Source organism: Trachypithecus francoisi, unplaced genomic scaffold (assembly GCF_009764315.1).
Source record: "Trachypithecus francoisi isolate TF-2019V2 unplaced genomic scaffold, Tfra_2.0 Contig00380, whole genome shotgun sequence".
Classification (NCBI taxonomy): Eukaryota; Metazoa; Chordata; class Mammalia; order Primates; family Cercopithecidae; genus Trachypithecus; species Trachypithecus francoisi.
The window spans coordinates 1-109,764 of record NW_022680603.1 but is presented as its reverse complement, the minus strand read 5'-3'; the positions used below and the strand labels follow the sequence as shown (position 1 = coordinate 109,764).

The following is a 109,764-nucleotide window of genomic DNA, read 5'->3' as shown; positions in this document are numbered from 1 at the left end:
CAGGAAGGGTGTGGTGGCTCACTGCTATAATCCCAACAACTCTAAAGGCCAAGGTGAGAAGACCGCTTGAACCCAGGAGTTCGAAACCGGCCTGGGCAACATAGCGAGACCCCTGTCTCTACAAAAAAATACAAAAATTAGGCCAGGCGTGCACCACTTCCGGCTAATTTTTGTATCTTTTGTATGGACGGGGTTTCATCCTGTTGCCCAGGCTGGTCTCGAACTCCTGAGCCCAAGCCATCCATCCTCCCGCCTCGGCCTCCCAAAATGCTGGGATTACAGGGCCCAGCCAGCCTCATGTTTTCTTTAAGCAGTCCCTCCCTGTTGCACACTTGGATAGTTTTCTTTTTTTTTTTTAGACAATTTACCTCAGTCTCGCAGACTGCAGTGCTGTGGTGGGATCATAGCTCACTGAAGCCTTGAATCTTGGGGTTCAAGTAGCTGGGGGGCTGAGGTGGGACTTCAGAGATGGGGTCGCACCGTGTTGCCCAGGCTACTCTTAAGCGCCTGGCCTGAAGGGATCCTCCCGCCTCTGCCGCGCATAAACATAGTTTCCTATTTTTGACCAACATAAACCCTGTGCTGAGTTGGAGTTTTTCAACTACCCTTCTCCAGCAACCTACAGGACCTGGCGGGGATGTCCGGGTTACCAGGCTCCACTCCAAGGAAAAGATAGCCCTGCTCTAGGCACTGCACCGCCACTGTGACGTCCTCGAAGGTCCGCCTCTATGACGCCGCCGAAGGCACCCCCGCTTCACAAGCGGAGCCCATCGGAACTCGAGGCGGGGCTGCTGGATCTTCCAGGAGCGCCCAGACACGGGCGGGTGGCCACGGGTGGCCACAGGCGCTGGGCAGGATGGCAGCGGCCGCAGAGCGGGCCCTTCCACGTCTGCAGGCTCTGGCCCGGCAGCCACCACCCATAAGCAATGAGGAGGAGCTTTATGACTGCCTGGACTACTACTACCTGCGCGACTTCCCTGCCTCAGGGGCGGGGCGCAGCAAGGGCCGCACTCGGCGCGAGCAGGCGCTGCGCACCAACCGGCCTGCACCTGGCGGGCACGAGCGCAAGGTCCTGCAGAAGCTCCTCAATGGCCAGCGCAAGCGCCGCCAGCGCCAGCTGCAGACCTGGCTGCGCACTCGCCCCACCTGAGCCTGGGTAAGGGCGCCCAACACCTCCCCCAACCAGGGCCCGGGGACCCTGGTAGCGTCCCCCCATCGTGCGACGCTGCTCGCCCTAGGCAGAATCGGCTGCCTCTGAGGGAGCTGCATTAGGGAACTGCACCCGCCAGCTTGGCCTCTGACGGCCGTTGCAATAGCATTAAAGCCTTTGGAACTTCGGAGGTGGGTACAAGGGGCTAGGAAACGAAGACAACATCTTTTTAAAAAATATAAGCGATTGATAGCTGGGTGCGGTGGCTCACGCCTGTAATCCCAACACTTTGGGAGGCCGAGGCGGGCGGATCACGAGGTTAGGGGATCGAGACTATCCTGGCCAATATGATGAAACCCCATCTCTACTAAAATATGTATTTAAAAAGCCGGCAATTGTGGCGCACGCCTGTAGTCCCAGCGACTTGGGAGGCTGAGGCACGGGAATCGCTTGAACCCGGGAGGTGGAGGTTGCAGTTAGCCGAGTGCCACTGCACTCCAGCCGGGCGACAGAGAGAGACTCCGTCAAAAATATATATATATATAATATATATATATGTGCGATCGAGCCCGGGAGGTTGAGGTTTCAGTGAGCCAAGATTGCGCCACTGCTCTCCAGCCTGGGTGACAGAGGGAGACCCTGTCTCTAAAAAAAAAATATGCAAGAAAGAGCTGTTCTTCCGGTGCTCATGCTCAGACTGAAGAAAGTAATTGGGCTGGGCCCAGTGGCTCAGGCCTGTAGTACCAGCACTTTGGGAGGCCCAGGCGGGCGAATCGCTTTAGTTGGAGACTGGCGTGGTCAACATGGTGAAACCACGTTGCTACAAAAATACAAAAAATTAGCTGGGCGTGGTGTCGCGAGCTTGTAGTCCCCTACTTGCATGGCTGAGGCGGCAGGATTGCTTGAATCCAGGCGGTTGAAGCTGCAGTGAGCCATGATCCCCCACTTCACTCCAGTCTGGGCGACAAAGTGATACCCTGTGTCAAAAAAAGAAAAACAAAAAAAGTAACTGACCTGTGTTTTTGTCTTATTTCCTACAGGATACCGAAGGACCTGTTCAAAGTATTTTCTGTAACTCCAACTGTAACTTGTTTCTGAGGAGGAGAGAATCCATGTTTGGTCAACAGAACTTTTCCGTCACTTAAGTTTACTGCTTCCATATCTTTTCCTTACTTGATTGTTAATTAAGTAGTGTCCAAGTGGATTAGCCTTTTGAGGGTTTATTAATTAAAAGAGAGCAGCAAGAATGGCATTTTAACTCTCCTGGTTTTTTTTCAGTTACTATGGTAACTCTTTTCAAGTCCACAAATGATTTGTTCTTATCTGTAAAGAAAAGGTCACAAAGATAAGCAGAGAGAGACTAAAGATAGGAATATGTGTAAGATTTCTACCTAAATGTAGTTTAGGAGTACACTAAGTAGTTCATTACTGTAATCCCAGCACTTTGGGAGGCTGAGGCAGCCAGGTCACCTGAGGTCAGGAGTTCAAGACCAACCTGGCAAACATGGCAAAACCCCATCTCTACTAAATATACAAAAATTAGCCGGACGTGGTAGTGGGTGCCTGTATCCCAGCTACTCGGGAGCCTGAGTCAGGAGAATTGTTTGAACCTGGAAGGCCAAGGTTGCAGCGAGCCAAGATGATGCCACTGTGCTACAGCCTGGGCGACAGAGCAAGACTACATCTCAAAAAAAAAAAAAAAAGGTTTCTACCTAAATGTCATAGACTACTCTGAAGGTTAATATTTGCATATTATAATGTATATTGCACGGCGTGCCAATCTCAAATAATCAAAAGGGTCAGAATCTAAAGGGAGTTTATTCATGCACAGAGTTTTAGGAGGGCCACCTGGGAAGCACAGATACGGAAGAGTGGAAGTCAGTGTTCCGAGGCTTAGAAGTTTGGGATCACTTACAAAGTTTAGAGAAGCTTAGCTGAATTAAAGCATATCTCCATTTAAGGGTTAATACATAGTTAATCTGATTAGTCCAGGTGGTCTTTCTTTCACTCTGTCACCCAGGCTGGAGTGCAGGGGCACCATAGCAGCTCACTACAGCCTCAACCTCTCAGGCTCAAGCCATCCTCCCACCTCAGCATCCCTAGTAGCTGGGACTACAGGCGCGTACCAACACACCCAATTAATTTTTGTATTTTTTGTAGAGACGGGGTTTTGCCACATTGCCTAGGCCGGTCTCAAACTCCTGGGCTTAAGAGATCCACTTACCTCAGCCTCTCAAAGTGCTGGGATTACAGGCATGAGTGACTGCACCCAGATGAGGTGGTCTTTTTTCTGGGAAAGGTGTGTTTAACCTTTCACACTGAATATGTAAGTCATGGGGTCTTTTGTGCCATCTGGTGTGAGTTAGGTACAGAACAATAAAGGAGGCAGTTAATCTCTAACAAAGATGAGTGATTGGAAGGCGAGGAGGACTAGTCTCTGCTCTCTCATAGTCATTTACAGTATGAAAATAAGGAAAGAATAAATTATAATTTAAGAACCAGAAGTTACAAACATGCTATGCGACTCAATCAGGGTGTAACTTCCCCCTTGGTGTGATAAATTTATATGGGGTCCTGAAACTTTTTTTTATAGTTGCTAGGTTCTCCACACTATTGATCCCACAACAATTCTTTGAGGTAGATGCTGCTATCCACATTTTTTTTTTTTTTTTTGAGACAGTGTCTTGCTCTGTTGTCCAAGCTGGAGTGCAGTGGCATGATCTTGGCTCACTGCAACCTCTGCTTCCTGGTTTCAAGCAATTCTCCAGACACAGCCTCCCAAGTAGCTGGGATTACAGGTGCCCACAACCATGCCTGGCTAATTTTTGTAATTTTCATAAAGACCAGGTTTCACCTTGTTGGCCAGGCTGGTCTCAAACTCCTGACCTCAGATGATCTACCTACCTCAGCCTCCCAAAGCGCTGGGATTACAGGCATGAACTACTGTGCCCAGCCCACATTTTAGAAAAGGGATTCTAAGGCACAGAGAGTTCAAATACCTTTCCAAAGATGACACAGCTAATTAGATAGCAGACCAGGTAGCCTGACCCCAGGACTTTTGCCCTTGGCCTCTATACTACTTTGTTGAGCACAGCAGTAAATATTTCATATGTAGTTTTATCCAGAATTGCCCTGTTGGTTGTGGTAAACCTTGTTTTGTTCTCCTGAGACGGGGGCAAGCTCTGTTGCCCAGGCTTCTGGTGTGCAGTGGCACAAACACCAGCCTCAACCTCTTGGGCCCAGACAATCCATTTCTGCCTCCCAAAGCACTGGGATTACAGGAATGAGCCATCATGCCTGGCCTCACACTAAACTTTTACAGGCAATTCACTTCCTTCAAACTAACGATAAGGAAATTATTCTGTTCTGTTTTGTTTTTACGTGTTTTTTGTTTGTTCGTTTGTTTGTTGAGACAGGGTCTTGCTCTGTTGCCCAGGCTGGAGTGTGGTGGTGCAATCATGGCTCACTTCAGCCTCGACCTCCCAGGCTCAAGCAATCCTTCCGCCTCAGCCTGCCAAGTAGTTGGGACTACAAGTACGTGCTACCACGCTTGGCTAACTTTTGTATTTTTTTGTAGAGACAGGTTTTCACCATGTTGCCCAGGCTGGTCTTAAACTCTTGGGCTCAGCCATCCTTCACGAACCTCAGCCTCCCAAAATGCTGGGATTACAGGCGTGAGCCACTGTGCCTGGCTGATGCTGTTCTTTTCAACTGCATTTGTTGGTTTTTTTTGTTTGGGTTTTTGTTTTTGTTTTTGTTTTTGTTTTTGAGATGGGGTCTCACTCTGTCTCCCAGGCTGGAGTGCAGTGGTGCAATCTCTGCTCACAGCAGGCTGGTCTCAAACTCCTGACCTCAGATGATCTTCCCACCTCTATACCCCAAAGTGCTGGGATTACAGGTGGTATCAACTGCACCTGGTGATTTTGCTCATTTAGATACTTGAACTTTTAATTTAAAAAAATGAGCTGGAGTGCAGTGGCATGATCTCGGCTCACTGCAACCTCTGCCTACCGGGTTCAAGTGATTCTCCTGCCTCAGCCTCTCAAGTAGCTGGGACTACAGGTGCATGCCACCACACCCAGGTAATTTTTGTATTTTTAGTAGAGATGGGGTTTCACCATGTTGGCCAGTATAGTCTTGATCTCTTGAACTTGTGATCTGCCCGCCTCGGCCTCCCAAAGTGCTGGGATTACAGGCATGAGCCACCGCCCCTGGCCAAAAACACTTTTTTTTTTAAGACAGAGTCTCACTCTGTCTCGCAGGCTACAGTACAGTTGCACAGTCACAGCTCACTGCAGCCTCAACTTCCTGAACTCAAGTGATTCTCCCATCATAGTCTCCCAAGTATCTGAGACCACAGGTACACACCACCACACCCAGCTAATTTTTTTGTATTTTGTAAAGGAGGGGTTTTGCCATGTTGCCCAGGCTGGTCTCAAACTCCTGGCCTCAAGCGATCTTCCAGACTCAGCCTCCCAAAGTGCTGGGATTATAGGCATGAGACACTGTGCCTGACCTTTTTAATTAAATTTAAATTATAAATGTGGTCACTGTAGGAAATATGTGTATTACTTATCTACTGCTATGTAACAAACTACTCCAAACCTAGTGACTTAAAATAAATACTTAGGGCCGGGCCCAGTGGTTCATGCCTGTAATCCCAACAGTTTGGGAGGCTGAGGTGGGCAGATCACTTGAGTCCAGGAGTTCAAGACCAGGCTGGGCAACATTGTGAGATTCCATCTCTACAGAAAATGCAAAAATTAGCCAGGTGTGGTAGTGCACACCTGTGGTCCCAGCTACTCAGGAGGCTGAGTCAGGAGAATCACTTAACCCCGTGAGGCAGAGGTTGCAGTGAGCCAAGATCACACCACCGTACTCCAGCCTGGGTGACAGAGTGAGACTCTGTCTCAAAAATAAACAAATATAAAAAAATACTTAGGATCTCCATTTCTGTGGGTCAGGAATTCTGGAGTGGCATAGCTGGGTCATTTGGTCTCAGGGTGTCTCATGACATTGCAGTCAAGCTGTCTACTGATACTGCAGTCACCTAAAGCCTATTTCCAAGGTGGCTCACTTATGTGACTGCTGACCTGAGGGCTCAGTTTCTGTCACATGAGCCTCTCTACAGGCTGCTTAGCTGTCATGGTGTGACAGCTGGTTTTCCCAAGTGAGTAATCAAACAGTGAACAAGGAGGAAGCCACAGTACCTTTTATGATGTAGTCTGCAAAGTTGCAAACCATCACTTTTGGTTTTACTATCTGTCAGAAGGGAATTAGGCAACCCAGCCCACACTCAAGGGGACAGGGACTGGGCTCCACCTTTTGAAGAGAGTATCAAATAATTTGTGGACATATTTTAAACTACCATGCTATGTTTAATTATTGCAAGTATGGTCACTGTAGAAAAACTGGAAAATAGGGACAAGCAAAAAAAAAAAAAATCACTTATAATTCCTTGACTCAATGGATAACATTATTAGTTGGGTATATATAATTCCAATATTCAAAATATATATTTACTTTCTCAAAATATAAATATACTGTGTACTATCATGTAATCTGCTCTTTCACGCAATGTATGTATTGTAAAAATACCTTTCATGTCAAATATTCTTTCCTAATTTTTTTTTCTTGAGTTTCCTTCTTGTCGCCCAGGCTGGAGTGCAATGGTGCAATCTCAGCTTACTGCAACCTCTGCCTCCTGGGTTCAAGCAATTCTCCTGCCTTAGCCTCCCAAGTAGCTGGGATTACAAGCATGAGCCACCACACCCAGCTAATTTTTTGTATTTTTAGTAGAGATGGGGTTTCACCATGTTGGCCAGGCTAGTCTCAAACGCCTGACCTCAAGTGATCTGCCCACCTCGGCTCCCTAAAGGGCTGGGATTACAGATTTGAGCCACTGTGCCCAGCCCCTCCTAACATTTTTTCATGGCTGCATACATTTCATCATATGTATGTATCGTAACTTATTTAACAAATTCTATTATAGGACACTTAGGTTGTTTACAAGTTTTCCCTGTATTATACATTTTGTTAAATGAACATCCCTACAACACATTTATTGGTACAATCATGACAGTTTCTTAAATTCCTAGAAGTAAAATTTCTGGGACACAGTTTGCATAATTTTAAAACTTCAAATGCCTGTTACCTAATTTGAGCAGAAGGTTTACTACAATATTCAAGAGTCCATTCAGCCAATGTCGTATCTATGATAACACCTGCAAAAGTTCAAATATTGATAACTATAAGTAAATTTGTTGAGAGTGACTGAAATCACTATGGAATGAGAAGTTGCTATAGAAATTTTACTAAAGAGTGAACTGGCCAGGCACAGTGGCTCACACTTGTAATTCTAGTACTTTGAGAGGCCGAGGCAGGTGGATCACTTGAGGTCAGGAGTTTGAGACTAGCCTGACCAACATGGTGAAACCCCATCTCTACTAAAAATACAAAATTAGTCGGGTATGCTGGTGCACACCTGTAATCCCAGCTACTTGGGAGGCTGAGGCAGGAGAATTGCTTGAACCTGTGAGGCGGAGGTTGTAGCAAGCCAACATCGCACCTGGGCAACAAGAGCGAAACGCCATCTCAAAAAAACAGAGTGGGCCGGGCGCGGTGGCTCAAGCCTGTAATCCCAGCACTTTGGGAGGCCGAGACGGGTGGATCACGAGGTCAGGAGATGGAGACCATCCTGGCTAACACGGTGAAACCCCGTCTCTACTAAAAAAAAATACAAAAAAGTAGCCGGGCGAGGTGGCGGGCGCCTGTACTCCCAGCTACTTGGGAGGCTGAGGCAGGAGAATGGCGTAAACCCGGGAGGCAGAGCATGCAGTGAGCTGAGATCACGCCACTGCACTCCAGCCTGGGTGACAGAGCAAGACTCCGTCTCAAAAAAAAAAAAAACAGAGTGAACTTCACACATCTGTCTCAGCAAACTATAAATGATATGTAGCAGAATTCTGGTATTTTCAATTCTGAGTTTTTTGTTCTTTGTTTTAATTAACTTTTTCTTAATTTGTTTTTTGGATAGAATGTATTAACTGCTTCAAAATCCAAAAGCTACTGAATGCCCCTAACCCCACCACAGACACCCAGTCCCACTGCCTAAAGGCAACCAGTGTTATCAACTTCAGATATTTTATGCATATACAATATGATCTTTTTGTTCTGTTTTACACAAATAGCACACTGTACTCAATTCTGTCCCTTGCTTTTTTATCACTTGTAGTTTATTTTGGAAATCATTTCATATCAATATACAGAGAAGATTCCTCATTCTTTTTTTATAGTTGCCTATTATGTGAATATGCCTTTTTTTTTTTTTTTTTTTTTTGAGATGGAGTCTTGCTCTGTCGCCCAGGCTGGAGTGCAGTGGTGCAATCTTGGCTCACTGCAACCTCTGCCTCCCAGGATCACGCCATTCTCCTGCCTCAGCCTCCCAAGCAGCTGGGACTACAGGCACGCGCCCCCACGCCCGGCTAATTTTTGTATTTTTACTAGAGACAGGTTTCACCATGTTAGCCAGGATGGTCTCGATCTGTTGACCTCGTGATCCGCCTGCCTCGGCCTCCCAAAGTGCTGGGATTACAGGTGTGAGCCACCGCACCCGGCCTGCCATTATTTTTTTAACCAATTTTCTATTGGCAGGAATTTGGGTTTTCTCCAATCCCTTACCAACACAAAATAACTTTGTATGAACATCTAATATTCTTTCAATTTAGGAATGAATAACTTAGCCACGTTTGAGTAAAATTGTGTCTGTTCTGGTCTGGATTCCTTTCTGTCTTAAATTGTCCAAAGTTCTCCTCACTCTAAACTCTTCTTGTGCCAGGATGTATCCTATGTAAGACTCATTTTCTTCATCTCTGCTTATGAATTATCTAAAAGTAAGTAAAAAGTCGTATTATTTGTAAAGCATTCATTCCTTTAAGAAGTTATGTAATAATAAAGCTTTGTTTTTTACAAAAGGTTTTTGTATTATTCACCCTTTTTTGTTCGAACAATCTTTTAATTTTTTTATTTCAATAGTTTTGGGGGAACAGGTGGTGTTTGGTCACATAGAAAAGTTATTTAGTGGTGATTTCTGAGGTTTTGATACACCCGTCACCCGAGCAGTGTACACCGTACTGAACAGTGTAGTCTTTTATCCCTTATCCCCCTAGCACATCCCTCCAAATCCCCAGAGCCCATTATATCATTCTTTTGCCTTGGCATCCTCATAGCTTAGCTCCCACATTATTCACCCTTTAGTTCCAAGTACATTCTGCTGTTGCTGGGACATGGGAAGGCTGTTTTAAAACTCCACTTCCGGCCAGGCGCGGTGGCTCAAGCCTGTAATCCCAGCACTTTGGGAAGCCGAGACGGGCGGCTCACGCGGTCAGGAGATCGAGACCATCCTGGCTAACACGTGAAACCCCGTCTCTACTAAAAAATACAAAAAACTAGCCGGGCGATTTGGCGGGCACTTGTAGTCCCAGCTACTCGGGAGGCTGAGGCAGGAGAATGGCGTAAACCCAGGAGGCGGAGCTTGCAGTGAGCTGAGATCTGGCCACTGCACTCCAGCCTGGGCGCGAGACTCCGTCTCATTAATTAATAAATAAATAAATAAAAACTCCACTTCCTCTGGTGGAAGGGAGAAATTTCTGATTTACATCAAGCAGAAATGGGGGTTCCATCTCTGCTTCCTCTTACTTTAGCGATGCTTAATGTAACCGTTGAAAGCATTTCAGGCTGGGCCTGGTGGCTCATGCCTGTAAGCCTAGCACTTGGAGGCCGAGGTGGGCGGATCACCTGAGGTCAAGAGTTCGAGACCAGCCTGACCAACATGGTGAAACCCTGTTTCCACTAAAATAAAAAATAAGCCCGGGGTGTTGATGTGCGCCTGTAATTCCAACTACTTGGAAGGCTGAGGCAGAATCGCTTGAATCCGGGAGGTGGAGGCTGCAGTGAGTCCAGAACGCACAACGCGCCACTGCACTCCAGCCCGGGAGACAGAGCGAGACTACATGTCCAAAAAAAAAAAAAAATTTCACACCAAGTATCACTAAAGCACAGATCCTTGGGGCCTTTGCAAATGCTGTTCTCTCTTCCTGTAATGTTTTTATCCTTCATAAACACATGGCTTGCTTCCCCCTATCTCTTCCAGGACTCAGTTCAAATGACCCCCGCCTTGCATAACCTCTTAATTTCCAGTCTCCTTCCTCGCTTTTCATGTCACCACCACCTGATTTACATAGGCGTTTGTGTCTCCCCTCCTTGAAACTTCGTGAAGGTAGAATCTCATCTGATTTGGTTAAGTATCTCCAGAACCTAGCTAGCCACTCAGTCAATTATTGTTGAATTTACCAGTGTATGGTTACTATCCCAATTCTGGACGCAAATTCTATAATACATACGAAAAGGAACTGAAAATAAATAGTAATACATAAATGTAAAACATTATTGCTGCCTGAATTTAACTTTTGCTGACTGGATCCACAGACAAGAAATACCAAATAGAACTAACTCAACTCTGTCGATTCTTGACGAAAACGATTTCTTTCATTCAGTTCATACTACGCGTCCACATTGTGCCTCCAAAAATATTTGCCCTTATAACTGAATGCTCAGAAAGGCTAAGCAATCTGCCCAAGGTCCCCTGGCAATCCAGCCAGAGATGTGAGGCACTCTTAAGGTTGGATTTAATACAAATGTTTGAAGGAAGCAGCGATGGTCCAGCTGCGCTAGGAAGCAAAATGCTAAGTGGTCTGATGCGAGGACCGGAGGACAAGGTTTGCGGACCAACCACAGGAACTTCCAGGTTTTAAAGATCTTGGCGCCAAGTTCATGACGTCGGTCGCGAAGGACGAGGCGTCCCCGTGACGTCCTGCTCTTCCAGTGACCTTCAGGCCGCAGAGACGTCGGAGAACGGAAGTCCTCTGCCTGTGTGCTGGTTGGTTGCGCGTTAAGGCCAGCTCCGCCTCCCGTCTTCCGGTCTTCTCAGAAGTCGCTTAGCTCTTCGCGGGTTGTTACAGGTCCAGAGGTCGAGCTGTCGGGTACCTAGGATGCCGCGTGGAAGCCGAAGCCGCACCTCCCGCATGGCCCCTCCGGCCAGGTGAGACCATCACGGGGTCTGAGACCAAAGCGTGGCCGTCAGGACCCTACTGGGGCAATGACGCAGAGGGAGGCCACGGGCGGGGGCGAACCAAGGCCAGCTGCGGCGTGGGCTCGCCTCGGCCAGGCGGGGGTAGATGGAGCGTAAAACGTGTGTTAGGGGAGTGTGGGGAGGGAATTCACTTACAGAAAAAGCTTCCTATCCAAACAAGGGGAAAGGCATAACGTTATGGCCAGGTGGTAGGAAGGCATAACCTTTGACCTCACCCAAGGAAATGATGCGGAAATGGTCAGAGGGAGCGTGATACGTATGAAGATGTTTAAATACTTGCAGGACATAATTAGTCTTTTGTTATTTAAGAAGGGGGTCTCAAAATTGTTGAAAGCATCTGAACGTTGAACAGATGAGGAATAGTTGAAGTTGCTTTTGGTATAATAGTTCAGACGATGGCCGGGCGCGGTGGCTCAAGCCTGTAATCCCAGCACTTTGGGAGGCCGAAACGGGCGGATCACGAAGTCAGGAAATCGAGACCATCCTGGCTAACATGGTGAAACCCCGTCTCTACTAAAAAATACAAAAAACTAGCCGGGCGAGGTGGCGGGCGCCTGTAGTCCCTGCTACTCGGGAGGCTGAGGCAGGAGAATGGCGTAAACCCGGGAGGGGGAGCGTGCAGTGAGCTGAGATCCGGCCACTGCACTCCAGCCCGGGCCACAGAGTGAGACTCCGTCTCAAAAAAAAAAAATAGTTCAGACGAGTCACTTTCGCCAGTCTTGTTTTCTAATGTGTAAAATGAAGGAATTGGACCAGATTATTTCCCCAGTTGACCATCTTTAGGTCTTAATTAGAATATTTATTTATATTTTGAGTCAGAGGCTAACTCTAACTCAGGCTGTAGTGAGTGACGTAATCATGGCTAACTGCAGTCTTGACTTCCTGGGTTCAAGCTATTCTCTCACCTCAGCCTCCAGAGTAGCTGGAACTACAGGTGTGCGCCACCTGTGCACCACACCTGGCGACTTTATTCTATTTTATATTTTAGTAGAGACAGGGTCTCATTATGTGGCTCTGGCTGGTCTCAAAGTCCTGGCCTCAAATGATCCTTTCGCCTCCACTTCCCTAATCACTGGGATTACAGACAAGAGCCACCACTCCACAGCCTGTTTTTAGTTATTTGATCCCTCAATAAAATGTAAACTCTATGAATGCAGAGATTTTTGTCTCTTGTTCACAGTTTTGTTACCAGCGCCTTGTAGTTAACCTAATACTTGAATGAATGAATTCCGTAAGAATCTTTCTAACTTTTAATAGTCTATATTTCTTATGACATTGGATATGTCTTTTTTTTTTTTTTTTTTTTTTTTTGAGACAGAGTCTTGCTCTGTCACCCAGGCTGGAGTGCAGTGGCCGAATCTCACCTCACTGCAAGCTCCGCCTCCCGGGTTCACGCCATTCTCCTGCCTCAGCCTCCGGAGTAGCTGGGACTACAGGCGCCCGCCACCTCGCCCGGCTAGTTTTTTGTATTTTTAGTAGAGACGGGGTTTCACCGTGTTAGCCAGGATGGTCTCGATCTCCTGACCTCGTGATCCACCCGTCTCGGCCTCCCAAAGTGCTGGGATTACAGGCTTGAGCCACCGCGCCCGGCGACATTGGATATGTCTTTAAAGATACTATGGGCTATGTGAATACATGGAAATGGTTACAAAAAAGCAGGAAAAACTAGTTTGTCCTAGGCTATTACTATTATAAGAAAAGATTAAAGTGGCCAGGGGTGGTGGCTCACGCCTGTAATCCCAACACTTTGGGAGGCCCAGGCAGGTGGATCACTTGAGGTCAGGAGTTTGAGACCAGCCTGGCTAACATGGTGAAACTCCATCTCTACTAAAAATACAAAAAATTAGCCAGATGTGGTGGCGGGTGCCTGTATCCCAGCTACTTGGAAGGCTGAGGCAAGAGAATCGCTTGAGTCTGGGAGGCAGAGGTTGCAGTGAGCTGAGATTGCGCCATTGCACTCCAGCCTGGGCAACAAGAGCGAAGCTCTGTCTCCAAAAAAAAAAAAAAAATTGAAGAGATAAAATGATGTAAATAATTTGAAATGAAAATCTTGAGGTCCATTTTAATATGTAAGTTATTTTAAGTTGACAATTTCCAAAACTGGTTGGAATTGGGAATTTGATATATTTTGTTCTTTTCTTTCATAGCCGGGCACCTCAGATGAGAGCTGCACCCAGGCCGGCACCTGTCGCTCAGCCACCAGCAGCGGCACCCCCATCTGCAGTTGGCTCTTCTGCTGCTGCACCCCGGCAGCCAGGTCTGATGGCCCAGATGGCAACCACTGCAGCTGGCGTGGCTGTGGGCTCTGCTGTGGGACACACACTGGGTCACGCCATTACTGGGGGCTTCAGTGGAGGAAGTAATGCTGAGCCTGCAAGGCCTGACATCACTTACCAGGTGGGAATTTAGGCAGCATTTCCCTTCCATGGGTGGATTTTATGAGAAAACCCAGATGTTTGTAAGTTCCTTCTGTATAGCACTTGTCTTTGATTTTAGAACCCACTGTGCTGTTAACAGACAATGGGTTTTAAAGCCACATTTGGCCGTTGAGTTATTGCCTTAGGCCGGCACCAACAAGTACTGTACAAATTGTACTTCTTCCCAAGGAGTAGACTTGTAACAGTCCACTTGACTCACTGTAAAAACAACCACTTTTCCCTTTGAATATTTCATCCCAGTGACACTTCCTACTAACCCTGTCTTGATCTTAGTTAACGAATCAAAAATCTTGCATAGCTCTGTGCTCTTTTACCTGATATTTGCCATTACCCATCTTTCTGATGTGTATGGGTTTTCTAGTCTAATGAGCATAGGTGTATATACTCTTGTATTTCTGGTGTGCTTGAAACTGCTCCATCCATTTTTCTATAATACTGCCATTTTTCCTCCCTGAAGCTTCACAAGATAACAATTCTTGTTTATTTGCATCTTCATGAATCTTTCTGGTTATAATTGGAATTTTGTTAAAGCTGTTGGCTCTCTGCTTTTAAATATTTTCACTTTTGACTGAGCACAAAGACTTATGCCTATAATTCCAGCACATTGGGAGGCTGAAGTGAGGGGATTGCTTGAGCCCAGAAGTTTGAGATCAGGTTGGGCAACATAGTGCGACCCTGTCTTTACTAAAAGTATTTATTTAGTTTTTTCTTCTTTGGAGGTGGAGTCTTGCTCTGTCACCGAGGTTCCACCTCCCTGGTTCAAGCGATTCCCCTGCCTCAGCCTCCCAAGTAGCTGGGATTACATTTTTGTATTTTTAGTAGAGGCGGGGTTTCACCATATTGGCCAGGCTGGTCTCGAACTCCTGACGTCAAGTGATTCACCCTCCTCGGCCTCACCTCCCAAAGTGTTGGAATTACAGGTGTGACCCACCACGTTCGGCCTAAAATATTTTTTAACTAAATGAAGATTTAAATGTTTTCACTTTCCATGTTAATAGATGGAAACTTTAATTTGCATCTGGTGCTAGTTCCATTTTCCATTAACCTCAAAGAGGATGGATACTCTTCATTGTCTAGGCATACGTATGATTTTCTTTCTCAGCAATGTTGAATGTTTTGCCTTCACAGGAGCCGCAGGGAACCCAGCCGGCACAGCAGCAGCAGCCTTGCTTCTATGAGATCAAACAGTTTCTGGAGTGTGCCCAGAACCAGGGTGACATCAAGCTCTGTGAGGGTTTCAGTGAGGTGCTGAAACAGTGCCGACTTGCAAACGGTAGGTGATTTGTCCAATTTACATCAGCTTAATTCACAGTGGAACTCCTGGATCCTGTAAAACTTAGGAGAATCTGTGTTTAATAAATTAATAAATTAGACAAGACTTTGTTGAAATTTCTCTAGAATTAACTCCTAACAACTGGGCCAGAGGTTTCTAGTCATTTTTATTAGTCATTTTCTGAGTTTTCTTCTTCCTTTAGAAGGTATAGGCCAGGCGCAGTGGCTCACACTTGTAATCCAGCACTTTGGGAGGCCAAGACGGGTGGATCACCTGATGTCGGGAGTTTGAGACCAGCCTGGCCAACATGGCAAAACCCTGTGTGTATTAAATATACAAAAATTAGCTGGATGTGGTGGCAGGCACCTGTAATCCCAGCTACTCAGGAGGCTGAGGCAGGAGAATCGCTTAAACCCAGGAGGCAGAGGTTGCAGTGAGCCAAGATCCCGCCACTGCACTCCAGCCTGGGTAACAGTACGAGACTCCGTCTCAAATTTAAAAGAAAAAAAAGAAGAAGGTATAAATCAGTATGCCATATCTTACTGTGATTACTGGATGTGAGTGACCTCCTATCCTTAAGGCCGTGAATATAAAATTAGATTCTGTTGTCACCAAAATCCGGGAATAGACAAAAAGACTGATACCTGGTATCTGTACCTCATTGAGTGAAAGGAGTTAATTAAGTTCCTCAGGGGAACTCTTGAGATTTAGGGTGTGTTGTTAGTCGTAGGATGCCTTCAGTAGCTTACAAACAAAACCATAACCTTGGTGGAACCCAGCACTCTGGAAGGTCAAGGTGGGAGGATTGCTTGAGTCCAGGAGTTCGAGACCAGCCTGGGCAACATAGCAAGACCTCATCTCTATTTTTTATCAAAAAAAAAAAAAAGCCATAGCCTTGGCCTTTTGTCACTGCTTTCATAATTTGGAAGCCTTCTGTTTTGTTGAGTATATGAAGCCAGCACTCTTCTAACTTAATCTTTTCTGTTTGCAGGATTGGCCTAATCAAGAAGTTCAACCTGGAGAGATGGAAAATCAGCTCTCATATCTTAAGTTAATTTAGTATAAAACTAGAATTGATAGTGAAGGTATAAAGTGTAACCATCAGTTAAACCTCTCCTGTCATTCCTAGCTTCCTTGCTTCAGAACTGAAATGGAAGGGGGCGTGTTCCTACTCTGTAGAATTTGGGACTGGGCAAAATGTGTTACCTCCTTAAACTAGGTGTTATGATTTTATTCTTTGTGAGTTAATTAGAATAAAGTCATTTTCTTCCAAGATGTGGTTCCTTTAGTCTATAGTCTCTGGTTATGAGATTAGCATCCTCAGCCAGGCGTGGTGGCTCACACATGTAATTCCAGCACTTTGGGAGGCCAAGATGGGGGATCATAACACGGTGAAACCCCGTCTCTACTAAAAATATAAGAAATTAACCGGGCATGGTGGCAGGCACCTGTAGTCGCAGCTACTCGGGAGGCTGAAGCAGGAGAATGGCGTGAACCGAAGAGGTGGAGCTTGCAGTGAGCCAAGATCACGCCACTGCACTCCAGCCTGGGCAATAGAGCGGGACTCCGTCTCAAAAAAAAAACAATTAGCATCCTCCCAGATCTGACAGCTCCCTGAGGGGTTATATAAGGAGTAACTCACTCACCAACAACATGTTCTGCAATTCAAAGGTTCCAGGTGCTGTGGGTCTGGAATTAAGTAAGCTGAGCAGTAGTAGGAAACTGCTTAAAATATTGTTTTAAGCGGGTATGCTGGCAGATGCCTGTAATCCCAGCTACTTGGGAGGCTGAGGCTGGAGAATCGCTTGAACTCGGGAGGCGGAGGTTGCAGTTAACCGAGACCATGACACTGCACTCCAGCCCGGGTGACAGAGCAAGACTCTGTCTCAAGAAAAAAAAAATTAATCATTGTTTTAATCAGGTGAATGATAAAGGAAACGACTAGGTCTATTTGGGGTCGGTTCCCTGTGGCCAGGTCAGCACTGCATGTCGCTATTCCTCTACTGTTTCCAAGCAAGCTTGTGCAACCCACCTTTTGTTCTATTTTCTTTTGCTTTAGGCTTTTAGCAGCCTGGAGTCATGGTTCTTAGTTTCTGTCTCTAGTGATAAGTGGAAAAGAGGGATGAGGAAGGGACTTTACTGGCCCTAACCATAAGCTGTAACTAAACCGGTGACTGTATTCTCTCCCTTCTCCCTTGGATGCCCAGATTGAAGATAAAAAAGCAGTCTTAATATGTGTAGTTCCCCTGAAGGTGCATTTCTTCTGCTTAAGGTGTTGTTGCCTCCTCCTCTTAAAACACTCAGGCTGCCATCCCCCACTCCGTGCTAGGGAAGAACTTTAAGGGGATGGAATTCAGTTTGGAGTAGGCCACTTTTTCATGTCAGATGGGTAATGTGTCAATGTAACCAGTTTTGAGGGAGGCACACTTAATCCATGAGCGTGAAAACCCAGTCATCAACTACAAAAGGATCAGCAGGTCTTTTTTTTTTTCCCCCAAAATGAGCAGCAGAGACGGTTTCACTATGTTGACCAGGCTGGTATAGAACTCAGCCTCAGGTGATCCACCCGCCTCGGCCTCCCAAAGTGCTGGGATTATAGGCATGAGCCACCACACCCGGCCTCCGTAGGTTCTGTTTTCTGATTTTTTTCTGAATTTCAGAGCCCTGCATCACTGCCAGGTGAGTGAGATGCTGGTAATTGAGGGAATTAACCAGTTGCGTCTCACCTCCTATCAGCTGTATTCCTGGAGTGCCTAAACATTCAGTTCCTGAAAGAGACTCTTTCAGAAAGAGGGCCTCAGCAGAGTTCACTCCTGGCCAGTCCCCCAGCATATTCCCTCCTAGGTTTATAGAAGACACTTCTACTCGTTTTCCTGGATACTCGGGACTTCTGTGAGTCTGTAGTGTTAATACTCAGATGTCCCTCGTGTCCAGGTGTAGTGGTGATTCAAATACATTGAATCAAAGAGAAATGAACAAGTGACAAAATGCAAGCGTGACTGGCCTTGCCTTTCCCTGGTAGGAGTCATTGTTACAAGGAGAAAGGTGTGGAATAATACTTTAGGGGCACTGGCCTTTTGCCCTAAGGTCAGAAAGGATTTTGTGATGCATTCTTTGATTGTCCAGTCAGTGCGCCAATTCCCTGAGTTCCGCGTCCATCGATTCAGCCAGTCGAGGACTGAGAATATTTGAAGCCTGTGCAACAAAGTGACATCCCAACAAAAATTAATCAGCCAGGTGCAGTAGCATGCACCTGTAGTCCCAGCCACTAGGGAGGCCGAGGTCGGGGGATCGCGGAAGCCCAGTTCAAGATTGCTGTGAGCTATGATCACGCCACGGAACACCAGCCCAGAGTGAGACCCTGTCTCAAAATAATTTTTTTTGAAAAAATTCAGGGTCATTTCTGTAGGAAACATGTAGACTATTTTCCTTGTCATTCCCTAAACAATACAGTGTTAACAATTTATATCATGTTTGCATTATACTAGGTATTATAAGTAATCTAGAAGTTATTTAAAGTATACAGCAGGACATGCATAGGTTATATTGCAAATAATGTGGCATTTTATATAAGGGACGTGAGCATCTGTGGATTTTTGTTATTCATAGAAGCCTTGGAACCAATCACCTGAAGATAACATAAGCCAGCAAGAGTCAAATCTGTAGCTTAGAAATGTGAGGGAGAAAATAGGTCTATTAACGGTAAATTAGGCCGGGCGTGGTGGCTCATGCCTGTAATCCCAGCACGTTGGGAGGCTGAGGAGGGCGGATCACCTGAGGTCAGGAGTTTGAGACCAGCCTAGCTAACAGTGAAATCTCATCTCTACTAAAAATACAAAAATTAGCAGGGCATGGTGGTGGGTGCCTGTAATCCCAGCTACTTGGGAGGCTGAGGCAGGGGAATTGCTTGAACCTGGGAAGCAGAGGTTGCAGTGAGACGAGATTGTGCCACTGCACTCCAGCCTGGGCGACAGAGCAAAACTCTGTCTCAAAAAAAAAAAAAAAATTTGCCAGGCCTGATGGCACACGCCTGTAGTCTCAGCTACTCAAAGAGGCCAAGGCAAGGAGAACTGCTTGAACCCTGGAGGCAGAGGTTGCAGTGAGCCAGGATCGTGCTACTGCACTCCAGCCTAGGTGACTAGAGCGAGACACTTGTTTAAAAAAAAAAAAGTAGTAAATTAGGCCTGGCACGGTGACTCACGCCTGTGATCCCAGTACTTTCGGAAGCCAAGGCTTGCAGATCACCTGAGGTCAGGAGTTCAAGCCCAGCCTGTCCAACACGGTGAAACCCCATCGCTACTAAAAAAAAAAAAAAAAAGCCAGGCGTGGTGACGCACGCCTGTAATCTCAGCTACGCAGGAGGCTGAGGCAGGAGAATCGCTTGAACCCGGAGACAGAGGTTACAGTGAGCCAAGATTGTGCCATTGCACTCCAGCCTAGGCTATAAGAGCGAAACTCCATCTCAAAAAAAAAAAAAGAAAAGACAATTGCTGGCCATGGTGGTGTCCGCTTGTGGTCCCAGCTATTCAGGAGCCTGAGGCAAGAGGCTCTCTTGAGTCCAAGAGGTCAAGACTGTAGTGAGCCATGTTTGCGCCACTGCACTCCAGCCTGGGCAACAGAGCAAGACCTGTCTAAAAAGCAAAACAAAAGAGAAAACAGTAAGTTAAAGAGTTCCAGGTATTTTAAACCTTGCAGAACTTGTGTTTCAATGTAAGTTGGAGGCTTTTATGCTTAGCACTCATACCCTAAAGTCTTTTTCAGCTCTTTTGTATGTAAACAATTCAACAAAAATTTTCCCCAAAGTGAAAGAAATAGATGGTCAGCATTATTATTCTTATTATTATTAAGACGGAGTTTAGCTCTGTCACCAGACTGGAGTTCAGTGGTGCGATCTCGGCTTGTTATGCCCAGACCGTTTATTCCCCGAAGAAGACCACCAGAGTCCAGAGTCAAAGCCAAGTGGCAAGGATCTTTTTTTTTTTTTTTTTTTTTTTTTATTTGAGACGGAGTCTCGCTCTGTCTGTCGCCCAGGCTGGAGTGCAGTGGCCGGATCTCAGCTCACTACAAGCTCCGCCTCCCGGGTTTACGCCATTCTCCTGCCTCAGCCTCCCGAGTAGCTGGGACTACAGGCGCCCGCGACCTCGCCCGGCTAGTTTTTTTGTATTTTTTAGTAGAGACGGGGTTTCACCGTGTTAGCCAGGATGGTCTTGATCTCCTGACCTCGTGATCCGCCCGTCTAGGCCTCCCAAAGTGCTGGGATTACAGGCTTGAGCCACCGCGCCCGGCCAAGGATCTTTAATGCAAGTTCGAACTTGGTCCCTCTGTTCTACAACATACAAGAGGGCCCCGAACAATGCGTGTGCTCGCTTTTTATAGCCTGATGAAAACAGGATATGTAAGGTTACAAGGGAATTCTTCTTGGTTACAGCATTACAATTGGTTAACGTATTAAGTTATACTTTTAGCAGCTTTCTTATTGGTTCCTGCGCTTTTACAAATGGTTGTAACCTTATCGGAGATTCTCCAGGTGTTGTTTTTCTTTGAGATATATGGAGGAATGTGTTTGTGTCGGGCCCAGGAAGTGGAGGCATATGGGGGGATGTGATGTGTCGGGCTCAAGGCTGTGATATAGGGAGGAATGTGTTCTTTCGGGCTCACTGCAATGCCTCCCGGGTTCAAGCAATTCACCTGCCTCAGCTTCCCGAGTAGTTGGGATTATAGGCATGCGCCACCGTGCCCAGTTAATTTTTGTATTTTTAGTAGAGACAGGGTTTCACCATGTTGGACAGGATGGTCTCGATCTCCTGACCTCATGATCTGCCTACCTCAGCCTCCCAAAGTGCTGGGATTACAGATGTGAGCCACCACACCCAGCCAGATGGTCAGCATTATAAGGAAATGCTGGTGCCCACAACATCCACGGTTAATCTAGGCTCTTCAACTCACCTACCTGGCGACTTTGACCAAGTCACACTCTCTAAAATTGGCTTAATACCAGGGTTTTGTGGACCAAGTGAAACTATGAAGTGCTTTGTAAAATGTGTATCAATTAGGTATCTGTGGTCGAGTGTGGTTTCTCACGCCTGTAATCCCAGCACTTTGGGAGGACCAAAACAGGAGGATTGCTTGAACCCAGAACTTTGCGACCTGTCAGGGCAACATCGTGAGACCCCCATCTCTTTTGTTATTTTATTTTATTTTATTTATTTTTATTTTATTTATTTATTTATTTATTTTGAGACAGAGTCTTGCTCTGTCACCCAGGCTGGAGTGCAGTGGCACGATCTCGGCTCACTGCAACCTCTGCCTCCTGTGTTCAAGCGATTCTCCTGCTTCAGTGTCCAGAGTACCTGGGACTACAGGCTGGGTGCCCACCACCACGCCAGACTAATTTTTGTTTTTTGTTTGTTTGTTTTTTGAGACAGAGTCTGGCTCTGTCGCCCAGGCTGGAGTACAGCTCTGCCTCCCGGGTTCATACCATTCTCTTGCCTCAGCCTCCTGAGTAGCTGCGACTACAGGCGCCCACTGCCACACCCAGCTAATTTTTGTATTGTTAGTAGAGATGGGGTTTCGCCGTGTTAGCCACGATGGTCTCAATCTCCTGACCTCGTGATCTGCCCGCCTTGGCCTCCCAGAGTGCTGGGATTACAGGCGTGAGCCACCACGCCCAGTCTAATTTTTGTATTTTTATTAGAGATGGGGGTTTCACCATGTTGGCCAGGCTGGCCTCGAACTCCTGACTGTTTGGATGAGCGGAGGCAAGATGGTGCACTTCCGGTTCTTCATCCCCCCCCCTCCAACTTTTCCCGCGCGCGCGAAAATGCAGCCGACGCCCGGGAAGGTGCAGACCCTTTGCGCCCGCTCTGGTGGTCTTAGAAAAACAAGTCACTGACCTCAGGTGATCCGCCCATCTCAGCCTCCCAAAGTGCTGGGATTACAGGTGTGAGCCACCGCCCCTGGCTCCCATCTTTATTTTAAAAATTAAAAATACATACAAAATTAAAAACAGCTAGGTGTGGTGGCTGAAACCTGTAATCCCAGCACTTTGGGAGGTCAAGGCAGGCGAATCACCTGAGGTCAGGAGTTCAAGACCAGCCTGACCAACATGGAGAAACCCCGTCTCTACTAAAAATACAAAATTAGCCAGGTGTGGTGGCACATACCTGTAATCCCAGCTACTTGGGAGACTGAGGCAGGAGAATTGCTTGAACCCGAAAGGCAGAGGTTGCAGTGAGCCAAGATCACGCCATTGCACTCCAGCCTGGGCAACAAGAGTGAAACTGTTTCCAAAAAAAAAAAAAAAAATTCAAAAATTAGCCCGCCTTGGTGGCTTGCGCCTATAATCCCAGCTACTCGGGAGGCTGAAGCAGGAGAATCACTTGAACCCCGGAGGTGGAGATTGCAGTGTGCCAAGATCGTACCACTGCACTCCAGCCTGGGCAACAGAGTGAGACTCCATCTCAAAAAAATAAAATAGGCTGGGTGTGGTGGCTCACGCCTATAGTCTCAGCACTTTGGGAGGCCGAGGCGGGCGGATCACCTGAGGTCAGGAGTTCAAGACCATCCTGGCCAACATGGCGAAACCCCATCTGTACTAAAAATACAAAAATTTCTGGATGTGGTGGCGGGCGCCTGTAATCCCAGCTACATGGGAGACTGAGGCAGGAGAACCGCTTGAACCCGGGAGGCAGAGGTTGCAGTGAGCTGAGATCACACCACTGCCTTCCAGTGCAGGCCACAGAGCAAGATTCCGTCTCAGTAAAATAAAACACATAAAACACATAAATAATTTTTAAAACCCACAAATCTGATGTAAAATTAAAGGAAGGTTTTTTGTTTTTTCTTTTTTGTTTTGAGACAGAGTCTCGCTTTGTCACCCTGGCTGGAGTGCAGTGGCATGACTTTGGCTCACTGCAACTTCTGCTTTCCAGGTTTAAGTGATTCTCCCGCCTCAGCCTCCTAAGTAGCTGGGATTACAGGTGCTCACTACCATGCCTGGCTAATTTTTATATTCTTGGTAGAGATATGGTTTCGTCATGTTGTCCAGGATAGTCTCAAACTCCTGACTTCAGGTGATCCACCCACCTTGGCCTCCCAAAGTGCTGGGATTACAGGCGTGAGCCACCGTGCCTGGCCTTAAAGGAAGGTTTTTTAGATGAAATTATGGAGGGTAGATCAGAGGTGGATTCCCGCAGGGGAAATCCCTTTTTGATTGATTGATTGATTGAGACTGAGTCTCTGTTGCTAAGGCTGGAGTGCAGTGGCATGATCATAGCTCACTGAAGCCTTGACCTCCCAGGCTCAAGTGATCCTCCACACTAAGCCGCATGAGTAGCTGGGACCACAGGTGTGTGCCACCACACCTGGCTAATTTTTTAATTTTTTTGTAGAGCCAGGGTCTCACTTTGTTGCCCAGGCTGCTGTCAAACTCTTGGACTTAAACAATCCTCCTGCCTTGGTCTCCCAAAGCGTTGAGTGTGAGCCACTGTGTGGGGAAAAGAAAGAAAGATCAGACTGTTACTGTGTCTATATAAAAAGAAGTAGACATAAGAGACTCCATTTTGTTCTGTATTTGAGATGCTGTTAATCTGTGACCCTACTCCCAACCTTGTCCTTGCAAGAGACGTGTGCTGTGGTGACTCAAGGTTTAATGGATTTTGGGCTGTGCAGGATGTGCCTTTGTTAAACAAGTGCCTGAAGGCAGCTTACTGGTTAAAAGTCAGCACCATTCTCTTAATCTCAAGTACCCAGGGACAAGTATACTGCCAAAGGTTGCAGGGACTTCTGCCTAGGAAAGCTAGGTATTGTCCAAGGTTTCTCCCCATGTGATAGTCTGAAATATGGCCTCCTGGGAAGGGAAAGACCTGATCATCCCCCAGCCTGACACCCGTGAAGGGTCTGTGCTGAGGAGGACCAGTACAAGAGGAAAGAAGGCCTTTTGGCGGTTGTTTGCAGTTGAGATAGAGAAAAGCATCTGGGCAATGAAATATCTCCGTATAAAAGCCAATTGTATACTCTGTTTACTGAGATAGGAGAAAACCGCCTACAGCAAAAGGTGGGACTTGCTGGAGCAATGCTGCTAAAAGGTTTATGGAGATGTTTGCATATGCATCTCATTTTCCTTTAAACTTATTCATGTCACAGAGATCTTTATTCATATGTCTTTTTTTTTTTTTTTTTTTTTTTTGAGACGGAGTCTCGCTCTGTCGCCCGGGCTGGAGTGCAGTGGCCGGATCTCAGCTCACTGCAAGCTCCGCCTCCCGGGTTTACGCCATTCTCCTGCCTCAGCCTCCGGAGTAGCTGGGACTACAGGTGCCCGCCACCTCGCCCGGCTAGTTTTTTGTACTTTTTTTAGTAGAGACGGGGTTTCACCATGTTAGCCAGGATGGTCTCGATCTCCTGACCTCGTGATCCGCCCGTCTCGGCCTCGCAAAGTGCTGGGATTACAGGCTTGAGCCACCGCGCCCGGCCTATTCATATGACTTACTGCTGATTTTCTCCCTACAATGATCCTATTATCCTGCCACTCCCTTATCTTTAAGATGGTAAAGATAATTATCAATAAATACTAGGGAACTCAGAGACCGGTGCTGGCGCTGGTCCTCTGTATGCTGAGTGCCAGTCCCCTAGGCCCACTTTTTCTTTCTCTATACTTTGTCTCTGTGTCTCATTTATATTCTCAAGTCTCTCGTTCCACCTAAGGAGAAACGCCCACAGGTGTGGAGGGGTAGGCCACCCCTTCACCACTGCACCTGGCCTCCCTAATCTGTACGGTATGCATTATATAGGGTAATCATGCACACTGTTCCTAAATGTCCCTGGGACAGCCAGGGCAGTCAGCTGCTGCAGTCGTTCACTGAGAAAGCCTCCAGGGCAGTGCTGTCAGCATACGGGGAAATCAAAATTGCTCCCAGTGAAGCAAGTGCCCTCCGCACAAGGCTGGATTTATGTTCTCTGGTCCTGGAGGCCAAGGGAGCTCCAGAGGGAGGATCCATCCTGTCTGGCCCCGTCTCAGGCCACCCGAGCTTCCCTCATCCTCCACCAGAGGTCCCCCCCAGTGATACTCGGCCCCATGCCCTGTCACTGCGGAGCCTTGGCCTGCCTCCCGGGTTTGCAGTTGTGATTTATTTTTGGCACGTTAGCCTCCGGTCATCAAATAGCAAAACCCAAAACAACAGCAGACGATATCTTCCAAGTGTCTGCTCAGGACACGGCTTCAGCCCTCTGTGGTCCCCTCTCCCTGGGGGCTCTGAGGCCTTTGGGATTCTTGTCAAGCTCCTTCAAGAGCCTGCAAGGACTTAACCGTGAGTAGCTAGCCCGTTGATGGACAAAAGCCAGGTGACAGGCAGGGAGCAGGGAGGAGTGAGGGTAGAAAAGATAGAAACTCCCATATCCATTCCATCCATGTCTCTTTTCTGAAGGCGAATGGACCGGGGAGAGTGGCAGCATTGACCCTTGAAACCCCCATCTGGGGGACTTCCCTACCGAAAAGAGGTCCCTGAGGCTGATCTGGTTTTTGGACTTTCAGAGTCCAGGGGAGGGAAGTTATGTGCCAAAAAGGACCAGGCCAGGTAGGCACAGTGGCTCACACCTGTAATCCCAGCACTTTGGGAGGGCAAGGTGGGAGGGTCACTTGAGGTCAGGAGTTCAAGACCAGCCTGGCTAATATGGTGGAACCCCATATCTACTAAAAATACCAAAATTAACTGGGTATGGTGGCTCATGCCTGTAGTCCTAGCTACTCAGGAGGCTGAGGCAGGAGAATCGCTTGAACCCAGAAAGCAGAAGTTGCCGTGAGCTAAGATCTTGCCACAGCACTCCAGTCTGGGTGACAGAGCGAGATTCTGTCTAAAAAAAGGACTGGGCTGCCTACTCCCATGTGGGAACCCTGTCCACAGGGGTCTTGGGAAAAGTGTGAGGGTTGGGTGGGGCAGTAGACAGAGGCACTAAGTTGGCCCCAGTCAGAGCTGGAGCTGGGGCAAGATAACCACCTCCTCAGCACCCCAGGAAAGGTGAGTGTAGCCACAACTTGGCCAAGTTGGCTGTGCCAAGGACTGGAGCCTTAGGCCTAGGCTGGCATCTCATAGGGGGTTCCAGGTGTACTTTCTGCTCATGGAGGGCTGGGGGAGAGGACAGAACTGGCACTACCCAGCTTTGGGAGGTGATGAGGCACAGATGCCCATTGTGAGGACTTAGAAGGACTTACCAGCAAATGGGCTTGTTTTTATGGGAAAGAGACAGTCCCAGGCTCCACCAAGTTGCTGATGGGGCAAGCAGAGAAGGCCTGTGCGTGAGCAGCCCAGATGCCTGGCACCAGCAGAGGGTACTTGTTATTCTAAACCTTCCTCTGGTAACCAGGCACCCAGTAGTGGGGCCACCAGGATTTCTGGAACAGCCTGCCCAATCCTGGAGGCAGCCAGAGCTGCTGCTTGGCTGGTCAGCACATTGGCTCCTTTGAGAGGCCAGGCCTTCTTAGGCCCAGAAGCAGTGGGGAAAAGGGGGTTGGAAGCAGCTTTGGCCCTGCTGAGTGGCAGGTTGGGCCTGTTTTCTATCTGCCCTTTTCCCTGTTGGTAAATGATATTTTCTGCATTCCTCAAATCCTGCATCTGATTTTGTTTTGTTTTGTCCCGGTTTTTTGTTTTGTTTTGTTTTTGAGATGGAGTCTCACTATGTTGCCCAGACTGGAGTGCAATGGCACAATCTTGGCTCACTGCAAGCAACGTGTCCCGGGTTCATGCCATTCTCCTGCCTCAGCCTCCCGAGTAGCTGGGACTACAGGTGCCCACTACCACGCCCAGCTAATGTTTTGTATTTTTTAGTAGAGACGAGGTTTCACCGTGTTAGCCAGGATGGTCTCAATCTCCTGACCTCGTGATCCTCCCACCTCGGCCTCCCAGAGTGCTGGGATTACAGGCATGAGCCACCGTGCCCGGCCTGTTTTGTTTTGTTTTTTGAGGCAGAGTCTCACTCACTCCGTCACCTAGGCTGGAGTGCAGTGGTGTGATCTCAGCTCACTGCAACCTCCACCTCCTGGGTTCAAGTGATCCTCCTGCCTCAGCCTCCCAAGTAACTGGGACCACAGGTCCGAGAGCCATCATGCCTGGCTAATTTTTGTATTTTTTGTAGAGATAGGGTTTTGCTATGTAGCCCAGGCTGGTCTCGAACCTCAAGTGATCTGCCCACCTCAGCCTCCCAAAGTGCTGGGATAACAGGTGTGAGCCATCATGCCAGGCTCATCTGAAGCAGGAGCTGAGTTCCCTGGTAGGAGCCTCCATGTTCCTGACGCAAGGCGGGGTAGCTCAGCGCCTCTGTGTCCAGGCCTGAGTGCCCTGTATTGCCTCTATGCTGCAGCAGGACCACTCAGGGCTCACTGGCCATTGTTAGCTAGGACATGGGGCATTCTGCCAGCAGGACCCTGAGCACCAAAGGGGTACCTGCCCAACCATTGACTTACATTCAAGGAATAGCCCCTGCCAGACACCCGCACTGGGTATGGGGGGCAGAGACAGCTAGGACATCCTAGAGGTGACAGTCTAGCGGGGGAGGTGAGAGCATACACTGGTGAGTGACACCAGAGGTAGGGACCGGGATGGACCCACCCAGCTCTCCATCCCTCAGAGCACCCAGCATAGTGGTTGGCGAAGAGTGGGTGTTCAGTGTCTGCAGAATGGAGATGTAATGAATGAGTGAGTGAGTGAGTGATTATGAAAGTCCCAGTTATGGATAGAATACATGAGGAAGGGCCCGGTGCAGTGGCTCATGCCTGTAATCTCAGCACTTTGGGAGGCCAAGGTGTGTGGATCATTTGCGGTCAGGAGTTCGAGACCATCCTGGCCAACATGGTGAAACCCCATCTCGACTAAAAATACAAAAATTAGCCAGGCATAGTGGTGCGTGTCTGTAATCCCAGCTACTCTGGAGGCTGAGGCAGGAGAATTGCTTGAACCCGGGAAGGGGAGGTTGCAGTGAACCAAGATCACACCACTGCACTCCAGCCTGGGTGACAGACCGAGACTCCATCTCCACACACACACACACACACACACACACACACACACACAAAACATGAGGAAGGAGCAGTGGGATGGAGTGCAGAAACCTGTCCTAGAAGGGGGTGTGTTTTCAGGAAGCACAGTCACAAGGGGAGATAAGGAGAGGCTACAGGAGTGGCCTATTAAAAAGGAAATTGTGGCCAGGTCCAGTGGTAGCTCATGCCTATAATCCCATCTCTTTGGGAGGCTGAGGCGGGAAGAATGCTTGAGGCCAGGAGTTTGAGACTAGCTTGGGCAACATAGGGAGACCCCGTCTCTACAAAAAACTTAAATATTAGAGCTGGGCGTAGTGGTTCACGCCTGTAATCCCAGCACTTTGGGAGACCAAGGCGGTCAGATCACCTGAGGTCAGGAGTTCGACACCAGCCTGGCCAACATGGTGAAATCCTGTCTACTAAAAACAGAAAAAATTAGCCAGGCGTAGTGGTAGGTGCCTGTAATTCCACCTACTTGGGAGGCTGAGGCAGGAGAATCGCTTGAACATGGGAGGTGGAGGTTGCAGTGAGCCGAGAGCCAAGATTGCACCACTGTACTCCAGCCTGGGGGGTACTTTAGTCCCATCTACTCAGGCGGCTGGGGGTGAGGATCACTTGAGCCCAGGTGGTTGAGGCAGCAGTGAGCTATAATCGTACTACTGCACTCCAGCCTGGGTAACAGAGCAAGACCCCATCTCTACAAAGAATTTATTTTTTTTGAGCCGGAGTCTGGCTGTGTTGCCCAGGCTGGAGTGCAGTGACGTGATCTCCGCTCACTGCAATGTCTGCCTCCTAGGTTCAAGTGATTCTCCTGCCTCAGCCTCCCAAATAGCTGAGACTACAAGCGTGTGCCACTGCACCCAGCTAATTTTTGTATTTCTAGTAGAGATGGGGTTTCACCATGTTGGCCAGGCTGGTCTTGAAATCCTGGCCTCAAGTGATCTATCTGCCTCAGCTTCCCAAAGTGCTGGGATTATAGGTGTGAGCCACCATGCCCGGCCTCAATTCACAAACATTTATTTGGAACATTCACTATAGGCCAGTGTGGTGCCAGATATAAGGATGAATGAGAAACAGTTCCAGGCCCCAAGGAGAACACCCCCTGGGTCAGGAAGGCTGACAGCTTCTTTCTGTTCCCCTCTCAGAGCCACTCAGAGTTCCCCTGCTGAAGATCTGAGCATGACCCGGGATGAGGCACTGCCAGACTCTCATTCTGCACAGGACTTCTATGAGAATTATGAGCCCAAAGAGATCCTGGGCAGGTAAGGCCCAAGCTTTCCCCACGAAGTGCTGTCCTAGGATCCAGCAGGCCCTGTAGGCTACAGCCAGCTCCGCTCCACCCCGAGTACCGACCCCACTTTCATCCCCAAAGCGCTGTTCTCTTGGAGAAACCCTTGGTTTGGGGTCCTGCCCTCCTGAAGCCAGGAAAGATAAGAGAAACCTCTCCCAGCCAAAAGTTCCCAGGGGTAGGTGCAATGGCTCACACCTGTAATCCCAGCACTTTGGGAGGCTGAGGTGGGAGGATTGCTTGAGGCCAAGAGTGCAAGATCAGCCTGGGCAACATAGCAAGACTCCGTATCTTTTTTTTTTTTCTTAAGATAGGGTCTTGCCTGTAGTCCAGGTTGGAGTACAGTGGCATGATCTTGACTCACTACAGTCTTTGCCTCCTAGGCTCAAGTGATCCTCCCAACTCAGCCTCCCTAGTAGCTGGGACAACAGGTATGTGCCACCAGGTCTGGCTAACCATCTCTATTTAAAAAAAAAAAGCGAGGGGCTGCCGGGCACAGTGGCTCATGCCTGCAATCCCAGCACTTTGGGAGGCCAAGGCAGGAGGATCACCTGAGATCAGGAGTTTGAGACCAGCCTGGCCAACATAGTGAAACCCTGTCTCCAGTAAAAATACAAAAATTAGCTCTGTGTGGTGGCAGGCGCCTGTAGTCCCAGCTACTCAGGAGGCTGAGGCAGGAGAATTGCTTGAACCCGGGAGGTGGAGGTTGCAGTGAGCCAGGATTGTGCCACTGTACTCCAGTCTGGGCAACAGAGTGAGCCTCTCTCTCTCAAAAAAAAAAAAAAAAAAGAGCACTGAACTAGGAGTTACACGGCCTGCGAGCAGGCTTGATACTCACCAGCTCTGGGCAAATCACCTGACTGTGCCTGTATTTATTCATCCACCATTTCCAAAAGCTCAGAGGAACTTGGGGGAAAGTGTAAATCTATTGACAAGGGCAGGACATCTCTGCTGCAGCCTTGAATCTGGGACTCCCCATGGGGTGAGGGGCCCCCCGAGGTCATTTGTCCTCTGCACTCCCAGGGGCATTAGCAGTGTGGTCAGGCGATGCATCCACAAGCCCACGAGCCAGGAGTACGCAGTGAAGGTTATCGATGTCACCGGTGGAGGCAGCTTCAGCCCCGAGGAGGTGCGAGAGCTGCGAGAAGCCACGCTGAAGGAGGTGGATATCCTGCGCAAGGTCTCAGGGCACCCCAACATCAGTGAGTGATGACCCCAAGTCACATGGCGGGGTGCGCCCCTGTGATTCTGCCCTGACAGCCCAAGCCAGGGAGTGTGGCCCCACCACACAGCCAGCTAGAACCACCCAGGCTCAAGGCTCCCAGCTCCACCCTCACTGCTCTGACAGAAGGGGTCCCAGACTGGGATGGATGCAGGCAGGGGAATGGGGGTTTGATGTCCCCGGGCTGAATTAGCCAGGCGTGCTGATGCATGCCTGTAATCCCAGCCACTCAGGAGGCTGAGGCAGGAGCATCACTCGAGCCCGGTAGTTTGAAGCTGCAGTGAGTTATGATTGCACTATTACACTCTAGCCTAGGTGACACAGTGAGATCCTGTCTCTAATGATAATAATAATAATAAAGTCCCTGGGCCTGCCCATACCCTGGGTTGATGTCCTTTGAGCACCCTCCTGATTCCCCTGTCAGCTTTTGAAGTTAGCCCACAGCAGCCTCGGTCCCTGACCCCTGTGCCCCGGCTGCCCCTACCTGGGCTCCCCTGCTACTTGAGACAAGCTAGCCATTTCCATTTCAGTACAGCTGAAGGACACTTATGAGACCAACACTTTCTTCTTCTTGGTGTTTGACCTGTAAGTACCCAGCCCTGGAGCAAGCCACACCTGAGAGAACCTCGACTGTCAACTGTCATCCGCTCCCCAACCCCAGGGCTGCCTGGAGACCACAGCCAGCTCCTGAGCTGAGGATGCCAAATACAATCACGGTGTTTAGACAGATCAGCCCCTGGGGTCCGGCTGCTGGGTTTGGAAACCTGGGTTCACCACTTGTGGGCTGGATCATTTCTTTAAATCTCGGTTTTCTCATCAGTATTATGGGAGTGATGATAGCACAGTGAGTGGCATAGTGTGAATGCTAATAATTACTAGCCTCAGGCCAGGCACAGTGGCTCACAACTGTAATCCCAGCACTTTGGGAGTCTGAGGCTGGAGAATTGCTTGAACCCAGGAGGTGGAGGTTGAAGTGAGCCAAGATCGTGCCATTGAACTCCAGCCTGGGTTACAAGAGCAAAACTCTGTCTCAAAAACAAAAACAGAACAAAACAAAAAAAAACCCAAAACTCTTGGCCTCATGCGATTCTCTCACCTCAGTCTCCCAAAGTGCCGGGATTACAGGCATAAGCTACCACGCAATTGTTCTATTTTATTATTGGCTGTTAATCTCTGTGCCTAATTTATAAACTTTATCTTAGGTATGTACATATAGGAAAAACATAGTAAGTATAGACTTCAGTGCTATCCATGGTTTCAGGCATCCACTGGGGGTCTTGGAACATATCCCCTGCAGATAAAGAGGGAGAACTGTAGACATATATAAAGTAGAACAAGGGTTAGCAAGAGACAGGGGCTTCCTTAGACCGAGTGGTCAGGAAGGCATGTCCAGGAAGTGACCCAAGCAGAGGATGGCAGGATGTAAGGTCGGTCAGCACCAAAGACCAGGTCCTGCAGGCATTTTAGCCATGGTAAGGAGTCTGGAAGGTCAAGACTGGGCGGCTGACGTGATCTGATTTATTTATTTTTTTTTTTGAGACAGAGTTTTGCTCTTGTTGCCCAGGCTGGAGTGCAGTGGTGTGATCTCGGCTCACTGCAACTTCTGTCTCCCGGGTTCAAGCGATTCTCCTGCCTCAGCCTCCCAGGTAGCTGGGATTACAGGTACCCACAAACCACCATGCCCAGCAAATGTTTTATGTGTATACTTTTTTAGTAGAGACAAGGTTTCGCCATGTTGGCCAGTCTGGTCTCGAACTCCTGACCTCAAGTGATTCATCTGCCTCGGCCTCCCAAAGTGCTGGGATTACAGGCGTGAGCCACCGTGCCCAGCCTGACTTCCTTTTGAAAAGATCTCACTGACTATCTAGGGATGACTGTAATGAGGTGGGATTGGAAAAAGGGAGGCCAGCAGTATCGAGGAGAGAGGCAGGTGGTAGAGGTTGCACCTGGGGTGTGGTCCAAAGGTCAATATCATTATCACCATCACCACCATCATCATGCCCCTACTTCTGCATCAATAGGATTAGTAAGATGAGCCCGTTATTGCTAAGCATCAAACGTGAACACCACAAAGTACTCTGTGAAATATGGATTCCAGACTTATCGGCCAGGCACAGTGCCTCTCACCTGTAATCTCAACACTTTGGGAGGCCGAGGTGGAAGGATTGCTTGAGGCCAGGAGTTTGAGACCAGCCTGGGCAACAACGCGAGACCCCATCTCTACAAAAAAATGTAAAATTAAGGCCGGGTTCACCCCTGTAATCCCAGTACTTTGGGAGGCTGAGGCAGACGGATCAGATGAAGCCGGGAGTTTGAGACCAGCCTGGGCAACATGGCGAAACCCCATCTTTACAAAAAACAAAAATTAGCCCAGCATGGTGACGGATATCTGTGATCCCAGTCACTCAGGAGGCTGAGGCACAAGAATGGCTTGAACCCAGAAAGCAGAGGTTGCAGTTAGCTGAGATTGAGCCACCGCACTCCAGCTTGGGCAACAGAGGGAGACTTTCTCAGACCCCTCCAGACTCACCAGCAGCAGCTGTCTTGACTCTGCTCTGTGGCACTGTCCTGTATAGCCCTTGGGGGCAGCTCAGATGTCTTTAACCTTTGAAGAAGTTGCTGTGGGAAGCTATTTTTAATGCTGCCCTGAGGAGCCCTCCAGGGTATAACTAGATGGTTCTAGCAGAGAGTTCTTTCTAGATCATCCCAGGAGGTAAGAAGATTGAACCTCAATTCTTAATCCCGTAATTGGCAAACTTTGCACCTGCAACTCTTGCACAGCCAATTCTTCCCATTTGTTTCCTGGGAAAAAATCGGGATACTCAGCTGGGTGTCGTGGCTCAATGCCTGTAATCCCAGCACCTTGGGAGGCTGAGGCGGGTGATCACCTGAGGTCAGGAGTTCAAGACCAGCCTGGGTAACATGGCAAAACCCTGCCTCTACTAAAAATACAAAAACTAGCTAGGTGTGGTGGGCACCTGTAATCCCAGCTCCTCAGGAGGCTGAGGCAGGAGAATCCCTTGAACCTGGGAGGCGGAAGTTGCAGTGAGCCGAGATTGCGTCATTGCACTCCAGCCTGGGGCAAAACTCCATGGCGGGGGTGGGAATAATCGGGATACTCATGTCCTTCTGATCTGGGTCTCGGCTCCTGGGCCAGTGGTTCATGGTCCTCTCTTTCAGCCTCCAGCCATCATTTAGGCCCCGATACATCCCAGTCCACACTGTCACTTCCGCAGATGGGAGAACCCCCACACTGAAACAATGGAGATGGAACAGAAATGGCACTTGGGCTGGGGCTCCCCCAAATCCACCTACTTCAGGGCCCAGGGCTGGGAGAGGTACTGCTCACAGAGCCACCAGCTCAGGGCCCATTGCGTCCCTGGTCACTTCTAGCCATCCTGGCCTGGAACTAGGGTAATCGGAACCTGGGGAGAGGACTTAGCTGAAGAAATGCCCACCCCATGAAATGGTGGGAAAAACTTTTCCAGGGGAAAAATTAAGTCGGGGAGAAACCTAGGCCATCTCTGTTCCTCGGAGGGTTGATGAGAGTCTGAGCCCCTGACATGGGCCACTTCTCTCCAGCCTCCTTTGCTTTTCTCCCGGTTCTTCCAGAACACTTCTCTCCTCACTTCCCCGGTTTCTCTCCCCAGACTGTGGTTCTCCACGGGGAGTGGCCCACTTAGCTTCTAGAGGTATCAGGGCGGAAGGCAGCTCTCTGGGAGCAGGGTAAGGAGGGTGGTGGTCTTGGGACCGATCCAGCTATCAACCGTCTGTTTCCACAGGATGAAGAGAGGGGAGCTCTTTGACTACCTCACTGAGAAGGTCACTTTGAGTGAGAAGGAAACCAGGTGAGCGTCCCTTTGCCCCCTCTCCGCTCCCTCCCACTTGGCCTAGGGCCACACGCATTGGGGCCTCAGGGGAGGCAGGGCGTGCAGGTGTCTGGGCTGGGCGTGTGTGCTGCTCCGTTGCAGTGTGGCTGAAATGTGAGCTGTGTCTCCCTGCCTGTCGCCTGACTCTGCGCAGAGGAAGAGTGACAAGTGTGTGCCCCACCCTAGAAAGATCATGCGAGCTCTGCTGGAGGTGATCTGCGCCTTGCACAAACTCAACATTGTGCACCGGGACCTGAAGCCCGAGAACATCCTCTTGGATGACAACATGAACATCAAGCTCACAGACTTTGGCTTTTCCTGCCAGCTGGAGCCAGGAGAGAGGCTGCGAGGTCTGGTAACATGGACTCGGCCCACGTCCGGGCCTCGGGCGCTCCATCAACCCTCCGCGGAATAGAGATGGCCTGGGTTTCTCCCCTAACTTAATTGTTCCCCAGAATAAAAATTCCACCATTTCAAGGGGTAGGAATTTTTTTTTTTTCTTTTTTTTTTTTTTCCCCCGAGATGGAGTCTTACTCTGTCACCCAGGCTGGAGTGCAATGGCGCAATCTCGACTCACTGCAACTTCTGCCTCCCGAGTTCAAGCGATTCTCCTGCCTCAGCCTCCTGAGTAGCTGGGATTACAGGCACGCGTCACAACGCCCTGCTAATTTTTGTATTTTTAGTAGAGACAGGGTTTTACCATGTTGGTCAGGCTGGTCTCGAACTCCTGACCTTGTGATCCACCCGCCTCGGACTCCCAAAGTGCTGGGACTACAGGCGTGAGCCACCATGCCCGGCAGGGCTAGACATTTCTTCAGTTAAGTCCTTTCCTAGGTTCCCATTACCCTTGTTCCAGGCCAGGATGGCCCTAAGCTGGTGGCCCTGTGGGCAGTACCCCGCCCTGCCCTGGGCCCTGAAGTTGGTGGATATTGGGGGAGTCCCAGCCTAAGCTCCATTTCTATTCCATCTCCATTGTCTCTTTGAACTTCCTCTTTTCTTTTCTTTTTTTTTTCGTTTGAGACAGAGTCTCATTCTGTTGCCCAGGCTGGAGTGAAGTGGGATGATCTCAGCTCACTGCAACCTCCGCCTTCCAGGTTCAAGCGATTCTCCTGCCTCAGCCTCCTGAGTGGCTGGAACTATAGGCATGTGCCACCACACCTGGCTAATTTTTGTATTTTTAGTAGAGACGGAGTTTTACCATGTTGGCCAGGCTGGTCTCGAACTCCTGGCCTCAGGTGAGCTGCCTGCCTTGGCCTCCCAAATTGCTAGGATTATAAAAATGAGTCACTGCAGCCGGCCTGGACTTCCTCTTCTGAGTGCCCTGCTGATCTGTCTTGATGATGACTGTTCCTGCAGAGGTCTGCGGGACCCCCAGTTACCTGGCCCCTGAGATTATCGAGTGCTCCATGAATGAGGACCACCCGGGCTATGGGAAGGAGGTGGACATGTGAGTGCACCGAGGAAGGAGGATCACCTGCCTGGGCTGGGCGAGGGAGGGAGCCAGCAGGGCTGGGTTGGTGCCCCTGGCGCTGGGTAAGTGGCCCTGGGCCCTCACACGTCCAGGTGGAGCACTGGCGTCATCATGTACACACTGCTGGCCGGCTCCCCGCCCTTCTGGCACCGGAAGCAGATGCTGATGCTGAGGATGATCATGAGTGGCAACTACCAGTTTGGCTCACCCGAGTGGGATGATTACTCGGACACTGTGAAGGACCTGGTAAGAGGCCAGGCCAACTGGCTCCTGGGCTCAGGACTGCGATGCCAGGCTCCCCTGCCCGGGGAGGCCCCGCCTCTCCTGACATGCTGGAGGGGACCTGCCTTGATGTTCTCGGTTCCCCTCTCCTCCCCTCCCAGGTCTCCCGATTCCTGGTGGTGCAACCCCAGAACCGCTACACAGCGGAAGAGGCCTTGGCACACCCCTTCTTCCAGCAGTACGTGGTGGAGGAAGTGCGGCACTTCAGTCCCCGGGGGAAGTTCAAGGTATGAAGAGTCCTGACCCAGACCCGCCTCTAAGTGCAAACCTCTAAGCCCTCTCCTCTCCCAGGGGTCCTTACACCCTGTGGGTTTCCAGAGTACCCACCCCACCCCTCCCAGCCACCCTGTGATGGCTTCAGAGATGGCAGGTGTCAGCCCACTGGCTCCTCCCTGCGGATGCTGGCCAAGTGGGAAGTGGAGGACACTAGGAGGGTCCCGCAGAAGGTACCCAAGGCTTCGTGGCAGAGCCTAGAGCGTCCCTGTGCTGGAGGGGCAGGGCCTGGCATGGGGTTGCTGCAGCCCAGCTTCTCCACCTGGCCCTGCAGGTGATCGCTGTTACTGTGCTGGCTTCAGTGCGTATCTACTACCAGTACCGCCGAGTGAAGCCGGTGACCCGGGAGATCGTCATCCGAGACCCCTATGCCCTCCGGCCTCTGCGCCGGCTCATCGACGCCTACGCTTTCCGAATCTATGGCCACTGGGTGAAGAAGGGGCAGCAGCAGAACCGGGCTGCCCTTTTCGAGAACACACCCAAGGCCGTGCTCCTCTCCCTGGCCGAGGAGGACTACTGAGGGCCTGGCCAGTCAGGGAGGGCTGGGGCGCAGGTGGGGAGGGGAAGTCACGGAAATATAAGTCCAAGGGGTGAGATGTGTGCAGTCCTCTGCAGAAGGAGCACTTGGCCTTGGCTAGGAACCCCTGGAGCTGAGGCCATGATCTCCTCTCAAAGGCTGTGCACAAGGGAAGCAGTGTTCCCACCACAGAGCAATACCTGCAGGCTGGGGCAGGCCCTGGGTGGGCAGAGATCACAGGTGGCCTGAGAACCAGGAACCCCCTGCTCCTCCACTTCCTGGATGAGCCACCATCTCTGTTTCTCTTTAGGGAAGGCCCAGAGTTACTGACACTTGGGCCCTCTTAGGGTCCCAAGGTGAGAATCAAAGACACAGAAATGTCTGAGATACACAATCACAGGAGATTTTATTGACCCCATGACATCCAGTGACAGTGTGGGAGCAGGCTACTCTCCAGGGACATATTTTTGGAGGCATATGGAGAAGGGGGCCCAGGCGAGGTGGCTCACACCTGTAATCCCAGCACTTTGGGAGGCCGAGGTGGGAGGATCGCTTGAGGCCAGGAGTTTGAGACCACCCTGGGCAACATAGTGAGATCCTATCACTACAAAAGTTCAAAAACTTAGCCAGGCCTGGTGGTGCACACTTAGTAGTCCCAGCTACTCGGGAGGCTGAGGTGGGAGAATTTCTTGGGCCCAGGAGTTCAAGACTGCAGTGAGCAGTGATCACCACTGCACTTTAGCCTGGGCAACAGAGCAAGACCCTGTCTCAAAAAAAAAAAAAAAAAAAAAGAATGGGAAGCTTCTGATATTTGTCTTTCTGGAGTACTATTTGCTTTGTGATTCCCACAATGCACCGCTTCACCTAATACATCATTTGGTTCTCCCAGACCCTTTTAGGACTGAACTGTGCTTTAAATAGTTACATGTCTGCCTGTTACACAGTGGAAACTAGTTTCCTTCTAAAGAGGGACACAAAACCACAGATGAGGCCACCAAGAAAGCATTCTCCTTCCACAGCAATTGGCTGAGAAAACAGAACAAGGGAAATTCTGCCTTGAAGAAACAATGTCAGCTTCCTGAATCATCCAGGGAGAAAGAGAATAGATTTTAAAATGCTCAACAAATGGCCTTTCAGAGCCCTCTGTTCCAATTGTTTGCTTATTTGCCCGTGTCAATAATACTTGGCCTCTAAGAGAAACACCTGGCTCCCAGCCACCTTCAACATGTTGGGCCCCTTCTCCAAAACACAGGAGGCTGAGTCCTCTCCTGCCCTGGTGAGAGGCGCCTGCCAGAGGGATGGGAGACAGAGAAGGGGAAGTTCTTTCCTGAGGCTGAAGCTCCCGAGCTTGGAATTGGGCTGTTTGCAACATGGCCAGGGAATGACAGTGACCCTGGAGGGCTTTTCTCCTTGTCACCACCCAGCTGCTTATAGCTCCCCTGGCAGCCGGCCTGCGTCTGCAGCACAGCGGAAACCGAGGTTGTCTGAGGCTGAATCTGGAGTGTTGCCCATCCTGCCAGCAGAGAAGGGGAGAGAGGAAGGACACATCCTGAGAAAGAGTCCTGGGGGCTGATCCATCTTCCCCGCCTCACCCGCAGGGCTCGCCATGATCAGGGAGCCTGAGGGCTGGTGAGGGCATGGTCTGGAAGGAAGCCTGTGCCAGTCCTGGGAGAAGGGGAACAAGAAGGGGCTTTGGGACAAAAGGGGCCTTGCCAGAGTAGGGGGAGGGACAGTGGCCCCAAGAGACAGCACTGGAGGGCAGAAAAGACAGTGACTAACTTCTGTGTTAGCAGTTGAGAACAGCTCAGTAGAGAAAACCTGTCCGCAAGCTATGAGAATATTGTGGCCACGTGCGGTGGCTCACGCCTGTAATCTTAGCATTCTGGGAGGCCAAGGCGGGCTGATTGCTTAGTCCAGGAGTATGAGACAAACCTAGGCAACATGGCAAAAACCCATCTCTACAAAAATTAGCCGGGCATAGTGGTGCATGCCTGTAGTCCCAGATACTTGAGGAGCTGAGGTGGGAGAATCGCTAGAGCCTGGCAGTTTGAGGCTGCAGTGAGCTGAGACTGTGCCACTGCACTCCATCCAGCCTGGACAACAGAGCAAGACTCTGTCTCAAAAAAAAAAAAAAATTTTTCATGTGCCCACCAGTCTGAAGAGTCAGTAAGTCTATGACCACCACTAATGACCTACTGGTGTGGTCATTCTACTTCCCTCCCTTTGCCTACCTAGTGGTAAGGAACAGAGGAAAAACCCCATAAATAAGATGCCACACACAGTCTCCCTGGGTACCAAGAGCTGGCAGGAGAGTCACAAGGTGTCCTGGGCCCCTTTGCTTTTCATAGCAAGTGCTGCTGGCTTTCTTTTCTGTACCCACAACTGGGCACAGGCTCAGGAGGTGCTGGGACCAGCTCACTGCACACAGACGGTTGGTGGTATGAAGGTTGGGGCACTCTGGGACCGGGATTCAGACCTCAGTCCCAGCTACTAAGCCGCGCGTTGCCTGGGACAAAGTCCCTCACCTGGTGGTGACCCGGGCCCGGTGATTGGCAGAGCCGTCAGCTGTGTCGATCCACGACGCCCCCCGGAGGACACGCATGTCCTGCTCAGCGGCCTGGTACGGTGATGCTGTCCACTCCCACACGTTGCCCAGGAGGTCATAGAGCCCTGCAGCCCCACCGGCGGGTCAGGCCAGGCTGGGACCCGCGGACCACCCTGCCTACCCTCTGAGGTCCTGGGGCCAACTCGGGGAAGGGAGGTGCTTCCCTCTGCCTCCTCTCTAGACACGATGGTCCCAGCAGCCAGTTCGTGGGCATGGACACAAGCCCAAGAGAGCTCTTACCATAGTTGTTCTGGGCGGGGAAAGCATTCACTGGGGAGACTCCATGGAAGCCATCCTCAGCTTTGTCGCCCTTGGGGAACCTTCCCTGATAGGAGAAAGGCAGGGTAAAAGATTTACCACCTGTCCCAAGCCAGGTCCTCATGCCTATCCAGAGGAAAACCAAAGTCGTCTTGCTGTCACATCTGGGGAAGGGGAAGGGCACGGGGCGGTGACTTAAGATTCCTATCCAGAGCTCCCAAACCCATCACCTCACATCCCCAGGGTGACCCCCCTGCTGGATTAGGAAGAGTGTTTCCCCTGTACCCACAGGGCTCTAGGTCAAGCCCAGCCCACACCTGACTTCTCCACTCTCAGCAACATCCTGCCCTCTGCCTGGAACCCCACGTGCCATGGAGCCTCGAGAAGACAGTTTCTCCCACGCTCCTCCACAGCCTGCCTCCACGCCCCATGCCTGAGCACTGTAGCCTGCTCCTGCCGGCCTTCTCAGGACAGTGCTTTTTTATTTGCTTAGTTTAGTTTTATTTATTTAGTCACTTTTTTTTTTTTTTTTTTTGAGGCAGGGTCTCATTCTGTCGCCCAGGCTGGAGTGCTGCGGCAGCATGACCTTAGCTCACTACAACCTCCGCCTCCTGGGTTCGAGTGATTCTCCTGCCCAAGTCCCAAGCAGGTAGGATTACAGGTGCCTGCCACCATGCCCAGTTAATTTTATATTTTTAGTAGAGACAGGGTTTCACCATATTGGCCAGGCTGGTCTTGAACTCCTGACCTCAGGTGATCCAACCCCCTCGGCCTCCCAAAGTGCTGGGATTACAGGCGTGAGCCACTGTAAATCTTTAATAGAAAGTACAAATCCTTAATAGAAAGTACTTATGCTGGCTGGGCACAGTGGCTTATGCCTGTAATCCCAGCACTTTAGGAGGCTGAAGCGGGTAGATCACCTGAGGTCAGGAGTTTGAGACCAGCTTGGCCAACATGGTAAAACCTGATCTCTACTAAAAACACAAAAAATTAGCTGGGCATGGTGGCAGGGACCTGTAATCCCAACTACTTGGGAGACTGGGGCAGGAGAATCGCTTGAAACTGGGAGGCGGAGGTTGCAGTGAGCCGAGTTCGCACCACTGCGCTCCAGTGTGGGTGACAGAGAGAGACTCTGTCTCAAAAAAAAAGAAAAAAAAGTACTTACGACCCATTGTCTTTTGCTTTACCAGCTTATGAGTCATCAGTTGCAAAAGAACCCAAGCCTTCTGGATGCCGCGGCCTAACAACACAGTACCTAGCCTCCAGCAGGTCTCTGTGGATGCTTGGTGAAAGGAGGAATGTCAGTCTTACCTGCCACAGGTTGGTGCGGTTTGGCTGGAATTGGTTTCCCCATGGGTAAACTTGACCTGCCAGGAAAGCAAGGAGGCAGCAGAGGAGGGGGAGGTGAAGAATTAGGGAAGGAAAACAAAAACACAGAAAGAGTGAGGGAACCAAAAGGAAGTTAGAGGGAGATGAGAAAAAAAGAGAGTGAGATGACCTGCTTTTATTTCCCATGCCTGTCCTTGCCACTCTCTGAACAGCATTAGAGGCCCTGGCCTCCTCATGTGTTCCAGGGCTCTGGGATCTGAGCCAGTTTATAAAGCATCTCTTATCAGTTCATGTTGAGAAAAGTACAGAAATTGAGAAACTTGAAAATTGGACTTAGAGTGCATAAAGGAACGAGCCAGAGGCAACCTCACAAGTCATATTAAAAACTTTGATCATTGGCCACACGTGGTGGCTCACACTTGTAATCACAGCACTTTGGGAGACCGAGGCAGGTGGATCACGAGGTCAGGAGTTCAAGACCAGTCTGGCCAACACAGTGAAACCCCCGTCTCTGCTAAAAATACAAAAATTAGCCAGGCATGGTGGCAGGTACCTGTAATCCCAGCTACTCGGGAGGCTGAGGCAGGAGGAATCACTTGAACCTGGGAGGCAGAGGTTGCAGTAAGCCGAGATCATGCCACTGTACTCCAGCCTTGAGCGACAGAGCTAGACTCCGTCTCAAAACAAACAAACAAACAAAAACTTTGATCATTGATGTACCTGGTGTTCACTGAAAGACTGTGTAAAGGGGTTTAATGTGGGGAGCTGCTTTTTGCTGTCCTAACTTTCTGTGTAATTAGGATTGCAGAATGACAAATGACCGAGTTAGGAGCAAACAGTGATTCTTAACATTAACCCTTGTATCCCAAAGGCAGAGGTGTGTAGTCTAACATTAATCCCTGTACCCCAGAGGCAGAAGTGTGTAGTCTTGGTAATTCTTCTTTTTCCTTATGCCATGTTGCTCTGGTTATATTTATTGAAATGTAATATGTCTGTGGAATTTCCAATAAAATATTTTATGTCTGTTCTTTCAATTTCTCCAGTTACTAATTTTTATGGTATTTCATAAATATATCAGTCTGAGATGGACTAGAAAAAATAATTTTAAAAAACCTGGTCCTCTACCACAGATAGCTTAAGAAGCACTGCTCTAGGGAACACAGACCCTTCCTGCCCCACCCCCCCCACTTTTCTTCTTGAGACAGGGTCTTGTTCTGCCACTCAGGCCAGAGAGCAGCGGTGTGATCATAGCTCGCTGCAGCTTTGAACTCCTAGGCTCAAAGGATCCTCCCACCTCAGCCTCCCGAGTAGCTGCGACTAGAGGCACATGCCACCAGGCCCAGTTCATTTTTGTATTTTTCGGAGAGACGAGGTCTCCCTATGTTGCCCCGGCTGGCCTTTCACTGCTGGCCTCAAGCTATCCTCCTGTCCCAGCCTCCCAAAGTGCTGGGATTACAGGCATGAGCCACCACGCCCAGCCCCTTCCCACTCTTTAAAGCCCCTCATGCTGGGCAGGATGGGGAGAAGAATGAAAGAAAATCGCCTCATCATCTGGATACCCTTCAAGCCCCCTCGGGCAGCAAACTCCCACTCTTCCTCCGTGGGCAGCCGTTTTCCCCGCCAAGCACAGTAGGCACGGGCGTCATTCCAGCTCACGTGTAACACTGGGTGCTCCAGTCTCTCTCGGATGCCAGAGCCAGGACCTGCAGGCTGACAGCCAGGATGAAGTGAGACAGGCTTCGGGGAGCGCATTAAGTCGGAGGCAGGCTAGGTTTAGGGCGCCCGCGTTTAGCTTTTACCACTAGATGGAGGAAGGGAGCTGGAAGAGAGCCAGGTGAGTGAGGAGCGGTCGGAGTCAGAAAAAAGATTACAGGAGGCTGACAAGGGAGAATGGATGGGTAACGGGAAAAAGAGGCCTGCTGAGTGATTTCCCTGAAATTCCCCTGTCCTCCTTTGAAACTCAGTGTTCCTGGATGTACGAGGGGTAGAGAGGAGGCTGGGCCTGGAGAATAAAAGAGTCAAGCAGGGGTAGAAAATGAGGTAGTGGAATCAGCCCTTACCTGCCTCCAAAACGCCTTTTCCACTGGAAGCCACCAGAGTACAGGCTGCAAAAAAGGAGACTGCAAGATGCTCTGGCCCAGCAAAGGCACCTCCCCGACTGAGCCACAGGACGCAGAACAGAGACGTCAGGCTGAGACTCAGGTAGTCTAAGTGAGGTTATGGCTGAAATTTTATTTATTTTTTTTGAGACAAGATATTGCTCTGTCACTCAGGCTAGAGTGCAGTGGCACCATCACCACTCACTGCAGTCTCAACCTCCTAGGCTCAGGTGATCCTCCCACCTCAACCTCCTGAGTAGCTGGGACTACAGGTGTACATCACCATGCCCAGCTAATTTTCTTTCTTTTCTTTTCTTTTTTTTTTCTGTAGATATGGGATCTATGTTGCCCAGGCTGGTCTTGAACTCTTGGGCTCAAGCAATTGTCCCACCTCGGCCTCCCAAAGTGCTGGGGTTACAGGCGTGAGCTGCTGTGCCCAGCTGAGACTGGAATCTTTATAGAGTCCAATCTTACCACCCTTATTAGAGGTTGGCTTGACAAGGTGATCTTTTTTTTTTTTTTTTTTTGAGACAGAGGGTCTCACTCTGTCACCCAGGCTGGAGTACAGTGGCGCTACCTCGGCTCACTGCAACCTCTGCCTCCCGGGTTCAAGCGATTCTCATGCCTCAGCCCCCTGAGTAGCTGGGATTACAGGAGCGTGCCACCACGCCTGTCTAATTTTTGTAGTTTTAGTAGATACAGGGTTTCGCCATGTTGGCCAGGCTGGTCTTGAACTCCTGACCTCAGGTGATCCACCCACCTCAGCCTCCCAAAGTGCTGGGATTACAGGCATGAGCCACCACACCCAGCCCACCAAGGTGATCTCTTGATTCAAGTTCCTTGAACCCTATCCTGACTTGGACCTTAAGGCAAGAGCTAACTTTGGTTCAGGGTTAACTTCCTGGGAGTACGTATTGATCTGACGCTCCATGGTGGGTTTCTCTTGCTTCCCTTCTGCCTCCAGCTCTCAGGTCTGATTCTCCACTGTGCCCTGGGTAACCCATGTCCCACAGGATTCCCTGTCTAGGTCCCACTCCTATCCCCTCAGTCACAAGACCAGGTTCTCTCACCTTCATTGGCTGGGTGGCTTTGTTTCTCAGCTTATCGGAGACAAAGTCCTCAAAGACAAAGCTCCATCCAAACATCTCAGCCTCTGTCCGGTACTTTTTCTCCCTGACAAAATCCCTGCAAAGACATAGTTCAGCTGGTTCGGCTGATGAGGTTCGGTGCCCGTCCCACCTTCTCCTGCTCCAGGAAACCTCAGATATCCCTGTCCTGTAAGTTACACACCACAGAGTGTTCATGACCGCCAAAGAATTAACCTGAAGCCTGGGTGATTTTCTTTTAAATTAGAATGCAACAAATTCACATACAGTAAAATTCACTCTCTTCAGTGTTTAGTTCTGTGAGGTTAATTTATTTTTTATTTATTTGTTTGTTTAGTTGTCTATTTATTTATTTAGAGATGGAGTCTCGCTCTGTTGCCCAGGCTGGAGTGCAATGGCATGATCTCGGCTCACTGCAACCTCCACCTCCTGGGTTCAAACGATCCTCCTGCCTCAGCCTCCCTAGTAGCTGGGATTATAGGCGCCTGCCACCACGCCCAGGTAATTTTTGTATTTTTAGTAGTGACAGGGTTTCACCATGTTGGCCAGGGTGGTCTCGAACTCCTGACCTAGTGATCCACCTGCCTTGGCCTCCCAAAGGGCGAGGATTACAGGCGTGATCTACCACACCCGGCCTATTTATTTATTTTTTTGAAACAAAGTCTCACTCTGTTGCCCAGGCTGGAGTGCAGTGGCACAATCTCAGCTCACTGCAACCTCCACCTCCCGGGTTCAAGTGATTCTCCAGCCTCAGTCTCTCAAGTAGGTGGGATTACAGATGCATACCACCATGTCCAGCTAATTTTTGTACTTTTTGTAAAGATAGGGTTTTGTAATGTTAGCCAGGCTAGTCTCGAACTCCTAACCTCAGGTGATCCTGCCACCTCGGCCTCCCAAAGTGTTGGGATTACAGGCGTGAGGCACAACACCTGGCCAATTTTTTTTTTTTTTGAGACAGAGTCTTGCTCCGTTGCCCAGGCTGGAGTGCAGTAGCACAATCTCGCTCACTGCAACCTCCATCTCCTGGGTTTAAGTGATTTTCTTGCCTCAGCTTCCCCAGTAGCTGGGATTACAGGTGCACACCACCATGCCCAGCTAATTTTTGTATTTTTAGTAGAGGTGGGGTTTCACCATGTTAGCCAGGCTGGTCTCGAACTCCTGATCTTGTGATCTGCCCGCCTCGGTCTCCCAAAGTGCTGGGATTACAGGTGTAAGCCACCATGCCCAAATTAGTTTTTATTTATTTTAATCATTTATTTATTTATTATTATTTTTTTTTAGATGGCGTCTCACTCTGTGGCCCAGGCTTGAGTGCAGTGGGGTGATCTCTGCTCACTGCAACCTCTGCCTCCTGGGTTCAAGCGATACTCCTGCCTCAGCCTCCTGAGTAGCTGAGATTACAGGTGTGTGCCACTACACCCTGCTATTTTTGTATTTTTAGTAGAGGTGGGGTTTCACCATGTTAGCCAGGCTGGTCTCGAACTCCTGATCTTGTGATCTGCCCGCCTCGGTCTCCCAAAGTGCTGGGATTACAGGTGTAAGCCACCATGCCCAAATTAGTTTTTATTTATTTTAATCATTTATTTATTATTATTATTTTTTTTTAGATGGCGTCTCACTCTGTGGCCCAGGCTTGAGTGCAGTGGGGTGATCTCTGCTCACTGCAACCTCTGCCTCCTGGGTTCAAGCGATACTCCTGCCTCAGCCTCCTGAGTAGCTGAGATTACAGGTGTGTGCCACTACACCCTGCTAATTTTTGTATTTTTAGTAGTGACAGGGTTTCACCATGTTGGTCAGGTTGGTCTTGAACTCCTGACATTGTGATCCGCCCGCCTCAGCCTCCCAAAGTGCTGGGATTACAGGGGTGAGCCACCGTGCCCAGTCGATCATTTATTTTTTTGAGACCAGGTCTCACTGTCACCCAGGCTGGAGTGCAGTGGTGCAACCATGGCTCACTATAGGATCGACCTCCTGGGTTCAAGCGATTCTTGTGCCTCAGCCTCCCGATTTATTTTAATTATTTATATTTTGGACTGGGTCTCACACTGTCACCCAGACTGGAGTGCAGTGGCACAATCACAGCTCACTGCAGCCTTGACCTCCTGGGCTCAAGCAATTTTCCCTCCTCAGCCTCTCAAGTAGCTGTGACTACAGGTGCACGCCACCATGCCTGGCTAATTTTATAGAGATGGGGTCTCACTATGTTGCCCAGGCTGGTCTAAAAATTCTGAGCTCAAGTGATCCACCCACCTCGGGCTCCCAAAGTGTTGGGATTACAGGCATGAGCCACTGCGCCCAGCAGTTCTGTGAGTTTGACAAAGCATATAGTTACTACAATAATCAAGATACAGAATAGTTCCATTGGTCACCTCTAAAAAAATTTCTCTGCAACTCACCAACCACGCACCAGGTTTTTTGGTCCCTATAGTTTTGCCTTTCCCAGAACACCATATAACTTGAATCATATAGTATATAGTCTTCTGGGTCTGGCTGTGGTTTCCTTCACTTAGAAAATGCTTCTGAGATTCATCCATGTTGTTGCCATTAGTAGTCTGTCCCTTTTTATCAATGAGTAGTATTTTATTGTATGGACATACCATATATTGTTTATACACTTACCAGCTGAAGATCATGTGAGTTATCTCCTGTTTTTAGAGATCATGAATAAAGCCACTGAGCAGGAGACTTAAGGGTGGGGAATTCGTCTCTTTTCTGAAAGGTCTCCAGCACCTATCTTTTTTTTTTTTTCCTTTTTGAGAAAGGATGTTGCCCAGGTTGGAGTGCAGTGGTGCAAACATGGCTCACTACAGCCTCAACCTTCTACACTCAAGTGATCCTCCTGCCTCAACCTCCCTACTGGCTGGGACTACAAGTGCATGCTACCATGAGGGGCTAATTTTTTTTTTTAAGACGGAGTCTTGCTCTGTCACCCAGGCTGGAGTGCAGTGGCCGGATCTCAGCTCACTGCAAGCTCCGCCTCCCGGGTTTATGCCATTCTGCCTGAGCCTCCAGAGTAGCTGGGACTACAGGCGCCCGCCACCTCGCCCGGCTAGTTTTTTGTATTTTTTAGTAGAGACAGGGTTTCACCGTGTTAGCCAGGATGGTCTCGATCTCCTGACCTTGTGATCCACCCGTCTCAACCTCCCAAAGTGCTGGGATTACAGGCTTGAGCCACTGCACCCGGCCTTTGTAAAATTTTTAGTAGATATGGGGTCTGTGTTGCCCAGGATGGTCTCGAACTCCTGGGCTCAAGTGATCCTCCCACGCCAGCCTCCCAAATTGTTGGGATTACAGGCGTGAGCCACTGCATCCAGCCCTTCATCACATATCTAATCTCACAACAGTCATCAGAGGTACGTAACAGGTTTTATTGTTATTATCTCCATTTAACAGATGAAAAACACTGAACCAAATAGAAGTGAAAAATTGGGCTTTTAAAATGGATTTTCGACTGGACGTGGTGGCTCACAGCTGTAATCCCAGCACTTCACGAGGCCAAGACAGACGGATCACCTGAGGTCAGGAGTTCGAGACCAGCCTGACCAACATGGAGAAACCCTGTCTCTACTAAAAATACAAAAATTAGTTGGGTGTGGTGGTGCATGCCTGTAATTCCAGTTACTTAGGAGGATGAGGCAGGAGAATCACTTGAAACCAGGAGGCAGAGGCTGCGGTGAGCTGAGATCGCACCATTGCACTCCAGCCAAGGCAACAAGAGCAAAACTCATCTCTAAATAAATAAATAAATAAAATAAAATAAAATGGATTTTCAAGGCCAGGCATGGTGGGTCACACATATAATCCCAGCACTTTGGGAGGCCAAGGCAGAAGGATCACTTGAGCCCAGGAGTTCGAGACCAGCCTGGGCAACAGGGCAAAACCCTACTCTACCAAGAACACAAAACAAAATAAGCTGGTGTGGTAGAGTGCACCTGTAGTCCCAGCTACTCAGGAGGCTGAGATGGGAGGATGGTTTGAGCCCAGGATGCAGAGGCTGCAGTGAGCTGAGATCATACCACTGAACTTCAGCCTGGGTGACAGAGCCAGACCCTGTCTCAAAAAAATAATAATGATAACAATAATAATAAAATGAGGCTGGGCGCGGTGGCTCAAGCCTGTAATCCCAGCACTTTGGGAGGCCGAGACGGGCAGATCACGAGGTCAGGAGATCGAGACCATCCTGGCTAACACGGTGAAACCCCATCTCTACTAAAAATACAAAAAATTAGCCAGGCGAAGTGGTGGGCACCTGTGGTCCCAGCTACTCGGGAGGCTGAGGCAGGAAAATGGCGTGAACCTGGGAGGCGGAGGTTGCAGTGAGCTGAGATCCGGCCACTGCACTCCAGCCCAGGCGACAAAGCAAGACTCCATCTCAAAAAAAAATAAAAATAAAAATAAAAATAAAAATAAAAATAAAAATAAAAATAAAATGAATTTTCATATACTTTGGTATGGTTTAGTAAGTTTCAGCAGGCAGATTGTCAGGGTAAGATGGATTGTTACATATATATACATTTATATATATAACAATATGTACAAATTTATATACTTATTTACTTATTTTTACTTATTCATTTATTTTAGCAGAGATAGAGGTCTCCCTATGTTGCCAGGCTGGTCTCAGACTCCTGAGCTCAAGCAATCCTCCCACCTTGGCCTCCCAAAGTGCTCACATTGCAGGTGTGAGCCACCACACCTGGCCTATAAGGGGAATTTAAAGGACTCTCTACTATGATGTTCCTTCTCCAATCCCTTTCCCCATGTAGAAGAGGGTTCTGTTGAGTGACTGGCATTTGCTTATATTTCTCAGTGCTATGTCCAGTGTAATAGAAAATGCACTGGCTCAAGAGCCCAGGGATTTGAGTTCCAGGCCAAGCTCATCTACTAATTGAGTCAGTCAAACCTCTTGGGATTTCAGGTTCTTCATCTGAATAACGTATTTAACACTTATCCCATAGTACACTGCAAAGATGACATGTAACAGTGAACAAGTTAGTATTCCTTTAGATATTAAGAATGAGGCCAGGTGCAGTGGCTCATACCTGTAATCCCAGCACTCTGGGAGGCTGAGGTGGGGAGATCAGTTGAGGTCAGGAGTTCGAGACCAGCCTGGCCAACATGGTGAAATCCCATCTCTACTAAAAAAAATACAAAAAAAAAATTAGCTGGGCGTGGTGGTGAACACCTGTAATTCCAGCTACTCGGGAATTGCGGAGGCAGAGGCAGGAGGCAGAATTGCTTGAACCCAGGAGGCGGAGGTTGCAGTGAGATCACACCATTGCACCCCAGCGCCTAGGTGACAGAGTGAGTAAGTCTCTAAAAAAAAAAAATAAAGAAAGAAAGAAAAAATAATGAGATTAGAGAGGGCCTTCATTCCTCCTGGAAGAACATCTGATGTACCTGAAATCTTTGTTGGTGACAGGAAATATGTCAATGGAAAAGGGTTTCACTGTCGCCTCCTGCACAGGACCTTCACCATCTCTGCTGTCTGGAGAGGAGGCAGGAGAATTGCTTGAACCCAGGAGGCGGAGGTTGCAGTGAGCGAGATTGCGCCATTGCACTCCAGCACCTGGGTGACAGAGTGAGTAAGTCTCAAAAAAAAAGAAAGAAAAAATAATGAGATTAGAGAGGGCCTTCATTCCTCCTGGAAGAACACCTCATGTACCTGAAATCTTTGTTGGTGACAGGAAATATGTCAATGGCAAAGGGTTTCACTGTCGCCTCCCGCACAGGGCCTTCACCATCTCTGCTGTCTGGAGAATTTGTTCCCATCAGGAATCTCCCACCTGGCAGTTGGACCATGCTAGTAGCCTGTCCATTTCCTGCAAAGAAAAAAGAGAGTTATCAGTAATACATGCATATATATAAAACAAGTGGTAATATTTGGATCGTATGCAATACTCATGATGGTATAATAAAACACAACAAAAAATGTGGAGGCTTAAAAATCTGGCTTTAAATTCCTTTTGGGACGGGTGCGGTGGCTTACGCCCTGTAATCCTAGCACTTTTGGAGGCCGAGGCGGGCGGATCACGAGGTCAGGAGATCAAGACCATCCTGGCTAACACGGTGAAACCCCTTCCCTACTAAAAATGAAAAAAAAAAAAAAAAATTAGCTGGGTGTGGTAGCAAGCGCCGGTAGTCCCAGCTACTCGGGAGGCTGAGGCAGGAAAATGGCGTGAACCTGGGAGGCGGAGCTTGCAGTGAGCCAAGATCACACCACTGCACTCCAGCCTGGGCGACAGAGCGCGACTTCATCTCAAAAAAAAAAAAAAAAAAAAAATTCCTTTTGCGTTTTGTTTGGCTTCACATTCTTGTTCTGCCACTTGATTTGCTGGGAAACCTTAGGCAAATTACTTAATCTGAGATTCAATTTCTTTTCTTTCTTTTTTTTCTTTTTGTGACAGGATCTCGTTCTGTCACCCAGACTGGAGTGCAGTGGTGCAATCTGGGTTCACTGCAATCTCTGCCCCCACCGGCTCAAGCAATCCTCCCACCTCAGCCTCCTGAGTAGCTGGGACCACAAGTGTGCACTACCATACCTGGCTAATTTTTGTATTTTTTGTAGAGATTGGGTTTTGTTGTGTTGCCCAGGCTGGTCTCAAACTCCTGAGCTCAAATGATCCTTCTACCTCAGCCTCCCAAAGTGCTGGGATTATAGGTGTGAGCCAACACGCCCAGCTGAGATTCAATTTCTTCATCTGAAAAATGGGGATATCTATGAACGACCATAGCTTGTTAACAAAAGAAAAAATAATAAGTATGAAAAATAGGGATAATATCTCACTATCTCTTAGGTAGTAGCTGTGCCAATTAAAATAACATGGAACCAGGAACAATGGCTCAGAGACACGGTGCAGAGGCTAAGGCAGGAGAATTGCTTGAGCCCAGAAGTTCAAGGTCGTAGTGAGCTATCATTGTGTCACTGCACTCCAGCCTGGGTGACACAGTGAGACACTGCCTCAAAAAATAAAAAATAAAAAGATAATAATAACAATAAAATAGCATGGGTGAAATGTTGACCACATGGTAGATTTGCACGTACCTCTTTCTTCCTCCACACAAGCCCTTGTCCCAACCCAGCTAGGCGAATTTAGACACTCTACCCTAAAATACACCTAGCACTTTCTTTCCATCCTTCTGCTCATGCTGTTTCTCTGCCTCTTCCACTCCACTTACTGAACTCCTATCAGTTATTAGTGATTCTAACCATTATATGTGCCAGAAGAGAAGCATATAATACATACATGTTTGACAGTATATCCCTGGCTCCTGCCACAAGTGCACAATTATTGCCAAATAGTTGAATGAGCACCTTTAGATTTGTATGAATGCCTCAGAAAATCATAGAATTAAAAAGGAAAAAAGGACGGGCCAGGTGCAGTGGCTCACGCCTGGAATCCCATACTTTGGGAGGCCAAGGCGGGCAGATTACCTGAGGTCAGGAGTTCGAGACCAGCCTGGCCAACATGGCGAAAACCCATCTCTATCAAAAATACAAAAATTAGCCGGGCGTGGTATTAGGTGCCTGTAATCCCAGCTCTCAGGAGGCTGAAGCAGGAGAATCGCTTGAACCCGGGAGGCGGAGGTTGCAGTGAGCTGAGATCACACCACTGCACTCCAGCCTGGGCTGACAACAGTGAGATTCCGTCTCAAACAAGCATAACAAAAAATTAGCTAGGTGTGATGGTGTCCACCTGTAATCCCAACTACTCCAGAGACTGAGGCAGGAGAATAACTAGAACCTGGGGGCAGAGGTTGCAGTGAGCCAAGATCGCGCCACTGCACTCCAGCCTGGGGGTAACAGCAAGACTCTGTCTCAAAATAAATAAATAATAAACAAAAAAGGGTCTTTGCTTCAACCTCCTTACTCCACAGGAGCAAACCAAGACCCGAAAAAGAAATACGACTTAAAGAGCTAGTTAGCAGGAGACAGAAATAGATTCAGGTCTCTCTACGGTGCTGTTTCCAATGGGCCACACTTCTTCAGCTTGATGCATCACTTCACAGTGTCTTTCCAAGAAAGTGTCTAAGCACTACAACTTCTTTCAAGGCAGAGCCCTCGTCTTTTGATGTTCCTCAAGATCCTATCTTTGGCTCTCTTATTCTGCCACATTCACACTGATTTCATCCATTTTCAGTTTTTCGCTTTTTTTTTTTTTTTTTTTTTGAGGCAGAGCCTTGGTCTGTCAACCCAGTCCAAGTGCAGTGGCCCGATCTCGGATCACTACAACCTCCGCCTCTCGGGTTCAAGCGATTCTCCTGCTTCAGCCTCCTGAGTAGCTGGGACTACAGGCCCCCGCCACCACGCCCGGCTAATTTTTTGTATTTTTAGTAGACACGGGGTTTCACCATATTGCCCAGGCTGCTCTTTAACTCCTGACCTCGTGATCCGCCCGCCTCGGCCTTCCAAAGTGCTGGGATTACAGGCTTGAGCCCCTGCGCCCGGCCTCTCTTTCCCTTTTTTAGGTTTGAACGATTCCAGCGCACGAAGTTGAAAGTACAAGGCAGTGAGACGCCACGGGCGCCAACAGCGACCTCCCCAGCCGACTGCTGCAGCCGCATCCCGAAGGCGGGCAGAGAGGCCTCGGGCTCTCTCTCGCCAGGGTGGAGCGCCCCATCTCCTTCCCAGCGCCCCCGGGATGGACAGCCGGTTCACTGACCTAGCTTGAGCCATGCGCCGACCAGAAGCAACAGCAGGGACAGCAGGGGTACCAACCAAGCCATGTCGGAATCAGGACTGGTGCGCTGCGCCGCGCACACGCACGGCCCACTGCGCATGCACCCTCATGCACATGCGCAGGCTGCTCCACCACCCGCCCCGCACCCTGCAGTTCAGCAGGGGGAAACTTAGAGAGCCAGGCGGACTCACCGCACCACCTTCAGGCCCGCCCAGCGAATTAAGAAAAACCACGTTTAAGGGTCCCTTCCGTTCCAGAGACCCTCTCACTACTTTTTTAAACTTTTGGACAGTTTACATTCCCCTTAAGATTGCTTTTGTGGCCGGACACGGTGGCTCAAGCCTGTAATCCCAGCACTTTGGGAGGCCGAGACGGGTGGATCACGAGGTCAGGAGATCGAGACCATCCTGGCGAACACGGTGAAACCCCGTCTCTACTAAAAAAAAAAATACAAAAAACTAGCCGGGCGAGGTGGCGGGCGCCTGTAGTCCCAGCTACTCGGGAGGCTGAGGCAGGAGAATGGCGTAAACCCGGGAGGCGGAGCTTGCAGTGAGCTGAGATCCGGCCACCGCACTCCAGCCTGGGTGGCAGAGCAAGACTCCGTCTCAAAAAAAAAAAAAAAAAAAAGATTGCTTTTGTGCGTCATACCATTGCAAGACCAGAAAGGAGGTTTCAACTTAACATTTATTGCACAACTCACTTCAGGCCACTGCTGACCCCCCAAAACAGCCTAGTAACACACAACTTCACCTTCAAGGGCTGCTGAGATAGACCAACTATATAATCTCGTGGAACGCAGTAATTTGGGTGAGAAAAATATGACATTAGAGGCTTTGGGATATTTTGCATAAGCAAAAGTTCAGAAGCTTGAAAACACAGTCGGCCTACAATCTCAAATTTCACCCAATAACCATAGCCCTTAGTCACCATGCCTTGCATCATCTTTTTACCTCTGCCTGTTTTTTTGCCTCTTTACACTTGCAGCTCTCTCTCAACTCCCTCGCCTCTAGCTTACTCCTCTTCCCATTTCCTACAACTTAACATTGTGGAGGGGGCCGAGCATTTTAGCAAAGCCATTTCAAAAGCATTCAAAGTCCAACTGACCCAATGCATTTACTCAGAAATTTACACTAACAAGGATGCTTTCAAAATTTTAAATTACTTGTTTATATTAGCATAAAAATTTTAAAACCAAATGCTTAACAATAGGGTACTGTTGGGTAATTTAACATACGTCTACATAAAATTAAGCCATTAAAATTTGCTTTTCAAGGAATATTTAATAACAAGTAACATATGCTTATCTAACATGGAATTTTATGTCACTGCTGCTAAAGCAAAACATCCTGTTTACTGGGTAAAAGAGCTGCTTTATGTGTATACGCTTCAGTGCAATTTTTAAAAATACGGTAATTTCAGAACTTCCAAATTTCAACAGATGCCAGCGTTCTCTCCTTTTGTCATATGGGAAAATTCCTTTGGAAATCATTTGAAGCCTGGACAAAAATCCACAGCTGTATTCTCTCAGGATCACTTTGCAGAGTCTTCAAGACTCAGATACAGAGGAAGCTTCAATTCAACCTTTCAGAGAAGACATTCCAGCTCGCATGATCTCATCAACCAAGAGAATGTTGGTGGCAATCACAGTGCTGAAAGGGGGACAAAAATAAGATGGCTCAGATGATTGGGAGTCCTAATTCGACTCAACTTCCCACTTCCAACCAAGCTGTACACATTACATCCAATTAAATTTCCCCCTTCCCCTCTAAACATCAGAGAGGGCTAGTTCAGTTTCCATACTTCCAGCTGATTACATTATTCATGGGGGAAAAAAGGAGCAACTAAACAGAACACACCAAATGAAGAGTATGATTCTCTAACAGTTTAGTTTTCATTTTCCCAAACTTACCAGGAGTGAAGAAGCTGTTTCTTTACACAATAGTTATCCCATACACCTACTTCTGCTGCTACCATTGGCTCACCTAAAAGGCAACCAAATCTTCTTAAAGTAAGTTCAGTCAATAAGAACCAACAATATTGTGTGTGGCTTTGCTTATCACTGATGATGACTCATTTCCTCCAGTATTAACTATGAGAGTTCAAAGCTTCTCTGTTAGCCCAATTTTCTACTCTAAACCATGACCCCTGTCCACAATATTTGATGAGTGTCTGACTTCTACTGAGAACTCCTGAACACCCCCTCTCTTCTTCTGGAAAGATTTCTGTTTACTCATACTGAAGTACAGCACTTCAACTATCATCTGGCTAAAATGGACTGATCATTTCCCTCATTCCAGAAACCTTTTCTATTAAATAATAATGTTGACAACAATAGGTCTTGCACATACTGCATGGATGTACCTGCTATCTCCTACTTGTACTTAATTTGTGTTGTTTTGTTTACAGGAACCTAAGATTAGGGCTATCACCATTTCACTACATTTCGAGATCCCCTTTTCTGGCATTAATTGCTATCTTTAGCTGGTTTTCATCCAGGAATATAATCACCAAATCTATTTTATCATAGTACTTGATTAAAAACTAAGTAAGGCAAATGCAGTATGAAAATCCTTCAACATTAATCTGAACCATCTACCACCACTCAACATCTCCAAAATTGTATCCCCAAATTACTCATGTCTACTCTAGTCCCTTCGTTATACCTAGTCACTCCATTTTTTATTAATATCCTATTTTATCGTATTTTAGAACCCAGAGTTCCCTAATAGTACTGGTGTCAAATTGCAAAGCAAAATATTTTTTTTGGTCCCCATTTTCAATCTTTCCTGGCTTCAACTCACATATATTACATCTAGTTTTCCCTCTACAACAGTTGCATTCTCTTACCTGTGTTCAGGTCCACACCCACAAGCTGACCTGATTCTGAATGTTCTGCTTGAATTTTAACTAATGTTTCCTGAAGGTCAAAACCAGAGTTCTGAGCAAGAACCTAAAGTAAACAAATTCAATTCTTGAGAAACCAGGAATAACTGATAGTAAAAAAAAAAAAAAAAAAAAGATAAGAAAAAAAAAGAAAATCTTGGCTTGGTGCAGTAACTCACGCCTGTAATCCCAGCACTCTGGGAGGCCATGGCAGGTGGATCACCTGAAGTCGGGAGTTCGAGACCAGCCTGGCCAACATGGTGGAACCCCATCTCTACTAAAAATACAAAAAAAAAAAAAAAAACCCACAAAAACCTAGCTGGGTGTGGTCACAAGTGCCTGTAATCCCAGCTACTTGAGAGGCTGAGGCTGCAGTGAGCCGAGATCGCACCATTGCACTCCAGCCTGGGCAACAAGAGCAAAACTCCGTCTCAAAAAAAAACAAAAAAATCTCATTGCTGAAGACAGAACATTTATGCTCCCTTCAGAGAATAACCAGACACAAGTTACTGATCAATTCTCTCATCTACCTCAAACCCAGCAGCAATATACCAGTCATAAATTATACCTCAAATTAGTATATAATAGAAAATAGTATCAGTTTAAAACAAAAGCAAAAAGCAAGTTTGTACTCAAGTATAACCCCTAATACTGCAAATATTAAACTACAGGTTATCTCTTGTTATCTGAAATGTCAGTTATTCAGGCCTCCCAGAGAAACCAAATACATTTGGATGATGAGGAATATCTGTTCTAGAGTCAGGAAGAAAACTGATCAAACTTGCTTATCCAAAATCCACACTATCAATAAAGGCTACATCATCAAAAAGGTTTGATCAGCTAAATCTTTTGGAAGATTGACTGTTAAAAGCGTGCACACCTTGGGAATAATGAGCAATGCATCAGCAAATGCTTGGACTCCAAGCTGTGCCCTGCCCTTTACACTGGGCTTATATTTAATCAGGGCTTCTGCCATTGCCACTTCCACAGCACCAGCACCTGGAACCACACAGCCTGTTGAATGGGGGAAAAGGAAAAATGCTAAGAAAACTGCAGAACTAATTATGAACAACAACTAAAATACACATATGAAAGCCATTAATTTCTTACAAATTTACTATGACAAAATACAAGCGACTAACATATCAAATAGGAGAATATTTCAACAGAATGGCTTCACTAGCCGCTGGCAGCTCTTTCAACAGATCAGTATTATTTCATTTATCTGTATTCACCTTTAATAATGATATGCTATGAAAAATCTTAGCATACCACTGGCCATTCTAAAGGGAAGACTGCTTTTGCATGGTGTCTGGCTGTGTAAACTACTGATAAAAGACACAGTATTCGGCCATGCCTTTCAGACCAGCAAAACAATATAATAGGGCCAGGCGCGGTGGCTCAAGCCTGTAATCCCAGCACTTTGGGAGGCCGAGACGGGCGGATCACGAGGTCAGGAGATTGAGACCATCTTGGCTAACACGGTGAAAACCCGTCTCTACTAAAAAAAATACAAAAAACTAGCCAGGCGAGGTGGCGGGTGCCTGTAGTCCCAGCTACTCGGGAGGCTGAGGCAGAAGAATGGCGTGAACCCGGGAGGCGGAGCTTGCAGTGAGCTGAGATCCGGCCACTGCACTCCAGCCTGGGTGACAAAGCGAGACTCCGTCTCAAAAAAAAAACCAATATAATAGAATTGAAATATGGTGAGGATCTTACCATCATCAATAGCATTTTTGACAGCCCTCAAGCCATCCCTCACTGCATCTTTGATCTGAGTGAGTGTGTGCTTATTTGGTCCTTTGATCAATAATGTGACAGAACGAGGGTTGTTACATTTCTCAATAAAGGTGAACTTCTCTTCTCCCTATGTGTAGAAAAAATATGATTTTCAAAAACAGGATTTGTGCAGAGTGAAGACAGAAGAGGGACTTACAGAGAATGACAAGCAGCATATTAATAAGGAACAAACTTGATCACATTAAAGCAAATTATCTCCTTTTGAAAAATCACATATAAAAGAAATGGGATTTTCCCCATCAATGGCTTCCCATTACTACAAATAAACCTTCAAATTGTATATAAACAAAAATCTGATCCTGAATTTCAATTAATTTTTCTGCTCAAGACTTCATGAACACAGTGGCTCATGCCTGTAATCTCAGCACTTTGGGAGGCTGAGCGTGAAGGACAGCCTGAGCCCAGGAGTTTGAGACCAGCCTGGGCAACACAGTATGAACTTGTTTCTACAAAAATTACCAAAAAAAAAAAAAAAAATTTAGCCAGGGATGGTAGCACACATGTCTGTGGTCCATTTGCTCAGGAGCCTGAAGAGGGAGGATCACTTGAACCCAGGAAGATGAGGCTGCAGTGAACTGTTATCACACCACTGCACTCCAGCCCGGGCAAGAGTGAGACCTCATCTCACACAAACAAAAATAATTTATGAGCTAAAAGGTTTTATTACCTTGAAGAAGAAAATACACTTACCAATGTATACTCATACACAAGTCCTGCATGTCCCAAGCAGTCAGGACTTAGGTCGTCAAAAGAATTCAGGGCTACCCCACCACAAGCAAGAGTCAGCCTGAAATAGCATTTTAAGGGAGATGGATAAGCAATGTTACCAGTGAATTTCAAAGACAAGACCAGTAATTTTTAGGAAGGAATTTTCCAGAATTACACACAAAATTACATTTCAAAATGTACTTTAATCTAAGCCTTTCCATTTGCCATCAACCAGCTGAAAACTAGTATTTTCTCTTAACCCTCCATTTAAACCACTCTCCCCAAGTCAGCAAATGAAATCAAAGGTGGACAAGAACTCTTTATTAGCCAGGCATGGTAGCTCACACCTGTAATCCCAACACTTCGGGAGGTTGAGGTGGGTGGATCACTTGAGGCCAGGAGTTTGACAACAGCCTAGCTAACACGGCAAAATCCCATCTCTACTAAAAAAACACAAAACAATTCAGTGGGCATGGTGGCAGACACTTGTAATCCCAGCTACTCGGGAGGTGGAGAATCCTATGAACCCAGGAAGTGGAAGATGCAATGAACCACTGCACAACAGGGCAAGACTGTCTCAAAAAATAACAATAAAATTAAAAAAAATTTTAAAAAGCTTCTTATTGTGGTGAGCTCTTTGGGAAAAAGTATACTGAATCAGAGACAAAAAGTAAAATAATGTTTACAAGGGGCAAGGGGGAGGGAGAAATGGGGAGTAACTATTTAATGGGTATACGGTTTCAGTTTGTGATTATGAAAAAAGTCCTAGAGATGGACAGTGCTGACGGGGTGCACAATGTGAATATAGTTAATGACAATTCATTGTACATTTGAAAAACCTGAAAATAAATTGTAAGGAAAAATAATCCCAATTCACTTGCAAAATGAGTAAAAGTCAAATTACTCAGATACCTCTCCATATTTCTCCTTTTAGCTCTGCGCAGAGCAACTATGCCTTCTTTTGAAAGAGCATCTAAGGAAAAGGGGTCAATTCCCTATAACAAAAATAAAAATTAATTTCAACATCTTCCACCTTAAAAGCAAAAAGGATGATACATACTATTTATACATTGGGTTTTCATTCTCACCTTTTGATTAATAACAACAAATCCTTTATCTGAATCACCACAGACTTTCCTTTTCAGTTCTATTATTTTTTTAACTTTATCTTCAATGAATTTTCTTTCAGCTTTTACGAGTTTTTCTCTCTCTTCTGCACTTTTGTAAAAAAAGCCAGAACTCACTTCTCTATTAAGGAAAAAAAAAGGTTACAGAAAGCAAGGAAACATTAAGAAAGTAGCTTCTGACACTGGTTTAGTCCTAAGATTTAACAGTTCACTGAGCTCCAATCCTGTCCCTTATACATCTTCAGAGACTATTTCCTGTAAGTCCCTCACACCAATTTGAGCATTATTGTCCTTACAGTGGGAAACAAAGTTTCACAAAAAATAACTCCCCTAAAATACGAAGCTCCTTGATTTCACTGTTAAGGGGCTATAAACTTACGTTTTTTCATACTCTAATGATACGTTACAAGTGAGGACATAGGCATCCTCCACCCTTTTCTTCATATCAGGATGCCGTGCTCCGTGGTCCAAAACAAGCCCTCTGATTAAGCTGTTCAAACACACACAAAATTACGGTTATTGATTTTCACATGGGTGTATAATATGTTAAACACTGAACTAAGAAGGTATTGATATTTCATGCAGTCACACTTCTTTTTTTTTGAGACGGAGTCTCGCTCTGTCGCCCAGGCTGGAGGGTAGTGGTGTCGTCTCGGCTCACTGCAAGCTCCACCTCCTGGGTTCACACCATTCTCCTGCCTCAGCCTCCTGAGTAGCTGGGACTACAGGTGCCCACCACCATGTCCAGCTAATATTTTTTGTATTTTTAGTAGAGATGGGGTTTCACTGTGTTAGCCAGGATGGTTTCGATCTCCTGACCTTGTGATCTGCCTGCCTCGGTCTCCCAAAGTGCTGGAATTACAGGCATGAGCCACCGCGTCCAGCCTATTTCTTGAATTACTTAAAGATCCTATGCTGTACAGCAAAGTCTGCAGAGATAGTCTCACTAGTAGGCTGTCAAACTGTGATGACGTCCTTTAAAAACATGTTTTCTGCCAAGCGCCTGTAATCCCAGCACTTAGGGAGGCAGAAGTGAGAGGACACCTTAATCCCGGGAATTTAAAACCAGCCTAGGCAACATAGGGAGACTCCATTCTCCACAAAAAAAAAAAAAAAAAAGAAAAACACATTTTCTAAGTCTTTGAAAAAAATTTTTTAAATTTCTCTACTACTTCTCATTATGCTTCGTACCTAGCAATTCAAAAAATGCCAAATGACTGATGTCATTCACTTTTCAGAATCATTCTAACTATAAGTATAACGTCACATTCACCTTATTTCAGGAGAAAATATTACTAAAAGTAAAAACAATATTCATCTAGCAATTTATCCAACTTACATCTTCAGGTAAATATACATTTTATACCCAAAGATATTTTAAAAATTGCCAACGATCTCATGCCTGTAATCCCAGCACTCTAGGAGGCCGAGGCGGGTGAATCACGAGGTCAGGAGATTAAGACCATCTTGGCTAACATGATGAAAACCCTTCTCTACTAAAAATACAAAAAAAATTAGCCAGGCGTGGTGGTGGGCACCTGTAGTCCCAGCTACTCAGGAAGCTGGAGCAGAATGACGTGAACCCGGAAGGTAGAGCTTGCAGTTGAGCAGAGATTGTGCCACTGCACTCCAGCCTGGGCCACAAGAGTGAGACTCGGTCTCAGGGGAAAAAAAAAAAAAAAAGCCAACCATATATTGTACAAAGCACCCCTAAATTTCTAAACACAGTTTATTTTTTATTTTTTTGGGATGGAGTTTCGCTGTTGTCACTCAGGCTGGAGTGCAATGGTGTGGTCTCAGCTCACTGCGACCTCCACCTCCCAGGGTCAAGCGATTCTGCTGCATCAACCTCCCGAGTAGCTGGGATTACAGGCGCGTGCCACCACGCCCGGTATGCCCAGCTAATTTTTGTAATTTTAATAGAAACGGGGTTTCCCCATGTTGGCCAGGTTGGTCTGGAACTCCTGACCTCAGGTGATTTGCCCGCTACGGCCTCCCAAAGTGCTGGGATTACAGGCGTAAGACCCCACGCCCGATCATTAGTATTTCACAGTATTCTACCACCTACCTTGTATCAGTTTCAGATTTATGTTTCATCTCCATGATCTCAATCATGAAGAGATCAATAGGTTCATCTTGTTTTTTAATGGCCAAAATGGAGTCCACTACAGCCTGCAATTGGAGGAGCATAACCATTAAGTAAATTCAATTTACAGCAGCAGAAACATGTTGCTTTTCCGAAAGCTAAAGTAGACAGTTTCATTTTACAATTATACACTGATTTAAGTCTTTTTCTATGAGCGAACAGAATGTATTATATGTAAACAGCAACAACTGAAGTAATTTACATTTCTGAAATCTCAATCTGTAATTCCCAAACATTAACATTAATTAACGTTAACATTCCTCTTGTTTTATTAAAAATACTGGCAACTTGGAAGCTTTTTTTTTTTTTTTTTGAGGCGGAGTCTCGCTCTGTCACCCAGGCTGGAGTGCAGTGGCCGGATCTCAGCTCACTGCAAGCTCCGCCTCCTGGGTTCATGCCCTTCTCCTGCCTCAGCCTCCCGAGTAGCTGGGACTACAGGCGCCCGCCACCTCGCCCGGCTAGTTTTTTTTGTATTTTTAGTAGAGACGGGGTTTCACCGTGTTAGCCAGGATGGTCTTGATCTCCTGACCTTGTGATCCGCCCATCTTGGCCTCCCAAAGTGCTGGGATTACAGGCTTGAGCCACCGCGCCCGGCCAACTTGGAAGCTTTCTAATAACAAAATCTCCACTTTATAAATCTTTTAATGAAAGCTTCAATTTTACTTTTATAACCCGGTTACGTATACTATTATTTGAATTTCCTCATTTTAAAGACACAAATTAGGTATCATTGCCCCAAAAACGAACCTATACAGCACTTTGTAATTGAAATTGGGAATTATATTCATGTTTCTACTATCAGAGATTTTCTATATAGGTGTACTATACCAGACACAGACAACATTTAATACATACCTCTGTTAAGACATCTGCAAGTTCAGCATGAACTTTAGTACGAAGAGATGTTCTGGCCACATCTATAAGTGTTTCCCTGTCCATCTCTCTGCTTACTTTGACTTCTTCCAAAAACTGAAGGGCCTTTTCTTTTGCAGCTTCAAATCCTTCAGTGATTATTCTGGGATGAAGGCCCTACAATAAACACACATTAACACTTGCATCTTCAAGTAGGTGCAACCACAGTTCATGACAAAGTTCAGTTAATTCCTGAAGGGGTATTCTGGATCATCGTACCTTTGAACACGAGGTAATATAATGTGCTGGCTTTCTGAATACATTTAAAAGGATAAATATTCCTTTCAATGCAGAGGAGAACAGGTAATGCTCTAACACAGGGTCAAAGCCAAGGAAACTATAAAGCACACTTGGGTATTCACTGTGCAAACCACTCTGAATCATTTCAAAACCGACACTGTGTCCCAACCAACAACTCACAGATGGTAACACTATTCTATCTTTTCTTTTTTTTTTTTTTTTTTGGAGACGGAGTTTCACACTTGTTGCCCAGGCTGGAGGCAATGGCACGATCCCAACTCACCACATCCTCCGCCTCCTGGGTTCAAGCGATTGTCCTACTTCAGCCTCCCAAGTAGCTGGGATTACAGGCATGGGCCACCATGCCCAGCTAATTTTTGTATTTTTAGTAGAGATGGGGTTTCTCCATGTTGGTCAGACTGGTCTCGAACTCTCGACCTCAGGTGATCCGCCCACCTCGGCTGGGATTACGGGTGTGAGCGACCACGCTTGGCCTATTCTATTTTTTCTATAGGTAATCTCAAACTAATTCACGTAATTTACTAATAAAAATAAATAAAGACTGTCTGCTCTCTTCTGCCAGGAAATTCTGACAATAGATTCATAGTCCCTGAGGTTTGTTTTAAACCTTGCAACTAGTCAGGACTAAAAAAGTGGAATTTATCCAAATGTAAGCTTTTGGTTGGCTTTTGCCTAACAAATAAATATGCCTAGTCCTAAACATCCCATTTTAAAATCTCAATTATTAATCTACACTAAAGACAGATACAAATCACATAGGCAATTCAACTTGATTATAAAATTATTTTCGGGCCAAAGAAGGTTCTATAACCTGTCCAAGGTCACAATTAATTTATTTTAGACCAGGACGAAGATCCAGATTTAAGCCCCCTAATTCTACTCTATGGCCTCAGCTAGTATTAACAGCACATCAATTTGTATAAATAAGTATCAGACACTTCCTATATACAATAAAATATTACAGAAACAAGAGTTGTGCATACTTCAGAAATGTAGAGATCCGCCTGTTTCAGTAGTTCTCCAATGATTAGGACATTGGAAGTTGTACCATCACCAGTTATATCATCCTGGGCTGTTGCTACCTTTGCTATTAAAGAAGCTGTTGGATGTTGAATTTGCTGAAAGTAGAAAAAGAATGAATCACTTAAAACAACATGAAGCAGTCTAAATATACCCCAAACAAAATGTAGGAAGGGCCTCTTTAAGTGCTATCTACTTGAAAAAGCTACTCAAGTGTTTGGCTACAAATTACTTCGATTAGGTATCACGCACATGCAATTATGATTGAAACGTTTTCATGTGTAACTTATTTCCCAGGTTATCTCTACTCTACAGATGAGGAAGCTTGAGGCTAAAAGTTAAGTCAAAATGACAGAGCTACCAGTTAACAGTAAAACATAATTTTACATACTTGCCTCTTTATGGCAAGTGTATGGCTCTAGTGAGAATAAGTCAGGTATCTCCTAAAGGGCACACACATCATAATTATTTTTGTAGGTTTGTAATTTTTTCAAAGAAAACTGAAAGACTTCTGGAGATTGGAGAGAAGTTCCAGTGGGAGGAGACTTCTGAGGTGGTAGGAACAATTTATTTCTTAGCTACAGCAGTGGTTGTGTGTGTCCATTTTATAATTATTTCTTAAATTGTAAATGTTCAATGTGCTTCTCTCTACTTACGCTGTATTTCTCACACACTAAAACCCAAATAATTTTTTGTTTTGTTTTGGAGACAGTGTCTGTCACCTACGTTGGAGTGCAGTGGCACAAACTCGGCTCAATGAAACCTCAGCCTCCCAGGTTCAAGCAATCGATTCTCCTGGCTCCGCCTCTGGAGTAGCTGAGACAACAGGCGTGCAGGACCACGTCCAGCTAATTTTTGTATTTTTCGTAGAGACAGAGTTTTACCATGTTGGCCAGGGCTGGTCGTGAAATCCTGGCCTCAAATGAGCCCTCAGCCTTCCAAAGTGCTGGGATTACAAGCATGAGCCACCACACCCAGCCCCCAAACAATTCTGACGTCAAGTTTAACTGTAGCTCCAGTTTTCCAACACGGGCCACTATTGAGCCCACTAAAAACAAACACTACACCTCCTAGGTTAGCAAGTCCTTACTAAAGATATTTCATTTGGATGTTGATAGCTTGGTACACTACTAGCAAAATCCTAAGTATTATTCTGAACTCAAATCAGCAGGAAATCATTTCCTGTTCTTGAACTGCTAAGTTTTGGGAATTTAGGGGATGAGTAAAACGCATACTCCCCTCAATAATCTCATATTCTCCATCCCTAAGACTTGCAAAGAGACAGATTTCAATCCCCTCCACTTGGAGATGAGACCTAACACAGAAATTGCTGTTTTAAAAAGAGAAAAACCGGCTGCGTGCGGTGGCTCACGCCTAGTAATCCCAGCACTTTCGGCGGCTGATGCGGGCGGATCACCTGAAGTCAGGAGTTCAAGACCAGCCTGGCCAACACGGTGAAATCCTCTCTCCACTAAAAATACAAAAATCAACTGGGAGTGGTGGCCCGAGCCTGCAATCCTCGCTACTTGGGAGACTAAGACAGAGGAATCGCTTGAACCTGGGAGGTGGAGGTTGCAGCGAGCCAAGATTGTGCCACCGAGCAACACAGCAACACTTCATCTAATAAAAACTAAAAAAAAAAAAAAAAAAAAAGAAGAAAAATCATTCTCATGCATTTTGCCCAAGTGATTGTGTCAACCTCTCTTAATTTTTCAAATTTTATAATAATTAACTTTAATATACAATTACAGTCCTTTAGCCCAGACTGTGAATAGCAAAAAAGCAGGGATTCAAAGGCAGAGCTGTCAGACTCCAGGCACTGTGAGTACTATTACTGGTTACATGCCACTTCTAAATGTTCTCCTACCTTGAAAACGGACACTGCAAATCTTTCTACAAAGCAAACAATCTACGGAAAATCAAGACCATTCTGACCTAGAGCAGAGCACCTCTCACCATTTCGTGAAGCAGTACATTGCCGTCTTTAGTAAGTTTGATGTCTCCAGCGCCAGAAACGAGCCTGTTTAAGGGACAGAAATGAATCAGACTGTGACTTTTTCAACGATAACTAAAAGTCCCATTAGAAAACGAGATCTTCCCAGATCTTACGGAGCCAGGGATATGGGGCTAGTTATCTCCCGAGGCTGGAGGACAGGTGTAGTGCCCACCCGTCCCCGCAGAGATTGTGCCGAGTCCTCAGGATGCCTGGAAGCCCCAAAGGGCGGGGAACGCCGCGCTCTAGAGCCGCTTTGTTCTCCCCGGAGACGGCATCGACGCTGGAAGAAATGGCCGGGACGGTGGGGCTTAGCAGAGAACAGGGCCGACCCCGAAGGACGCGGAGAAGGGCGGCTGCGGAACTCCGAGGCGGCGGGCTCCAGCCCGCGGTCCCGGGCCAGCCAGGTGCGTGGCGGCGCGCGGTGCCCACCCGTCCCTCCCTTCAGCCCCGCCTCACATCTTCATGGTGCCCTTGGGCCCCAGGTTGGTCCTTAGCACGTCCTGTAGACCCCGCGCCGCGCTGATGTTGACCGCCAGGGCCGCCTGCGCTCGGGCCACCTCGGCCTTGGGGTTCAAGGTTTTCACCGCCGCCATCGCTGCTCCAGCGGAGGAAAAGGAAACGATGCTGAGAGCCCAGAGCCGGCGCGGCGTGGCTAGGAGGAACTATCCGGGTCTTCTGGAAAAGTCGGCGCGTCCGGCCCGCCCCCAGCGTGCCCGCGCGCCTCCGCCATTGGGCCACAGGTCGTCTGGCGCCCGTCCATTGGTCTATGGCTGCATGGCGCCTACGGTCCCACCCCTCGCGCGGCGGCCGTGGCGTCATCGCGCACGGGAGGAGCCTGTTCCCTGCCGACCGTGCTCCTTGGTTCAGGTGTCGCAACTCAGTGGGGCCCAGCTTTGTGGACCCGGAGCCCAGGACGCAGTCGGTGCTTGTGCTCCGGGGGGGCAGGGCGTAGGGTGGGCCTCCTCCCGCCTCTACTCTCGCGGTTTGCCCCTCAGTCTCCTTTCTTTGCTGCTTTTATGCCTTTTTTTTTTTTTTTTTTGAGACGGAGTCTCGCTCTGTCGCCCAGGCTGGAGTGCAGTGGCGCGATCTCGGCTCACTACAAGCTCCGCCCCCCGGGTTCACCCTTTTATGTCTTTCATTGGAGCTTTCTGGACCGTGTGCTTGATGGTGCCTTAGGTGCCGTGGGGACACACGCGAGTCTGATAAGCACCCTCCCCCGGAATCATGCGGTGCTGTGAGGCCTAGCGAAGATGAAGATAGAATGCAAGGTAGAAAGTGCTGGATACCTTTAGAAAGCTACAGAACTGGTGCGATGGGAGTTGAGACGTAAGAACCTGCCCGTCCGTAGGGCTCTGGATGCTGCTGAGGCCCGAGGCCCCCATGGCAGATTTGAAAACTCACCCTTGTAGAGTCATTCCTGCCTTTGAGAGGACTCCCTGTTAAGGTAAATTTCCAAAGAGCTCCACAGTTGTCTCCAGTATCCAGTGTCCCGCCAAATACCAGGGATTCCGTAACACGTGATATTTTACTTTATTTATTTTCTTTTTGTAGACATAGGGTCTCACCATGTTGCCCAGGGTGGTCTCAAACTTCAGAGTTCAAGTGATCCTCCCGCCTCCGCCTTCCAAAGTGTTGGGATTATAGGCGTGAGCTGCCGCACCCGGCTGGTATTTTATTTTTAATAAATAATGGGAATTGTTCTGAATTCAAAAGGCACCAAAGGGCATGTGGTGGAAATCAAATCTTCCTCCCACCTCTAGTTCAACACTAGAGGCAAAGTTACCCCCTGGATACTCTATGAATTTTTGGAATGCTTTCTGAATTTATAAACTTACGTATGAATATAATCATTTCCTCACACAAACAGCAATTCATAATACACACTGTAGGGTGTGTTATACTTTAAGTGTCTTGGAGATTGTGCCATATCAAGACTAATGGGAAGTCCTCGGTAACAGCTGCGTGATGTTCTTTGTAAGAATGACACAACTAGGGGCCAGGGCTCAGTGGCTCATGCCTGTAATCCCGGCACTTTGGGAGGCTGAGGCGGAGGCATCACTTGTGCCTGAGAGTTCAAGATCAGTCGAGGCAGCATAGCGAGACTCCATCTCTACAAAATATACAAAAATTAGCCGGGCGTGGTGCTGCACGTCTGTGGTCCCAGCTACTTGGGAGGCTGAGGTGCGAGGATCGCTGGAATCTGGGAGGCGGAGGTTGCAGTCAGCTATGATCTTGCCACTGCACTTCAGCCTGAGCGACAGAGCTGACCCTGTCTCAAAAAGAATGACACAACTAACCGGTCACCTACTGACTAATGTTTAAGTTGTTCCCAATCTGCTATTCAGGCTGCAGTGAATATCTGGATATATGATGCTTTTAGGTGGTTTGTGTATTTGAGAATCACAAAAACATCTATATATATGACTAGTAGCACTGCACAATAGAAGATTAGTTATTAGTTCCATAGGCATTACATGGTGTGCATTCAGATTTATTATAACTGCTGTTAAAAATGTTATGAGGAGGCCAGACATGGTGGTGAATGCTTGTAATCCCAACACTTTGGGAGGCCGAGGCGGGCGGATCACTTGAGGTCAGGAGTTCAAGACCATCCAGGCCAACATGGTGAAACCCCGTCTCTGTAACAATACAAACATTAGCCTAGCCTGGTGGTGTGCATCTGTGATCCAAACTACTAGGGAGGCTGAGGCATGAGGATTGCTTGAACTCAGGAAGCAGAGGTTGCAGTGAGCCAAGATCATGCCACTGCACTCCAGCCTGAGTGACAGAGCCAGACTCTGTCTCAAAAAAAAAAAAAAAAAAAAAGGCCAGCCAGGCACAGTGGCTCACACCTGTAATTCCAGTACTTCGTGAGGCCGGGTGGGCAGATCACTTGAGGTCAGGAGTTCAAGACCAACCTTGCCAACATGGTGAAACCCCATCGCTACCAAAAATGTAAAAAGTTAGCTGGAGGATGGGCGCGGTGGCTCAAGCCTGTAATCCCAGCACTTTGGGAGGCCAAGATGGGCGGATCACGAGGTCAGGAGATCGAGACCATCCTGGCTAACACGGTGAAACCCCGTCTCTACTAAGAAATACAAAAAACTAGCCGGGCGAGGTGGCGGGCGCCTGTAGTCCCAGCTACTCGGGAGGCTGAGGCAGGAGAATGGCATAAACCTGGGAGGCGGAGCCTGCAGTGAGCTGAGATCCGGCCACTGCACTCCAGCCTGGGCGACAGAGCGAGACTCTGTCTCAAAAAAAAAAAAAAAAAAAAAAAAGCTGGGTGTGGTGGCGCACGCCTGTAATCCCAGCTATTTAGGAGGCTGAGGAAGGAGAACCATTTGAATTCTGGAGATGGAAGTTGCAGTGAGCCAAGATCGTGTCACTGCACTCCAGCCTGGGCAACAGAGCGAGACTCCTCAAAAAAAAAAAAAAAAAAAAAAAAGGCCAGGCACAGTGATTCATGCCTGTAATCCCAGCACTTTGGGAGGCTGAGGTGGGCGGATCACGAGGTCAGGAGTTCGAGACCGGCCTGACCAACGTGGTGAAACCCCGTCTCTACTAAAAAATACAAAAAACAAATTAACTGGGCATGGTGGCAGGCGCCTGTAGTCCCAGCTACTCGGGAGGCTGAGGTAAGAGAATGGCATGAATCCAGGAGGTGGAGCTTGCAGTGAGCCGAGATGGTGCCACTGTACTCCAGCCTGGGCGACAGAGTGAGACTCTGTCTCAAAAACACACAAACAAAAAAAACCTAGAGGATGGGTTAATGGGTGCAGCAAACCACCATGGCATATGTATATCTATGTAACAAAACTGCACATTCTGCACGTTTCCCTGAATTTAAAGCAAAAAAAAAAAAAAGCCAGGTGTCATGGCGCATGCCTGTATTCCCAGCTACTTGTGTGGCTGAGGCAGAATTGCTTGAACCCGGGAGGCGGAGGTTGCAGGGAGCCAGAATCGCAGCACTACACTCCAGCCTGAGTGATAGAGCGAGACCCTGTCTCAAACATAAAAAGGCCGGGCGCCATGGCTCAAGCCTGTAATCCCAGCACTTTGGGAGGCCGAGGCGGGCGGATCACAAGGTCAGGAGATCGAGACCATCCTGGCTAACATGGTGAAACCCCGTCTCTACTAAAAAATACAAAAAACTAGCCGGGCGAGGTGGCGGGCGCCTGTAGTCCCAGCTACTTGGGAGGCTGAGGCAGGAGAATGGCGTGAACCCGGGAGGCGGAGCTTGCAGTGAGCTGAGATCTGGCCAGTGCACTCCAGCTTGGGTGACAGAGCAAGACTCCGTCTCAAAAAAAAAAAACATAAAAAGAATTTGTGAAAAACAGTAAGAAGAATTCCCATACTCTACCCACAGATCCCTCTATTGTAAACATCACATTTAACCCCGGAATAAGAAATTAACATTGATGTAGGATCCAATCTATAGATTTCATTCAAATTTTTCTAATTATAACATGAATGTTCTATCTCTGGCCCAGGATTCTATTTATCCAGAATTACTCTTCACATTTAGTTGTCACATTCTTCAGTCTGGAACAGTTCTGCAATTTTTCAGTCTTTAATGATCTTGGCATTTTTTTTGAGTACTGGCCTGTTATTTTACAGACTGTTCCTTACTTAAGGGTTATTTGATGTTTCCTTATGATTTTTTTTTTTCAAATTTTTTAAAGATGGAGTCTCGCTCTCGCTCTTTTGCCCAGGCTGGAGTGCAGTGGCGCTATCTCTGCTCACTGCAGCCTCTGCCTACCGGGTTCAAGTGATTCTCCTGCCTCAGCCTCCGGAGTAGCTGGGATTACAGGCACCCACCACCATGCTGGGCTAATTTTTGTACTTTTAGTAGAGATAGGGTTTCGGCATGTTAGCCAGGCTGGTCTCAAACTCCTGACCTCAGGTCATCTACCTGCCTTGGCCTCCCAAAGTGCTGGGATTACAGGCGTGAGCCACTGCGCCTGGCCTGATGTTTTCTTATGTTTAAATGCAGGTTATGGCCGGGTGCAGTGGCTCACGCCTGTAATCCCAGCCCTTTGGGAGTCCAAGGCGGGTGGGTCATGAGGTCAAGAGATTGAGACCATCCTGGCCAATATGGTGCAATCCCGTCTCTACTAAAAATACAAAAAATTAGCTGGGCATGGTGGTGCACGCCTGTAATCCCAGTTACTCAGGAGACTGAGACAGGAGAATCACTTGAACCCAGGAGGCGGAGGTTGCAGTGAGTCGAGATCACGCCACTGCACTCCAGCCTGGGCTATAGAGCAAGACTCCGTTATCAAAAACAACAACAACAACAAAAAAAAAAACAGGTTGTTCCTTTTTGGCAAGAACACCAGAGAATGTGTCCTTTTCAAGGCATCATAGGAAGAGTCACATGATGTCAGTTTTTCTCGTTCCTGGTGATGTTAACTTTGTTCACTTGGTTAATGTTTGCCAGATTGCTCTACTTTAAAGTTACTAGCTTTTCTTTGTATTTAGTAAGCATTTAATAAACATTTTGTGGGAAAATATGTGACTGTTCTGTTTTTCATCGTAACAGTGCCTACTAATTTAAGCATTCATCGATTTTGTTGTTGTTTTTGAGACAGGGTCTCACTTTGTCGTCCAGGCTGGAGTGCAGTAGCTCAATCACACAGCTTACTGCAGCCTGAACCTCCTGGGCTCAGCTTCCTATCTCAACCTCCTGAGTAGCTGAGACTTCAGGTGTACACCACTATGCCTGGCTAATTTAAAACTTTTTTTTTTTTTTTTTTTTTTTTAGAGATAAGGTCATGGTATGTTGCTTGGGTGAGTTTCAAACTCCTAGGCTCAAGCAGTCCTCCTGCCTCAGCCTCCCAAAGCGCTGGGGTTACAGGCATGAGCCACTGTGCCCAGCCCATCAATAATTTTTGCCTGAAACAATTATTACTGTGATCTTTGTATTGAAAGTCCTCCATGGATCTGTTGCGTGCTTACATGTCTTGCTGTGTATGCCAAGAATGCAAGGCCCAAGAATGCTCTTTATTTGGGGCTTTTCTCAGAGTTGTTTATACAACTACTAATCTTCAGAGACAAGTTAATGTTTCCTCCTGGACAAAGAGCAGGCTTGCCCACTGCTTGGTATAAAAACAATAGATTTCAGCCTGGCGTAGTGGCTCATGTCTATAATCCCAGCACTTTTTTTTTTTTTTTTTGAGGTGGAGTCTCACTCTGCTCACTCTGTTGCCCAGGCAGTGGTGCGATATTGGCTCACTGCAGCCTCCACCTTCTGGGTTCAAGTGATTCTCCTGCCTCATCCTCTTGAGTAGCTGGGACTACAGGTACCTGCCACCACACCTGGCTAATTTTTGTATTTTTGTAGAGACAGGGCTTCACCATGTTGGCCAGGCTGGTCTCAAACTCTTGACTTCAGGTGATTTGCCCCCCTCGGCCTCCCAAAGTGCTGGGATTACAGGTGTGAGCCACTGCGCCCAGCCATCCCAGAACTTTGGAAGGCGAAGGTGGAGGATCCTTTGAGGCCAGGAGTTCGAGACCAACCAACACAGTAAGACCCCATCTCTACAAAAATAAAACAATAAACGAGGTGGGCAGATCACCTGAGGTCGGGAGTTCAACACCAGCCTGACCAACATGGAGAAAACCCGTGTCTACTAAAGAAATACACAGTGAGCCAGGTGTGATGGCACATGCCTGTAATCCCAGCTACTGGGGAGGCTGAGGCAGGAGAATAGCTTGAACCCAGGAAGCAGAGGTTGCGGTGAGCCAAAATAGCGCCATTGCATTCCAGCCTGGGCAACAAGAGCGAAACTCTATCTCTAAAAAATAAAAAATAAAAAACAATAAACAAAAACAAAAATAGTAGATTCCCCGAGCTGAGTGTTCCTTAGCTGTGATCCAAACCCACCGTCTTTGAGGCATCCATCTGGGTCATGTCGTGTTACCCCGTGGAAGTTGGAGGGAAAAGGAAAATGATGCAATTATCCTACTGCCTGTGCTGCTTGCTGTTCTGTAAGCAATAAAGTTCTTTGTCTCTGAGACAGGAGACTTGTTTCTTTCTTTTTTTTTTTTTTTGAGACAGAGTCTTGCTCTGTCACCCAGGCCACAGTGCAAGGGCACGATCTTGGCTCACTGCAGCTTCTGCCTCCTGGGTTTAAGTGATTCTCCTTGCCTCAGCCTCCTGAGTAGCTGGGACTACAGGCACGCACCACCACACCCGGCTAATTTTTGTATTTTCAGTAGAGACAGGATTTCACCATGTTGACCAGGATGGTCTCGATCTCCTGACCTCATGATCCACCTGCCTCAGCCTCCCAAAGTCCTGGGATTATAGGCATGAGCCACCGTGCTTGGCCAGGAGTCTTGTTTCTTAGGCCACATCCATAAAACAAGCAAGAGGCTAATGTATTAGTTTGTAAGTAGGGTAAAATCAAATCTCAAACCTAACAGTTTGCAAGTGGTAATTTTCTATTCATTTTTATTTCATATATATTTTTGAGATAGGGTCTCATTCTGGTGCCCAGGCTGGAGTGCAGTGGCGCAGTCACTGCTTACTGCAACCTCAGCCTCCTGGGCTCAAGTGATACACCATCGTGCCTGGCTAATTTTTTTTCAGAGACAAGGTCTCCGAAAAGCTGTGTTGCTTAGGCTGGTCTTGAATTCCTGCCTCAAGCCATCCTCCCACTTTGGCCTACCAAATTGCTAGGTAGGATTCAGAAGTGAGCCACTACACCTGGCCAATTTTCTGCTTTCATCATTCATTTTACACTTATCGGTTGGAATTCTGCTGTAAGGAAGAACTTTCCCTTCTCCTCCATGAATGAGTGAATGAGTGAATGAATTTGTATCAGTATGGATTCAAGAATTCTTTTTTTTTTTTTTGAAACAGAGTTTCACTCTTGTTGCCCAGGCTGGAGTGCAATGGCGCCATCTCAGCTCGCTGCAACCTCCACCTACCGGGTTCAAGCGTTGCCCTGCCTTAGCCTCCTGAGTAGCTGGGATTACAGGCATGCACCACCATGCCAAGCTAATTTTGTATTTTTAGTAGAGATGGTGTTTCTCCATGTTGGTTAGGCTGGTCTCGAACTCCCAACCTCAAGTGATCTGCCTGCCTGGATTATAAGCATGAGTCACCACACCTGGCCCTTTTTTTTTTGAGATGGAGTCTCACTGTCACTCAGGCTAAATAAAGTGCAGTGGCGCAATCATTAGCTCACTGCAGCTTTGAACTCTTGGGCTCAAATGATCCTCTCACCTCAGCCTCCCAAGTAGCTAGCCTCAAGCGATCCTCCTGCCTCAGCCTCCCTAAGTGCTGGCATTACAGGTGTCAGCCATGGTGACTGACCTATTATCTGATTTTAGCCAGCAATGTTTTTCTTGATATTGTTCTTACACTGTTAATTAAATGTGATTTAAATAATCTTTTAACTCTCAGTTATTATAGATGAAACAGCCTGCAAAAACTCACCCTACTTCGTTGATTCCATAATCTTTGTCCTCCTAATTTTTCTATTGCATCATTTCTATATTGTCAGAGTAGGTAACATTTACATTCTGTTTTTTCTCCCCAAAACCTGGGTTTGTTTAGTCTTAGTTTTGCAGTTCTATACACTCAGTGCTCCTGCTTGTCCCTTTGCTGAAGTTCCCTTTGCTATCCATTGGTGAGTAATGTTTATTCATTAGCAGTTTCCTCAAGAAAAACATTCCCATGGGAGGCCGGGCACAGTGGCCCATGCCTGTAATCCCAGCACTTTGTGAGGCCAAGGTGGGCAGACCACCTGAGGTTGGGAGTTCGAGACCAGCCTGACCAACATGGAGAAACCCTGTCTCTACTAAAAATACAAAAATAGCCAGGCGTGGTGGCACATGCCTGTATTCCCAGCTACGTGGGGGGCTGAGGCAGGAGAATCGCTTGAACCTAGGAGGCAGAAGTTGCGGTGCGCCAAGATCACGCCATTGCACTCCAGCCTGGGCAACAAGACGAAACTCTGTCTCAAAAAAAGAAAAATATTCCCATGGGAAAAATATCCCCAGAATTCCTGTATGTTCAAAACTATCATTTGTAGCCTTTGTGTGTGAATGATGGCTTGGCTTGTTTTAAAACAAAACATCACTGGCTCATACTTTATTCATTTATTTTTTTGAGACAGGGTCTTGCTCTGTTGTTCAGGCTGGAGTGCAGTGTCACGATCACAGCTCACTGCAGCTTCCACCCTGGGGCCCAAGCCATCCTCCAACCTTAGCCTCCCAACAGGTGTGTGCCACCATGCCCAGTGAATTGTTTTTTTTGTAGAGACAGGGGGTGGGTGGGTGGGGGGGGGGTGTCTCATGTTGCCCAGGCTGGTCTCGAACTCCTGACCTCCAGTGATCCTCCTACTTTGGCCTCCCAAAGTACTAGGATTACAGGCATGAGTCACCATGCCTGACCTGTATATCTTTAATATTTATTTATTTTTAGAGATGGGGAGTCTTAGTCTGTTGCTGAGGCTGGCCTTGAACTCCTGGCCTCATATGATCCTCCTACCTCAGCCTACCTAATAGCTGGGACTACAGGTTCAAGTCAGCACACCCAGTTAAATACTTATTTGTTCTGACGTTTTGGTTATCTTCATTGGAAATTTCAATTGTGCATGTTGGCTGTCTTTGGTCTGTCTTCTATAGCTATATATATACATATATGTGTGTGTGTGTGTGTGTGTGTGTGTATATATATATATATATTTTTTTTTGAGATAGAGTCTCACTTTATCGCCCAGGCTGGAGTGCAGTGGTGCCATCTCAGCTCACTACAACCTCCCCCTCCCGAGTTCAAGCAATTCTCATGCCTCAGCCTCCCAAGTAGCTGGGACTACAGGTGTGCACCACCTCACCTGGCTAATTTTTGTATTTTTTGTAGAGACAGGGTTGGTCTTGTTGGCCAGGCTGGTCTTGAACTCCCGACCTCAGGTGATCCACCCACCTTGGCCTCCCAAAGTGCTAGGATTACAAGCGTGAGCCACTGCACCTGGCCAACTATCATTTTTTCTCTAATTTCATTTAATTCCTTTCGTTTATACTGTTTGCTTTTCTCATTTTTTTTTTTTTTTTTTTTTTGAGACGGAGTCTGGCTCTGTCACCCAGGCTGGAGCGCAGTGGCCGGATCTCAGCTCACTGCAAGCTCTGCCTCCCAGGTTCACGCCATTCTCCTGCCTCAGCCTCCCGAGTAGCTGGGACTACAGGCGCCTGCCACCTCGCCCGGCTAGTTTTTTGTATTTTTTAGTAGAGACAGGGTTTCACCGTGTTAGCCAGGATGGTCTCGATCTCCTGACCTCGTGATCCACCCGTCTCGGCCTCCCAAAGTGCTGGGATTACAGGCTTGAGCCACCGCACCCGGCCAGCTTTTCTCATTTTTATCATCCATATTGGTTAGTATATTTTTCATAGTGTCCGCTTTTATTTTTGCTCCTTTTAGCTTCATCTTCACTTCTGTAATGGTTATTTTACCTGTTTTTTGGAGATGGTGTCTCAATATGTTTCCTAGGCCGGATTTGAACTCCTGTGCTCAAGTGATCCTCCTGCCTCAGCCTCCTGAGTAGTTGGCATTAGAGCCACGTGCCACCATGCCCAGTGTGATAGTTATGTTTTTTCCTTCTACATCCTTTTTTTTTTCCTTTCGAGACAGGGTCCCATTCTGTCGCCCAAGCTGGAGTGCAGTGGCATGAACATGTCTCATGAACTGCATGAACTGCAGCCTCAACCTCCTGGGCTCAAGCTTTACTCCTACCTCAGCCTCCTGTGTAGCTGGGACCACAAGCACTTGTCACCATGCCTGGATGATTTTTTGATGTTTTGTAGAGACAGTGCTTCACTTTGTTGCCTATGCTGGTCTTGAACTCCTGGCCTCAAGCAATCCTTCTGCTTTGGCCTCCCAGACTGCTGAGATTACAGGTCCCTGGCTCCCTTCTGTTTCTTTCCTGGATTTTATCACTTTTGTCTTGTCTTATTTTGTCATCTTTTCCATGAATCTCTATACTTGTATTTTTGTTTTTCCTTCTTGGAAATAATTCATTAAGTTTTTTTCAGACAGTTTTGTTTGTTTGTTTGTTTGTTTGTTTTTTGAGACAGAATCTTGCTCTGTTACCCAGGCTGGAGTGCAGGGATCTTGGCTCACTGTAACCTCCACCTCCTGGGTTCAAGCAATTCTCCTGCTTCAGCCTCCCAAGTAGCTGGGATTATAGGTGCACAACACCACACCCTGCTAATTTTTGTAGTTTTAGTAAAGACGAGGTTTCACCCTGTTGGCCAGGCTTGTCTCGAACTCCTGACCTCAGGTGATCCACCGGCCTCAGCCTCCCAAAGTGCTGGGATTACAGGCATAAGCCACTGTGCCCAGCCCAGATCTTTTTTTTTTGAGACAGAGTCTCACTCTGTCGCCCAGGCTGGAGTGCAGTGTGGCACAATCTCAGCTGACTGCAACCTCTGCCTCCCAGTTGAAGCAGTTCTCCTGCCTCAGCCTCATGAGTAGCTGGGATTACAGGCATGCACTACCACACCGGACTAATTTTTGTATTTTTATTAGAGACAGTGTTTTGTCGTGTTGCCCCAGCTAGTCTTGAACTCCTGGCCTCAAGTGATCTGCCAACCTTGGCCTCCCAAAGTGCTGGGATTACAGGCGTGAGCCACTGTGCCCAGCGCACTCACATGTTTCTGATGTCTTTCCATGTCCAAATTTTCTCTTCTTACAAGGACACTGATCAGATTAGATTAGGGCTCACTCTAAAGACCTCATTTTAACATAATCACCTCTTTAAAGACCTTGTCTCCGGGACAGGTGAGGTGGCTCATACCTGTAATCTCAGCACTTTGGGACACTGAGGCGGGCAGATCACGAGGTCAAGAGATCAAGACCATTCTGGCCAACATGGTGAAACTCCATCTATACTAAAAATACAAAAATTAGCTGGGCATGGTGGTGGGCACCTGTAGTCCCAGCTACTCAGGAGGCTGAGGCAGGAGAATTGCTTGAACCGGGAGGTGGAGGTTGCAGTGAGCTGAGATCACACCACTGCACTCCAGCCTGGCAACAGAGCAAGACTCAGTTTCAAACGAACGAACATACAAACGAAAACCTTGTCGCCAAATATAGTCACATTCTGAGGTACTGGGGGTTAAGACTTCAAGATGTGGACTTTGGGGGAGCACAGTTCAGCCCATAACAAAGGTGTCCCTTTCTTTTTTCTTTCTTAATCCATTATAGAATGAGCTGTATTCTTCTGGACTGATCATTTGCAAGGGTCTTCTCTGAAGGAAAGGGACCAGGGTAGTTTTCCAAGCTTCCCAATGCAAATGAAGATTTTCAGCTGCCACAGTCAGACTGTGTCATTCAATGTGGCTCTTGGTGGTTTTTTTGTAGCTCTGCCTCCTTTGCTGTGTACTATTTTTTGTTTTGTTTTGTTTATTTTTATTTTTGTTGTTTCTTTGCACTGTTCTAAACTGGCCCTGTAGGGCTTCTCCTCCCAGTCCAGTACTCCCTAGCATCACCACCAATCACTGCACATAGGGCACACAGCCCCTGCATTTCCTGTGAGCTCTTCATCTACTTTCTTCCTTTTTTTTTCTGGAGTACAGTGGTGCAATCTCAGCTCATTGCAACCTCCATCTCCTGGATTCAAGGGATTCTTGTGCCTCAGCCTCCCCAGTAGCTGGGATTACAGTTGTGAGCCACCGTGCCCGGCCTTTTTTGGTATTTTTTTTTGTAGAGATGGGGTTTTGCTATGTCACCCGGGCTGGTCTCAAATTCCTGGACTCAAGCAGTCCGCCTGCCTTGGCCTCCCAAAGTGCTGGGATTACAGGCGCGAGTGGCTCCTGCTCTCACTGTCTCTCTGTCCTTTTAAGTGATAGAGTCTTAGGGCCAGGTGCAGTGGCTCACGCCTGTAATACCAGCACTTTTGGAGGTCAAGGTGGGCGGATGACGAGGTCAGGAGTTCAAGACCAGCCTGACCAGCATGGTGAAACCCCGTCTCTACTAAAAATACAAAAATTAGCTGGGCATGGTGGCACGCGCATGTAATCCCAGCTACTTGGGAGGCTGAGGCAGGAGAATCACTTGAACCCGGGAGGCAGAGGTTGCAGTAAGTTGAGATTGCGCCACTGTAGTCCAGTCTGGGCCACAGAGCAAGCCTCCACCTCAAACAAACAAACAAACAACAACAACAAAAAAAAACAAAAGAGATAGAGTCTTGCTATGACGACCAGGTTCATCTCAAATTCTTAGGCTCAAGCAATCCTCTTGCCTTAGCTTCCTAAAGTGTTTGGATTATAGGCATGAGCTACTGTGCTGGCCAAAATAGAATGTTAATGACACACCCTACATTGAATTTACTTGGAAGGCTGATTCTTTTCCCATGCCCTCCCTAGGAGAGTGAGCTGGGTTTTAGGACCTTAACTCTGCCCATAAGATGCTCAGGCCAGGAGAGATGCCCTTCGCCCCTTGGGTTACAGGGGTTTCAACTCCCCTTCTGCTTGACTGAGACTTGCCCTCAGTTCTTTTTATCCCTGCTCTGCTGTGCTTATTTCAAACAACACATGTTTGCACTGTGGCATGAACAGCTCACCTTCAGAGAGTATGTTTTAGCAGGTGTTTTTTGGGATCTGCGTCTGCCTCTTCCCGTGTAACTTTGGTAGCCCTTGTGCAGGTCTTGGAGTCTCCAGTGACTTTTTGTCTTCTGGTTTTGCTGAATATGGGATTTCTGCCTCATTCACCCCTCAACCACATCTCCCTATCACTTTGCATAATTTCTAGGAGGAGGAAGGGGAAGATTCGGTCAAATATTGCTGCAGTTCTTATACTGTAATCATACCACTTTGTAATATAAATTTTCCCCACTTTTTCCATGATAAAGATAGCTGTAGGCAAGGTGTGGTGGCTTACAACTATAATCCCAGTGCTTGAACCCGGAAGGTGGAGATTTCAGTGAGCTGAGATTGCACCACTGCACTCCAGCCTGGACAGTGACAGAGTCACACACTGTCTCAAAAAAATAAAAATTAAATAAATAAATAAACAGTGTTTCCTCTTTTATATAGCTATATAGACATAGATATATAACCATATACCATACCTGGATATAGACACACATAGAGATTTCTTTGTTCAAAACTGGGGACTCAAACTATGTGTATGTTCTGCAACTTCCTTTATTCATGTGACCTGTCATGAGCATATTTCCATGGCGTGACTTATTTTGAATCCCAATGTTTATATTAAATCACATTTTAAACTGTGTTTACTGTATTCTTCTAAGACATTTATGCTATTTTAAGGTACTGGTATTTATTTATTTAGCGATAAGAGTCTTTCTCTGTCACCAGGCTGGAGTGCAGTGGCATGATCTCGGCTCACTGCAACCTCCGCCTCCTGGGTTCAAGCGATTCCCCTGCCTCAGCCTCCCTAGTAGCTGGGACTACAGGTACGTGCCACCATGCCCGGCTGATTTTTTGTATTTTAGTAGAGATGGGGTTTTGCCATGTTGGCCAGGATGGTCTCGATCTCCTGACATTGTGATCTGCCTGCCTCAGCCTCCCAAGTGCTGGGATTACAGGCATGAGCTACTGCACCCTGCCAGCAATGTATTGGTATTTAACATATTGATATGAAATATTACATTTGTTAGCAATATTTTATACACACAGATACAAAAAGCATCTGTACACCTACTATCCTACTTAAAGAAACATTATTGTTATAATGCCAGTGATTAACTCTACATACCTTTTCTCAGTCTCATTTCCTTTCTTACTTTCAGAAGTAACTACTGTCCTGAATTTTATGTTGTAAGTTATCATTTATGACATTAAATGATAGTCTCTTTTTAAAGTTTCCAGTGGCTATTGGAGTATCACAGTAACTGAGAATGTTCACAGTACTGCTGTGAAAATTCTTATATATGTGGCTCCTCCAATCATACAAGTGTCAGGGTTTTTTTTGTTTTTGTTTTGTTTTGTTTTGTTTTTGTTTTTTGAGACGGAGTCTCACTCTGTCGCCCAGGCTGGAGTGCAGTGGCGCAATCTCGGCTCACCGCAAGCTCTGCCTCCCGGGTTCACGCCATTCTGCCTCAGCCCCTGGAGTAGCTGGGACTACAGGCGCCTGCCACCACGCCCGGCTAATTTTTTTGTATTTTAGTAGAGACGGGGTTTCACAGTGTTAGTCAGGATGATCTCGATCTCCTGACCTCGTGATCTGCCCGTCTCGGCCTCCCAAAGTGCTGGGATTACAGGCGTGAGCCACCGTGCCCGGCCTGTTTTTTTTTGAGACAGAGTTTTGTTCTTGTTGCCCAGGCAGGTGTGCAATGGCATAATTCCGGGTCACCACAACCTCTGCCTCCCGGGTTCAAGCGATTCTCTTGCCTCAGCCTCGTGAGTAGCTAGGATTACAGGTATGCGCCACTACACCCAGCTAATTTTGTATTTTTAGAGGAGACAGGGTTTCTCCATGTTGGTCAGGCTGGTCTCAAATTCCTGACCTCAGGTGATCTGCCCGCCTCAGCCTCTCAAAGTGCTGTGATTACAGGCATGAGCCGCTGCACCCAGCCTCTTTTTTTTTTTTTTTCTTTTTTTGGGGGGTGGAGTCTCACTCTGTCACCCAGGCTGGAGTGCAGTGTCGTGATCTTAGCGCAGCCTAAGGCTCCTAGGCTCAAGTCATCCTCCCACCTCAGCTTCGCAAGTACTTGGGATTCGAGATGTGTGCCACCACGTCCAGGTAATTTTGTTTATTTTTGTACAGATTAGGTCTCAATATGTTGCCCAGGGTGGTCTTGAACTCCTGGGCTCAAGGGATCCTCCCATCCAGGCCTCCCAAAGTGCTAGGATTAGAAGCATGAGGCACCACACCCAGCCAGCTTAATCATGCAAGTTTCTCCTGAGTGTCTTCCTCAGGTGGAATTGCTGGGTCGTAGAAATTGCTTGTGTTCAATGTTTTTTGTTTGTTTGTTTTTTAGATGGAGTCTCACTCTGTCACCCAGGCTGGAGTGCAGTGGCGTGATCTTGGCTCACTGCAGCTCCGCCTCTTGGGTTCATGCCATTCTCCTGCCTCAGCCTCCGAGTAGCTGGGACTACAGGCACCTGCTACCACGCCCGGCTAATTTTTTTTTTTTTAATATTTTTAAGACGGGATTTCACCATGTTGGCCAGGATGGTCTCAATCTCCTGACTTCGTGATCCACCCACCTCGGCTTCCCAAAGTGCTGGGATTACAGGAGTGAGCCACTGCGCTCCACTGCTTGTGTTCAGTGTTACTGAATAACACCATATTGTTTCTGGAGGGCTTGTTTCAATTTACTATACTTTAGAAGGCTATTAGCACTGAATGACTTTTAAAAAGAGTACATGATTCTAACATAATTAGCCATTAGAAAATTTGTGGCTGGGCACGGTGACTCAATCCTATAATCCCAGCACTTTGGGAGGCTAAGGCGAGTGAATCACCTGAGGCCAGGGGTTCAAGACCAGCCTGTCTAACATGGTGAAACGCCATCTGTACTAAAAATACAAAAATTAGCCAGGCATGGTGGTGCATGCTTGTAATCCCACCTACTTGGGAGGCTGAGGCAGGAGAATCGCTTGAACCCGAGAGGCAGAGGTTGCAGTGAGCTGAGATCACGCTACTGCACTCCAGCCTGGGTGACAGAGCGAGACTCCATCTCAAAAAAAAAAACAAAAACTTGTTAGCTTACAAAAATGTGATCTATAGAAAATCTTTGAGAGCCGGGTAAAGTGGATCACGCTTGGACTTGAGCCCAGGAGTTGGAGACTAATGAGACCCAGTCTCTACTAAACATAAAAAAAAACAGCCTGGTATGGTGGCACACACCTGTGGTCCCACCTGCTCAGAAGGCTGAGGCAGGAGGATTGCTTGAGCCCAGGAGTTCGAAGCTTCAGTGAGCTGTGATCATGCCACTGCACTCCAGCCTAGGTGACAGTGAGACCCTGTCTCAAAAGAAAAAAAAAAGAAAACCTTTAGGAACAGTAGTATGACCTGTATTACTTTTGACTAACCAATTGTGATTAAAACTTTGCTAAATAATTTGCTAATATTTTTATTATACCTTCATTATGCTGTATTGTATTTGGTTCTCATGTGCTATTATTCCAGTAATTATGCTTTCATTATGCTGTATTGTATTTGGTTCACTTGTGCTGTTATTCCAGTAAGAAGAGCATTGAAGCTTTTTTTTTTTTTTTTTTTTTTTTTTTTGCTTTTTGTGTTTTTAGACTGGCTTTGTCACCCAGGCTAGAGTGCAGTGGTGTAATCTCGGTTCACTGCAACCTCTGCTCCTGGGTTCAAGTGATTCTTCTGCCTCAGCCTCCCCAGTAGCTGAGATTACAGGTGCCTGCCACCAGACCTGGCTACTTTTTGTATTTTTAGTAGAGATGGGGTTTCATCATGTTGGCCAGGCTGGTCTCGAACTCGTGACCTCAGGTGACCGTCCCGTCTCGGCCTCCCAAAGTGCTGGGATTACAGGCGTGAGCCACTGTGCCCAGCCTGATGAAGCATATTTTAATCTGTTTCACAGTTTTGCTTTGTCTGGCAAGATTACCTCCTAGTTGTTATATGTGACCACTCATTAGTGTCTTCTAGGCAACTATATATATTTTTAATGTGATGTGCTCTAGCAAAACAATGTCTACAATACAGCCATGTCATGCCCACAAGTATTAATACAGGTGTGAATGTGAGGTTGATTCCAGGACCATGAATAGGTGACAGATTTTAATTAATTAATTTTTCAGAGACAAGGGCTTGCTCTGTTACCCAAGGTGGAGAACAGTGGCATGATCATGGCATACTGTAACCTTGAAATCCTGAGCTCAAATGATCCTCCCGCCTCAGCCTCCCAAGTAGCTGGGACTGTAAGCATGCACCACCACACCCAGCCAGATTTTAGTAAATATAAATATTTTATCTGAAATTTTTAAGAATATTTAATATTTTAAGGAATATTTAATATTAAACATTTATGAAATATAAATAGCATAAGTTAACTCTTCTAGCCTTCCACATTTACTTACTTGAGTTTCTTTTCCCCTCAAAATAAATTCCCAGTTACCACTTACACTTAGATACAAACATCTGGTGTTTAACATTTTGTTTTATTATGCTTTTGTTTTTTGTGTGTTTTTTTTGAGATGGATTCTCACTCTGTTGCCCAGGCTGGAGTGCAGTGGTGTGGTCTCACCTCACTGCAACCTCCGCCTCCCAGGTTCAAGCGATTCACCTGCCTCAGCCTCCCAAGTAGCTGGGATTACAGGCAGGCGCCACCATGGCAGGCTAATTTTTATATTTTTAGTAGAGACAGGGTTTCAAATTGTTGGCCAGGCTGGTCTTGAACTCCTGACCTCAGGTGATCCACCCGCCTCGGCCTCCGAAAGTGCTGGGATTACAGGCGTGAGCCAGTGTGCCCAGCCTATTCCGCTTTTTAAAAAACTACAGCAGGCTGGGCATGGTGGCTCATGCCCGTAATCCCAGCACTTTGGGAGGCTGCAGTGGGCAGATCATTTGAGGTCAGGAGTTTGAGACCAGCCTGGCCAACATGGTGAAACCCAGTCTCTACTAAAAACACAAAAATTAGCTGGGCATGGTGGTGTGCGCTTGTAATCCCAGCTACTGGGGAGGTTGAGGCAGGAGACTTGCTTGAACCCAGGAGGCAGAGGTTGCAGTGAGCTGAGATCACACCACTGCACTCCAGCCTGGGAAACAGAGTGAGACTCAGCCTCAGGAAAAAAAAAAAATTGTGTTTTGGTGAGGAGGGTCCTGTAGCTAAGGGCAGAGATGCTGTGACCAAGTGTCCCACCCCAGGGATTGCATCCTCTGTGTGGGTAAGCAACGTAGAGTGAGCCTGGAGTGCAGACTGTCAGCCTTTGAGGTTTCAGGTTGTGTTTTAGAGTGGACCTCGATGCCCAGCTCTAGCCAGCTAACTCTAGTGGTAAATGTTTGGGGGAAACACCCATTATTTGTTGTAGTTAACATACAAGGAGCTGGGCAAGTGACACATGGAATTTATATATATATTTTTAAACAAGTCTTACTCTGTTGCTCAGGCTGTAGTGCAGTGGCACGATCGTGGCTCACTGCAACCTCCTTCCCCGGGGTCAAGCAGTTCTCTGCCTCAGCCTCTCAAGTAGCTGGGACTACAGGCATGCACCACCATGCCCCGCTAATTTTGTGTTTTTGCTTGAGATGGAGTTTTGCCATGCTGGCCAGGCTGGTCTCGAACGCCTGACCTCAGATGATCTGCTTGCCGCAGCCTGCAAAAGTGCTGGGATTACAGGCTTGAGCCACCCAGCCTGGCCAGAAAAATTTTAAAAAGAAATAGGCCAGGCGCGGTAGCTCACACCTGTAATCCCAAGACTTTGGGAGGCTGAGGAGGGAGGATCGCTTGAGCCCAGGAATGGGAGCCCCCCCCACTCTATTTAAAAACATAAATAAAAATTAAAAATAAAATAAAAACAAGGTGCAAAGACTCATTTTGTTACTCATGGTTGCATTTTAATTGAGAATATAAGTAGTCTTGGCTGGGCGTGGTGGCTCACGCCTGTAATCCCAACACTTTGGGAGGCCGAGGTGGGCGGATCACGAGGTCATCTTGGCTAACACGGTGAAACCCCGTCTCTACTAAAAATACAAAAAAATTAGCTGGGTGTGGTGGCGGGCACCTGTAGTCCCAGCTACTTGGGAGGCTGAGGCAGGAGAATGCCGTGAACCCGGGAGGCGGAGCTTGCAGTAAACTGAGATCGTGCCACTGCATTCCAGCCCAGGCGACCGAGAGAGACTCCATTTCAAAAAAAAAGAAGAAAGAATATAAGTAGTCTTTGAAGTTCTTTTGGGACCTACAGTGCTGCAAGCGCATAATGCCAAACGTGGATTTCAAAAGAGGCTCCCCGACGGGGTTTTATTAATTGCAAAATCAGTGCAGCGGTCCCTTGCTTCCCTCACCTACCCTTATCCTAAGTGGTAGTGGCGGCAGCGCGGAGCAGCTGCTGAAGGTCCAGGAGCTTTTTTGTTCCTCTGCAAAGCGGAGGTGCCACAGGGCGCGGCTTTGCGGAAAAGCAAAAGCTCACTCCGCACCGTGCACCTCCCGGACTACAGGCACTGAGCCCCGGAGGAGGAGAGGGCTGGTTCGGGGAGCCCCTCCCCTGGGGCGGGGCCAAAGCGTCCTTCCAGCCCGGTTTTGCAGAACAGAGATCTGGTGTCTCCAGTTTACAGAAGCACTTGCAGAACTCATCAGAAGCCACCCCGCTTATCAGCAGATTTCAAGAGAGCGTTCAGTGGAGGCCCTGAGTGTGCACAGTTCACCTACCTGGGAACTGCTTGCCTGAGCGTTGGAGCCGGCGCTGGCCCCCTGCAGCCGAAAGGAGCCCCGGAGGCCCAGGACATAGCGTGAGTCCTGGCTTGTGCCTTCCCTGCACCCAACTTTCTGATTTTGCCGACTTTCCTTTTCCTTTTCCAGGCTTCCTCTCTGAGTCTACATTTCTTCTTAATCGCGTAGGCAGATCATTTCCTAGAATCTTCAGGCTTGCTTTTCATTGATTTATGTTTTGGGTAACTTCACTTGCCTAATCTTACAGCAGCCGCATGTTGCCAAACGGCATGAATCAATGATGCAATCCCTTGCACACAGGAGCACCCTCAGTGCAAGATTGGGGCAATCCCCAAACAGAGTTGAAGTGTCTGAGTTTGTCTTCTTTCCCATTAGAATTAGAATTTTAAAATAAGTACTTACCGGATACATTGTTATAATGATACAACGTCAAGTTGGGAATTAAATAAATCATGCCTTCATTCATTAAATATATTTACTATATTTTCTTTTCTTTTTTAATTTTTTTTTTTTTTTGACAGAGTCTCATTCTGTTGCCCAGGCTGGAGTGCAGTGGCGTGATCTCGGCTCACTCCAACCTCCGCCTACAGGGTTCAAAGGATTCTCCTGCCTCAGCCTCCCGAGTAGATGGGTGTGCGCCACTATGCCCAACTAATTTTTAAATTTTTGTATTTTTAGTAGAGACAGGGTTTCACCATGTTAGCCAGGCTGGTCTCAAACTCCTGGCCTCAAGCGATCCACCCGCCTCTGCCTCCCAAAGAGCTGGGATTACAAGCATGACCACTGTACCCGGCCACTATATTTTCTTTATGTATGATTTGCATATTATTACTTTTTAAATATTTGATTGACTGATATTGGAATGAGGATCAGGGAAGAAAATAATAAAATCCAAGATTTCTGTATTACAGTGCCAGGTAGGTTTTCAATATCATGACCATAGCCTTGTCATTTTTATGTTGGTGAAACAAAGTAGTCAGGACTTTTAAAATGTTCAAATGATTTAATATATGCCTTCCTTTCCTTCCTTCTTTTCTTTTCTTTTTTTTTTTTAAGAGACAGGGTCTCACTTGGTCACCCAGGCTAGAGTGCAGTGGTACAATCATAGCTCATTGGAATCTCAAACTCCTGAGCTCAAGTGATCCTCCTGCCTCAGCCTCCCAAGTAGCTGGGACTACAAGTATGCACCACCATGTCTGGCTCATTTATTTTATTTTTTGTAGAGGTGGCGTTTCACTATGTTGCCCAGGCTGATCTGGAATTCTTGGGCTCAGGCGATCCTCCCTCCTCAGCCTCCCAAAGTGCTGGGATTATAGGTGTGAGTCCCCATGCCCACCCTTTTTTTTTTCTTTTTTCTTTTTTGAAACGGAGTCTTGCTCTGTTGCCCAGGCTAGAGTGCAGTGGTGAGATCTTGACTCACTGCAAGCTCTGCCTCCTGGGTTCATGCCATTCTCCTGCCTCAGCCTCCCGAGTAGCTGGGACTACAGGTGCCTGGTACCACGCCCGACTAATTTTTTTTTGTATTTTTAGTAGAGACGGGGTTTCACCATGTTAGTCAGGATGGTCCCGATCTCCTGACCTTGTGAAAAGCCCATCTTGGCCTCCCAAATGGTGCTGGGATTACAGGCGTGAGCCACCACGCCCGGCCTTTTTTATTTTTTAGAAAATCCTAGCCAGGCGCGGTGGCTCTAGCCTGTAATCCCAGCACTTTGGGAGGCCGAGATGGGCGGATCACAAGGTCAGGAGATCGAGACCATCCTGGCGAACACAGTGAAACCCCGTCTCTACTAAAAATACAAAAAACTAGCCAGGCGAGGTGGCGGGCGCCTGTAGTCCCAGCTACTTGAGAGGCTGAGGCAGGAGAATGGCGGGAACCCGGGAGGCGGAGCTTGCAGTGAGCTGAGATCTGGCCACTGCACTCCAGCCTGGGCAACAGAGCAAGACTCCGCCTCAAAAAAAAAAAAAAAAAAAAAAATCCTTGGACTAGGGTTAAAGGGATCCTCAAGGTTGCCTAGACCAGCCTCCCATGAGAGACTTTTTTAAAACCAGTGTTTTATTGATATATAATTAAATGCAATAAAATGCACTCTTTAAGTGCACATTTTGATGAATTTTGACAAATTTATTCATGCTTGTAATTATCACCACAATAACATGTCCATCACCCATAAGTTTCCTAGGGCCTCTTTCCAGTCAGCCCCTTGTCCCAACTCCTAGCCCTACTGATCTGATCTTTGTCATTATAGCATTTGTATTTTCTAGTGTTTCTTCTTTTTTTTTTTTTTTGAGACCAATTCTCGCTCTGTCACCCAGGCTGGAGTGCAATGGTGCAATCTCAGCTCTCTGCAACCTCTGCCTCCTGGGTTCAAGAGATCCTCCTGCCTCAACCTCCGGAGTAGCTGGGACTACAGGCGCCCACCAGCACGCCTGGATAATTTTTTTGTATTTTTAGTAAAGACGGGGTTTCACCATATTGGCCAGGCTGGTCTCAAACTCCTGACCTCGTGATCCACCCACCTTGGCCTCCCAAAGTGCTGGGATTACAGGCATGAGCCACCGTGCCCAGCCTCTAGTGTTTCATATAACTGAAACCATACACTATGTGCTCTTGTGTCTGGCTCCTTTCCATCAGTATAATTATTTATTTATTTATTTATTTTGAGACAGAATTTCGCTCTTGTTACCCAGGCTAGAGTGCAGTGGCCCGATCTCAGCTCACTGCAACCTCCGCCTTCAGGGTTCAAGCAGTTGTCCTGCCTCAGTCTCCCTAGTAGCTGGGATTACCAGCATGGTGGCCCAGCTAATTTTGTATTTTTAGTAGAGACAGCATTTCACCATGTTGGTCAGGCTGGTTTCAAACTTTTGACATCAGGTGATCCGCCCACCTTGGCCTCCCAAAGTGCTGGGATTACAGGCATGAGTCACCGTGCCCGGCCTTGCTGGGTCTTATGGTAAGTATATGTTTATAAGAACTGCAGGCCCAGTGTGGTGGTTCACAGCTGTCATCTCAACACTTTGGGAGGCCGATGTGGGAGGATCCCTTGAGGCCATGGGTTCAAGGTCAGCCTGGGCAACATAGCGAGACCCTGTTTCTACAAAAAATGAAAAATTATCTGGGCATGGTGGTGTGCATCTGTAGTCCCTGCTACTCGGGAGGCTGAGGCAGGATAATTGCTTAAGCCCAGGAGTTCTAGGATGCAGTAAGCTATGATTGCTTGGCTGTATTCCAGCCTGGGCAATAGAGCAAGACCCTATCTCAGAGACACACAACACACACACACACATATACACACACACACCCCTGTTGTCTTTGCTCCCTTGTAATTGGGCAGCAGATCCTTTCTCTGATTCATCTTGGAAGGCTGTTGTCTCTGTCCCCTCATTATATTTATTTATTGTTTGTTTATTTATTTATTTATTTTGAGATGGAGTCTCGCTCTATCACCCAGGCTAGAGTGCAGAGGCACGATCTTGGCTCTCTGCAAACTCTGCTTCCGGGGTTTATTAAGCAGTTCTCCTGCCTCAGCCTCTCGAGTAGCTGGGACCACAGGCATGTGCCACCATACCTGGCTAATTTTTTTTTTTTTTTTTGAGACAGAGTCTCTTAGGCTGGAGTGAAATGGTATGATCTTGGCTCACTGCAGCCTCTGAACCCGCTGGGTTCAAGCAATTCTCCTGCCTCAGCCTTTCAAATAGCTGGGATTACAGGCACACACTGTTACCAGCAGGCTAATTTTTGTATTTTTAGTAGAGATGGGGTTTTACCATGTTGGCCAGGCTGGTCTCGAACTCCTGACCTCAAGTGGCCCGTCTGCCTTGGCCTCCCAAAGTACTGGGATTACAGGCGTCAGCCACTGCACCCGCCCAAGTCTGCTTCTTTGTCTATGCATTTAGTTCTCCCAAGAGATTCTCTTTCCCTCTCCCTTGCCTTTGTACCCTGCTAATCAGGTATATGTGATTTCCTGTCAGACCTGAACCTTGCAGAATTGAAGCCATAGAAAAGAGTATGTTGACTCTACAGTGATTAAAGGGGGTAGGAGTAAAGCATTTCGCAGAGGAAGCAGTCTTAGGAAATTTTGCCTCTGACCCGTTTTTGTGCCAGTCGTACCAGGAGAGAGTGAAGCCAGTCTCCCTCTTTCCTGTTTTGTGTGTGGACTACGATGTTCATTTCCTCATTCTCTCGTTCTAGGCTCTTGCTCTTGCAGAATCCACAGGTCTTTCTTGAAGAAATCTGTAGTCAGAACTTTGTTCTGCATTTTTTTTTTTTTTTTTTTTTTTTTTGAGACGGAGTCTCGCTCTGTCGCCCAGGCTGGAGTGCAGTGGCCAGATCTCAGCTCACTGCAAGCTCCGCCTCCCGGGTTTACGCCATTCTCCTGTCTCAGCCTCCCGAGTAGCTGGGACTACAGGCGCCCGCCACCTCGCCCGGCTAGTTTTTTGTATTTTTAGTAGAGACGGGGTTTCACCGTGTTAGCCAGGATGGTCTCGATCTCCTGACCTCATGATCCGCCCGTCTCGGCCTCCCAAAGTGCTGGGATTACAGGCTTGAGCCACCGCGCCCGGCCTGTTCTGCATTTTTATCTAGGGAAGGAATAGGAAGAGAAGAGTGTGGTCTACTAGAAATCTAGCACTGGAGACACGTGAGTCCGATTTGCCTTTTCTTGGTTTTGTTTTTTTGCTGTCATTGTAATGTTTTTTATGCATTGAACTGTTAAATGTTTGTCTATCTGCTAGCAGTTCACTCTTTTTTGAGACAGAGTCTTGCTCTGTCACCTGGGCTGGAGTAGTACAGTGGCGCAATCTTGGCTGACTGCAACCTCCACCTCCTGGGTTCAAGTGATTCTCCTGTCTCAGCCTCCTGAGTACCTGGGATTACAGGTGCAGGCCACCACACCTGGCTAATTTTTGTATGGTTAATAGAGACAGGGTTTTGCCATGTTGGCCAGGCTGGTCTTGAACTCCTGACCTCAGGTCATCCACCCGCCTCGGCCTCCCAAAGTGCTGGATTACTCCTGACCTGAATTTTAAAAATTGATGTCAACTATGTGGCATGCAGAAGATCTCAGCTTCCCAGAATAGCTGGTTATATTATATATCATTTCAACTTTTATTTTATTTTATTTATTTATTTTTTATTTTTTATTTTTTTTGAGACGGAGTTTCGCTCTGTCGCCCAGGCTGGACTGCAGTGGCTGGATCTCAGCTCACTGCAAAGCTCTGCCTCCCGGTTTACGCCATTCTCCTGCCTCAGCCTCCCGAGTAGCTGGGACTACAGGCGCCCGCCACCTCGCCTGGCTAGTTTTTTGTATTTTTTTAGTAGAGACGGGGTTTCACCGTGTTAGCCAGGATGGTCTCGATCTCCTGACTTCGTGATCCACCCGTCTTGGCCTCCCAAAGGGCTGGGATTACAGGCTTGAGCCACCGCACCCGGCTGGGTCAACTTTTATTTTAGCTTCAAGGAGTACACGTGCAGGTTTGTTACATGGGTATATCACATGATGCTGAGGTTTGGGGTATGATTGATCCCCTCACCCAGGGTTTGAGCACGGTACCCAGTAGGTAGTTTCTCAATCCATGCCCTCCTTCCCCTGCCTTCTTGTAGTCCTCAGTATCCTTTTTTTGTTTGTTTTTTTGTTTTTACACAGTCTCGCTCTGTCGCTCAGACTGGAGCACAATGGTGTGATCTTGGCTCACTGCAACCTCCACCTCCCGGGGTCAAGTGATTCTCCTGCCTCAGCCTCCTGAGTAGCTGGGATTACAGGTGCCCACCACCATGCCTGGCTAATTTTTGTATATTTAGTAGGGACAGGGTTTCACCATGTTGGCCAGGCTGGTCTCGAACTCCTGATCTCAAATGAGTTGCCCGCCTCGGCCTCCCAAAGTGCTGGGATTACAGGTGTGAGCCACTGCACCTGGCCATTACTGTGTTTTTCCCGTCTTTGTATCCACATGTACCCAGTTTAGCTCCCACTTATAAGTGAGAACATGTGGTATTTGGTTTTCTGTTCCTGCGCTAATTCACTTAGGATAACGGCCTCCAGCTGTATCCATGTTGCAGCAAAGGACATGATGTCATTCTTTTTTATGGCTGTGCTGGCTTTTTTTTTTTTTTTAATCGTAAAACATAGCATAAGGCTGGGCATGGTGGCTCACACCTGTAATCCCCACACTTTAGGAGGCCGAGGTGAGCAGATCACCTGAGGTCAGGAGTTCGAGACTAGCCTGTCCAACATGGTGAAACCCCGTCTGTACCAAAAATGCAAAAATTACCTGGGTGTGGTGGCACACGCTTCTGATCCCAGCTATTCGGGAGGCTGAGGCAAGAGAATCACTTGAACCCGGGAGGCAGAGAGTGCAGTGAACCGAAATCATACCACTGCACTCCAGCCTGGGTGACAGAGCAAGACTCCCTCTCTAAACAAAAGATAAAATAAAATATAGTATAAGTGCATGTGCTGGGGATCCCAGCCCTTGTTACAGGGAACCTGTTTGACTCTCCTCTGATTCAGAAGCTTTTCAGAATCTACTGTGTACTCTTTTTTTTTTTGAGATGGAGTCTCGCTCTGTCGCCCAGGCTGGAGTGCAATGTGGCACAATCTTGGCTCATTGCAACCTCTGCCTCCCAGGTTCAAGCAATTCTCCTGCCTTAGCCTCCCCAGTAGCTGGAATTACACGCACGTGCCACTATGCCCGGCTATACTGTGTACTCTTTCAATGCCCCGGAACCTGAACAAATTTACCCCTACTACCAAAGCAAATAAGCTTGGTTCTCGCAATTGTGTGTGACCTTCACAACCTCTGTACCGGCTTTTATTTTTTCTTACACAGATGAAGGTAAGACGTCAGTCCTAACAAGGTGAAGGAAGTAAGGTGATCTTAGAAGCCTGTTGAAAGATACAGAGATTGAGAAGTTGGGAAAGCGTTTGTTTGGGCGAGGAGCTTTTTTCCTCTTATCCAAAATCAGGCCTCCAAAGCCTGGTCCTGCAGGAAAGGTTGCTTTTGTACTTTGGAACTAGGGGCAAGAAGGCCTTGTCAGCAGTGACTTTTTTGTTTTGTTTTGTTTTTGAATCAGTTGGTCCTTTGCTTGCCCCAGATGAACTAGCTGGGGCCAGCCAGGCAGAAGTTCTGTTCTGAGCTGCAGAAGGCAGTGGTCCGGATGGGACCTGGGAGCCGCTGTGTCTGAGAATCTGAGAATAGACCTTCCCAACGGGATGTCTTCTACCCCTGGCCCTGCCCTCTCCCTCCCTGTTAGAGCCAAATATGAAGAATCCAGAGTCTGTTCTCCGGCAATGATTTTTCTGTGTGTGGAATTCTAATGTAAACAATTTACTTTGAAGCAACTGACATTACTCAGCAGATTTTTTTGCCCTATAGCCACGAGAATTTTAAATACACATGGATTGCGAGTCACTCCTGGTGGAGACAATGAAAAGAGGAGGAAATTGGCCAGTCGTGGTGGCTCACACCTGTCATCCTAGCACTTTGGGAGGCTGAGGCAGGTGGATCACTTGAGGTCAGGAGTTTGAGACCAACCTGGCCAACATGGTGAAACCCTGTCTCTACTAAAAATACAAAAGAATTAGCCAGGCATGGTGGCAGGCACCTGTAATCCCAGCTACTCAGGAGGCAGGAGAATCGCTTGAACCCGAGAGGCGGAGGTTGCAGTGAGCCGAGATCACATCACTGCACTCCAGCCTGGGCAACAGAGTGAGACCCCATCTCAAAAAAAGTAAAAATAAAAATAAAGGAGGAAATCAGAAGTGTACAGGGAGATACAGCGTTTTCCAGAGCAGGATGGGAAGAGCTAAAAGGAGCTGTGGCCAAGTTTGCTCTGCTGCTCAATCAAGCAGGGAGGGAGTTGATACTCTTGTAATCCAAAAGGTAAAGCCATCTCCCCTGGCCTGACCATTTCAGGGGCAGAGTTAAGGTCCTAAAATCCAGCTCGCTCTCCTAGCGAGGGTGTAGAAAAAGAATCAGCCTTCCAAGTAAATTCAATGTAAAGTGTGTCTCTAACGTTCTATTTTGGCCAGCACTGTGGCTCATGCTTATAATCCCAGCACTTTGGGAGCCAGGATGGGAGGATCGTTTGAGGCCAGGAATTCAAGACCAGCCTGGGTAACATAGTGAGACCTCATCTCTACAAAAATATTAATAATAATAACATAGCTGGGTGTGGTGGTGTGTGCCTGTAGTCTCTGCTACTCGGGAGGCTGAGGCGGGAGGATCACTTCAGCCCAGGAGGTTGAGGCTGCAGTGAGCTATGATTATACCATTGGCACTCCAGTGTGGGCGACAGAATGAGACTTTGTCTTGAAAAAAAGCCAAAAATATTCTGTTTTCTCCTTGGACCACATTACAACCCAGGAGGCAGGTGTCAACAATTCTGAGCCGTAAATCAGGCCTAGTGGTCAGCTGGGGATGTGTAAATCAGTTCTCACTTTTAGTGGAGGAAATGTACATTTCCTTTCAAACTCAAGGCTGATGGTCTTGCTTTTTTTTTTGAGACAGGGTCTCACTCTGTCACCCAGCTGGAGTGCTGTGGCCTGATCTCGGCTCACTGCACCCTTGAACTCCTGGGCTCAAACCATCCTCCCGCCTCAGGCTCTTGAGTATCTGGGACCACAGGCGTGCACCACCATGCCCCACCAATTTTTCTTTTCTTTTTTTTTTTTTTAAGAGAAGGAATCTTGCTATGTTTTCAAGAACTGATCTCAAACTCCTGGGCTCAAATGATCCTGCTGGGATTATTATAAGTGTGAGCCACTGCGCCCAGCCAATCTCATTAAAGTGTCATTGGTTGGAAAGAGGTTCAAGTACCTGGTTTGCCTTTTTTTTTTTTGCAGATGGAGTCTTGCTCTTGTCGTCCAGGCTAGAGTGCAGTGGTGGGATCTCAGCTCACTGCAACCTCCGCCTCCCGGGTTCAAGCGATTCTCCTGCCTTGGCCTCCTAAGTAGCTGGAATTAGAGACGCCCAACTAATTTTTGTACTTTTAGTAGAGACGGAGTTTCACCATGTTGGCCAGGCTGGTCTCAAACTTCTGACCTCATGATTCACCCGCCTTGGCCTCCCAAAGTGCTGGGATTACAGGTGTGAGCCACCGCTCCTGGCCAAAGTCACTGGTTTTTCAAACATGACCAGTGATTATTTTTCTGATCATTTCGACAAGACTGGAAGCCTCTTGAGGATGGCGCCCATGCATTATGCATTCCTCTTTGGGTCTTGTGTCAGGGTGTCACGGTTCCTGGGGACTGGCTTTGAGGTTCTGGTGCCTGTCAGTCGTTCTCAGGAGCATTGCCCATTCTTAGTTATGGTGTGTTGCCTCATGCATCTTCTTTTTTTTTTTTTTTTTTGGAGACAGAGTTTCACTCTTGTTGCCCAGGCTGGAGTGCGATAGCGCAAGCTCGGCTCACCGCAATCTCTGCCTCCCAGATTCAAGCGATTCTCTTGCCTCAGCCTCCTGAGTAGCTGGGATGATAGGCATGTGGTACCACATCCGGCTAATTTTGTATTTTTAGTAGAGACGGGGTTTCTCCCTGTTGGTCAGGCTGGTCTTGAACTCTCGACCTGAGGTGATCCACCCAGCTCAGCCTCCCTAAGTGCTGGGATTATAGGCATGAGCCACAGCGCCCGGCCTTCTCATGTGCCTTCTTAAAAGTCCTTTAGCTTGTCCCATTTATTTTAGCTCCTCTTAAACCATTTGTCTGTTTCTGGCTTCCTCTTCACTCACCTATGGTTCATTCTCCATTCTTAGTGGAATTGTGCTACAGTAAGTGCTGCTTCTCTGCTGATAGACCTGCTGACTTCAAGGTCTTTCCAGCGACCCTGCCTGGTCATGTAGTATGAATTAGCTTGATTCCTGCTGGACCAAAGCCAAATGACTGGTTTCTTTTTATTTTTTATCTTTTTTTTTTATAGAGACAGGGTTTCACCATGTTGCCCAGGCTGGTCTCAAACTCCTAGCCTTAAGCAATCCACCTGTCTTGGCCTCCCAAAGTCCTGGGATTACAGGTGTCAGCCACCATGCTGGCCCTTGTTGAGTTTTTTTTTGAAATGGAGTCTCAGTCTGTCACCAGGCTGCAGTGCAGTGCAGTGGTGCAGTGGTGCAATCTCGGCTCAATGCAGTCTCCACCTCTCTACCTCCCAGGTTCAAGAGATTCTCCTGTATTCAAGCGATTCTCCCGCCTCTGCTTCCCAAGTAGCTTGGATTACAGGTGCCTGCCACCATGGCTGGCTAATTTTTGTATTTTTAGTGGAGATGGGGTTTCACCATGTTGGCCAGGCTGGTCTCGAACTCCTGACCTCAAGTGATCCTCCTGCCTCGGCCTCCCAAAGTGCTGGGCTTACAAGTGTGAGCCACTGCAGCCGACCCCTTGTTCAGTTTTTAATAACTGCTTAGGTTCCACTCTATTTAATTCATAAAATATTTAATTCATGAAATATTTAACACCTATTGAGTGCTGGTGCAGTGATAGAAGATAATTCAACTGGAGTGATTGACTGATTTTCTGGGTTGATGGGGAGGAAATAATGTGGTATAGGGGAGGCCACTTGATCTGCACCATGAAGAAGTAGGACTTCCTTCATGACATGGGGGATATGGTGATTCCAGGCAGAGGAGCAACATTTGAAAGGGTGTAGAGGAATCAAAACACATGACATAGGCCAGGTGCAGTGGCTCATGCCTATAATCCCAGCACTTTGGGAGGCCAAGACAGGCAGATCGCCTGAGGTCAGGAGTTCAAGACCAGCTTGGGCAACATGGTGAAACCCTGTCTCTACTCAAAATACAAAAATTAGCTGGATATGGTGGCACGCACCTGTAGTCTCAACTACTCGGGATGCTGAGGGAGGATAATTGCTTGAACCTGGGAGGGGGAAGTTGCAGTGAGCCGAGATTGTGCCACTGCACTATACTCCAGCCTGCGTGACAGAGCAAGACTCCATCTCAAAAAAAAAAAAAAAAAAGTCCTTAGTATTCCTTGAGCCATAAATTGTGTGTTTGACCAGGTGCGGTTGCTCACGCCTGTAGTCCCAGCACTTTGGGAGGCCGAGTCTCATGGATCATTTTAGCCCAAAAGTTTGAGACCACCCTGGGCAACATGGCAAAACACCATCTCTACTAAAAATACAAAAATTAGCCAGGCATCGTGCCTGTCTGTAGTCCCTAATGCTCAGGAGGCTGAAGTAGGAGAATTGCTTGAGCCAGGGAGGCAGAGGTTGCAGTGAGCTGAGATTGCACCACTGCACTCCAGCCTTGGTGACAGAGTGAGGCCCTAACTCAAAATAAAAAAAAGTGTGTATGTGTGTGTGCGTGCGTGTGAATAATGTGTGTGTGTGTATGTGTATTTGTGGGGAATGAGATTGGTAAAATACATAGGCATGGGAGCCAGATCATGAGGACATAAAGTGTGTAATAAAGATATTATGTTAATGGCTGGGTGCAGTGGCTCTGGTAGGGTACAGTGGCTCACGCCTATAATCCCAGCTCTTTGGGAGGCTGAGGCAGGAGGATCATTTGAGGTCAGGAGTTCGAGACCAGACTGGCCAACATGGTAAAACCCCATCTCTACTAAATATACAAAAATTAACTGGGCGTGGTAGCATGTGCCTATAATCCCAGCTACTTGGGAGGCTGAGGCAGGAGAATCACTTAAACCTGGGAGGCAGAGGTTGCAGTGAGTCAAGATTGTGCCACTGCACTGCAGCCTGGGTGACAGAGCGAGACTCCTTCTCAAAAAAAAGAAAAAAAGGTTTATTAATAGACACTGAAATTTGAATTTCATTTTTACTTATTATTATTACTTTTGAGACAGGGTCTCATCTCACTCTGTCACCTAGGCTAGAGTGCAATTTCATGGTCGTAGCTCACTGCAGCCTCAAACCCCTGTGCTCAAGCAATCCTTCTGCCTCACCCTCCTGAGTAGCTAGGTCTATAGGCGCATGCCACTACACCTGGCTAATTATAAAAATACTTTTGTAGAGATGGAGTCTTGGTATGTTGCCCAGATAGGTGTTGAACTCCTGGCTTCAAGTAATCCTCCCACCTCAGCCTCCCACAGTGCTAGGATTACAGGCGTGAGCCACTGCAGCCAGCCTGAAATTTGAATTTCATTAGTTTTTACGTGTCAAAAAATATTCTTCTTCTTTTGGTTTTTTTTTTCAACTGTTTAAAATGTAAAAATCAGCTGGGCATGGTGGCTCACAGCTGTAGTCCCAGCTAATCAAGAGGCCAAGATGGAAGGATCACTTGAGCCCAGGAGTTTGAGGCTGCAGTGAGCTATGATGGCACCACTGCACTCCAGCCTGGGTGGCAGAATGAGATCCTGTCTCAAAAAAAGTAAAGTAAAATAAAATGTAAAAATCATTCTTACTTGTGAGCCATACAAAACCAGGTGGCAGGGTGGATTTGGCCTGCAAGCCATAGTTTGCTGACCCCTGACTTAAAAGATTTTTTTCCCCAGGTCAACTTTAAATGGCATTATTCTGCCAACTGCATTGGTTGGAAATCATTTGAGCAGTGGGTTGGTCAGCTGCTTTGAGTCTGTTTTTAACCACAGTCTTTTCTAAATATAGATTACTTACATCATCTGTGTAGCCTTCTATTTGACATATTAGTCTCTGATGGGAGGCTGGTCTAGGCAATCTTGAGGATCCCTTTCGCCCTAAGTCTAGTCCAAAGATTTTATAAAAAATAAAGGCCAGGCATGGGGGTTCATGCCTGTAATCCCAGCACTTTGGGAGACCTAGGTGGGAGGATTGCTTGAGTCCAGGAGTTGAAGACCAGTCTGGGCAACATAGCAAGACCCTCATCTCTTCAAAAAAAAAATTTTAAATTAGCTAGGCATAGTGGTGTGCACCTGTAGTCCTAGCTACTTGGGAGGCTGAGGCAGGAGGATCGCTTGAGCCCTGGAGTTGGAGGCTGCAGTGAGCCATGATTGTACCACTGCACTCCAGTCTGGGTGACAGAGTGAGAACTTGTCTCAAAAAATAAATAAATAAATAAAAATTCGTTTTGACTCTCTGTCCTCTGCAGCTTGTACAGCAGTATGCTTCCCACAGTTTCTTCCTGTACCTTCACCATTTTCCCCTTCTCTTTCCCAGACTCAAGTCAGGACGTAAAGGTGGTGGTCCTGCAGGCTCTGTCCTTAGAACTCTTCTCTTCTCCCTCTTTCTATTCTCCCTGGACTTTATTTTTATGATTTTTTATTTTCTTGAGACAGGGTCTTACTCTGTGGCCCCATCCTGGTGCAGTGGTGTGATCTTGGCTCACTGCAATCTCCACCTCCCAGGTTTAAGAGATTCTCCTGCCTCAGCCTCCTGAGTAGCTGGGACTACAGGTGCACGCCATCCTGCCCGGCTAATTTTTATTTTTTTTAGTACAGCTGGGGTTTTGCCATGTTGGCCAGGCTGGTCTTGAACTCCTGGCCTCACGTGATCCTCCCGCCTCAGCCTCCCAGAGTGCTGGGATTACAAGTATGAGCCACTATGCCCAGCCTCTCCCTGGACTTTAATCAGACCACGTCTTCAACTAGCACCTCTACATTGGCAATGTTATGTATGTTAAGCTGTTATATTTAGCTCTGATCTTTCTTCTGAGGCTTAAAGCCTTTCCCAGTATCTGGAAGTTAAAGTCTAAACTCCTTAGCCTGGCCCTAGCACCCTCTTAGTCTGAACTCCTAAACAAGCCACGGGATAGCTTCCAGCAGGTCATCTGCTTCCTCCTCCTTGTCTTTGCTCATGCTCCTCCCTCTGCCATCACAAGCCTCTCCCCTTGTCTCTACCTCCCTTCCTCTCCTCCCAGCACTTGCCAAATCGATGCCCTGCCCTTTGACAACCCACTTAGAGGGCCACTTACCTGTCAGATTCAGCTCAAATACCTGTGCCTCCTTGAAGCCGTCTTTTTTTTCCTTTTAGTTAGAATCAGGGTCTTGCTCTGTTGCCCAGGCTGGAGTGCAGTGGCATGATCTCAGCTCACTACAGCTCCACCTCCTGGGTTCAAGTGATTCTCCTGCCTCAGTGTCCCAAGTAGCTGGGATTACAGGCATGTACCACCACGCCCAGCTAATTTTTTGTATTATTATTTTTAGTAGAGACTTGATCTATGTTGCCCACACTGGTCTCGAACTCCTGGCCTCAAGCAATCCTCCTCCTGCCTTAGCCTCCCAAAGTATTGGGATTACAGGGATGAGCCACTGTGCCCAGTCTGAAGCCCTATTTCATAGATAAGGCAAAACATTTTTCCTATGTGCCCACAGAACCTTATGCACACCTCTGCTTTAATGCTTGCTTCCTTGCTACAATTAGGTCAAAATATATATATATATTTATATATATATATGTGTGTGTGTGTGTGTGTGTGTGTATAACTAAAAGAAAAGAAAGAAGGCTTCAAGGAGGCACAGGTATTTGAGCTACTCAGGAGGCTGAGGCACAAGAATCACTTGAACCCGAGAGGTGGAGGTTACAGTAAGCCGAGATCGTACCACTGCCCTCCAGCCTGGACAACAGAGTAAGACTCTACCAAAAAAAAAAAAGAAAGAAGAAATTGGTGTAGTGTGGGAAGTAAACAAAAAGGAAAAACAAATGAATCCGTGAGTATACTCTTTTGTGGCCTGCACTGACTTCGACACAAATTAGATCAGCTTGGTAGGCAAGGTGGGATCTTTTCATAATTGTATTTGATGTCTTTAAATGTATTTATCTTTTAAATACATTTATCTTTTTTTCTTGTAGGAGGAAAATTCTTCCAACAATGGTCTCCCACTCAGAGCTAAGGAAGCTGTTCTACTCAGCAGATGCTGTATGTTTTGATGTTGACAGCACGGTCATCAGAGAAGAAGGAATCGATGAGCTAGCCAAAATCTGTGGCGTTGAGGACGCGGTGTCAGAAATGTAGGGATAGCATTTATCCACTTTATGAATGATAAAGACTTTCTAAAGAGTGACTGTTTTGGATGAAGTGCTAGACCCGGCTATGGAACATGAGCACTAGGCTTTTTCTTTCATCCCTTAGAGTTTAATTTGACATATTCATTCGTTTATATAAATATTTATAGCAAACAAACATGGATAAGACATGTTCTTAGCTTGATCAGGGGAATGATGACCACCACTAACCAAAAAAGGTGGCCTGAGGGGCGGGACCCAGGTGTCCAGTGGCTTTGTGTCATGGTTTAAAGTGTGGCCTTAGTGGTTCCCTATAAAGGTTCAGAGTCTCTTGGTGGATCCTGGAGCAGAGCCACTCCCTCCCTCCTGCCCTCCCGCCCTGCAGCTGGGCACCTCCCTCTGCAGTCCCAGTCCCCGAGTCATGCACTATGTCATTTTTTTTTTTCGAGACGGAGTCTCATTCTGTCGCCCAGGCTGGAGTGCAGTGATACAATCTCGGCTCACTGCAACCTCTGCCTCCCGGGTTCCAGCAATTTTCCTGCCTCAGCCTCCCAAGTAGCTGGGATTACGGACGCGCACCCCCAGGCCCGTTGAATTTTTGCATTTTTTTGTTTGTTTGTTTGTTTGTTTGTTTGTTTGAGATGGAGTCTCACTCTGCCACCCAGGCTGGAGTGCAATGGCCGGATCTCAGCTCACTGCAAGCCCCGCCTCCTGGGTTTACGCCATTCTCCTGCCTCAGCCTCCCAAGTAGCTGGGACTACAGGTGCCCGCCACGTCGCCCGGCTAGTTTTTTGTATTTTTTTAGTAGAGATGGGGTTTCACCGTGTTAGCCAGGATGGTCTCGATCTCCTGACCTCGTGATCCGCCCGTCTCGGCCTCCCAAAGTAGCACTTACAGGCTTGAGCCACCGCACCCGGCCGAAGTTTTGCATTTTTTTAGTAGAGATGGGGTTTTGCCATGTTGGCCAGGCTGGTCTCAAGCTCCTGGCTTCAGATGATCTGCCCACCTCAGCTTCCCAAAGTGTTTGGAATTATAGGCATGAGTCACTGCACACTGGCCTCTTAATGTTATTTTCTTTTTCTTTTTCTTTTTTTTCTGAGACAGTTTCACTCTTGTTGCCCGGCTGGAGTGCAGTGGCGTGATCTCGGCTCACCGCAACCTCCACCTCCGGGTTCAAGCGATTCTCCTGCCTCTGCCTCCTGAGTAACTGGGATTACAGGCATGGCCACCATGCCCGGCTACTTTTGTATTTTTAGTAGACATGGTGTCTCTCCATGTTGGTCTGGCTAGTCTTGAACTTCCACCCTCAGGTGATCCGCCCGCCTCAGCCTCCCAAAGTGCTGGGATTACAGGCGTGAGCCACTGCGCCCAGCCTGTTAATGTTATATTCAAGCAGTCCTTCGAAAATTTATTCCAAGGCCTTGCTCCCATTGCAGCAAAGCCTGTCTGTTGTACAGTGGGGCTCTTCGTAGCATCTTCCTGTTGGTGGATGTTGTGCAGACCTGGAGCAGTAAGGCATGTTAACCTCGAGGACATCGAACCTGGCTGGCCTGACTGTTGGGTCTCCCTCCTAGGACACGGCGAGCCATGGGCGGGGCAGTGCCTTTCAAAGCTGCTCTCACAGAGCGCTTAGCCCTCATCCAGCCCTCCAGGGAGCAGGTGCAGAGACTCATAGCAGAGCACCCCCCACACCTGACCCCCGGCATAAGGTAAGAGGAGCCCCTGCTCCAGGTGTGTTTCAGCACCAGTGTTGGGAGGGGAGGGCAAGTCCTCCTGAGAGCATCTAACTATTGCTTTAGAGCGCCCTCTGGGTGATTTAATTATTTTCATTTTTATTTTTTAATTTTATTATTATTTTTTAAATTTTTATTTATTTATTTTTTCAAGATGAAGTCTCACTCTGTCAGTCAGGCTGGAGTGCAGTGGTGCAATCTCAGCTCACTGCAACTTCTGCCTCCCAGGTTCATGCGATTCTCCCACCTCAGCCTCCTGAGTAGCTGGGATTACAGGTCCCTGCCACCACACCTGGGTAATTTTTGTATTTTTAGTAGAGATGGGTTTCGCCAAGTTGGCCATGCTGGTCTTGAACTCTTGACCTCAAGTGATCCACCTGCCTGGGCCTCCCAAAGTGCTGGGATTATACCTGTGAGCCACTGCACCCGGCCTACTATTATTTTTTTTAGAGTCAGCGTCTCATTCTGTTGCCCATGTTGGAGTACAGTCATGGCTCACTGCAGCGTTGAACTCCTGGGGTCAAGTGGCCCTTCCACCTTAGCCTCCTTAATAGTGGGGACTATAGGTGCATGCCACCATGCCCAGCTAATTAAAAAAAAAATTTTTTTTTGAGAGACAGGGTCTCGCTTTGTCACCCAGGCTGGAGTGCAGTGGCATGAACACAGCTCACTGCAGCATCAACCTTCTGGGCTCAAGGGATCCTCCTGCTTCAGCTTCCTAAGTAGCTGGGACTACAGATGTAGACCACCATGCCTAATTATTTTTTAAAAATTTTCTATAGACACAGGGTCTCACTATATTGCCCAGGCTGGTCTTGAACTTGTGGGCTTAAATGATCAATTTTCCCACCTCAGCCTCCCAAAATGTTGGAATTATAGGTTTGAACCACTATACCCAGCCTTTAAAATATTTTTTGTAGAGATGGGGGTCTTGCTATGTTGCCCAGGCTGTTCTCAAGCTCCTGGCCTCAAGTGATTTTCTACTTTGGATTCCCAAATTGCTGGATTTAAAGGGGTAGCCTGTGTGGTTCTTTTGGTACTTACACATGGTCTTGTCTGGCTGGTTGTGTGGTCCTGTCTGTTTCCGCCTTTCCTCTTTCTCCAGGAAAATCTAAGTTTTCCTTGTTTGTCCTCATCTTGTGTTTTCCTGGGTCCATGGACAGAGTAGAGTTCTGGAATGGTTTCCTGAAGTAGCCAAACTCTACCCATTGATTTCTTTTTTTTTTTTTTTTTTTTTGAGACGGAGTCTCGCTGTGTTGCCCAGGCTGGAGTGCAGTGGCTGGATCTCAGCTCACTGCAAGCTCCGCCCCCCGGGTTTACACCATTCTCCTGCCTCAGCCTCCCAAGTAGCTGGGACTACAGGCGCCCGCCACCTCGCCCGGCTAGTTTTTTGTATTTTTTAGTAGAGACTGGGTTTCACCGTATTAGCCAGGATGGTCTCGATCTCCTGACCTCGTGATCCGCCCTCCCAAAGTGCTGGGATTACAGGCTTGAGCCGCCATGCCTGGCCTCTACTCATTGATTTCTAAGTGCATTTAGAAAAACATATATAAGGCCGGACGTGGTGGCTCGTGCATGTAATCCCAGCATTTTGGGAGGCTGAGGCGGGCAGATCACCTGAGGTCAGGAGTTCAAGACCAGCCTGGCCAACATGGTGAAACCCCTTCTCTACTAAAAATGCAAAAAAAGTTGGTCAGGCGTGGTGGCTTGCGCCTGTAATTTCAGCACTTGGGGAGGCCAGGGTGGGCGGACCACAAGGTCAAGAGATGGAGACCATCCTGGCCAACATAGTGAAACCCTGTGTCTACTTAAAATACAAAAATTAGGCCGGGCGCAGTGGCTCAAGCCTGTAATCCCAGCACTTTGGGAGGCCGAGGTGGGCGGATCACAAGGTCAGGAGATCGAGACCATCCTGGCTAACACGGTGAAACCCCGTCTCTACTAAAAAGTACAAAAAACTAGCCGGGCGAGGTGGCGGGCGCCTGTAGTCCCAGCTACTTGGGAGGCTGAGGCAGGAGAATGGCGTGAACCCGGGAGGCGGAGCTTGCAGTGAACTGAGATCCGGCCACTGCACTCCAGCTTGGGCGACAGAGCGAGACTCCGTCTCAAAAAAAAAAAAAAAAAATTAGCTGGACATGGTGGCGCGCGTCTGTTGTCCCAGCTACTCGGGAGGCTGATGCAAGAGAATCGCTTGAATCTGGTAGGCGGAGGTTGCAGTGAGCCGAGATCGTGCCACTACACTCCAGCCTGGTGACAGAGCGAGACTCCATCTCAAAAAATAAAATAAAATAAAGTAGCTGGGTGTGGTGGCAGGTGCCTGTAATCCCAGCTACCGTTGAGGCTGAGGGAGGATAATTGCTGGAACCCTGGAGGCAGAGGTTGCTGTAAGCCGAGATCGCATCACTGCACTGCAGCCTGGGCAACAGAGCGAGACTCCATCTCAAAAAGAAAAAAAAAAAAAAGAAAAACATATAAAACTAACTACCCAGGCAATATACCTTGTCAAATATGCCTCAGGCAAATGCATTCAGGAGAAGAAAATATATCTTAGTTCCCTCTTCATGTTTCCTTTTTTTTTTCTTTTTGTATTACTCAGTGTTTGGTATTTTGTATTTTATTTTTGCAGGGAGCTGGTAAGTCGCCTACAGGAGCGAAATGTTCAGGTTTTCCTAATATCTGGTGGCTTTAGGAGTATTGTAGAGCATGTTGCTTCAAAGCTCAATATCCCAGGAACCAATATATTTGCCAATAGGCTGAAATTCTACTTTAATGGTAAGACGTTAATGGTAACATATTCCCTTTCTTAGCAGTTCTATTATTCAGTATTCTGGGTAATGTCTGTTGGAATGCAACTTAAACAGTCACATCAGAGTTAAATATTGAGATGAATGGTCCTCTTAATTGATGTCTTTTGCCCTTTGGTACCCTTTGCTCAGCAAAGTAGACTTAGGTTATCACCTGTCCTAGCTTTATTATCTATAACATCACCTGTCTGTACATAAATGTCTGCATTTAGTGAAACATTAATTCCTATGAAGTCCCCTATGACTTACTTTGCTGTATGTTATATTTCAACTTTATGGGCACTTCTATGCATTTGAAGCAATTTAGACTCGAGAAGGAGACTTGGCTGGGCACGGTGGCTCATGCCTGTAATCCCAACACTTTGGGACCCTGAGGCGGGAGGATCACTTGAGGTCAGGAGTTCAAGACCAGCCTGGCCAACATAGTGAAACCCCAACTCTGCTAAAAAAAAAAAAACACAAAAATTAGCTGGGCGTGGTGGCGCATGTCTATAGTCCCAGCTACTTGGGAGGCTGAGGCAGGAGAATCACATGAAGCTGCGTGAGCTGAGATCACGCCACTTCACTCCAGCCTGGGTGACAGAGTGAGACTCTGTCTTAAAACAAAAGCAAAAACAACAACAACAACAACAACAAGACAGAGACTTTAAAAGGGAGACTTTTGTTAACGGATTACTGAACTACAGCCCTTGGGGAAGCCTCCTGTCCCCTCTGTTCCATAGCATTGCCACAGAGTTGTTATATTATCTCAGATCTCCAGTTATATCAAGGGGTGACTGATAGTGATATTCTTTTTTTTTTTTGAGACAGAGTCTCATGTTGCTCCAGCTGGAGAGCTGGAGTACAGTGGCTCCATCTCGGCTCACTGCAACCTCTGCCACCTGGGTTCAAGCGATTCTTCTGCCTCAGCCTCCTGAGTAGCTGGGATTACAGGTGCCCACCACCACACCTGGCTAATTTTTGTATTTTTTTTAGTAGAGTCAGGGTTTCACCATGTTGGTCAGGCTGGTCTCAAACTCCTGGCCTCAGATGATCCACCTGCCTCGGCCTCCCAAAGTATTGGGATTATAGGCATGAGCCACCGCATGTTAATAGAACATTCTTGAGTGGTCTAGAGATAGAGATCATTGAAAAAAGAAGTCAAGAATGAGTGTGGTAATTACTGTAACAACAGAAATAATTGATCAAAAATAAGCTGGAATTTCCTCTTGGGTGACATAATATATTAACATTTTAAATTTAATATATTAAGACTGGGTGCGGAGGCTCACGCCTGTAATCCCAGAACTTTGGGAGGCCGAGGCAGGCTGATCATCTGTGGTCAGGAGTTCGAGACCAGCCTGGCCAACATGGCAAAACCCCATCTCTACTAAAAACACAAAACTTAGCCAGCATGGTGGCATGCGCCTGTAATCCCAGCTACTTGGGAGGCTGAGACACGAGAATGGTTTGAACCTGGGAGGCGGATATTGCAGTAAGTGGAGATCATGCCATTGCACTCCAGCCTGGGCAACAGAGTGAGACTCTGTCTCAAAAATAAATAAATTATTAATTAATTTGATATATTACTATTGTATGGTGTTGTGCTACCTCAACAAAGTTTGAGAATTACTGGAAGCTTAAAGGATACAACAAATTCACCCGTAGGTATTTATGCCCTAATAGAGGCCATCTCTACAATTGATCCTTGTAATTTAAAAGCAAAGGTTGGCTGGGTGTGGTGGCTCACACCTGTAATCCCAGCACTTTGGGAGGCCAAGGCAGGAGAATCACATGAGCCTAGGAGTTCCAGACCAACCCGGGCAACATACCAAGACCCCATTTCTATAATCATAATCACAATCATAAAAGGAAAAAAAGCAAAGCTTGTTTATTCCCAGGAACAGGTGTGGAGCTCGAGGCTGTGCAACTTTACCCAGGGCCATTTTTTGCCTTCTCAGTGACATTTAAGTGAAGATATCATCTATGCAGAAAGCTGTCACTGGTAAGATACTTCTGTGGGTCTTTAACCCTGTTTTTACTGCTCTTTTAAGGTGAATATGCAGGTTTTGATGAGACACAGCCAACAGCTGAATCTGGTGGAAAAGGAAAAGTGATTAAACTTTTAAAGGAAAAATTTCATTTTAAGAAAATAATCATGATTGGAGATGGTGCCACAGACATGGAAGCCTGTCCTCCTGCTGTATGTATTAAGGATGCTAATATTTTTGCAGGTTGTACTTTTTTTTTTTATATATTTATTTATTATTTCTTTATTTTTGTTTTGAGACGGAGTTTCGCCCAGGTTGCCCAGGTTGGAGTGCAGTGGCATGATCTTAGCTCACTGCAATATCTGCCTCCCAGTTCAAACCATTCTGGTATCTCAGCCTCCCAGGTAGCTGGGATTACAGGCACATGCCACCATGCCGGCTAAGTTTTGTATTTTTAGTAGAGACGGGGTTTCGTCACATTGGCCAGGCTGGTCTTGAGCTCCTGACCTCAGAGGTGATCTGCCTACCTTGGCCTCCCAAAGTGCTGGGATTACAGGCATGAGCCACCACGCTCGGCCGTACTTTTGTTTTCACAGCTGATTTATCCTATAATCCCAACACTTTGGGAGGTCAAGGCAGAAAGATCACTTGAGCACAGGAGTTTGAGACCAGCCTGGGCAACATAGTGAGACCTCATCTCTACAAAATAAATAAATAAGATAAAATAAAAACAGCTGATTTAGAACTATGTAAGATTTAAAACAGGAGTTAAACAAAAACAACTCTCATTACAAGATAAAAATGAAATAATAAAAACAAATTCAATCTTGTTTTGTCAACTTTGTGCAAACCCAAGGAAAGTTATGAAGAAGGAACTAAAAACCTTTTCAAGCTTTTAACAATGCCTTATCCCTGTAGTATGGGCAGCATCTTTTAGCCTAGGTGTGTGCTCAGTAGGTTGGTTTCATTTCCCCAAATAATACCATCAACAACTCATAACCGAGATTTTAACGTCATTTTATACTTTATATACTAGTTCCTCATACATTACCTTATTTAATCCTCATACCAGCCCTATGAAGTCAAATTATTATGTTTTGTTTTGTTTTGTTTTTCTTAGACAGAGTCTCACTCTGTCACCCAGGCTGGAGTGCAATGGTGTGCTCTTAGCTCACTGCAACCTCCGCCCTCTGGGTTCAAGTGATTCTCCCACCTTAGCCCCCCAAGTAGCTGGTACCACAGACGCATTCCACCACACCCAGCTAAGATTTTGTGTTTTTGGCGAGGCAGAGTTTCACCATATTGCCCAGGCTGGTCTCGAACTCCTGAGCTCAAGCAATCTCCCCTGCCTTGGCCTCCCAAAGTGCTGATATCACAGGTGTGAACCACCATGCCTAGCCAAATATTGTGTTCTTCTTACTGATAGGGGAACTGAGGCTTGCAGAGATTATATGATTTACCTGTAACATATCAGAGCATTTTATTTTTATTTACTTATTTATTATTTTTTGGAGACAGGGTCTTGCTATGTTGCCCAGGCTGGAGTGCAGTGTTGTGATCATAGCTTATCACAGCCCTGAACTTCTGGGCTCAAAGGATCCTCCCACCTCAGCCTCCTGGGTAGCTGGGATTACAGGTGTGCATCACTGCATCCCACACTACCACAGCATTTTATTCCTCTGAACTAACTTCATTTTCTGAGACTAGCAGAGGTTTTGTTTATTTTTTGGGGTCTTGCTCTGTCACCCAGGTCAGAGTATAGTGGCGCAATCTTTTTTTTTTTTTTTTTTTGTTGAGACGGAGTCTCGCTCTGTCGCCCAGGCTGGAGTGCAGTGGCCAGATCTCAGCTCACTGCAAGCTCCGCCTCCCGGGTTCACGCCATTCTCCTGCCTCAGCCTCCCGAGCAGCCGGGCGCAATCTTAGCTCATTGCAGCCTCGACCTCCCAGACTCAAGCAATCTTCCCATCTCAGCCTCCTGAGTAGCTGGGACTGCAGGCGCATGCCACCACACCTATCTAATTTTGTTTATATTTTGTAGAGATGAGGTCTCACTATGTTGTCCAGGCTAATCTTGAACTCCTGGCTTAAGTGATCTTCCTGCCTTGGCCTGCCAGAGTGCTGGGATTATAGGTGTGAGCCAACATGCCTGGCCA

At 47.3% G+C, this 109,764-nt stretch overlaps 6 protein-coding genes, 2 non-coding genes and 1 pseudogene across 18 annotated transcripts; 4 read left to right on the top strand and 5 right to left on the bottom strand.

Moving 5' to 3' along the window:
* The first annotated feature begins 744 nt into the window (after nt 1-744).
* On the top strand, nt 745-2,402 carry LOC117083642 (nuclear protein 2-like). Its single transcript, XM_033211579.1, has 2 exons — nt 745-1,156; nt 2,191-2,402. Exon 1 carries the CDS (start codon nt 857-859, stop codon nt 1,148-1,150), a length of 294 nt encoding a protein of 97 aa, XP_033067470.1. The 5' UTR covers nt 745-856; the 3' UTR covers nt 1,151-1,156; nt 2,191-2,402.
* An 8,595-nt stretch (nt 2,403-10,997) lies between these two features.
* Nucleotides 10,998-16,284, top strand: LOC117083634 (coiled-coil-helix-coiled-coil-helix domain-containing protein 2). The gene is made up of 4 exons (XM_033211569.1): nt 10,998-11,249; nt 13,448-13,697; nt 14,867-15,011; nt 16,003-16,284. The coding sequence occupies exons 1-4, from the start codon at nt 11,200-11,202 to the stop codon at nt 16,011-16,013; spliced, it is 456 nt and encodes a 151-aa protein (XP_033067460.1). The 5' UTR covers nt 10,998-11,199; the 3' UTR covers nt 16,014-16,284.
* Nucleotides 16,285-17,390: 1,106 nt separating this feature from the next.
* LOC117083660 lies at nt 17,391-17,482 on the bottom strand (annotated as a pseudogene).
* A 7,669-nt stretch (nt 17,483-25,151) lies between these two features.
* On the top strand, nt 25,152-38,079 carry LOC117083595 (phosphorylase b kinase gamma catalytic chain, skeletal muscle/heart isoform). Of its 4 annotated transcripts, XM_033211493.1 has the most exons (11): nt 25,182-25,315; nt 29,184-29,300; nt 30,350-30,528; nt 31,079-31,133; nt 33,785-33,886; nt 34,331-34,396; nt 34,604-34,767; nt 35,774-35,864; nt 35,981-36,134; nt 36,272-36,397; nt 36,718-38,079. In XM_033211493.1, exons 2-11 carry the CDS (start codon nt 29,218-29,220, stop codon nt 36,961-36,963), a joined length of 1,266 nt encoding a protein of 421 aa, XP_033067384.1. In that variant the 5' UTR covers nt 25,182-25,315; nt 29,184-29,217; the 3' UTR covers nt 36,964-38,079. The 4 variants fall into 4 exon arrangements, with proteins under 4 accessions (XP_033067356.1, XP_033067384.1, XP_033067364.1 ...); XM_033211465.1 differs by lacking the exon at nt 33,785-33,886 and having other exon boundaries at nt 25,152-25,315; XM_033211473.1 differs by lacking the exon at nt 33,785-33,886 and having other exon boundaries at nt 30,350-30,488; nt 31,084-31,133.
* Nucleotides 37,348-53,353, bottom strand: LOC117083610 (inactive C-alpha-formylglycine-generating enzyme 2). Of its 7 annotated transcripts, none has more exons than XM_033211550.1 (9): nt 53,021-53,353; nt 50,023-50,179; nt 44,322-44,436; nt 43,213-43,257; nt 42,712-42,862; nt 41,135-41,190; nt 39,806-39,890; nt 39,486-39,630; nt 37,348-38,473 (listed from the first exon to the last, which is right to left on the bottom strand). In XM_033211550.1, the coding sequence occupies exons 1-9, from the start codon at nt 53,136-53,138 to the stop codon at nt 38,389-38,391; spliced, it is 957 nt and encodes a 318-aa protein (XP_033067441.1). In that variant the 5' UTR covers nt 53,139-53,353; the 3' UTR covers nt 37,348-38,388. The 7 variants fall into 7 exon arrangements, with proteins under 7 accessions (XP_033067441.1, XP_033067423.1, XP_033067448.1 ...); XM_033211532.1 differs by lacking the exon at nt 53,021-53,353 and adding an exon at nt 52,742-53,010; XM_033211557.1 differs by lacking the exon at nt 43,213-43,257 and having other exon boundaries at nt 53,021-53,149.
* A 351-nt stretch (nt 53,354-53,704) lies between these two features.
* On the bottom strand, nt 53,705-66,695 carry LOC117083589 (T-complex protein 1 subunit zeta). The gene is made up of 14 exons (XM_033211430.1): nt 66,345-66,695; nt 65,849-65,912; nt 63,856-63,990; nt 62,555-62,728; nt 61,622-61,725; nt 59,933-60,043; nt 59,515-59,674; nt 59,339-59,421; nt 58,409-58,505; nt 57,638-57,785; nt 56,802-56,935; nt 55,886-55,988; nt 54,948-55,020; nt 53,705-54,687 (listed from the first exon to the last, which is right to left on the bottom strand). The coding sequence occupies exons 1-14, from the start codon at nt 66,479-66,481 to the stop codon at nt 54,615-54,617; spliced, it is 1,596 nt and encodes a 531-aa protein (XP_033067321.1). The 5' UTR covers nt 66,482-66,695; the 3' UTR covers nt 53,705-54,614.
* On the bottom strand, nt 57,145-57,278 carry LOC117083648. Its single transcript, XR_004437148.1, has one exon. It is a non-coding gene; the product is annotated as a small nucleolar RNA SNORA15 (small nucleolar RNA).
* On the bottom strand, nt 62,850-62,980 carry LOC117083655. The gene has a single exon (XR_004437149.1). It is a non-coding gene; the product is annotated as a small nucleolar RNA SNORA22 (small nucleolar RNA).
* Nucleotides 66,696-66,729: 34 nt separating the features above from the next.
* Nucleotides 66,730-107,853, top strand: LOC117083594 (phosphoserine phosphatase-like). Of its 2 annotated transcripts, XM_033211444.1 has the most exons (6): nt 66,730-67,156; nt 86,100-86,280; nt 100,952-101,110; nt 102,679-102,813; nt 105,464-105,470; nt 107,675-107,853. In XM_033211444.1, the coding sequence occupies exons 1-6, from the start codon at nt 67,150-67,152 to the stop codon at nt 107,735-107,737; spliced, it is 552 nt and encodes a 183-aa protein (XP_033067335.1). In that variant the 5' UTR covers nt 66,730-67,149; the 3' UTR covers nt 107,738-107,853. The 2 variants fall into 2 exon arrangements, 1 of the variants encoding a protein (XP_033067335.1); XR_004437134.1 differs by lacking the exons at nt 100,952-101,110; nt 102,679-102,813; nt 105,464-105,470; nt 107,675-107,853 and adding an exon at nt 90,411-90,539 and having other exon boundaries at nt 66,730-67,332.
* The last annotated feature ends 1,911 nt before the right edge of the window (nt 107,854-109,764 follow it).

Coding starts and splice junctions, on each gene's coding strand:
- LOC117083642 (XM_033211579.1), top strand. CDS start 857: ATGGCAGCGGCCGCAGAGCGGGCCCTTCCACGTCTGCAGGCTCTGGCC.
- LOC117083634 (XM_033211569.1), top strand. CDS start 11,200: ATGCCGCGTGGAAGCCGAAGCCGCACCTCCCGCATGGCCCCTCCGGCC. Junction 11,250..13,447: donor CGCATGGCCCCTCCGGCCAG/GTGAGACCATCA, acceptor TTTCTTTCATAG/CCGGGCACCTCAGATGAGAG. Junction 13,698..14,866: donor GGCCTGACATCACTTACCAG/GTGGGAATTTAG, acceptor TTGCCTTCACAG/GAGCCGCAGGGAACCCAGCC.
- LOC117083595 (XM_033211493.1), top strand. CDS start 29,218: ATGACCCGGGATGAGGCACTGCCAGACTCTCATTCTGCACAGGACTTC. Junction 30,529..31,078: donor CTCAGGGCACCCCAACATCA/GTGAGTGATGAC, acceptor TTTCCATTTCAG/TACAGCTGAAGGACACTTAT. Junction 31,134..33,784: donor TTCTTCTTGGTGTTTGACCT/GTAAGTACCCAG, acceptor TCACTTCCGCAG/ATGGGAGAACCCCCACACTG.
- LOC117083610 (XM_033211504.1), bottom strand. CDS start 52,922: ATGCGGCTGCAGCAGTCGGCTGGGGAGGTCGCTGTTGGCGCCCGTGGC. Junction 50,180..52,741: donor CGAGGCGGGCGGATCACGAG/GTCAGGAGTTAA, acceptor TTTTCTTTGCAG/GAAATGGACAGGCTACTAGC. Junction 42,863..43,212: donor AAAAGGCGTTTTGGAGGCAG/GTAAGGGCTGAT, acceptor CCTGGCTGTCAG/CCTGCAGGTCCTGGCTCTGG.
- LOC117083589 (XM_033211430.1), bottom strand. CDS start 66,481: ATGGCGGCGGTGAAAACCTTGAACCCCAAGGCCGAGGTGGCCCGAGCG. Junction 63,991..65,848: donor ATGTACTGCTTCACGAAATG/GTGAGAGGTGCT, acceptor TTCTACTTTCAG/CAAATTCAACATCCAACAGC. Junction 58,506..59,338: donor AAAAGGAGAAATATGGAGAG/GTATCTGAGTAA, acceptor ATGCTATTTCAG/GCTGACTCTTGCTTGTGGTG.
- LOC117083594 (XM_033211444.1), top strand. Junction 86,281..100,951: donor CCGGAGGCCCAGGACATAGC/GTGAGTCCTGGC, acceptor TTTTTCTTGTAG/GAGGAAAATTCTTCCAACAA. Junction 101,111..102,678: donor GAGGACGCGGTGTCAGAAAT/GTAGGGATAGCA, acceptor TCTCCCTCCTAG/GACACGGCGAGCCATGGGCG.